Source organism: Adiantum capillus-veneris, chromosome 25 (genome assembly GCF_014529385.1).
Source record: "Adiantum capillus-veneris isolate H3 chromosome 25, ASM1452938v2, whole genome shotgun sequence".
NCBI classification, from domain to species: domain Eukaryota; kingdom Viridiplantae; phylum Streptophyta; class Polypodiopsida; order Polypodiales; family Pteridaceae; genus Adiantum; species Adiantum capillus-veneris.
The window spans coordinates 19,156,883-19,301,061 of NC_140955.1; the positions used below are offsets into that span (position 1 = coordinate 19,156,883).

The window sequence follows — 144,179 nt, forward strand, 5'->3', positions numbered from 1 at the left end:
GAAGGGTTTGTTGAGAAAGGCAAGGAAGATTGGGTATGCCAGTTGTTAAAGAGTCTTTATGGCTTAAAAAAATCACCGAGGGCATGGTACCATAAATTCCACAAGTTTATGCTTTCTCAAGGCTACAAACGTAGTGAGTTCGATCACTGTCTATATACAAAGAAGGCTAAGGATGGCAGTTGGCTGATCCTTATTTTGTATGTGGATGACATGTTGATTGCTGGCAAGCACTTGGAAGAAATTTCAACTTTGAAGTCAAAGATGGCAAAATCGTTTGACATGAAAGACATGGGTGAGGCAAGTCATATACTTGGTATGCGCATTGAGAGAGACAGATCAAAGAAGTTGATTTGGTTATCTCAAACAGAGTATATTGACAAGGTTTTGCAACGTTTCAATATGGAGAAGGGAAAGGCATTGAGTGTTCCATTGCCACCATATGTGAAACTTAGCAAACAAGATTGTCCTGTGTCTAAGGAAGAACGGGCTGAAATGGATAAGATTCCATATGCATCTGCAGTGGGTAGTTTGATGTATGCAATGATTGCTACTCGCCCAGACATTGCATTTGCAGTGGGAGTAGTAAGTCGATACATGTCAAACCCAGGCAACAAACATTGGGAGGCAGTGAAAGGAATATTGAGATACCTTAAAACTACAAAGAGTATGCGTATATGCTATGGGAGTCAGGAGCTAAGTGTAAAGGGTTTTACAGACTCAGATTATGCAGGTGACTTAGACAACCGAAGGTCTACGCCAGGGTATGTCTTTACATTGGCTGGTGGAGCAGTATTATGGCGTTCTAGATTACAAGATTGTGTTACTCAATCTACTACAGAGGCTGAATATGTTGCAGCATCAGAGGCATGCAAAGAATCAATTTGGCTTAATCGACTAGTAACAGATTTGGGAATCAAAGAAGAGATGCATGTGTTATATTGTGATAGTCAAAGTGCTATACAATTGGCTCGCAATCCAGTTTATCACTCAAAGACAAAGCATGTGGATGTGAAGTATCATTTCATCAGGGAAATGCTCGAGGATAAGCAACTTCAGCTTGTCAAAGTTCACACCACAGAAAATCCTGTTGATCTACTTACAAAAGGACTTCCCTCAGAGAGCTTTGCGCATTTTCGCAAGCAGTTAGGTGTAGGGTAGTACATCACTTCTCTACATCTCTTGTATATTAGCTTGTATAGTAGATTCTCTCACACTTAAAGTACCACATTGGACTTTAAGTGGGAGGTTGTTGGGGTATAAAGCCCAATGTGGTCGCCCAGGTAAGTGGGCGGGCCGCCAGGTATGTACACATGTTCTTTTGTAAAAACCTAATAAGAACTCACTATGCTCTACACATTACAGTAGAGCGATTTCACCATATCGTCGTGCTCTTCTTCTCGCACTCTCTCTCGCGTCGCACTTCCGCTCGTACTCCTTCATTTCTCTCCCAGTCACAGTGTGGGCTCTCCATTGCGACTCTCATCACCACAATTTTGGAGCATCGAGAGTCACTCATCAACCATACACATACTACATCACATGTAACTTTGGTCCCATAGGTCATATTTGACCTCCGAGGACGATAATAAAATCTCTCTCTCTCTCTCTCTCTCTCTCTCTCTCTCTCTCTCTCTCTCTCTCTCTCTCTCTCTCTCTCTCTCTCTCTCTCTCTCTCTCTCTCTCTCTCTCTCCCCCCGCTCAGAAAACGCTGCCCGAAAGCACCGAATGATGGAGGTACAGATGCGTGGCACGGACTGGGGGCCAAAATCCATCCGCCTATTATCTATAGTATAGATTGTCTTTAGTATGTGTGCATCTAGCACTACAAACGAGAGAGAGAGAGAGAGAGAGAGAGAGAGAGAGAGAGAGAGAGAGAGAGAGAGAGAGAGAGAGAGAGAGAGAGAGGCTCTCTACCTCCACCCTACGAGCACCAGACAAAGAGCTGACATGGCCTACGCATGAATAAGCGAGCAATCATTGTGCACTGAAAGCAACCTTTTTCTCTTCCATCTATCCCCATGTTGGTAGATCGCAAAAGGCCCTATGATGCCATTGTACTCATCATAAACCACATTAAGTGTCTTAGAGTAAACACGTAGGAGGAAATCTTCTCTCCCACACACCCCTCGTGGTCCACACCCTAATTTTTGCAGTCGTGCTTGCGATGTGACTCCCTGCTTCCATGCCTTGCAAGACATGCTCCCCTCTGCAGAGCCGGCCCCCTAACCATTGCTCCCCTTTGCATGCTCCTCGCCCCCCTCTCGGCTTTCCTCTTGCTAATTGTGCAACCCCAACTTCACTTAACCCTTTTGCCACTACCTTAGATGAAGATGGCAACCCTGCCTCTATCTTGGTGTTCGTGATCAGAATGGCCAACTCTCTCTCTCTCTCTCTCTCTCTCTCTCTCTCTCTCTCTCTCTCTCTCTCTCTCTCTCTCATTGCCTTGGTGCTCTCACGTGGCAACTCTTGCATTGCCTTCATGCTCGCATCTCGCGAGATACCATCTCACCAGACTATGCATGCTTGAGAGAGAGAGAGAAGGGGGGGGGTTGGATATTTTGTTGTGTCAGTGCACATTTTTCCCATGAGGGGGCAGGGGAAAGAGACCTGCGCACATGCACGAGCTCTTTTGCACGGCTTGTAGGGCTTCGATGCAGCAGCTCTCTCTCTCTCTCTCTCTCTCTCTCTCTCTCTCTCTCTCTCTCTCTTGCATTTCCTCTTCTTTTACTCTAAAACACAAAGCATCTCGTAAATTCAAAACACAAAGAATCTTGTAAATTTAAAACACAAATCATCTCGTAATATTCTCCTTAATCAACATACTTTTCAAAATTGATCACACCTACTATAAGTTTTCAAAGGAAGAGGAGTTTTTTTTTTCCAAAACTCACAAGATGTAAGTGTATTGAATAAACATCAGAAAATTGCATATATACCTCAAGTTCAAGTCGAGCCTTGAGGGACAACATGCTACAATGAAGTTGTATCAGGCCTCATACAGAGGCATTCCATAACCCACTTTGAGGTCATTGCAAGCTCATTATAGTAGTCGTGGTGGTCCAAGCCCACTCGTTCAAGTCCTTCCCTCTATCAAAGGCTACAATCAAATCTTTTCTTTCTTGTATAATCTCTATGAAGCTAGCAATTATAGGAACATTCTCAAACACTCGATAGTTTTTAGCCTTCTATATTTGCTTAAAGTAGCAAAATCTAGCTATTTGAGTGCATACCAGAAGAGCTTGTCTTTTTCCCACCCTTCCTCCTAGGAACAGATCGTTCTTGAAGAACCCTATTCCCCAGGTCCTTTAAACCCATTTGCATATTTTCCCTTCAAGGCCGTTGATAGCCGCCCCACTCCTTGAATAGGTGTAGGAGGTCCTAGCTTTCCATTCTAGAGCTAGAGCATCTATCAAAGCCAATCCCCCTCTTCTTCTTTAGAAAGAGGACTTACTTATAAATGGTGAGAAAGTTGTAGGTATTGGGTCTCCCACAAGCCCATGTAGCATACATGGCCATGTCTTGGTTGGCTATCACTATACATATTTTTAGTTTCCTATGCTATCACATCCAAAAAGACAAACAATTCCCAACATCATTTTATATCTTCATTTGGAAAATGCAAGTTGCTCTTTTGAAACCTAAGTCACCTGTTAAATTCAGTGGAAAATTAGTGATTGTATCCTTTCCTTCAACAAACCATATTGCATCAAAAGATAGTCCTAGAATTTAGACACTCTAGTGTCTAAATGTAATGTTGATGAGTCTAAGCAAGGGACGTAGATTGGACCCTGAATTCAAGTAATTAGAAAGAACGGGTGGTGGAATTGGTTGTGTGTGTGTGTGTGTGTGTGTGTGTGTGTGTGTGAGAGAGAGAGAGAGAGAGAGAGAGAGAGAGAGAGAGAATAGTAGTTGGAAATTGTCAAGGGTGGGCTACTCAATCAATTTAGTGTGATGGCTTGAGAGAGTGCTTGAAGTTATAAGGAAGAAATACCCTTACAAAGGGGCTAGAAATGCATGGTACCCTTCAGAAAGAATTGTAGAAAATTGGAAAAAGGTTATCGAAAGGAACTGGGCCAAGTGGTAAAGGTAGAGCTTTAAGCGCACCCACTATGGTTCAACTCTAGAGACATGTGGGTGTGGGTGAGTGGGTGCAATCCCGTAAAACTAGTTGAAGCGAGCTTCAAATGGATTTTAAAAAAAAGAAAGGAAATTGGAAAAGGCTGTTGTCTGCTCTTTTAGCTTGTGTAGAAAAAAAGAGTCACCCTTCAAATCTTAGAGCTAAAAAAGAGAGAGAGAGAGAGAGAGAGAGCATGATTTAAAAGATTACTTGAAATTTTGCCACCATGACAAAGAGTTAAAACGTTACTTAAAATTGTGGACGCTAAGCTTGTGATTAAGGGATGGTGATTAAAATTGTGGACGCTAAGCTTGTGATTAAGGGGTTGGTTTTGTTGGTTCAACTCTCTATGTACATACAAACCGAGCATCATGCATGTTTACACATTATGTGAACCACACATTACTCAATAGCTTTGATAAGTGAAGGATATGTTTTATTGTGTCCATCCAATACAAGGAAATCTCGTACAAATCAAGAAATAGAAACGATTTTTTTGCAAGCATGATGAGTGCAAAGCTAAACAAGCTAGGCTCAAAGGCACCATTGGCAAAGCATGCATGCTACATCACTTTGCTCGAAAACACAACAAAGGGGTGTCAATTTGTTATATTTGCTATGTAGGGAAGTAGGAGAGAGAAAATGATTTGCATGTGCAACAAGCTCGGAATGCTCTTCGCTTGAATTTGCTCATTTCTTCATGGGGGGATATGTAGAGTGTGCAAAGCGGAAGCAACATGAAGGTCTCTTTTTATGTTGGCACTATCTTTAAAGGTCTCTCTTTTAAATTCATAGTATATATTGTTGCTAGTTCTTTTTGTCTGGTAATAGTGGATTTGGTAACTCCTCCTTCCACAAAAGGTGTATGAGTTGAGGATGAACATTGTGGTAAAATTGGTAAGGAGGATTGCGACCAAGTCGCAAGTGTAGAGGTTTTAGCCAATCAAGAAGTAGGCAAAACCAAGGATGCCACAACTCCAAGAGGCAATGCAAAATGGTTCAAAATATCAACAGCAAAGTGCCCCATATGAGATCTTGTAGACTTAAAGAAATTCATTGTAATGTAGGTTAAAGTGTCTCTTATTTTTCCATCGACCTTGTTTTTCTTCATTCGAACTCAATGCCATTGTAACTCTCGTATTTTATGTATGGTTCCCAAGTTAATTAGAAAATTAATTTTATGTATTTTTCCTTCTACTCTTTCAATTAGCAAAAGTATGTGTGTGTAGTGTGTGTGTGTGTGTTGGGAGAGAGAGAGAGAGAGAGAGAGAGAGAGAGAGTTTTTATGTGCCCAAAGTTTATGTGTTACTTGAAAAACAAATTCCTCACATGGAATTTTTTGTAAATGAAGCTAAGCTTGGCACCAAAGATAAAGGCATGAAATTTAAATTGAATGAGTGGCTACGGTGGTAGGTATTGCCTTGCTTTCTTTAAGTTCTGTTTACATCCAATTTTCTTTTGTTTTGACTCAATAAACAAATAAATCTTGCAAGTGGTGGAGATCATAACCACGTTGCAAAATGGTCCCCCTCCCCCTCTCTTTTTCTAATACAAACACACAAAATTGAAAAAAAATGAAAATGTTGCAAAACACTCTCTCTCTCTCTCTCTCTCTCTCTCTCACACACACACACACACACACACACACACGAAGGTTTAGATACACAAAATGTTGGAGAGTCCTCCCACAATCAATTAATTAAAAAGCTTAAACAAAAGATATAAGTGAGTTTATATACACAAAAGATTGGAGATGGCCACAATCCAAGACCGGAAGATGATTCTACATTTGTGGTGAGCTTCTTGGCTTTTGCATCCAACTTTGAATGCTTAGAGACTTTGTGTTGCTATTTTGGCTTCATGAAGGGTTGGATAGTGGGTTCTTGGTGCTTCCTTCCACCCCTCCCCTCAATGAATGGCTAGGCACACTTGAGTATGTTTCCAAAACCATCCTCCATAGTGATGAAGTTTGCACTTGCTTCACGATCCATCTCTTTGCGTGCCTTCGCTAGGTTCACATGACCTAAGGTTTGCTTTAGTCCTTCACATGCCTCCTTTATGAGCACCTTGTCCTCCCCCACTAGGCCGAGAAATTCCTCAAAAATGCATCGAGTTTGTTGAATGCTCTCGGTCGTGTCGATGATTCCATCATACTAGGCTCCCCTTCCAAGACACTACAATCAATGGCAGTACTTGATGCCTCATGACCACTATCTATCCATGTAAGTATGGCCCTGTTTGCTCTAGTCCTCGAGGACATGTTTGAAGCACTATACATGAGCAAGCATTGCACTATTAGTGATGAATGGGAATTGCCTTTCATCAACATTACCTTGCTTTGGTGCTTGCAAATATTTCCTTGTTTAGCCCACCGACAAGTACATTAGTGATGAATGGGAATCGCCTTTCGTCAGTATTACCTTGCTTTGGTGCTTGCAAACATTTCCTTGTTTATCCCACCGACAAGTACAACATGCTCAATCACAATCGGCATTGAACACCATGTGGAAATGCCCTTAAGTGGAAATACCTTGCACTAATGTAACACTCGAAGAAGAATCCATATGCTTGACATGTTCATCGGGAATGCCTATCGTTGGTAGGAGTTCTCAATGACATTTTCTATTGCATTGTTGCACTTGAAGTCATTATCTTTCACTTGCATGAACCAAAAAAATGGTAGGCACGATGCAATTAGCTTGTGTAGTAACCAATCAATTTTGTGGGCCAATAGCCTCTTTGATGAGCCTAGAAACTTGTACTTGAGATGGTCGTGGTATGCCTCAATAGCATCATTTGTGTCTTGCCTTGCATGTGAGAAATTGTAGGTTGCACATACCCACATGCATATGTGCAAAATCATGAATCTTATAAGAGGGATACAATGAAGATACACGAAAAACAAATGAGAGAAAATTTATTATGTACCGATCTTTGACTCTCAATATGCTTTGAAGTACAAGATGAACTCCTCCTCTTTGTTGTACTTTGAGTAGAAGGACTCCAGCAAAAGCTTTACATCCTCCTTTTTGGCACCCTTTGATGAGGTAGGTTGGCCATACATATTCATAATCATTCCCAATGTGTAGAACATATTTGCCCTCATTGGCCAATCCTTCACCTTCTTGATGAGATGCTTTAGCTAACACCTCTTGACATGCCATAAACATAACAAAATAGGTACATGGAATACAGCCCTACAAAAAGAATATGCATATGCTATGCATATATGAGATTATAGTGCAATTGTGGTCGCTCACATTACTTGTCACATAAAAGGTTGACATATCATAAAACCTATATTTTTGTTTTAGCATCGTCAACCATGAATGCTCCAGACTCCCAAGACTTAAAGTGATCCAACGTATGGTTTCTAAAGCTTGTGAGCCATGTATGGGTCGTTTAAAATGAGCACAATTAAGTCAAGATCTATGAATGGGAACACCATTGCAATGACTATCAAAGACTAGTATAGTGTAGAGATAAAACTACAACACAAGAGTACTTGTTATGAGAGTGCAGCAAACTACACAGTGAATTTGATCAAGCATATTATGAAAATGCCGCACCCACCTTGTACTTATTTGTTCCAAAGGTTGCATCCATTGCTAAAAGGTTTACATTCCCATACTTGTAGCAAATATCTCTTTGCCATGAAGTTTGAATTCCTAGCATAAACTCCACATTGTGCATTGGATATTGTGATTGATATATGAATATGTTGAGCGTATTTGCATTGCACGAATGTTGCACACTTTCTTCATCATTATCGTGCATTTGATATTGGTCAATAGAGAGCTTGGTCCCTATTCTCATGTATGCACAAGAAGTCATCCCTCACCAATGTGTAATTAGGACCTTTTTCCTTCTTGCGCATCCACCTTATTGGTGTGGTAGGGATGGATGTAAGATATCACACCTACATCTAGCTACTTAGCCAATCGCTTTAACACTGAAATGGCATTGGTAACCTTTCAAGAGTAAGCCTTTAGTGAGCGGGGCATGCCTCTTCCTTGTAATAACACACATTGAGTTTGATGAATCTCCAATATAGTCTTCCCTTCAAGCTCACTTGGATGGTATGGTGTTGTCTCCGATGAGTCTTTTGGGCCATATGCACATCAGAACCTAAAATTGCACGCCAAAAAATGCGTTAAAATTGCACACCAAAGCCACAACCAAACTAGATTAAAAGATAAGATACGTAAATTAAAATCATACTTTTCTCCTTATCCTAGTATCACTTGTGATGGGCTTGATTTGTCAAAGCGTGTGCCTATGGTGTGTATGTCTTGAACGTCGTCGGGGATAATCGTTGGATTTGACCTCCCCAACAATGAAATTGCTGACACGCAACCACATAATTCATGCTACATGGATAATCTTGTATCTAATTTGATCGTTATGTATGTGCAACCATTGAAGTGAATATGAATTAAAGATACTAGGAGGAATTTGGGGATCCATGGTGTAGCTCGAAAAACGGTGGCTACCTAATTAGCACCATCAATACACATTAAACAAAGAGATCCATTGTGTGTGTGTGTGTGTGTGTGTGTCTGTAAGTAAGCAATAAATATCAACACTAATCAAGACTAAAGACAATGGCTCAAAAATAGTTGATGCTTCCATAAAAAAGGTCATGGAGTACAAAAAAAAATGTTGTGACAATGTGAACTTAACTCCTATCCACAAACCCAACTATACTAGTATTGATCCTAGTACCTGGTTGGCCATGGTTGTGTGTGTTTCTCTCTTCCATATCATCAGCATAAGTTTTTAGGAAAGCATTGTGTGGATATGTGAGAAAGCTCATAGAGAAGAGATCCATTGTGCGTGTGCGTGTGTGTGTGTGTTTTTTTTAAAGTATGAAAATCCCCTCATAATTGAACCATACTTAAACAATAGTATTAAATAATATATTAAATAGCAATATTTTAAAACAAGATGTCATAAACCTCAATTATCTTTTCATATACACCAAGACAACATTCTGTATCTAATGGATAATACAATTATTTAGATTAAAGATTTGATCTTTGATCATTACAATTTGATATTTTATGTTGTATCTTTGTGTGTCCACCCTTTGGGATGAGCTTCCACTACATCTACATAGAGAAGGATCTAGCTGTAATATTGGACGATCTTCTGTTGTCGCTGCAGTTGTCATTGTAATCCCAAGGAAAGAATCTATTACCTGTCACCCACCATCCAAGAAACACAAGCCTGTCATAATTGGCATTACTTGGGAAGACAGGTGTCAACGACTCCCTCCCCTTGTTATTGGTGTCAAAAATTACAACAAAACTAACAACATAACATAGATCAAATATTATGTTCAAAGAATGAGCCATATATTTATGGTAATGTAAACATCATTTAATTCCAAAAGAAATCGGACAGCGTCTCCTTTGTAATTTGAATCAATTTTCAAAAGATCCAATCAAAATGCCATCTCATCCAAGACCCTCACATGAGGATTAAGGCCCTTTTCACTACTTTCAAAAATTATGCTTCTATTCAATAAAAAACATTTTATGTTTCCTTTATCATCAACAATGGTGTCATTCCCATGGAGACGCACTTAAGAGTCATAAAAAAAGCCAGCATTCCATCAACTAAGTACTGTCACCACTAATTACTCAATCATATGTTTACTTAGTATAGAGCAAATAATACTAAGATCATTGTAGTTCCAAACCATGTAAGAAAATTTAAAAATTGTCGTTCAATGTATCAAAACTAGAACTGTTGGTGTTCTCCAAAAATCAACATCCAAGCTGCCAGATATTGTGTATCCCTAGGTCATCAGAGCCGCATAGGTCAATGTTGTCTCATCCCACAAGAAAACCATCAAATTTTAGTCCAAAAATTCAATCCAATGTCATCTCAACCAAGACCTCCAGATAATTTCTAAGAGAGGAAAGTATCAAAAAATAGTTTATGGTTATGAGCTCACCAATGTACACTTACCTTGATTGAAGTTGACATGTCCATTGTATTAGACATTCATCTGCATTATCTAATGTAAAGTATCTATCAAATGGGATTGTAAACTCCATGCATCTACATATCATTAGATTTTCAACTCCAAATCAGCAAATATTTTTAACAACCAAAGAAGGTAGCAGGCATGTTACATCACTACTGCTTCTCGCTTTAAAGTTCTCTAAAAAGTGAAAATTTGGGCAGCATCTCCTTTGTATAACGGATGATTTTTCAAAATTCCACTCACTGCCATCTCTACCGAGACCCTCACATGAGGTTTAAGGCTCAACATCAAGCATCAATGTCTTTAGCTAGGGTTAAATGAAAAAACCAAATCTCCCTGCACCAGGGCCTTACAGCGTGTCTGTGTGCTCATGAATCGCATGTTTATGTGTCATATCACCCAAAAGTTGATACTAAAAAACCCAGTTTTTATTCATGTACGAAAGGCCTGCAGTTCATGTGTCATATCACCCTACAGTTGATACTCAACCATCACGTACCAACCTTGGAAACAAGTACTTCAATATGACAAACTTAACCATTAACCATGAGAATTACTGTATTAAAACAACCAGTATTTGTATCATGTATCTATGTGTGTGTGTGTGTGTACCTAGTAGGTGCCAGGTGATCTATTTTTCATGATGTTGCTCAAAGTCTAGCCATTGGGGATTCTATCATGAGCTAACTATTGTATTTAGATCATAGTATTTTGATAATGCGGTGTATTAACAACCCCAATTCATCGATTCACGAGGAACTATATTTCAAGAATATTTATTATTACCTGAGTTCTGCTCATTCAAGTACACATGTACGATGTACCTACCTGAAGGCCAATATGTTGAGTTTTTCGCACAATCCCGTTGTAGAATCATAGGCCAAGCACTTGTCTTTGTTCATAATCCTCCCCATAGGTAGGATTTTTCGCTGCCTTCGATTGTAGCTGAACCTATGTGTGTGTGTGTGTGTGTGTGTGTATTAAGCAACCAGGTCAATGCCAAAGGGGGTCTGTTGCCAGCTTTCAAAGCATCTGTGTGTGTGTGTGTGTGTGTGTGTGTTTGTTGGGTGTGTGGGTGTATGAAGAAAAATGGGTGTGTGGGTGTGTGTGTGTGTGTGTGTGTGTGTGTGTGTGTTTGTTGCGTGTGTGGGTGTATGAAGTAAAATGTGAGAGCCACACGCACGCGCGGGCCGATGCAGAGGGCAGTGATGCAGTTTCGAACCTGCGAAGGTAGAGTATACAAGGGAAGCAAGGAGCGAGAATTACAGATAATACAAATACTGAATCAAACGTGTCTGTGAGACAGGGACTGAGGAGAAAAAAAGAGCAAGAAAGCTTTGCTCAAGAAACCCAGGGGTGGGTTGAGCAGATAAGGGCGACAGTAGTTGATCGATGTGCAATGAGGCAGATCAAAGGTTATGAGGGCAGAACCTACGAAGAGGAGGAATTACGTATGTGGTGCTCTTTTAATTGGTGGGCGCTAGCGCTTGGCTAGGAGAAACGCGAGAGAGAGAGAGAGAGAGAGAGAGAGAGAGAGAGAGAGAGAGAGAGAGAGAGAGAGAGAGGATGGGACTCATTTACAAGTTACAAAGCATGCATAGGGCGAATGGACAACGAACAGTTTTTGCACGTGCTCGACCTCTTCCCTCAACCTGTGAACGGGAATGACTGCGGCGGCAGTAGTGGATAGAGCAATAGCAGAAGGCGGGCTACGATAGGTAGAGAGAGAGAGAGAGTTTTGGGACATCTTGTTTTTTAGGACAAAGGTGGTGTTGGATCAGAAGTGTGCTATACGAATCTTTTTTGCCAAAGAAGTACAACTTAGCTTGCCCTTGTCCTTAATGTTCTACTAATTGACGTCCCAGATGTTGATCGTTCTTCCTACCCCATAGTACTGCACACCCCGCACTCTGGGGTCCACCTCGACTAACTAGTAGTGAGAAGTGGACTCTTCTCCTCCTCCTCCTCATCCTCATCCTCATCCTCCCTGCCATACCCTCTCCAGGGCCACATCAAGCCCCTCATGCAGCTCTCCAAGCTCCTTCCATAGACTCTTTCTTTGCAGATTTGTTCAAATTCACACACCTTAGAGCATATGCATACCCAATTGGCACCCTCCATCCACAATCGAGACTTCCCTTCCCCCCCCCCCCCCCCCCCCCCCCCCCCCCCCCCCCCCTCTCTCTCTCTCTCTCTCTCTCTCTCTTTCTGCGTTGTACTGTGAAGATGATGATATTGATAATTCTATCAACCACACGGAGCCCAAGGTCTACCAGTCTTCACAGTTGATGACCTCAAAACTTTTCAGCTACACGACTCATTAACACTGGATGAGAATCTCTGCAATGATGATGTGTATTGGCCTCGTCTTTGAAAAGTGGTTGAAAAGAAGTTAAGTACTCTTTGAGACAAATTCATGAGTGTCTTGTCGATGCAGCTCTTAATTCCAAAACAATCCACAAGGATTTGAAGACTTGGGATCAAAGGTGATTCCAGAGGCTACCTTGCAATCGGTCTAAAAAAGAGAAACTTCTCCTCTCTGTCACAAGTCCAAACACTTCCTAATCAGAGATAACTCCTGTATTATGTACGGATGTAACTCTCAATCAATAGCACTTCACAACAGGATTGGTTGTCATGTGTATACAAGCTTCAATGAAAAATCCATTAGAGAGAGAGAGAGAGAGGATGGGACGGATGGAGCACATCCAGGAAGTGGGTGCTAGCGCTTGGTTGTGGGAAATGATGGAGAGAGAGAGAGAGAGAGAGAGAGAGAGAGAGAGAGAGAGAGAGAGAGAGAATTCGCGAGGGTTTTCCTTTATAAAGGCATATAAAGCTATGTTTTTTACTCACTTTAAAATCATCATTGAGTGCATCTTTTTATTCAATTAAGCGTTCCTCTCTCTCTATCTCTCTATCACACACACATACACACATGTATGCATCCACGGAGTGGGCGCTAGCGCTTGATTTTTTTTTTAAATGATAGAGAGAGAGAGAGAGAGAGAGAGAGAGAGAGAGAGAGAGAGAGAGAGAGAGAGAGAGAGAGAGAGAGAGAGAGAGAGAGAGAGTTATGGAGGGAGAGAGGGAGGTAGGGAGAGGAAGAGAGAGAGTTATGGAGGAAGGTTAGGATGGATGGATAGAGGGGGAGAGAGAAAGAGATAGAGGGAGAAAGGAGGTTGTAGGTGAGAGAGTATGCCAATATAAGCACATTTCAAGCAATAATTTTTGAAAAAGTTAAAATTACGATCAAGAGCGTAGCATTTATTCAAGGTAGATCTGTAAAGAGTTAAGGATAGAAGAAGGGAGAGAAATAGAGAAAAAGGAGAAGAGAGAGGGAAAGGATAGAGAGAGAGAGTGGGGTTGAAGATTACGAGAGTCGGAGCAAGGGTGAGAGGGAGAGACATAGAGAGAGAGAGAGAGAGAGAGAGAGAGAGAGAGAGAGAGAGAGAGAGAGAGAGAATAACATATGAAAATTTTATTTCTTTTTTGCAGATCAAGAAGAGCATTTGTGCATTACTTTTGAGTTCTGACTAAAGATGGCTAAGAAATCTGATGCTGGCGCTTACATCGAGTTCGTTTACAATGGAGAGGCGATTGGTGTTGGTCAAATAGACAAGACTTCCAACTTGGCTAAGCTTCATGGGAGTAGATTGCCATAAAGTGCATCAACAAGTGTAAAGGAACTGCCATTTGCAGCAGTAAGCACAATCTTTCCAACTCACTGAACCGGATAAGAGGCATTGTTGGCACAAGTGACTGAATTCCCATGAGGGACATACTCGAGAGAGGTGAACAATTCACGATGTGAGGTAATGTGCTTTGTAGCACCACTATCAAAATACCACACATGTGAATCTGCAGCAACTGACAAGATGCATCATGGACAGCAAGATTGTAAGTGCACTCTGCACTAAAAGCCCATTCTACATCAACATCAGCATTACAGTCTCCTTTTACATAAGACTCAACAATAGCTATATTTGTATTGGAACCAGCATTTGCAGTGGAACCACCCTCTTTCTTCTTAGCCTCTTTGGCCTTCAACTTAGGACACGAGTTGATTAAGTGATCAATAGCTTTACAATAATGGCAACGCATTTTCTTTTTGCCCTTATCACCAGAATGGCCAGACGAAGTGTGCGCGTATGTCACACGTGTCAATGCAAGGAACTTGCCGATACACCGTGTGCGAGCCACAACTGGCTCCAAGCACACAACAAGCCTAAACTAGTAAGCTCAAAGAAGACGATGGTGTGTCACTCACCGCTCTACGCTTGCTTCATGGAGGATTCCTCGCCGCGAAGAAGAAGGAGCCGCCGCTTCGCCGCGCTCAACCGCTTCGCCGCCATCGTGCCGTCGTCACAATGCTCGATCGCACTCTCTCTCTCTCTCTCTCTCGCTCTCTCTCTCTCTCTCACGCATACACACACACACAAGGAGATGAAGAAGAAGAAGATGGAGATGGAGCAAGAGCACTCTTCTATTGCACAAATAAGAGAATGAGTGAATTTTAGGTTTAGTTGACTTTTATATGAGCTCGCCCCATTCACACTTGGGCGCCCATGCTTAGCCAACTAATCCCTTGAATGTTCCAGTCAGAGTGCGCCTCTCATCGGCGATCACTCTTACCCTTTTCCTATTGGACCGACAAGCCCGGTACCTGACTCTACCAAATAAATAATACAATGTCCGCCGTAGGTTACAACGTCAGTTGTAGGTGATAGGGTGTCCATGAGCCGTGAGGGTTAACATGCCCCCCTTCCTGATGTAGATTCCGTCCTCGGAAGCTATTGAGTTGAAGCTCGTTCGTCGAGGTGGAAGAGCATTTGAGATGAATGTCCTTAGCCTTCTTCAATCACTGCAAAATCAAACAACATTGGCATAGTAATTGCATTCTCATAAGCGATTAAAAAGCATATGCAGTTTTAAGCAGACAAATTGATTGGTAACAGAATTTTAAACAATTTGTCAGCAATAAACATTAAATTGCAATATAATCAAATGCATAAACAAATGTAAAGGTAAAAAATTAAACAAGTCTGGGGTCGATAATTTAACGGTCGAAAGGCACTAGAGATCGACTATTAATACCATGGGTAAGCTTCTTAATTTTCTGTGGTCAATTAAGTTGTTTAATCGCGAGAGCCAAGTATTTCATGTTTGAGGGCTGACTAGAGGCTATACCTAGACGACCTTGTAGTTAAGCTACGATAAAAGGAATTTCTCATGAAATCATCGCCTGACTGATTACCTTTTCTTTGACCCCCCAAAGTCTTTTCATGGTGATTCAATATTGATGTGTGTGCTTATTTTGTATGCCTTGGGTTTTTTGCTTTTCAAGGAAAAGCGCCCATACTGGGAACCTCTAGGGCTCTAGTACCATAGGCGATACATGTGAGTGAAGTACCCAATCAAGCTGAGATTTCTCTTCCAGCTTAAGATTTTACATTGTGGCACTTTGATTTTTTGTTTGTTCATTTTCAGTAGTTTAATTTTGTAACTTTGGGGGTTCATATAACACTGATACACCTCCCCAGGCTCATCACACTAGTAAACTCTCTTTATAATACTTAAGCTAAAGGTCAATAGGGTCAAGCCCACTAGAAAGCCCTAGTACATTTCACACAATGCTACCTAAATCGGATTAAGAACCTAAGTAACCATTGATTATTAGGAAGGCATTCCCCATGGTATTGATCTCTAACACCTAGCTTGGTCAAATTAGCTTAGTCGGACTGCTTGATTTTTAAATCTAGACAAGTGATTATGACAAAAAATTACATTGAATTTAATGTTTGATACTAAGAAAATGCGTTGAATATTATGCTACCAATCACAATCAAAGCAGACAAACATGGATGCAAAAAAGATAAGGGGCAATGCTAATGGACAAGAAACACCTGTTTGTGTTGATGGTCGCGCTTGATTTGAAGAGTGAGTTGAGATAAAGATTCCATCAAGGTCCAAATCCTAACAACAGCAACACATTCCTGTACACACTAAGAAACACAAGGAATACCTCCAGGAGGCACATCAGTGGGAAAAGGAACTTTGCTAATCACTCAACTCTAAAACAGAAACACTCCTATTGTACTCATCCTTCCTACCCTCCATTACTCGAGTGATGAGGATCAAAGGTGTTTTATGGCATAAGTTTCTGTTTCAGTGTACCGGATGCGAATGTGTAGATCTGAGTCAATGTTTTGACTTTTATTGTGCATACTCGTTTGCTAATTGCTCTTGCTCTTTATTTTTTTTGTTTTTTGTGAGTATAAGGCTTTATATGTACATTCCCTAAGATTGGGAGATTAAGAGCTCAGGGAGGAAGGTTGAGAGGGAAGCAAGTGAATGATGGATGTCAACAAACACTCCCCCCTTCCTTGGGTAGATCATACCGTTTGAAATGATGTCGTCACCCTTTGAAACCAGTTGTTCCAAGTTGTTATAGGTGAAGGCTTTAACCAATAGTTTTCAATTACCTTAGGTGCCTCATCCAGTTGCAAGGGTGGTACGGTACTCTCCCAGGATCGAACTTGAAGTGGTTCATCAGGTGATTCTTGAACACTGGGAGGTGTGGATTCCTTTGTAGCTTCATGAAGGTCCACTATTGTAGGTGGAGGATGTGGAGAAGCTTTTACCTCTATGGATGCATTACATGAGGAGCTAGAAGCTTCATGGGACTCCCCCCTTCCTGAGCTAGGTGGAACAAATTGTTCTTTCTTCGGTACCCAAACTAGCTCTGGAACGGGTGTGTAGCATTTTGTGATTTTTTTTCTTTCCGCGGTCGTTGATTCGTTTTGGAGCTACAGGATTAATGGGCTCGCATGGGTCAGGTGACAGGTAAGAACACAATCTACGTTTTGGCACCCAGATTTGTTCATTTCCTTGATAGTAGCCTTGGACTGCCAATAGTCGTTTAGGAATCCATCGCAACATTTTCTTACTTTTCTTGGAGCGAGTGGTACGTTTCTTACAAGGATTTTGTTTTTTAGCATTAGCTATGGTCGCTAAAGAAGCTTTAGGGACCCACTTGTAAGTTTTCTTCGTTATATTAGGATGAGTCTTGTCATAAGCTATATGCATTGCTTGTAGCATATTTAAGGGTACGGGCATTTCATCCCCCTCTGGTGTTACCCAGGTCGTCCCCCTATTTCCCCAAGTATCTATGGTTACTGCTAGGTGGACCCAATCCACATTGTCCGAATCAGTCATCCCAGGTAATACATCCATATAAGGAGAATCTTCCCCAACATCAGTGTCCGCTTTACACGTGTAACAATACTACAATGGGGCCGAGTGAACTGTGGTGTCAGATCTATGATCAATTATAAACCTGTTTCCTAGAGGATGGGCTCGACCCGTCACAAGATCCACTCGAATGACAGAATCTTGGAACTGCAAGTAGACATGGTTTTTAGACCAGTCATGCACCATTTTTGCTTCCCTCATGAAAGGACGTGCTAAGATCATCTCCGATGCCATAGTGTGTTTGGAGAAATCCATAACAATGAAGGTAACTCGTATTTTATGTCCAAAGACCTTGATCTTGAGATCTTATAGCATCCCAATAGGTTTAACAATAGACCCATTGGCCATCTTCACTACTATGGTTGTGGTTGCAAGGTGAGGTCTTCCCATAGTCTCCCATCAATTTTTAGTCACAATGTTAACCCCAGCGCCACCATCAAGGATTCCCTTCACAGTTAATCCCTTAGTAGTGATTGGTATAGTCGCATTGGATTCATCACCCTCAAAATATTGTCCCAACTTGTTAACAGGTATTTCTATAACAAGGTTCTCATCTAGGTTGGGTTGTGGATCTATGTGTTCCTCCTCTATTGGCATCTCCCCAACTCCATCCATCTGTGCAAATTGTGGTAGCCCAAACTTCAGTTCTCCATTGAGGAAGGCTCCAAGAGCTGAGACTAGCTCGGGGTCTTTATATAGTTTGGACATAATGGTGGTTCTAACTTTTGAAGACATGAAATCCATCAGTTTTTCAATGTTTAACGGCACCTTTTGGCCTTGAGTCCCTTGACGTGGGGAAGATGGGATCTCCATTTCTTTGATAGGATCAGGTAGTCCCTCTGTAAACATTCTTTCCATCAAGAAGTGAGTACGCCCACTTTCCCATGACTTTAAGTCACTTTCTTCTTGGATGACACTAGGTATGTCCAAGGGTCTATGGACTTGGTGAGGTTGTTGTTGCGTAGGGAACACGGTGTCTGTAATCTGGATCTTCCTAGGTGCTGGTTCTAGATCCCTTTGGGTATCTTCTACCAAACTCCTTAATTGCTTAACTCGCTCGATCTCCTTTGTAGGGTTTGGATAAGTTCCTATCTTCTTTTTGGATCCTGGCCATTGTGGCTCATGAAGATCTTCCTTGTTGGTTTCTATGTTAGTGGTCGTTTTGGTCTCCATGGTTTCACTTGAATAAAAATCTTCTTCAGCGTCGTTCATATATACGGGGTCGTCACCTGTCCCTATGTTGGTCTTTGAACTGGTGTCTGACTTCGCTGCTTTTTGCGATCTCTTTCTTCGTGTTTTCTTCTTTTTCTGAGATTGGGCAATTGATGTCGTGTCTCTTTCCTCAAGATTTTTTTTTTTTTTGGAGCATCAATCGTGTGAGTACGTTTACTAGTACCACGGGTGTACTTGGTGATGGCTCATCGGTAACTTCAATCAAGTTTAATGGCGTGACCCCTTCGGTGCATTTGGATTATTTGGACATTGGGCAATCAAATGATCTATGCCATATCGATTACACATTAGTATCGGCATTGTAGACATCCTCGCTTGATTGGTTTGCATTACTGTGGTATTCTTTTGTAGCCTAATAGGACACTCGGCTACACGATGTGGACCTCCACACTCATAGCATTGAAGAGGTGGTCTCTTAGCAGTGTAATTGATATTTTGGCCTCTTGCCGCAAGAGCAGCTACTTGATATACAGGTTCGACTTGTCCCCAATAGTCCTCCATGCAGTATTGTGGACTTTCTTAAAGCACATCCATCCCATAGGCAATATTAGGATCTATATCTTCCTCACAGCCTTCCAAACAAGCAATAGACGACTCACAACCCACTTGATTTACAGAAGTGATTCTCGGATGTGGTGGTTGCGGTCCTAGCACTGGAGGTGGTAAGGGTGTTGTTTGAACAACATTTTGGGCCCTAGGGACCATATGTTGTGCTGTTTGTTCAAGAGGTGGGGCCGGAATCAATGCAGGTACTCGAGGTGTGTCTGTCCATGCTAAGGTTGGTCTATTGGCCATCGCACGCTTAAATACTATTCAATCCTTAGCTTGATGACCATACCTCCCACAGGCATTGCAGTTCCCATTGAATTTTACTCTAAAAGTAGGGCATTCACTGGTACTATGCGGTCCATAGCATACTGAGCACCATTGTTGATCCCTTCTTGGATACATATGATTGTTTTGCGGAACACGATTGTCTCTAAGACTCTCTTGAATAGCCTTGGTGAGATCTGCTAAAGTCATCTCAGATATCTTTGGCTCCTTAGCAATAGGCTTTAAGGTCATTGGCTTATGCCCTGATGCTTGTGAGCTAATAGATTTAGACTCAACAGACACTCTTTCTCCTTGAATCATTGAATTATCCTCCAATTGGATCGCATTGGTGGTGACTGCTTCCCAAGTGGTGATACCTCTAATGACTAGGCCATTGTAGATATCCTCATGTCGTAATCCCCTAATGAATCTATCAAGCAATTGGTTATTGTTGAAACGCTCATTTGGATTACAACGAGAATTCAAATGCTTCAAGCGACTTATAAAGTCTCTCACCGACTCTCCTTCCTCTCGTTGGGCTTTCTGGAGCTGAGAGGCAACACCCCAAAGCACTCCCTCTCGTATGTATTCTTTTAAGAACAGTCTCCTAAGAGTAGGGTAAATTGTTTTTTCTTCCACCCTTAGGGTTCTATACCAATCCCCAGCCTTTCCACTTAAGGTTAGGCTTAATGCATTGCTCTTATGCAAGTCATTGTGTTCTCCTAGAGAATCGCATATTTGTTCAAACACTTCGATATGCTTTCTCACATCCCCGTCTCCACTAAATTTTTGTGTGAGCTTGGCTATTTGTACCGCCTTACTTCTAGGATCTCTATCAGACGTGTTACGCATATTCTAAGCAATAGATCGACCAATAGCTTGAGCAAATGTTGCCAAGTTACCTAAGTGAGCAGGCACCGTGGGTGGAGGTGCTCCAGAGACTACATGTGGAGTAGGTATTGGCATCAGGCTTGGCGCATAGGAAGCCCTTGGGTTCCACATTGGGTACGATGTTGTGCCATGTGGTGGTCCATAGTTCATATGGGTGGCCCTAGGCATAGCAGACGTTGGATGTGACATGCTAATGCTAGCCGATATAGTCCCATGGAAATAAGAACTTGTGTATTGTGGTTGTGGAGCATAGGTAGTTGAGACAATGGGAGGAGTAGAGACTACATGAGTACGATGACCCATAGGTGCATACGATTGGTACACACTTGTAGGTACTATTGCAGGCATTGAGCTACCATGTAGCGGTGCTTTACTAACAAATGAGGTCCATGGCGTGTTTCTTGGCATGCCCATCATTGGGGTAGGCATGGTATCCATGGTGCCATCCAGGGAAAGATGAGCTAGACTTGGAAAAGTAAAGCTATCACTTGTGGGCTCAAATTGCATTGAGACCCCTGGCGAAACAACATATGGGGGATCGATGGGACTCACTGGGGGAGTCTCCATTTGTGATAGAGTGGGTTGTTTCCCTTTGCCCGTGTCTAAAAATCGCATAGGACCCGTCGAAGGTATGTTTATTCCTCGATTTTGCCTCTCGGACTAGATAATCCTATGGATGACATTGCAGATCATGTGTTGTTGTTCCTCTAGACTAGTGGCACTAGATGTGGATTGTACAACTTCTAACCAACCCACATGGTATGTGTAGCCCATGTATAGGTCGGTCAAAGTCTCCGTGTGTAGGTCATATTCCCAATTTTCATTGAGAAATACCCCGTCCAAACTTGGTGTACTAGAGGGTTGCCGTGAGGTGGATGCAATGTTGCTTCCTGTGTTTTGAATTTTAGTCACCGCTACCTTAGAGGCGACTTTGGAAGGTGGTATCTCGGTAGGGCCCTCATTAAATGAGGTAGGTAGAATGTCCACGTGGAAACTCTGAGGGAGTGTGGGGTCTACAGGAGATGTGAATGGTGATTCTACTTCCTCACCCCCTTCGTTTACTTCACTAGCCGCAGGTTCAAAGCGCGTAGCTCTACTAAAAGTTTCCATCAAACGGCTAAAAACACTAGTTCTAGGTTGTTGGGCCCAACTAGGTACGGTTTCATTTGTTCCCCCGGGGCTTTGTGTAAGATGCTCTTCCATAATATCGTAGTCAGAGGAAGAGTCGCTAGCCGCTATATTTGGGTCTTGGTTTGTACTACCTTGGGTCCCCGCCGAGGGTCCAGAACCTAAAGTAGCTAGATATTGAGAACTCGCGTAAGTCGAAATTCTCTCTTGTTGCTCCGTCTCTAGCACACGACCAGAGCGCAGATGCATGTGCCTTTGGCACCCTACAAACGTCAGCGAATAACCTCGAAGGTTAACCGCTTACCTTTTTTAAGCGTCCGTTTTCACTTGTGTTTTTTTACGTTTTTAATGTTTGATTTTTTTGATTAAAGTGTGTGATAGCTCGAAATGAGCGTATCACTTAGAGGGTCGCTGTGTGCTTTACAACACAATTTTCGGGCATCTGACGTTCCGTTGGTCCTCAAAAAATTGATTTTTAGCTACGTGTGAAGCTAAAATTCGTTTTTTTTAAAAGGCGACTGAGGCCTAGGCCTGAGCGTGAGCTTGGGCTTGGGTCTGGGAGATATTCCCGATCGCGGTCCTACCTTTACATTTTATTATATATATATATTTTTATTTTTTTTTATTTTTTATTATTTATTTATTTAAAGGATAAGGTCGCCGCGACCTGCGTGAGAGCGCACACACACTCTATCTACCTACTTCTAACTAATACACCCACTCTTACACACTCTATTAACTCTCACTAATCTACTTCCTACTTACTGTACACAGAAACTAACTACCTTAATACACAGAACCTTTGAAATCTCCATTAACAAAGAAAACTAACTACCTTAATACACGGAGAATAAACACAGTACCTTTGAAAACTCTATTAACAAAAAAAACACACAGTATAACACCAAATCCCTCTTCTCAACACACACACACACTCCTTCCCTACCTTTCCTACAATAGAAATTGCACCACGAAGAAGCATAGAGTGCTACTCCAGCTTAATGATGGCATTCCCCGGCAACGGCGCCAAAAATGTGCGCGTATGTCGCACATGTCAATGCAAGGAACTTGCCGATACACCGTGTGCGAGCCACAAATGGCTCCAAGCACACAACAAGCCTAAACTAGTAAGCTCAAAGAAGGCGATGGTGTGTCACTCACCGCTTTACGCTTGCTTCGTGGAGGATTCCTCGCCGTGAAGAAGAAGGAGCCGCCGCTTCGCCGCACTCAACCGCTTCGCTGCTGCCGTGCCGTCGTCGCAATGCTCGATTGCACAGTCTCTCTCTCTCTCTCTCTCACGCATACACACACACACACACACACACAAGGAGATGAAGAAGAAGAAGATGGAGGTGGAGCAAGAGCACTCTTCTATTGCACAAATGAGAGAATGAGTGAATTTTAGGTTTAGTTGACTTTTATATGAGCTTGCCCCATTCACACTTGGGCGCCCATGCTTAGCCAACTAATCCCTTGAATGTTCCAGTTAGAGTGCGCCTCTCATCGGCGATCACTCTTACCCTTTTCCTATTGGACCGACAAGATCGGTACCTGACTCTACCAAATAAATAATAAAATGTCCGCCGTAGGTTACAACGTCAGTCGTAGGTGATAGGGTGTCCATGAGCCGTGAGGGTTAACCCGAAGTGTTGCCAACAGAAGCATTAGGAACAAAAGTTTTGCCACTCGCAGCAGAACCATAAGAAGTGGTTGCATTGCTATTACCACCCTTTCTTTGAGAAGCAATAAAAGCCTGTTCAATTGCACGCTGTCTAGTCCTGTTTTTTCTGGAAAGTGAATCTTGCAATAGCAATATGCATAATGCATCAAACTTGACAACTTCTGGATTTCCTTGGGTCATAAGTCTCCAAGTACTAGCAAAAGTCTGGTAAGAATCTGGTAAGACATCAAGAACAGTCTGCACAAGGGAACTGTCTGAAATGACTTCACCTGCTGAAATGAGTTGCTCATTAATATGCTTAACACTAGCAAGAAAAGTGTCCATATCATCTTCCTCATGCGTAATCTTCGACTCCAGCTCTTTACGCAGCAAAGCAATTTTAGCCTCATTGCGACTTGCATAAAGACCAGCCAAAATGTCCCAAGCTTGTTTTGCAGATTTTGGTGAACGGATGTGAGGAACAATGGTGCGCTTCACAGACAATGCAATCAATGCATGAGCCTGCGCATCCTTTACATCCCAATGAGCTTGTTCTGGCGTAGGCTAAACAACTCTAATAGCAGCAATCCTTGCAGCAAGACCTGCAACATCCTCAACATCGCCTACATCCTCAGAACCAGGACGTACATCAATGCCCTGCACAATATTCCAGACGCCCTTTGACACAAGAACGTGTTGCATCATATAAGCCCACATAGGGTAATTGTCCCCATCCAACCTGTCCTCAACAGCAAACATCTTGAAGACATATGTGTTGTTGTCAGCCATGGTAAATGCTACACTTGATGTGAAAACTGCCCGAAAATAGGAGAAACAGAGCGGAAACAACACGTGCTATATAACACAAACCTTAGAAGATTGTAGGGCACCTGTTATGCAGAAAACGGCACTAACTGAAATTTTGCACAAAATGACGAAATTGCCTGTGCAGACCTTGCCTATAGTGGAACCGGAGGCCGAAATGAGCCGGAATCAGAATTCTGAGCAGACTAAGCTCTTTGAGCCCTCTCGAAATATTTTTTGACCTACGAACGCTCGCCAAACCTCACTGTAATCGGAGAAAGTGAGCAGACGTATGCTGGAGCAGCTGTGGCGACTAAGCCCGAGAGGACGTAATCTGCTCTGATACCAATTGTTGGAATTAGGGTTGTAGAGAAACGCACACAGCTTGGAGAAGACGAAGAAAGCTCAAGGCACACAATAGAGAGTGTGTTACTCAGTGTGCAATGGAAAGATTGATAGCCCTAGAGTGATGGGTACAATGCTCGGAGGAAAAAACCTCCTAAAGAGGAAAAAAATGCCCCGACGGTCCTAGTGTGTTCACACACATCACTACCACATGTATATGGTAACAACTTGTGAGAGGGACAGGGTAGTGGGTATAGGTCTCATTTAAGGCTAACATCCAAGACCTATCAACACCTATAATAATATTAGGCCAACATGAAGGGAAGAAAAAGCGCCCACAGCTCGTGGTGAGAGCCTGCTGTTCAAGAGCTGGATGCACTAGACTTCAAGCCTCAAGGGTTACGCCAAGCTATGCCAGTAATTTAACTCCCCGTCAGTGTTTGCAACAAGCCATCACATCCTCCTTCCATGGTTCCACCCCCTTACTGCGAAATTCTTCTTAATAGATGCAATGTGAGCTTTGTCATGCATGCCTGCCAGTAGGGAGTTCAACAGATTAGCCACCTCAACATGGTAGTTGCCATTAATTAACTCGCTGCACTCCTTGGGGTCCTCTTGCTTGCCTCTCGGTGCAATAGTGACTTGCAATTCCTTCAACAAACATATGTTGACCTCTACAAACCTGCAACAACGAGATGCATCAACAACATTTCCACGCTCATCCTTCCAGCTTCTTGTCCTTCCAATCTTGACTTGTGTAGTTGCAATGCTCTTGATGCCAATCATGTGAGCAAGAAGGCTTCTCTCTCTCTCTCTCTCTCTCTCTCTCTCACACACACACACACACACACACACACACACACACACACACTTGGTCATGGCATCTGACCATGATAGCTATTTCTAGCTACACTCACAACTATACTCAACCTACTAGTAATTCTACTTGAACTATTTATTCAGCTAATGCTTCACCCAACTTAACACACACATACTCATACACTTCTGGCAGTTGACTAAGGCTTTGAGACTATTGCTACATGCTTACTTCTGATTATAAGTGGCTTATTTTGAGCATGAGGGTGTCCACCTTGAGATTGAAATTACCGCATAGGGTAATTGTGATTGGATCCTTGATACTGGCTTACACTGCTATCTTGGTAAGCATGGTTGAGTGTGAACCACTAAAAAGCTACGCTTAGAGGGAGCAATCCCTTAAGGATTTAACCCATAAAAGATAAATGAAAGGTCTCCTTCCCATTATGGTCCCTCTTGGCATAAATTGGTGCGAGGTTAATGCACTCAACATCTGTCGCCATAGATCCCTTCCACCTTTCAATCAAGGTGATTCATGATGAACACTTCTCTTTCAGATAGGATTGATGGTGGGCAGCTTGGAGCGGCATGTGGCTCATCCTTTTCATGATAACTCCTCCTCTTTTCCCTCCTGAAGAGAAGGGCATGTACACTATTCTAATGGGATTTCTTGCCGTGGTGAGCATTCCAGGTGTGGCCATACCTGTCAAGTTTCATTATACTGATAGTAGCTGATGTGATTTTTTCTGCTTCATACCAATCCACTACCCCTATATAAAGGTGAGGGGCTCTTCTCCCCTCACTTAGACTCGGGTTTTTTCTGTCTTTTGCCTTTTTGCAAACAAGGAAGATAATTGTGGTTTAGGGATTGGGCATTGGGTTTTGCTGTACTGTCCCTTGCAACATTAAAACAGCCAGTTATGGCCGACTTTTTCTAAGGTACTGGTCTCTAAGCATGGTTTATGCTTGATAAAGCTTTGGAAGGGTACTGCCTCATTATAGTAACTTGTTGTACAATATTTGTTCCACAAAATTGGTTGATTACTGGATTACTGATTGCCTTTTTGGTTCTTGGATGTCTGGCTTAGATCTGGTCTTTTTTGTAACCATATTCATACATACATATTCTACTATATCTGGTTCTTGGTGGTGGTGCTGCCATAAATTATATGTAAGCCTTATACATACATACATATTTTGGTTTTGATGCTTTACCACTTGAGATTTGGCATAACCTGAGATTCTAACCGACATATGGTTACTGATCCGATTTTGATGCTTTACTACCTGAGTATGTTATGGTTTTGTGATATGGGGGAGCCTGTTTGCTTCGACTTGCAAAAAGTATGACCTTCAGCCTGTTGCTAAATACTTGTTTAATGTTTGGCTTCTGGTTCTTGAATGATTGGCTTAAATCTGGTCCTTTTAAATTGTAGATAACCATAATCATACATATACATGTTACCATATTAGGATCTTGGGTGTGATACTGTCATACAAACTTTTTGACTTGTTTTTTGGATTTATTATCCTTCTAAAGTTTGGAATCTATCAATGATCTTTTGCCTCACCTGGCTGAAGGTATTCTACTAATCTGATCAAATAGGCTAAGCCTTGAAGGAATTCCAGTATGGACTTTTAGAAATTTGGTTCTTGACAACTGTTTGTCGAGCTAGCTAAATTAGCATTAAGTTGACCCTGATCTTGATCTCTCTTTTCCTTGCTACTAGGATGTAACACTATTGGTTACTGACCTTGAATACTCTCGCTTCTAGATTAAGTTTTGCTTCATCTAGTTGAAAAGTTTGACTTTAATCCATACAACATAATTGTAGTTACATTACAAAGCATCACTAATCACCTTGAAGCTGTAATTACGTATTCAGGTTTTAATTAGGGAAGATTTTAATAGTTTGGTACTCTTTGATACAGTAAAGGATTGTTCTAAGAATAGCATGTGGTATTACTTTGAGAATGCGGTTTTAAATGGGGATAAACGAAATTACTGGGGGTTTTAAAGTATTATAAAGGAATACTTTCAAAAGCATGTATAGACTACTTTGAATTTGCACATCTTTGCTTGGACATTACAATTGGGAAAAAAGTTGAAGTACTTAAGTGTTTTTGTATATTTATACTTTTAAGAAATATTTAAGACAATAGCTAGTCTAATAATTTTTAAGTTGGACATGGATAACAACTGATAGGTTCTTTGAAGCCTGCCATACGTTAGCAAGTCTAACAAATATGTTGTCTTGACTATATGGATGCAGGTGAGAATTCTATCTTGACTTAAAAAGGTTTGGCATGCTGTAGTCCGACTTTGAAGACCCTTGATGATTCAACTGTGATAGTTCTGATACTTTTATATAAAATCATTTGGAATGATACCTCATTCTTATTATGTTGTACAGTAATAGATCAAAAACTTAGTTGTTTCTGTACATATCCTTGCCTAGTCATCTAAAGCCAATCATTTTTGAACGTCATGTTCTTTGGTGTATTTGTCTTTAATTTAAGAAAGCTACACACACACACACACACACACACACACACACACACACACACACACACACAAATAGAACGTTGTGGATGGATACCAAGCACACAAAGAGAGAGAGAGAGAGAGAGAGAGAGAGAGAGAGAGAGAGAGAGAGGCAAACTTTTGGAGCCCAATCGTATTGCCACCCCCGAGTGGCGTGCTGCCCGTGCCTCAGTTGTGCAGTCTAATCCTTGCCATCGTCATCCTTGGTGATGCTTCGGCTGAAAGAAAAACAATTACAACGGTCAACACCTTCGATCGTGTGCGCCACCCTCGGCCCTCACCATCGCCTCTTGCATGCAGACCTTGGTGGATTTCTCTCTCCCCGTTGTTGAGAGTCTTCAGCATTACCCATTTGCTCGTCAAAGGTATGCAAGACCCTACCCCCACCTGCTTCTCTGCGTGTTTTTGAGCTCCATCCTACCCTCCCTTCACTCGTAGCAGCACCCCAACTCCTCCCTTGACCAACAGATAAGCAACCACGACAACGATCTACATGGCCAACTGAGGAGCGATCAAGGCACACAAAACCCACACACACATGCACACACACAACGTGTCGCAGCTTGATCAATATTTTTTGTTGTTTTCCACCACCATGAACCAGAAAGCCAACTCAAAAGTACAAGAGCTCTAGATTGAGGGAGCACACTAACAATGAAATCCTTCTGGGCCCACCCCTTTGGCTCCACAGATGGTAGTTATTGATGAACAAAGGGCGCACTTGCCAACCCCATGACCGTCATAGATGACATCTCTCTTTCTTTTGATCTCTCCTCCATGTGCCATCTCAAGATCGATGCAGAGTCGAATTTTTGAATTTCGGCCAAAGGAAGGAGGTGAAAATACTTAGTGGGACGTGAATAGATTTACTAGTTTTTGTAATGAGTGGTAATAGATTTACTCGTCTTTGTAATGAGTGGAATTTAGTCCCACCAACCGATAAAAAAATTATCTTTAACCAAAACATTCTTGTGATGAGTGTGTGCAAAGCTTTATCTTTATAAATATTAATCTTTATAATGAGTGTCTGGTTTGACAAACAACCCATCCAAAAAATGTATGAAACCACCTCTCTCCTTTGGAACAAGGTGAGATTTCACGATGGATTTCCAAAAAGGAAATCAAGATATGAGGGAAATAAAAATACAATATATATATATATATATATATATATATATATAGAGAGAGAGAGAGAGAGAGAGAGAGAGAGAGAGAGAGAGTCACAATCGTTGTTCTTGTGAAAAAAGCTCTTTACTCTTTAAAAGCTTTAAAAATAAAAAGGTACACAAAATAAGAGCAATGTAGTTTCATCCTAAGAAAAAAGAACAAGTATAAATTGTGTGTTCATGTTGAAAATAATATAAGATGAGCAAGGACAAAAAAAATAAACAAGATAAAGTCTTAAAAAGCCTTGTAAGCAGTGTTAGGATTTGACAGGCAACTCAAAATTCAAAAGACAGGTATGTAAAAAGTATGCCCTTCTCGATAGAAGGAAAAAATTTAACATTGCCCGTCCACTGACAGAAGAGTAAAAAATGTCCCCTTACATAGCACAGAAAACTTTTTTTCATAGCAAAACTCACAATTGTGAGTGAATTATATTTATCAACCCAATTAATTACAAGGTCTTGTCATGCTCATGTTGAGCCATGGCGTCATCCAGGGACCATAATTACATTAGCTATCAGGGCAGCCATCCCACCCAACTCGCCCCCTTATCCTTGATACATAGGGTCCCTTGTCATGTTCTTCTGAGATCTTATAATTACCGATAGCCAAGATTTTCCCTCGTCCTAGGCATGCCCTCTGCTGTCAACAAGGCACAAGTAGTCCTAGACCAATCCTCCGAGTGTTGCTTGCGTCTGAGTGTCCATATTAGCACTTTGATTTCTTGTATAATTTCTGCGAAGCTTGCCATCTCCAGACCTCCTTCAAACACACGGCGGTTCCTTGTCTGCCATACATTATGTAAGAAGACGTACCTAACGATTTGAGTGCTGATGAGGATGGCAGGACCACCTGAATTCTTCCCTCCAAGGAAAAGATCAGTCTTGTAAAAACCAATTTTCCATGTTCTTTGGACCCACTTACATATTTTCCCTGCGAGGCCTTTGATAGTTGGGCAATCCATGAAGAGGTGAGCCAGATCTTCACTAGCCAACCTGCACCCCAAGCATCAATCTGACCCAATCCCTCTTTCCTGAATCTTTACCCCCGTCGGTAGAGCACCCCAAATTACCTTCCACATAGCACAAAAAACTTAAAGAACAAGCATTTTCAGTAGTACCAAATACTTGTTCATGACAAAGGCCAACAAAGAGTCGTAGCAACATTCATTTGTACAAATACAAATTGAACGTCAAGACATCCATTTTCCATACAAGAAACAAGTAGACTCTATTGGAGAAACTAATCAATTCTTACACTATCCGAAGCTGAAGCTTAATAGGGGGCAGACTAAGAGCTTGAGAAGAGTCCGAAGGTTGCTCGCAAGTCTTTGCTCATGAGTCTTCGTGTTGTCACAAGACCTTCCAACTCTCTCATGCGTTGACGTAGCAAATCCCACATTTCTTTCCCCTCTTTTGTTGCAGCAGGAGGCACCCACATAGAGAGGCTGAGAGAAAGAGTTACACTCGCGGTGCTCGTGCCACGGCTTTGGAGTCTGGCTTGTTCAAAAATTTGAGTGAGCACTAAGTCACCCATTTCCCATTAGGTTAAGTTAGAACTTAGCAGTGGCCACTGGCCCATTTCCCATTAGAATTTAGGAAATTACCAAATTATGAATGGCTTAACCACACACCCTGATCCCCCTCAGCTACTTTTAATTCCTGTTAATATGTAAAATGCGAATGTGAATGCAAATGTCTCCACTCCTACCTTTGGTGGGCCTTGAACTCAGTTCAAGTCCAGGAAGGGCTTTCCTAAGGTTGCCCTTCTAATGACAGGAAAGTGGGATTAGCATCCTTCCATGAGGATGGACATATTTTGCCTTTTCCCTTCAAAACACCGGTGTTGCGTCAAAGTGGCCTTCATACGAAGGGCTCGAGAGTCAAAGAAGGGAAGAAGGGCGTCAAATCCTAACACTGCTTGTAAGGCTATGAAATGAAAGGGACCCATTTGACAAACTCCATCAACATTTAAGATGAGTTTCCATCGTTGACGCTGAAAACATTGGAAAGATGCCTATCTGGACTCAACACTAAGGCTTCTTTTAGAAAACCAAAAAGGGAACACATCATTACGGCCTAATTAGCCCTTTGGGAAGGCCGAAAAGTTGTAGAGCCATGTTTGCAACGGCGATCAGGCTCCTCGCAAGGGGACCCGGACACTCCTCACAGGTGCCCAAAAGCAGAAGCGTCCGGGGCGGAAAGAAGTCTATCGACCCGAAGGTGCCTACTCAGGAAGCTTACCGCCTTGCAGATATCCTCCATTCCATACTTAACGAGCACGGCCCCCTCAGTGTAGCAGGCTGTTGGAGCCACGCCCAGGTATGAGAGAGAGAGAGAGAGAGAGAGAGAGAGAGAGAGAGAGAGGCTGGCTAGCTAGCTAGCCAGCTGAGGGTCGTATAGACTCATGGGAAAGACTTTCCCTGCGTGCAAGGTTTTCGCTGAGCTGGACCAACAAAAGGAGACGCCCTTGGAGCAGCAATTCAGCCCCCTTGCTGCCCGCAGTCTGAGCTGGCATGCTGACTGGCGCCCAAGTATGTGCACCAGTGGACCAACAAAAGGAGATGCCCTTGGAGCAGCAATTCAGCCCCCTTGCTGCCTGCCGTCCGAGCTGGCATGCTGACTGACACCCAAGTATGTGCACCAGTGTTCCTGGCATGCTGACTGATGCCCAAGTATGTGCACCAGGTAAGGCCGCCCATGGCTGGAAGAAACCCTTCTCAACCAATCGCATAGAAAGAGAATCTGACACACTCCATTTTTTCTGAGCAAGTCCACTCTTCATGAGATATGGTGTGTGAACCATGCGTGGGACTTCGGCATTGTCTTCCTGAATTTTGAGTGGAAAAGGTGCTTACCGCCCTTGAGCAGTCTGAACACAGCCTAAGTACATAAATTCGAACCCCTTGGGAACAATCACAGAAGTATTAAACAATGTATAATACCTATAAGCTACATTTACATAGTCTTTTCTGCAATGTTATGGCTCATGCGCTGAGTTTGGGTGTCTCAATCTTTGGTTTGTATGAGTCTTTGCGTGTCAAACTAAGCAATGCGGCTGCAGATTTCCCCTATTACTTGCGTTTGCCATACTGGAGCTCTCTGCTCACCATTAGTAGATTCTCGAGTTATTTATTGCTCCAAATGGTGCGGGAGCACAAGTTATGAACATACATCTATCGTAGATGTGAAAAGCTCTAACTTGGTGCTTCTGATACATTTTGGGAGACCATGGTTGGTGAGCATCAATCCAATGGTGGTGTTGTATATCTTTGGGATTGCGTTGGCGCCCTTATGTGCATGATCATGGCACTTTGGTTGAGGGTCGAGCTATGTATGCTTTAACTAAAGCTAAATTTCCCTCATAGTCTGAGACAAAGTGGGATCCCTCAACACCGAATCAGGAATGCGTGAGCCTCGTCTAGGCCCAGAGAAGACCTGGAACCTCAAAAAGAAATTGCTACATAATCAACAACACTGTCTTAGGCCAGATCGTGACCAAGAAGGTACATGCCAAGAAGCCTTGAACCACGCCTAAAACTGCAAAATTAAATATGTCATGAGCATAGTCTCTACATTGCTAAAATCTCCCCCCATAATCCATGAGTCCACAGTAGGCAATACAAAATCCACAATCCGCTATCAACCTTATGGATCTACGGTCGTATTGCCACATGCTTTACAACGTGACAACGTCATCTAAGGTTTGCAGACTTGGAGTTGGTATGAGACTTTTTACTCTTTTTCGTAGAGAGATGGGTTTATAGGATAGTTTGAAATGCGTTTCCAGAAACCTTGAGGTTTTTTAATCAAGAGATTGACACTAAAGAAACTCTTAGTCACATTTAGTTGTGTGAGTTCTCTTATAAGGCTTTGGTATCGACATGAATCTCCAAGTTGATAGGATGGAAAAGGATTTCTTCACATATTATGGGACCGCCCTGCATGGAGCTCTATTCAGGCTTTGTGGGATTCGATGGACATTTTGCTCACGGATCTGGATAAAGCTCCTAATATTGCTTTTGATTACTTTTGAGACTTTGTTTGTGCATGTGAAGCACCTCTTATAAGTGAGTTTATTAACTCATTGAGAAGTGACATTTTAAGAAATCGTGGGATTTTTAATGGCATTGCCCGACCGAGCTTTAATCTCATATATAAGTGACCCTAGGGGTCGCTTCTCAAGATAAGTGAGTGCACCAAGTGTTACGTGCAACGGAAGTGATTATGGGGTGTGCTCATGATGAGTTCTTAGTGTGTACTCAAGATTCCTTTTTATTGAAGGGGAGAGAGAGCCCCCCTTTACTTCATGAGAGACTGTGCAATAGACCAAAACAAGAGAGAATGCAAGCTGTGAGTGAGTGCTGTGAGAGAGAGAGAGAGAGAGAGAGAGAGAGAGAGAGAGAGGATCGACACCAGATGGGGTCCCCAACCCCCCTCCAAGGGCCCCCCTCTCTATTGCTAGAGAGGTATTTGCTTTAGATTGCACAAAGTCTAGTACAATTGTTCTAGATGCTGTGGTGCTTGACGATGCTTGGTATTGCGAGGTTGAAGGCTGAAAATGCAAAAACGCTAAGGATGTTGGCAGCCGCTTGGAGTCTGCAACCGGGACGAGGCTATGGCTGATATGCTATCGCTGGGGATGGCGATGGGCTGAAAAACTGAAAACGCTGATGGCCTGGGCTTGAATTTGCAACCAGCTCGGCGATGATTAGGCTTAAACTGTATGCTGGAAACGTTGGGACTTGATGGCTGAAAATGCTGGATCTTGATGGCTGAAAACGCTGATGAAGTGGGCTGGAAAACGTTGGTGCTTAAGGCTGAAAACGTTGGATGTTGATGGTTTTTGGTACTGCTGGGTAAAAAGGGTACTTGTCTTGCTGCCCCAACCTACGATTTCTTTTTAAGAAGCCCAAAGGTTACTTAAAATTTTAATGACCAATAAGAGGTGGTCCTCGCGTGGCTAAGAAGTGGTTCCCATGCGGTAGAATGCCAATGCTTGGTGCTAATGGGTTGTGCAATCAGAGGGTATGTAACTACTGTTGCGTTAAAGGCCTAAATAACCCCTTTTTGTACATTTTTATACTTTGAACCTAGACACATTTTTTAAAGGTCACTTATAATAAAAGTGGGAAAACCCAAAACTCACTTATTGAGTTTTTCCCAAAAACGTGAGCTCTCTCTCTTCCTCTCCTGTTGGCCTTCGCCTCCCCTCTGCACACACTGCACTTCCTCGCGTGCTCTTTCACTTGCGCACACCGCCGCGCGCTCATCACAACTGGTATCAGAGTCCGATTAGGGTTTGCCTCCAAACCTGCAAACACTGAATTTCAGCCAAGAAAGTCAACTTTCACGCGAGATTTTGCAATTTCGTCGCCAAAGGACTCGTCCCCGGACACTAGAGAGTTCCCGACAACCAAAATTGACCTAAAACAGGCTGAAATTAGGTCAAAAACAGGAAATTACAGGTTATGACAGCAAAATACAGGTTTTGCAAATGATGTATTAAGGTGTGGGAATACTTTTGCTAAGTCTCCGCTACCCGAAAACCCTGAAATTGCCGAAAAACAAGCCTTAAAACAGGTGTTTTAAGCAAATTTCAGATTTATGCAGGTTTTTGCAAGTGTTTTAATGGTGCGATTACATTGGGGAAAGTGCAAATAGATGCAATCCACGCACATTTGACAAATTTTGTCGATGTATGACCATCTGTGGCTCAATCTCATGCAATTTTGATGCTACAAATTGGGGCTTTTGTGTTTACATGCTTCTGAAGGCTGTGTATTAGCCTTATGTATGTCTTCTGAGGTTAAAAACAACTAAATTTGTTATTTTCAAGCACAAATTCGCTCACTGAAATTTCCTGCACATAAATTTCAGAAATTGAATTTTGTGTCCAAATCGTCCTATTTTGCCCCAAATTGCTCGTGTGACCATTTGGAGCTGTAGTGCACATCTCTGTGAGGCTATACTCCGATTTTTGCGCATTTTGCCCAAAAATTCAGCGTATTATCCCTCTTATTTCATGCAACTATGGCCTAATCTTCTTTGGATGTGAAGAACCTCTTCGAGATTAGGAGGTTCGATGGTACAGGTTTTTATCTATGGAAAGACAGGATTCAAGGAATCCTATTTCTTAAGGATTGCGAAGGGGCACTTGAACAGGTGAAGCCACAGAATATGATGGATGAAGCATGGGTTAGCATGAACAGGAAGGCCGTTACATACATTAAAATGGCCATGACCGATGAGACCGTCATTGATGTGAAAGGTCTCACGACTGCTTTTGATGTGTGGGAGAAGTTAAAGGGAATGTATGAAAATACAACACTTGTCAACTAGGTGCACTTGATGCGAAAACTTGTTGGCATGCAACTAGATGAGTCAAAGAGCGTGGCAGAGCAATTGTCATTGTTCGCAGGTACTTTGTCGCAATTACAGGATTCTGGCTTGCCCCCTTTTGATGATAAGCTGAAAGCTATCTTCTTGCTTATGACCTTACCTGAGTCATGGGAAACTTTGGTGGTTTCGTTGTCCAATAACCCCAATTTGACCTTTGATGGTGTTAGGGGTTCTATCTTGAATGAAGAAATCAGGAGGAAAGCAAGTGGAGAGGGAGGCAGCTCTGCTAGCATGGTTAGAGGCAGGACAGAAAAGAAGAATGCTTATGCACAAAGGAGTAAGAGTAAGAGTAAAGAAATGGGAAATGCAAGCAAAGGCAAGGGTGATGTGACTTGCTATCAATGTGGCAGGAAAGGTCACAAGAAACCCGATTGTAGGTACTATAAAGCTGAGTTAGAAAGGAAAAAGAATGGTGGAGACAAAAAGAAAGAGAAGAAGGAAGTCAAGGCAGATGCACAGGATAGCTCAAAGGACAAAGAGAAGGCCAATGTGGCTTCTAGTGTCGTGATTGAGGAGCTGTCAGATGTAGAGGACATCTTGTGTGCCACTTTGTCAGATGATGATGCTTATGACTTTGATGCCTCTCTAAATGTTCATTCGTCACAGGACATGCAGATCACCAAGAGTGATCTTATTGATGCTTTGTTGACTGTCAATGATGCATTGTCCCAGACTTGGATTGTTGATTCCGGTTCTTCATTTCATGTGACTCCTATCAAGGAGTGTTTCTCTACTTTTGATGCGGGCAAGCGTGGCCATGTATACCTTGGAAACAACCATGCATGTTCCATTGAGGGTATTGGCACTGTGCATCTCTCCATAGATGGCACAAATGAGCTTGTCTTGCATGGTGTTCGATATGTGCCGGGAATCAAGAAGAGTCTGCTTTCTGTTGGTCAGATGGATATGCATGGTTACAACATCTTGTTTGAGAGAGGGTCATGGAAAATGACTAAAGGCTCAAGGCTGATTGTAAAGGGCACAAAGAAAGGGACACTTTACTGCATGCATGGAAAGGTTGTGTTGGGCAAGTTTATTGCATTGGCTGAAATTAACTCTCACATGGAGTTGTGGCATAAGAGGCTTGGCCATATGAGCCAAAAGGGCCTTTCTAAGCTTTGTACTTTGAACAAGCTTGATGCTAAAGGCACAAAGCTTGACTTTTGTAATGAATGTCAATATGGCAAGCAAGTAAAGCGTTCTTATTACTCCGGTGTCTCGTAAATCTTGTGTGCTTGATCTTGTACATTCGATGTATGTAGCATGCCTACTAAGTCTATGGGTGGTGCATGTTATTTTGTCTCCTTTGTTGATGATCATTCTAGGAAAATTTGGGTTTATTTGCTTAAGTCTAAGAATGAAGCCTTTGCTGCGTTTAAGAGATTTCATGCATTTGTGACCACCCAAACAGGTAGAAAGCTATAATGCTTGCGTACGGACAATGGGGGGGAGTTCACAAGTGTTGAATTTAACAAGTTTTGTGAAAATTTGGGCATTAAGAGGGAGCTTACTGTGCCATACAGCCCCTCTTCTAATGGTGTGGCTGAAAGATTCAATAGGACACTTTGTGAGAGGGTGAGATGCATGTTGTCCACAGCTAATCTCTCTCATGGATTTTGGGGAGAAGCTTTGAAAACTGCAGTGCATATATACAATCGATCCCCTCACATGTCTTTGAAAGGTGACATCCCTGAAGAGGTTTGGTCTGGCAAGCCTGCTTCATATGATCACTTACGCATTTTTGGTTGCGAAGCTTTTGTGCATGTTAGACCTGAGTTGAGGAGTAAACTAGATGCGAAGTCCATTAAAGGCCTCTTCATGGGATACGGTGAAGAAGGCGAAATGGGTTACAGGATTTGGTTACCTCAGCTCAAAAGGGTTGTACGTAGCCGGGATGTTGTTTTTAATGAGGCAAGGCTGCTTCAAAACAATTGTGTCTCAAAGCATGACCATTAAAGGGTGAAATTTCAACATGACCAGCCACCTGTTAGGCCTATTTTTGACCCTTAGGTTGCACTACAAATGGCTGAAAATGTAGATGATCCAGTGGTGTTTGAGCCAAATGATGTTGGACAGCAAATTGAGGCTCCTGAAGGGCATTTGCAGCCAAGAAACAACGCTGAAAATGGTGCTGAAAATGATGTACAACAGCCCATTGTTGATGATTTTGTAGTGCCACCTGATGTAAACCCATTGCCGGATAATGTGGATCATTGGGTGAGGCGGTCTACTCGTCAAAGACGGCCTGTGAGTCAATATGATCCCTCTTTGCATTACATTATGTTGACAGATGAGGGAGAGCCTCTTACGTATAAAGAGGCAAAGACATGTGAGCACAACGACAAGTGGGAGCTTGCTATGCAGGAAGAGATTAAAGCTTTGCATGCTAATCATACTTGGGATTTGGTTGAATTGCCCAAAGGAAGGAAGGCTATTCCTAACAAATGGGTGTATAAAATCAAAACTGTTGATGCAAAACCCAAGTATAAGGCAAGGCTTGTGGCAAAGGGATATGTTCAAACCAAGGGCATAGACTTTCAGGAGGTGTTCTCTCCTGTTGTGAAGATGACCACTTTGCGTGTACTGTTTGCCATAGTGGTTGCTCTTGATTTGGAAATGGACCAAATGGATGTACATACCGCTTTCTTGCATGGTGATGTGGAAGTAGAGCTTTACATGAAGCAACCCGAGGGTTTTGTCATCCCTGGTAAGGAACATTTGGTATGTATGCTTAATAGAAGCTTGTATGGGCTGAAACAATCATGTAGACAGTGGTACAAGAAGTTTGATCGCTTCATGCTTAAACATGGTTACAAAAGAAGCCATGCAGACCATTGTTTGTATACCAAACGTGATGAGGATGGCAGTCCGATCATTCTTGTGCTCTGTGTAGACGATATGTTGATAGCTGCAAAGAAAAGAAGCACTGTAGATGCTCTTAAAGGGCAGCTGAAATCTGCGTTTTCAATGAAAGACCTTGGGGCAGCTGAACATATACTTGGAGTGCGTGTTACACGGCAAAGAGACAAGCGCCTAATATATTTGTCGCAAGAAAAGTACATTGAAAAGGTGTTGGACAGATTTAACATGGCTGAAGCAAAGCCTCTTGGTGTGCCATTACAACGATATGTTAAAATCTCCAAGGATGATTGTCCCAAGTCAAAGGAAGAAGCCAATGACATGCAAAGTGTGCCTTATGCTTCAGCTTGTGGTTCACTTATGTATGCTATGGTTGCTACTAGGCCTGACATAGCCCATGCAGTGGGAGTTGTGAGCTGGTTTATGGCTAATCCAGGCAGGTTGCATTGGGATGCAGTGAAGTCCATTATGAGGTACTTGAAAGGGACTAAAAACAAATGCCTCTGCTATGGTAAAGGACCAATGGAGTTGAAGGGATTTTGTGACTCTGACATGGCTGGTGATGTGGATACACGGAAATCCACAAGTGGCTATGTATTTACTCTTGCGGGAGGTGCTGTTTCATGGTGTTTTAGATTGCAAAAGATTGTTGCATTGTCTACTACAGAGGCTGAATATATTTCAGCCATTTCTCAATCTTCCTCTACACCTAAAGCACAGCACTCTTCACCTAACAGTGATAGTAAAGAAAAAGCTAAAACTCAAGAAAACCCTAAGTTGACACCTGAGAAAAATCTGCTCAAGGAATAGTAGGAGGTTTGTTAAGTATTGAAGAACGAACCGAGTATGGAAAAGAAGGAAGATGTTTTCAATGTCATACTAAAGGTCACGTGCACATCTAACCATGTGCATGTGGACAAGTTGTAACTCCTACTTCTAGGGTTTAGGTCAGCCTAGGAAGTGTTCTGGCATTCTTGTGAGCCTATACGCAGGACATGCATGTCCAGGCACTTAAGAGTAGTTGATGAGCGCGCGGCGGTGTGTGCAAGTGAAAGAGCACGCGAGGAAGTGTAGTGTGTGTGCAGAGAGGGGAGGCGAAGTCCAGCAGGAGAGGAAGCGCTAGCAGAAGAGAGAGGGCTCACGTTTTTGGGGAAAACTCAATAAGTGAGTTTTGGGTTTTCCCACTTTTATTATAAGTGACCTTTAAAAAATGTATCCAGGTTCATATTGAACCTGGACAAAGTATAAAAATGTACAAAAAGGGGTTATTTAGGCCTTTAACCCAACAACCTCCCACTTAAAAGACATAAATGGCGCCTTTAAGCTACGTGACTCCCACCATCTCTATGCATAGATGATGTTGTGCTTTGGGTAAGCACTTAGTGAGAGCATCGACTGCATTTTGTGATGTATGGACCTTAACCAATGTAATAAGGCCATCCTCAAGCACTTCTCGTATGAAGTGATACCGCATATCAATATGCTTTATGCGTGCATGAAACATGGCGTTCTTTGCCAGACATATAGCACTCTGGCTATCACAACCAAGCACTCTGGCTATCACAACCAAGCATAGGTGCCTTGGCAGGCAAGCCAAACTCACTGCATAGGCGTGCTAACCAAATAGCTTCTTTGGAAGCCTCACTTCGGGTGGGTCGAAAGACTTTTACGTTGTAGTTGATGCACTCGTCCAAACCAAAGAGGAAAGCCTCCTTGTGATCCGCATCCGACTTACGCAATTGCACACCAATCTGCAAAATACGGTTAGAAAAAGACATAACTGGAGTTCCATTTTGCTTGAGGTCTCGCCAATCTTCTTTTAACCGATCAAGGTACTGCGGTGACATAAAACGACCCTTGAGCTTGTCTTGGAAGTCGACCCCAACTGAAAGAGAGGGGTACGACATCCACGGCATGCTCAAGATGCTCAGCCGAATGTGCCTCTTGCGAGGCTTGATACCAATTATTGACATTGCTCGAGAGAGACATTGCAGTAGTCAAAATTTTACCATTATTGGTTTTCTTGTCAGTCGCAAAGTAAGCATTAAATTGATGCAACCAAGAATGAATCAGAGAAGCATCCATCTTATCATCATACTTACTGAAAGTCAACTTCTTAGTGACTGGATTGTTGGAGTCATCGTCTCTACCTGTGCTACGTGATGACTCACCAGCCTCCTTGAGTGGCTTGCTCTTCGGGGACTCGAGAGAGTACCTGTGAGTACCTGTAGGACCAACTCTTTCATGCGTTGGTCTCGTTGCGCCTCTCGCTCTAACTCCATAGCTGCCCGCTTTTCTTTGGCCTCTATGCTTGAGCTTCGCGTGTTTGCTCACATTCTCGCTCCATAGCTGTCCTCTTTTCTTCAACCGCTATGCGTTGAGCTTTGTGTGCTTTGCTCACACTTGAGCTCCATAGCTGCCCTCTTTTCTTCAGCCGCTATGCATTGAGCTTCGCGTGCTTGCTCACGCTTGAGCTCCATAGCTGGCCTCCGTTCTTCACGTTCTCTGTCCATGGCGGCGTGCTGAGCCTCTTGTTGTAGCATCATCTCCATCATAGACTTGACCAAAGTCTCCATAAGATTGGGTGCAATTCGTGGCATAGATGGGGATGGAGGAGGATCTTGAAACTGTCCTCTTGGTGTATGGACTTCTTCTTCTCCAATTCCACTCTCATCACCTTCACGCAAAGTATCCATTCCTCTTCTGGTGATGACCATGCAGTGAGTACTTGGGGTTCTTGGATACTTGGGTTTGTGGGTACTTGGGGTACTTTGGGAATTTGGATTCTTGGCGTACTTGGGGTTCTTGGGTTCTTGGGGTACTTGGGTACTTGGTACTGCTTGCAATTTGCGTTTAAGAAGGCTTTTCTCTTACCCAAGCTCAACTCCTTCCTACAGGTGCACCCCTTGGCGACCTTGCGCTCACACCAAAGTTGCTTTTTCCCTCCTCACGTCGATTGGCCTGCCGCAATGTACAAGGTCCGCTTTCAACAAGTGATAAGAGGAACGAGGGGAGGTTGGACAAGCCCTTCTTTTCTGGGTTACCTACCACTCTTCAAAACATAGATTAGGGATCAACACGCCCAAGTGGTTTTGGGTTACGTGCGATTACAACAAGCAAAAAAAATTATGTGGTTCTTTACGATTCTTTCTCCTTATACTATCCTTAGCCAATTCGAGCATTTCTTGCATATCATGCAAGAAATTACGAGCCCGGTGATGTTTGACTTTCTCTAAGCCAATAGCAATAGGGGATTTAGGCTCAAATCCATACATCAATATGAATGGGCTAAATCCAGTAGCAGAATGCTTGCTACTATTATAGGCAAACTCTAATTGTGGAATGTACCTTTCCCAATCAAACTGCTTGAGAGACATAAGCCCTCAACATGTCTCTCAATGTTTGATTCATCCTTTCTGTTTGTCCGTCGGACTCAGAATGATGAGAGGACGACATATTCGACTTTGTTCGAAGGTGAGCAAACAGATCTCGCCAAAATCGCCCAATGAACTTGGTATCTCGATGACTGACGAGATCCTCTGGCAAACCATATAGCTTATAAAGCTGATCGACAAATAAAATCTAACTGTCGAATCGTTTGTCTTGAGGAGGTGGCAACTGTTAACTATGTCACGAGGTCGTTGCAATTGTTAACCTTAGTTGTTGGTTTCTTTCCAATGATTTTTGTTTAATTTTTGAGACCCTCTTTTTGAAGTTGCAAATGGTCGGACATTGTATGGCCAATGTGAACGGTAGTTTCACTCGCAGTTGGGAAGTTTGTTGGCTCTGGAATTTGTTTAGTAAAAGGATGTCTAGGCTCAGTCCAAGATCATGTAGGTCCCCCCGTCGCACTTAGCAAGTTGGTGGATACTAGGAAGTGAACTCAATAAAGGCATAATGCGAAGGTGGGGTCACCAAAGGAAAGTACCCGACAGCTGGGCCACAATGCATTTTTGGATGCGGTCGCAGTGGGGATAGATGGTCAGATGACCAGTGGGAGTCCAATGGAAGCATCTTCTAAAATTTAGGGAACTGCTATTTTGGACCATAAAATTTGTTCGTGTCATTACCTCGGGAATGACAAGGGGAACATTTTAGAACTCTACTGCAACATCAATTGGGCAACCAATCGACAAATTTTTAAGCGGCAAGTACGAAACGGGAAATTGCCTATAAATGTGCCAAGTGGCACTCCCTGGTGCACTTTCCTCATGCAGAAGAAGGTAGCGCTCGATTTTTAGCTGAGAGGGGCCTCATTTGCAAGCTGTCACAGGTTGAGAGCTATTGACTGCAAGCTTTCCCTCTCATGTACAGTGTGGTGCAAGAAGTCATGTCCTGCACACCTCACACTGCTCTCTCTCTCTCTCTCTCTCTCTCTCTCTCTCTCTCCTACGTGCAGTAATGTGATGCCCCACAAGAGGGCTCTTCATTAACTGGTTACTGCTGCTCCAAAAGCAGGCACCAGTGAGGGTGATAACCTCACTATACAGGTGCGTTTTCAGCGCTGGTTATGCGCTGAATTTGGACTGTTTTTCTGCCATACGAATGCCAGAACCCTTGGGAACAGTGCCCCACTGTTAGAGGACTGTTTAGGGACTGTTTAGGGCTGAAAATAGGGCAAAAACCAGTAAATACAGCGTGCTGAATTTACTGTTTTTGGGCAGAAATCAGAGGGTTTATGTCAGTGGAAGTGAGTTCCAGCAAGGGGAATTGATTTCGGGCAAGTTTTGGGGCTGTTATGTTGCCGAAATTTCGCCAGAACAGGTGGTATTTAGCTTGATACAAGTAAAGAATTCCTAGGACTCTTCTTGAAATTTACCCTCTTAAAGAATAAAGAAATACCGAAAGGGGCGCCAATTTTGGGGCCTACAAGTTGTCGACGTCTGCTCTGAGCATTCTAGCTTCCGAGTCGTGTGTGTGCTTTACGTGTTAATTCCCGTCATAGGTTACCTTTCCAAAGTTCTCTCTCTTTGTGTGTCTAAAGTAGAGAATTTCGGGTGAAAGCCAAAGTCTACGCCCTACGGGCCGGTTTCATCGTTGGTACAAATTTTGCACTTGGCATCTGGGATTTCCAATGGATGCAGCAGGCCAGCTTTCCTAAGGCGCTTTGCCTTGTTGACTTGACACTGAGTGCATCTGTTCACTTAGCTCTCTATGCAAGAGCGCATCTTTGGCCAATAGAAATATCATTTGGCCAATGCTAAAGTTCATTGGATGCCTGGGTGCCTAGTGTAACCGGCCTGTTAACTTCAAAAAGGGCGGTAGACTTTACTTCAAACCTTGATTTAGCTTTCACCCATTATTAGTCGTCTATTCTACCTGTGCTATAATGACACAAGAGAGGGGAATGGGATACAAATGCTAGAATGCATCTGTCTGCGAGTCAGACACCAGATTGGCCCCTAAATAGGCGCCCCTTTCGGTATTTCTTTATTCTTTAAAAGAGGGAATAAAAGCTGTGGTTCCCTGCAAGCTGCCCCGCACAATCTAGGCTGAATTTCTTCTGTTCTGGCCCGATTTCGGCAGCATAACTGTACTAGGACCCTTCACAGTCAGTATCCCCACGCACTAGATGACTCTCCCGACGCATACGGACACTTTGCAAAACCTGGCGAGAATCTGCAGCACGCTGAATTCTCTGTTTTCTGCCCTGATAATGCGCCAGATCACCTGTACAGCGGTCCCGTTGCGTCCCCGAACCTCCTGGGGGTATTAGGGTCCGTTTAGGGCCAAAACCCTAAACCTGCAAAAATACACAGCAGGCTGTAATTCCCTGTTTTGGGCTCCGTTTCGCATGCCGGTCGCATCTGTAGCAAGACCTCGAGCTCCTGCACCTGTAGGGCTACTTGCCCTTTGAATCGGACAAGAGCGGACGTGAAACCTCTCCGAATTCACCTGTACCTGCGGGGGATTAGCCGCGAGCTAATCCAGTACCTGTGCAAGAGGCTCTTGTCTCGGCAATCGCGCATGAACCCACACAACTGTACATTGGTCAATCTGATGAGCCCACTAGAGGGGCATAACCATAAAGAATAGGGGAGAGAGAGAGCAGTGAGAGGTGTGCAGGTCATGACATCCTGCATCTCATTGTACATAGAGGGTAAGGAAGCACTCCATTGAAGCTCTCCCACCTGTGACAGCACTCAAAAACGAGCTCACAGCTGAAAATCACGTTTTTGCCTTCTCTTTAAGTAGTAAACTGGCCTCATAGTGCCAAGTGTCACTCATTTGTGCATTTTCCCGCTTTAGACCCTCGGGTCGAAAAATATCTCACCTGCAGCCTCTGTTGATTTGGCCACAGAATAACAAAATGATCCCCATGTCAAACTGCACGTAATGACGCGAAGACATTTTGCCGTCCAAAAATAGCAGTCCCTAAAATTTAGGAGTTTCTGCCATTACATTCTTCTAGGTCATCTGACCCTCTTTGTACACTGCAGCCACACCCAGAACTGAAATGTAGCCTATGTAGCAAAGGATTCTGCTTTGGCTGGCCAATGACCCCACTTTGGCTAACCATAGTCCTTGTCCAACCTTAGTGCTCTTTAGCCCTCAGGCCTGGACTCTCTCTGAACAGTTTTACACTGGCTATGCAATGCAGGGCAGTTAGATTTCCAGAGGGGTGTTTCCAAAACGTAAGACAAACGAAATTCCCCAAAGAAAGAGAAAATAAATAAAAATGGAATTGCCATTGGCTGGTGACAGCCTAGTGCTAGGAACATCATGGCATTCGAACAAAATAGAAATATCGTTTGGTTTATGCTAAAGTTCTTTGGATGCCTGGGTGCTAGTGCTAGGAACATCATGGCATTCAAACAAACTACTTTGCCGAACCTCATTGATTTCCGGCACACACGTTTCCATTTCTACAGCATGACTCATTTGGGTCTCCGGATCACCCAAGCTTGTATGTGAGTCACGCCCTACTTCGACCTCATTTCATATATTGCCAAAATGGCTATCAGAACGACATAGCCTTGAGAGAGAGAGAGAGAGAGAGAGAGAGAGAGAGAGAGAGAGAGAGAGAGAGAGAGAGAGAGAGAGAAATCCGTTGAGATTTTAGACATAGACAAGGCATTAACCTTAGAAATCCGGCTGAGTGCGTCAACAACTTGATTGTTGGATCCTTTTTGTAGCGAATCTCAAAGTCAAACTCTTGCATAAGTTCAACTCATCTAGCCTTTCGGCCTCTGAGGTCACCATGATCACAGACATAGCGCAAAGAGTGATGATCTGTCCATGCAACAAAGGTAGAGCCGTACAAATAATGCTGCCACTTCCTCAAGGCGTGGACAATGGCGTAAAGCTCTTTTTCATACGTTGGATAACGCATTTCAACGCTAGAAAGTTTCTTACTTTCAAACGCAACAAAACGTCCAACTTGATACAATGCTGCACCAAACACATAATTAATAGCATCCATTTTAACTACAAATGGCTTGCTAGGATCCACAATATGCAATATTGGTGCAATGGTCACCAATTGCTTTAATGTCTTAAAGCTCTCATCGAGACGCTCATTCCAGACAACAAGAGGATTACCTTGACAGTGAGGCTCCGAAGTCTTCGGTCCTTTCACCCCTCCTTTCAAAAGTTGCGGAGTAACAACTTTCCTTGATAAATTTGCGAAAAAATCCAGTAAAGCCTAAGGACTTTAATTGGCGTACATTCTTTAGAATGGGCCAATTTCGCACTTTATCCAACTTATCAGGGTCAACGCAAAATTTATCTCGCGAGTAATAATATGACCTAAATAAAGCTCTTTCTTGAGAAATTCACACTTCAAGCTTTGGCATAAAGCTTCTCAGCTCTCAATATTTCGATAACAGCGCGTATATGCGCAAAATGTTCGGCAAAACTCGAGTTGTAAATCAAGACGTCATTGAGAAATATAACAACGAAGTTGCCAAGAAACGGCCCCAACAGATCGTTCATCATCATCTGTTGAAACCATAGAAACAGGGGACTCGGGGACGTGGCCCTTTTTGGTAGGGACGAAATGGGGGGATGCGGGACGGGACGGGGGGACCTGACGCAGAGGGTCTCTCACATGGGACGCAGAGGGGACGCGTCCTGGGACGCGGGTCTTCGGTGACACATGCAAAGGGGACGCGAGCAGGGGACCCCACACCTTTTTTCTAGGGCTTTCAGAGTGTTGAGCTATATGTCAATGTTGCCCACTAGACTCTACTAATCCACTCTTCACTTGTACATCATTAATTTCTTCTCTTTGAGTATGATGATTGATCATCACGTCAACATGTGCGGCGCATGCTCGCCGCGTTCTTACCGCATGTCATATTTTGGTATTTATGAGTGCAAAACCCACTTTTTCTTTGCAATCTTGTGCTCTTAGTGTTGTCTAGTATAGAACAAGTTTTTTTTAACACGCGTCCCTTGGCCGTCCCCTGTCCCTTGCTTTGCCACGTCAGACCCGTCCCCATCCCTATGTGACTATGGTTGAAATGTAGTAGGAGCATCGGTCAAACCAAACGGCAAGACCAAAAGTTCAAAGTGACCGTAGCGTGTATGGAAAGCCGTTTTAGAAACATCTTCCAGTTTGATTCGAATGTGATGATAGCCTAATCGTAGGTCTATCTTTGTAAAGTATAATGCTCCATGGAATCGATCTATCAGATCATCCATACGTGGGAGCGGATACTTATTCTTAACAATGAGCTTATTCAACCCCTTATAATCCACACAAAAATGCATAGTGTTATCCTTCTTTCGAGAAAGTAACACATGCGCTCTACACGGGGATTTACTTGGTTGAACGAAACCCTTGTCAAGATAATCCTTCAGTTGTCACTGAATCTCGTCGTCTTCGATTTTACTAAACCGATAGGGTTGCTTTGAAAAAGGCCGACTACCAACCGCAACTTCAATGGCATGATCTACTCCTTTAGAAGGGGGTAAACCAAGAGGTAGATCGTAAGGAAAAACATCCTTGAAATCAGTCATGATTTCTTGGATAAGGGTGGACTCGTTAGAATCCCGAAGTTCTACATAAGAACACGAAACATTTTTACGAAATTCAGTGACAGAAGTACCAAGTACTAATGAATCAAACCATGCAGATGGTATACATTGCTAAACGTCTATATGAGAAGACTTTGTATCCTTATACATTTCCAAAGCAGAGACAATTGGTATTGTGAACCCTTTATTTACAGAAATCTGATTACAAAGCGAAACAGACACACGAGGCATGTCCTGTTTAACAAAAACAAGAGAGTGATGTTCATAGTCTATATACAATGTATCTTGTTTATAAAAAACCATGGAGTTCTTAAGATAACATCTGCTCTATCCAAGCGCATGATATGGAAATCCAGGTTCTCTTTGTAATCTGCTAGCTCGAACGTCAAGTCAAGGACCATCTGATTCCATACGTCAATATCTTCACCATGAGCCATCTTCATGCGATACTCATGGTCACTGTCCCGCGTCTGCAGGCGCAGTTTTTGTACCAATTTTGCATCCACAAAATTATGCGAGCTTCATTATCAAGGAGCATGGTCATGTCGTGTTCATTGATCTTTTCGGGAAAACGGAGAAGATTGTGCTTATCAAACACTTCGGTGCTAAACGTGCAATTAGTGCATGAACTATGCGCTAAGTGATAGATTTCAACTTGAATAATTAAAGTTACTTGAGATCTCGTGAATTTGATTCAAAGGGAGTCCTTGCGGTTTCTTGGTCTTCTTCTTGGGACAGTCTCTGAAACAAGCAATGACATCATTCTTGGCTTTCTTCTTGTCTTGAGCACCATGAAAGGTGGTGTCGAGAGAAGGACTCGACGGCGATTTGGACCTTTACTGGAATTGGGGCTGCTTCCTCGAAGTGCCCTTGCCAGATTGGTGATCATAACATCTTTTCTTCTTATAATTCGCTCCATTTTTCAAATGGAACGTTTCTAGCCTTTGTCATAGTATCCTCGACATCAGTCGGGGCTTTATCCTCAATCAAGGTCCAATGGTAATCTTCATGCAAACCCAACAGATACATATGCACAGCATGTGTAGAGTCCACCTTACAGAAGGTGAGTGCTTCCTTGAAAGTCGTAGTATACTTTTCAAAGAATAGAGTTCATCGAAATCTATGTAGCTACGAAATCCTTCTTGAATTTGATGCAAAAATCAGTCCACGTCGTAGGCTTCTCTGTCATCACGCCACCAAGTAAGCACCTTATTGTGCAAATAGAGAGGAATTATCTGAATCCTCCGTTCATTTTGCTCTTCATGGAGATCAAAGTACGTAGTCCACTGATGAAGCCAATTATTTACGGCCATTTTCGTACACTCCTCTTCCCTTGAGAAATTGGTAGTTTTGTACGGAATTGTTAAAGTGGGACCTGTAACTGGCTTGGAACTCCAAGCGAGAAATCAATAGCAACACACGAACAGAAACTTCATAATCATTGAACTTTAATGGAGAGAGAGAGAGAGAGAGAGAGAGAGAGAGAGAGTTCCGTGTCCAGAGGTTTTGGCCCCAAAGACTGGCGCCCCTTTCGGTATTTCTTTTTATATTAATCTTTGAGCAAAGTACAACTCCCGCGGGTGCTCGCTCTCAGACTCTACGTCCAGATGCTCTTCAGAGTGAGCCCCCTTGGGTTCATTATAAAGGTTACAAGGGATGCTAAAAAAGAGAGCCCCAAAAGCTTTCAAACTCAAAAGCAAACTGTTCCAAAATCAATTGGCTCAAAATTTGCCAGTAAAAGCAGTCGACGCTAAAAGCAGAATTCCGTATAACTGCCACGTCAGCACGTCAACGTAAAATCAAGAAATTTGTACGCATTGCCACGTCAGCAGTTTGCACGAATCACGGGATTCCGTACAGCTGCCACATCAGCCAGTCAATGTGAATCATGGGATTTCGTAAAGCTGCCACATCAGCCAGTCAGCGTATAATCCGGGCGTTTGTACTGGGCACTGCCACGTCATCAGTTTGTGACATACCCCCCTCTTGAAAGAATTGTAATCACCCTCGATTACGCCTGCAAAACAGACGGAGGCCATAAACTGTCTTAGTAGACACTGATTGTTAGTACCAACGCACTAGACACGACACATCTAGCACTTGTACAAAACGACAGTCACATCACTCGAAATCATAGGACATCACATGACAATTCACAGAAAAATTCATTCCAAATCTCAGACCATGACCATCAGCAACGTATTTAGTAATCACATCTAGATCCATTCCGGACCTCACGGATGCCCGATTAACTAATCCTTATTGCGATAATGTCTATAGAGATTTATGAGATCGAAATGCTGCAGTCATTTCGTCTTTCAGTTTGTGCACTTAAACAAGTCAAGTGAGAGAATACAAATCAATCATATTCTTTTTCGGGAATTCCGTGTCATAAAGTCATTCATCAGAATACTGTCAGTCCATTAGTATCCCTGAAACCCAAAGGGGACACCAGTGGCCTTATTCAAAATCGAGGTAATCTGTTGACAAAGGAGCGGAGTGACTCCCCTCTTGTGCAAACCCGTTGCACTAGATTCACCCTCGCTGAATTCGGGGTTCAATCGGAGTAGACTATACTAAACCGAATGCTTCAAGGTAAAGTTCCAAAAATTTGAGGAGTATCTGCTAGGTCCTCCTCCTCCATCCACTTCTCATCCAATGCGGGATAGTCTTGAATTTAACCAAGAACTGTCGAATCACTTTATCTTTCATCTTTCTTTCCTTGTGTGCCGAAATCTGTTCTAGAACAAGTATCTTCTCGCTTTCCTCCACTTCGGGTTGCTCATCAGGCTCCCCATCAACTGGCACATCACCTTTAAAAGGTTTCAAGAGACTCAATGGAATCCATTGTGAATCTTTCAAGTATCGGGTAGCTTGAGTCTAAAGGATACATCATTTATCTGTCTTTAATTTGGAAAGGGCCATAATACCTCATGCTAAGCTTTGGGAAAAGCCGCTCCTTTCCCTTTCGTTTTCTTAGGTGTGCCTTCTCGAAACGTAAGAGCACCCAATCGTCTTCCTTTAATTTCAAATCACGACGATGTCGATCTGCTGCCTTCTTATGTCGTTCTTGAGATTTCTCTAAAGCCTTGCGGACCTTGGCAAAAGAAGTCCCTCGTGTAGTGGTGGGCTTCAAAAATCTTATCCTAGGTCTGGGAAGTGTTCTGATCTACTAGCTGATTCCCTTTTTCCTTTCTTTCCTTGTGCCTTGGGACTTGCGGGTAGCGTCTTTCGCTACCCCTGTCCATTGGCATGTCAAAGTCAATCATCAGAACCCTAAGACGCACTATCATCTGATTCCTCTTTCTCTTTAATTCTTTGATGAACTTGCATGTGGTTTCCTTAGTTCATCAGAACCCTCTAATTTTCCAGGATCCTGTGATGAGCTATCATATCTGGTTCCCTTGATTCATTCTCTTCATTGGCAGACTCTTGCCTTTTTGAGGTGGATACTATCCTGCTCGTTGCATAAGTCAATGAGCCGGCATGCATTCCAAATCGTTGCGTAGTCATGTCCGATAAGTCTCTGAATGGAGTCAGACCTCTGGTTTAAAGCATAGTCTTGAATCTCTTTAGCAAACCACAACAAAACCGCTCAATTTGGTCCTTCAAAGTAATCTTCCGAAACGAAGACACTGACACATCTCTTGCATATTCATCTAATATCCAAGTTGACGTGAAGAAAAAGAATTTTAACCACGTCGCTTGTGTTTCTCTGCGTAACAACAGAGTAGATCACCATGCCTGCACCGTTCTTTTCAAGTAAGATGCCGCCTGTCGCTCCCTGGAATGTGCTGAGATCCGCTCTCCAAAGAAGGCGATGTCAAACTGTTGTACAAACTCATGGGCTCGATGTGTATCCTGGTAGCCTGAAAAAAATGTATGAAATATGACAGCATGACTCCCTTCCTTGAACTTCTTGGTTTTCGTGTTGATCTGGTCATTGTCAAAAGAGGACAAGCTCTCCTCCTGTGAATTGCTAGGTGGCCTTTCATGCCTTCTAGACTTTTTCAATAATGTGCTTCAAACAAATCTTGTCTTACGTGCTTAGAAGTTGAAGAAGCTTCTTAGCACCCTTGAACACTTCAAATGGCGTCTACCCCATGTGTTGTTGTAGGCAAACTCCACCAAGGGCAAGTACTTTTTCCATTGAGTCTTCTGATCAGAGATGTAAGACTTCAATAAATCCATAACAACTGAATTTGCAATCTCAGATTGCCCATCTGTCTGTGGGTGGAAGGATGACGAGAACTGCAGCCGTTTGCCAATGTTCTCCCAAATAGCCCTCCAAAACAAGCTTGTGAATCGGGGATCTCTGTCGAAGACTATTGTCTCAGGCATGCCATGTACTTGAAAAATCTGGGCAATGAACAGTCTCGCTAAATGGTCCGGCTTGACTATTTTCTTCACTAGAATGAAGTGAGCTTGCTTGTTAAATGTGTCAATGACAGTCCAAATGCCATCGTGCCCACTTTGTGTCTTGGGGAGATAAAAAATGAAATCCATCGGAATACTTTCCCAGGGGCGGGTGGGAATGGGCAAAGGTTGTAGTAATCCCCGTGCCTTATGCCTGTCAAACTTGACCTTCTGGCATACCAAACAACTGCAAACAAAGTCGTCCACATCCTTCTTGAGTCTCGGCCAAAAGAAGTAATAATCCACACCTTTCAAGGTGGTGTCGATGCGGCGGCGACCCGTAAAAGGTGGACAATGGCGCTCATTCAAAACTTTTTCCCTCAACGGTTGTGTGACGTACAACATCGTTTTCTTCATCAAGTAGCTATCCCGTATGGAATATGCTGCTACTATCTGCCCATTCTGTATCCGAGTGAATACATTTGAAAAATTCGGATCGATGGCGTATTGATCAACCATATCCTCGAAGCTTCTAGGATGGATCACGGAAATAGCTTCTAGGATGGATCACGGAAATAGCCAAGACGAGGGGCTTCTGAGACAAAGCATTTGCCACTAAGTTTTTCTGTCCCTGAACATGGACAATCTGGAAGTGAAACTGTGACAAGATGTTAGCCCACCGCATCTGCTTTTCCGAAAGCTGCTTCTATGACAAGAAGCAGCGCAAACTCTGATGATCAATCAAGACCGTGAAATCAGCTCCGAGTAGGTAATGTCGCCACTGAGTAAGAGCATTGATCACTGCCAATAGCTCTTTCTCATAAATCTGTGTTGTCAATTCTGGTCTTGATAACAATCTGTTTTCATAAGCAATCACATGGCCTTCTTGTATTAAGACCGCTCCCAGACTACGACCATAAGCATCACAATAAACTTCGAATGGCTTTTGCAAGTCCGGCAAAGCCAAAATTGGTCCAGTAGTCAGTTTTTCTTGAAGTGTCTGAAAGGCAGTCACCTCTGTGGATCCCCATGAGAAAGGGACTCCTTTCTGAGTCAATACGTGCAAAGGGAAAGCTACCTCTGCAAACATCCGAATGAACCGCCGGTAGTAAGAACACAAGCCCAAGAAGCTTCTAACTTCAGGCCAATCGCGGATAGTGTCACTTTTGGCCGGATCTAGCTGTACCCATTCTGCTGAGACGATGTGTCCCAAGAAATGTATCTCAAGCAAGAAAAACTTGCTCTTTTTCACATTTATAAGGAATTTATGCTTTCTTAGTGTCTGGAAAACCCACAAATGATCGATACTCTCCGAAAATCCAAAAAGTCGTCTTGAAAGCTGTCTTGTAGACGTCTCCAGGAGCAATACAGATCTGATGATAACCACTCTTCTTATCAATTCGGCAAGTAGAATTCTGAAGTCTGGCGAGTATATCATCGATCCTTGGAATGTGGAAATCTGTTCTAGTTCATTGTTTCTTATCTTGGCCTTGGCCAACTCTGTAAGGTGGGCGGTTCGGTGGTGTACTACCAGGAATCAATCTTGTGATCTTCACAACGTAAATGAGGCAACTCGCTTTGTACGCCTTCAGAGAAATAGTCAGCCCCTATCATAGAAAATCTTGTCGTTCTTTTTCGAGGTGAAACATATTCGACCTTCAATCATCATTCAGTTCTCTCAAGAAAATCGAGTAAAGAAACCGAATTTCATCAAGTACAATCTCTCTTGCCCTTCATTTGTCAAAAGTCGCTTTCTTAGCCCAATAGTCAACCACGGCGTTGTTCTTGTGGTACCAAGGGATTCCTCGGAGGACATCACAGTGTCACACCCTTCCAAAGGCATGATATAACAGTCTCATGTCCTAAACACCCGTGACATTGCAAACGAAGTTTGCCAATGATCGGTGTAATGGCAACATCTCGTCCGGGTGCCGCTAGAATTGCCTCCACTTGGGGCCTTAGCCTGTCGGGTGTAATTCCAAGTCGAGCAGCCAATTCAAGTGAAAAGAAGTTAGCCTTGGCTTCTCCATCAAAGAAAATGAGGGCTTCCTGATCTTTCGCTTTGCCCCAAGTGCGGCAAAGTTTTGTACTTTCGTTCATCTGATTCGGGTTGGGCCCCACGAAATGTAGTGCCAGTTCTGCTTTCATCTTTCCTTTTCTTCTGCACTCGGCTGCTGCTCTATAACGTTCAAGTTTATCTTCTGGTGGTCCTTTGGTTCATCTTCTTTTCAAGAGTTCTTGTCCATCTCTTTCTGCGGGTATAGGTTTCGCTTTTCTGCACTCGGCTTTCCTTCCTACCCGAGAGGAGAAGCAATGGGCACACGCCTTCTCGAGTAAATCTTATCAATCGGTCATTCTTCAAGTGTTTTGCCAATCTTGGGTCCTTGGAGTACTAAATCAATCTGTTCACACATATGCCAATCTGCAGTTGACGTTTTTACTCCATTCTGGCAAACTTGTCCGTTGATTTTTTTTTTTTGCCTAAATCTTCATTCTTTTCTTCAGTTCCCGCGTTGGATTTACAACTTTTCTTTGCCTTCCCATTGAGAGGTGTCATCTCTGTCAGATTCTCTCGAGAACCCATGTGTAATATGGGATTCTTTATGGCTTCATGCCCTGTAAGACAGAGCGATGAAGACGGGAGCGCGCTCGATGCGCAATGTATGAAGGGTGGGAGTGGCTAATAAGTTCGGGGTCAAGACACAAAGATTCTTTCACAAAAACTGCATGTGTTGCAAAAAAGGATCGGATCCTTCGTAGAAGAATCTTTTTGTGCTCTGCTTCCACTGTAACCGGCTTGGACACTCCAAGTGAGAAATCAATAGCAACACACGAACAAAAACTTCATAATCATTGAAGAGAGAGAGAGAGAGAGAGAGAGAGAGAGAGAGAGAGAGAGAGAGAGAGAGAGAGTTCCGTGCCCAGATGTATTGGCCCCAAAGATTGGCGCCCCTTTCGGTATTTCTTTTTATATTAATCTTTGAGCAAAGTACAACTCTTGCGAGTGCTCGCTCTTTGACTTTGCGTCTAGACGCTTTACAGAGTGAGGCCCCTTGGGTTCATTATAAACGTTACAAGGGATGCTAAAACACAGAGCCCCAAAAGCTTTCTAACTCAAAAGCAAACACTGCCCCAAAATCAACTGGCTCAAAATCTGGCAGTAAAAGCAGCCAGCGCTAAAAGCAGAATTCCGTACAATTGCCACGTCAGCATGTCAGCGTAAAATCAAGAAATCCATACGCATCGCCACGTCAGCAGTCAGCACGAATCACGGGATCTCGTACAGCCGCCACGTCAGCCAGTCAGCGTACAATTTGGGCATCCGTACTGGCTGCCACGTCATCCGTGCGCGTGTGTGTGTGTGGGTCTCCGAGCTTTGCCATGTCATTAGTTTGTGACAGGACCACCCTGTGAACGCCCAAAAGCAGCTACTTTTCCAGAGCAAATATACGCTGATCTAGGCTCTGGGAAGTACTTGTAATCCATGTATATAGAGCATGCGTGAATGGAATCTTAGTGTTACTTGGCGTGTTTGCACGTTGTGCACGTGAGCTAGAGGAATCCATGACGAAACTTGGTGAAAAATTGGGATTTCCACGCGAAAGCAGGCCTTTTTTGCACTTTTCCCTCGCAAAAAGTTGAACTCTGGGAAGCTCTCTGCGTCGGCGTGAGCGTGCGGAGGTGGGCAGGTGATGGCGTGAGCGCGAGTAGACGGGAGAGAGGATGTGACGGGTTTTAGGGCTAGGGTTTTAGTGTCAAGGTCATAGATGCATCGGTCCAATGTGTTGGCTTGGCCTGTCTCAGATTCACTCTCCCTAGAGAGGTGGTCCATGCCAATCCCTTGGTCAGCCAAAATCCTCTATGCACGAACAATTCTCTGTATGTGGCATTGCATCACTAGGGCATCGGGTCTTGCGCTTAACTTGACTGTGTTTTATTCTGGCCGAGGGGCCTAAAACCTATATAAAAAAGGTGGTGCCAAATTATGAGTGCCTAACGAAGGGGACCCAACTTATTAAAGAGAAGAAACTGAAGACTTACCAAATTATGAAGTCTATCGAGGGGACCTAACTATAGAGATTCAATCGGTAAAAATCATACAAAAAAATTGATGACTTGGTTGGTTGTATGGAGGTCCCGGTTTTACGATGCTGCTGCCACGTGGCACATAGTACGGATTTTTTGTGATTTGCGACGAGAGGCGGATGTGGCTGATTTTAGCAGTTTCTAGTGAAGCTTTTAGGAGTAGTTACTTTCATTATCAAGTGCTTTTAAGCCTGATGATTTTGGGGCTCTGCTTTTAGCATCCCTTGTACTCTTTGTAAGTGCCCCTAGAGCCACGCTTTCGAGCATCTGGACGCAGAGCTGGAAGATCTGGACCCAATGGGAGTTGTACTCTTACAGATCAATAATAAAAAAATACCGAAAGGGGCTCTGTGTTTCCATCCCGTCCCTCGCCGAAAGTGATTACACTGGTATCAGAGCTTCAGGCATGTGCTTTTCTGAAAGCATACGAATTCTACCAAAGAGCAGATAGAGCAAGATGATGCTTCTAGATTTTACAAATTTTTTTTAATCAATTTTCATGTCCCTGCTTCAAACTTACTGGTCACTCCCACCCTTAGTCCATTGCGCATCGAGCGCGCTCCCATCTTCATTGCTCTGTCTTAAGGGGCATAAGCCAAAAAGTACCCAAGATCTTATCGACATGGATGGAGCAATGGGAGATCACATTGTTGGAGGAGGAAATACACCGAGCCCATCCACTTAGAGGCTCCCTGACGAGAGTGGTATGACAATTTGTATATTTAGCAAAACAACAAAGACCGAGGCCGACGGATGAGAGTATTGATTTGGAAGCTTTGCATAGCTATTTGAGAACCTTGAATCCCCTTGCTAACCCTCTTATGCCTGTCACGAGACAGGCACCACGTGCCAACGGAAAAGAATAGACTGAACAACTTTAAGCACTTCAATAACAACTGAATTGAAAGAGAGAGACGACACGGGGAGTGGCGAAGTTCCACCCCAGAGAGTATTGGCCCCAAACCTTGGTGCCCCTTTCGGTATTTCTTTATATTAGTTGAACTCAGTACAATGCCAGTACTCCACCTTTGCACCTTCGTACGGAAGCATGCCAGAGAATGAGCGCTTGGCTCATATTTAAAGGCCCTTGGCCATAAAAAGCAGTTACATGAAAATCTTTCAAACTCAAAAGCAACTGGCCCAAAAACTGGTGCTCAAAAGCTGCCGGCGTAAATCACGAAAATCCGTACAAGTTGCCATGTCACTCATCAGCGCGAAATCCGGAGATCCGTAATGTTTGCCACGTCATCAATTTTTAACGCTATTTTTGTGTGTGTGTGTGTGTGTGTGTGTGTGTGTGTGTGTGTGGGTCCAACTTTAGTTTAATGCCTTTATGTTCTCTAGGCCCCATCGGACGGGGTCCCAAAAGTTGGTGGAACTTTTACTTCTTTTGTTGCTTCTTTTTAGGGTTTAGGCCCCTCGGCCGGGATTTGAAGGTTGGCTCCGTTCTTCAGTGGCTTGACACGTCAGCAATTTGTGACAATGCCAAACCAACCTTCCTAGATTTACTCCTCAGATCCTCCTTGAAAGTATGTGACTACTTCACGACGACAGAACTCTGGAGATGTGTCTCAATTATTGGGAGGCATTTTTAAGAGCATAGCTTCAGGAGAACGACCGCATGTGGTTTCGGAAGTACCACTATAGATTCCCACTGTACCCCCGCCCTCTGTTCCCCCACCACCAACTGCACCCACTTATGCAACGGATGGACACCGTCATCATTATTTTTATTACTTAGCACTCCCCTGGTGGAATCAGGTCCAAAACCCTTCAAGGATGGTGGTGCCACGGTTAAATTGTTCACCTTCTTAGGCGTCCAGGATTCCTACAATGCTCTCAAGTTCTTACAATAGTTTGATGTTCTGTTGAGTAACATAAATTTTACAAAAGAATCCAAGTTGCTACGAGTCACATCTTAGATAGTGCTTTGACATGGTGGGCTACTGTCACACACTAGTGACGTGGCTGCCCAGTGCACACACACCCCTGGTGCACCCAATTTGGTTGGTTGCTGCGGACGGGCATGCTGACGTGGTTGCTGTACGAAAAAGCTGACACGTGGCTGTTGTACGAAATCTCCGCATTTTGCGGCAGGACTTGCTTTTCCCTACGCAAGTAGAGAAAGAGAGAAAAGCTTTTTTCTTTATTTTACTCTAGGCAAGAATGAGAGAGAAAGAGTCTCTTGCTTTATTTTTCAAGAAGCTTTTAACTTGAAGCTTTTGAGGCTTTTGATTTCAGCTTTTGGGGCTCTGCTTTTGGCATCCCTTGTACTCTTTAAATAAGCAGGCAGGGCCTCTCACAACTCAGAGCATTTGGACGTAGAGTTTGAGTGTGAGGGCCTGCCCGCACTCTTGTACTTTGAACTCAGATTAATACAAAAAGAAATACCGAAAGGGGCGCCAGTCTTTGGGGCCAATATCTCTAGGCATAGAACTCCGTTGGGCCAGTGTTGAATAAATTGTGAACTGTGAACTGTTTTGAAGTGGTTATTTGGTGCTGCCGCGTTAGATTCTTGACAGTGTCCAAGTCTGTTACAGTGGTATCAGAGCACGGCGATTTCTCTTCTACGGGAAATCCGATCCCAAATTTTCTTTCCGCGGCACCTATGGCTTCAGGCAAAGATTAGTCGACTCCCTCTGCATCCGGAGATGCGGGAAGGGATCACAACGTAGATTCCGGTTAGGAGTATGGCCCGCCTCGGCCTACTCAGGCGGAGCGTCGAGAGATGGAGCGTCAACGATTGATCGGCGACGCAACAAAGATGATGCTTAATTTTGCCAAGGACCCGAAAATGGCAAAATATTAAGAAAGACCTCTTTGGAGGAAGTGCACGTGCGTGGCAGAAAACCACAACACCACCCCCAAAACCCGCTCTCAAGAAACCTCCTGCTTCCAAGAAGTATACAGAGAAGGAATTAGAAGAGGTGGTTGATGCACGAATTGCTTAGCTTTTTGACGCGCAAATCAAAGCTAAAAAGCACGGCAAAAAGCAGAAGAAAGGCACTGACTTCCCAGGATATTTGGGTGGGTCGTCAATCGACATTTGAAAAGGCAAAGAAACAGAAGAAGGGCGTTCAATTTGAAGGAGTACCCAGTTCTTCTTCTTCTTCTTCTTCTGACAGTTATTCTAGCTTATTTGATTCGAGTGAAGAAGATCGAAAAGGCAAAAAGTGAAGCAAAAAGCAACGCTTCGGAAAGGGCAAGAAAAAGACAAAGAAGTCTAAATCTCGCCCCGTGAGTGACAATTCTACAGAGGACTCGTCTACAGACAGTTGAGACTCTGACGACAGCAACTTTTATGCAAAGAAGAAGAATTTTTATAAAGCCAACCAGTATGACTTTCTGGAAGACAAAAGCAAGAAAGTCCGAGAGTTTAAGGAAGGTGGACAGTCAATTAAATTTGACACGTTTTCAAAATATAGAGATGCTTCGAAGGCTTTGTCTTTTGTACATCAGTTGGACATCGCTTTCGCGGGAGGACGTTACTCAGAGCACTCTAAGATGCGGAGAGCTGTCTCTTACTTTAAGGGGAATGCTCGAACTTGGTGGTCCATGCTTTTATTAAGCAAGACTGTGCCAGTTAAATGGCTGAAATTCAAGAGGCTTTTAATTTTTTCTTGGCTGACTCAAGAGTATGAACGTGATATACGAACTGCTTGGAACCATCTTCGGATGACCAAGAAGGATACAGTGGACGCTTATTGCGAGAGATTCTGAGCTCCTTTCTACCTGCCTCTTCATTTAAGAAGATCTCGTTCAAGGAACAGATTGAGCTGTTATCTTGGGTCTACCTACAGAGATCCGAGATCACTGCTTGGAACAAAAGTCAGTGTCTATTCAGGATTTGATGAGTCATGCGAAACGGAGTTTTGCAATCCGCTCTGGCAGTCTGACCTACCCCACCGATGAGATCATGACACAAAGAGCCGAACAGACTTCACAAAATGAAAGTAGAAAGAGGAAGAGCAACCCAGAAAAGAAAGATGCACGACCCAAGCTTACTCCTCAAGAGCGGGCTCGCTACATCAGGGAAGGGAAGTGCTTTGGATGCGGGGAAACTGGACATATCTCCGCGAAGTGTCCTAAAAAGGCACAGAAAGAACAGAACGACAAGGACGACGAAAGGCTTGAGAGTTCGAGAGCAACTGAGGAACGTGGAAGAAAAGGCAAGATGAAAACAGGATTGGTTCCAGATTGCGTGGGTACCGATCCTAGCACGGTGGACGAGAGTACAGAACTTTGCCGAGCTTGGGGCAAAGTGAAAGACCAAGAAGCCCTGATCTTCTTTGATGGAGGAGCCAAGGCAAACTTCATTGCACCGGAATTGGCGGCGGGGCTCGAGATCACTCCCGATCGGATGGGACCCCTTGCGGAGGCTGTTCTAGTGGCACCAGGTAGGGACGTAGCCATTACACCTGTCATTGGCAAACTTCGGTTTCATTGTCAGGGGCATTTGGGGCATGAGGACTTTTACATAATGCCTTTGGAAGGTTGTGATGTTCTTTTGGGAATTCCCTGGTACCACAAGAACAACGCCGTGGTCAACTATCGAGCGAGGAAAGCGACATTGACTACAGAGAAGGGTAGAACCATTGTACTCGATATAAAACTGAAGAGCGAGTCTATCCCTATTGTATCGGCTTCGGCCATTTCTAAATTAATGAAATCCAGTCTGTTTGTTTACTCGATCTTTTTGAAAGAGTTGAGTGATGAGGATAGGACAAATATGTCTGAACTTCATAAAGAACGCCAAGATTTTCTCCACTCTCATGCCGATTGCTTCTCAAAGGGCCTGCTAGGCGAGTTACCATCTGCTCGTCCTGAGGATCATACCATTGATCTGATACCTGGAAGCACACCACCAAACTGGCCACCTTACCGTGTGAGCCGAGCATAGAACGAAGAGATTATGAACCAAGTGAAAGACCTCTTGGAAAAGGCTCTTGTCCAGCCTAGTACTTCAATGTATTGCTCCCCAATGTTGTTGGTTTTGAAGAAAGACGGATCTTGGAGAATGTGCATTGATTATAGAGCTCTCAACAAAATAACCATCAAGAACAGATTTCCGATTCCTAGGATCGATGATATACTCGACAGATTACAGGGATCCTCGTTTTTTAGTAGGATTGATTTGAAGAGTGGATATCATCAGATCAGAATCGCGCCGGGAGATGTCTACAAGACAGCCTTTCGGACGACTTTTGGGTTATTTGAGTTTTTGGTGATACCTTTTGGCTTAACCAATGCTCCTGCGACATTTAACCGGATGATGGACAGGATTTTTGAGAGTACAGGCTATTTGTTGGCACTTTCTTTGACGATATCATTGTTTTTCTCCAAGAATGAGGCATAACATAGAGATCATCTGCTTCAGGTCTTTCAGGCATTACGAGATCACAAGTTAGTGATTAATGCAAAGAAAAGTGAATTTTCCCTACCAGAGATACACTTTTTTGAGACACAGTGTGTCAGCAGCAGCAGGAGTGCAAATGGATATGGCCAAGATAGAGACTATCCGTGATTGGCCCGATTTGAAGAATGTCTTCTGTTCGTACTACAGGCGGTTCATTTGAAAGTTTGCAGAGGTTGCTTCCCCTTTGCATATCTTGACACAGAAAGGAGTCCCTTTCTTGTGGGGACCCACAGAGGTGATTGCCTCTCAGACTTTGAAAGAGAAATTTACTACGGGACCAGTTTTGACTTTGCCGGACTTGCAGAAGTCATTTGAAGTATATTGTGATGTTTGTGGTCGTAGTCTGGGTGCGGTCTTAATGCAAGAAGGCCATGTCATTGCTTACGAGAGCCGATTGTTCTCAAGGCCGGAATTGACAGCACAGATTTATGAGAAAGAGCTTTTGGCGGTTATCCATGCTCTTACTCAGTAGCGGCATTACCTACTTGGAGCGCATTTTACTGTTTTTATAGACCATCAGAGTTTACGCTACTTCTTGTCATAGAAGCATCTATCGGAAAAGCAGATGCGGTGGGCGAACATCTTGTCACAGTTTCACTTCCAGATTGTCCATGTTCAGGGACAGAAGAATGTGGTGGCAGACGCTTTGTCTCGGAAGTCGTTAGTTTTGGCTATTTCTGCGATACATCATAGGAGCTTCGAGGATATGGTCGACTAGTATGCCACAGATCCAGATTTTGTAGACGTTTTTACACGGATACGGGATGGGGAGATAGTAGCAGGATATTCCATTCGGGATGGCTACTTGATGAGGAAAACCATGTTGTGCGTTACACAACCGTTGAGGGAAAAGGTTATGACTGAATGCTAGTGTCCGCCTTTTACGGGTCATCGGGGCATTGCTACCACCATGAAAGGGGTAGAGAGATATTTCTTTTGGCCGAGACTCAAGAAGGATGTGGAAGAGTTTTTGAGCAAGTGCTTGGTATGCCGGAAGGTCAAGTTTGATAGGCATAAAGCACAGGGATTGTTACAGCCTTTGCCCATACCCACCTGCCCCTCGGAAAGTATTGCAATGGATTTCATTTTTGATCTCTCGAGAACACAGAGTGGCCACAATTGTATGTGGACTGTTATTGACAGATTTAGCAAGCAAGCTCATTTCATTCTAGTGAAGAAAACAGTCAAGCCGGATCACTTAGCGAGACTGTTTGTGGCCCAGATTTTTAGATTACATGGCATGCCTAAGACGATTGTTTCCGATAGGGACCCCAGATTTACGAATTTGTTTTGGAAGGCAATTTGGGAGAACATTGGCACGCGGTTGCAGTTCTCGTCATCTTTCGGGCAATCTGAGATTGCCAATTCAGTGGTTTTAGATTTATTGAAGTCTTATATCTCGGATCGGAAGACTCAATGGGAAAAGTATCTACCTTTGGTGGAATTTGCCTACAACTGCACGATACACTCTTCAACGGGAAAGGCGCCATTTGAGATTGTTGAAGGTGCTACGAAGGTTCCACCCTTCCTAAGCACAAAAGATAAGATTTTTGAAGTTGATGAGTACACGTGCGACTTAGACACGGCTTTTGCCAAGGTCCGCAAGGCTTTGCAGAAATCTCAAGAACGATAGAAAAAGGCAGCGGATGGCGATCATCGCGATTTGAAATTGAAGGAGGATGATTGGGTGCTCTTACGTTTTGAGAAAGGCACGCCTGAGAAAGAAGGAGGGAAAGGAGAGGCTTTTTCCAAAGCTTAGTATGCGATACTACGGACCTTTCCAGATCTCTGAAAAGATCAATGATGTCTCCTTCCGACTGAAACTGCCTGACACTTTGAGGATTCACAATGCATTTCATGTGAGTCTCTTGAAACCTTTTAAAGGTGATGTGCCTGATGATGGCGAGCTCGATAGGCAACCCGAAGTGGAAGAAAACGAGGAGATCCTTGTTTTCGAACAGATTTTGGCACATAAGGACACAAAGAATAAGGGTAAAGTAAGAAGGCGGTTCTTGGTTAAATTCAAGAACTATCCTGCATTGGATGCGAAGTGGATGGAGGAGGAGGACCTAGCAGATACTCCTCAGATTGTGAACCTTTACCTTGAAGCTTTTGGTTTAGCATAGTCTATTCCAAATAAAACCCATAATTCAGCTTGGCCGCAGATTTGGTGCAGTGGGATGTACAAGAGGGGAGTTACTCCGCTCCTTTGTCAACAGATGCCTCGAATTTTTAGAATACTAGAGTCACTGATGTCTCTTTGGGCTTCAGGGATACTGAGAGCTGACAATATTCTGCTGTATGACTTTATGAAATGGAATTCCGGAATATGAAACTGATTTGTTCTTGACTTGTTTTTAAGTGTATCAACTGATAGACGAAATGACGGCAACATTTTGGTCTAAATGATCTCGAATAGACATGGTTGCAATAGGGATTAGTCAATCAGCCATCTATGAGGTCCCGACTGGATCTAGATGCGATTGCTAGCTACATTGCCGATAAATCATGGTTTAAGATCCAAATGAATGTTGAATGTCATGTGATGTCCTGTGATGTCGTGTGATGTGACTGTCGATTGGTACATGTGCCAGATGTGTGTTCCTAGTGTGTAGGTACTAACAGTCAGTGTCTGCTAAGACAGTTTATGGCTTCTGTCGGTTTTGCAGGCATAATCGAGGGCGATTACAATGCTTTCAAGAGGGGGGTATGTCACAAACTGGTGACGTGGCTGCCCAGTGCACACACACACACACACCCCTGGTGCACCCAATTTGGTTGGCTGCTGCGGACGGGCATGTTGACGTGGCTGCCGTATGGAAAAGCTGACACGTGGCTGTTGTATGGAATCTCCGCGTTTTGCAGCAGCAGGAAAATCAGCGCTGAATTTTTGCTTTTGGACTTGCTTTGCCCTACGCAAGTAGAGAAAGAGAGAGAAGCTTTTAACTTGAAGCTTTTGATTTCAGCTTTTGGGGCTCTGCTTTTGGAATCCCTTGTACTCTTTAAATAAGCAGGCAGGGCCTCTCACAACTAAGAGCATCTAGACGCAGAGTCTGAGTGTGAGCGCCTGTCCGCACTCTTGTACTTTGAACTCAGATTAATGCAAAAAGAAATACCGTAAGGGGTGCTAGTCTTTGGGGCCAATATCTCTAGGCACGGAACTCCCCCGGGCCAGTGTCGAATAAATTGTGAACTGTGAACTGTTTTGAAGTGGTTATTTGGTGCTGTCGCGGTAGATTCTTGACAGTGTCCAAGTTTGTTACAGCTACCCTAACCAAGAAACCAGACATTCCAAAGACTTGGCATGACTCCAAGCTCGCTTTCTATCCAAGCTTTCTTGATGAGACATTCGAAGTAGATATAATTGTAGCATGGTCTAGTTTCAGGATGTACCCTTTGGGAACACTTCCAATTCTGGGACGCCTATATGCCGATTTCCACCTTTTGAGACATTACTTTTGCAGACCAGATGGATAGTACACTATGGGACTACCTTTTCCACTACGAGATTACTGAATAGGCAAAGTGGTATCAATTATGCGACAACTTATGTCACATGCAAAAGTGGGCTATCACATTATGAAGAAAGAATTGATATTCACTGACCCTTCCCAGAAAAAAATCGAAATCCGCGCTCCTCTACCCAAGATACCCCACAATTAAGAGTAGGTACAATTTCCAACACTCACTTGGAAGATTCACAATGCGTTTCATGTAAGTCTATTGAGACCTTTCAAAGGTGAAGAGCCGGTGGACAGGGAGCCAGAGGAGCAACGAGAAGTGGGAGAGACGGAAGAGATACTCATTCGAGAATAGGTCCTGGCTCACAAGGAAAGGAAAGTGAAAGGTAAGGTGACACGATGGTATTTGGTGAAGTTCAGGAATTATCCGGCTCTTGATGCCAAGTGGATGGAGGAGGACTTGGCAGATACTCCTCAGTCCATATGTGCAACCAGTGTGGTGGTCATTTGTTGGGGCATCCATGATGGGTTCATGACGTGGGGAGCAGTTGCATGGATTTTGCAATTTCTAGGGTCACACACCTTTTTTTAGGGTCCACTGATAGATCCAGTCTTCATGCTTGCTTACTTAGCATATAGACTGGGTACTCTATAGATGATCCTAGATACAAGTCACCGCTTGGATTTCTACCAGCGAGACACAGTTTTCACCACGATATGCAACATCAGGCTTTGGACCATGTGGAAGGCTCGATGTGCCCGCGTTCTGTGCTCACAGTCCTCCTTTACATCCACCATTTTGACAGCCATTTGGACTGAGCTGTTGCTTACTCTTCGCAATCAGTGGGATTCTTTGGCCGGCTCCTCCAGGGCAACGTATGCGTCTTTCTTCACACGTGGGCGAGGTCATCAGGTCTTTTCAGTCGGGATCATGCCCACATCACATGGCCTTATGCACCTCCCCTGTGGTTCATTTTACACTCATCGTATAGACCACCTTGATGTTTACATAGCCTACACATTGTTTCCTCGCTTTTGTACTTCCTCTGGGTGATATGCCATTGAGCATCTTTAGAGGTCTCTTTTGTACACAGAATACAGAGAGAGAGAGAGAGAGAGAGAGAGAGAGAGAGAGAGAGAGAGAGAGAGAGAGAGAGAGAGAGAGAGAGAGAGAGAGAGAGAAAGAAAGAAAGATTTTTAACGTCTATGTTAGGCCGAAATCGGCCTATGAGACAAATCAAATGTACATGGTGTGTATGTCATCCGTCTATCGGAAAGACAAATGAAACAAAAACTAATACAGAACTGAACTGAATGTAGGTAGTGGAGTTCTGAGGAGGGATGGAGCTCTATCTCTAGGGGTATATGCATGTCTATATGCTCAAGGTAGTACAATCATGAGAATGCATCAAGCTATCTAGCTCCATCCTGTACTAATGGGGGGATGTAAGATGTGGTACATGGGCGGGTCTGGTGCCAAGGCTACCCGGATGAAAGCTGTCGGGTCGGCCCTCATCTGAGCCACTTGCTCCTCAGTGGCACGGCGCTCCCGGGCTCGGATCTCCTCGATCTGTCGGTGGTGGGAGCTCGCGCCCGTGTAGCCTGTGACTCGTGGTCGTCGTCTAGCTCGGTTCACCTCCGCCTGTGGGAGTGTCACTCCCCTCTGAGTGTCTGGTGAGGGAGGGGCGAAAATCCTCTGAAAGAAGTCTGTGAGCTGCGACTGTCTCCCCTCTGTCTGTGTAGCTGTGTGTGGCTGTAGTAGTGTGTCCCGATGGCTCTGTATCTCTAGTAAGAAACGTCCGAGCTGTCTCTGATCTCGAGATTCCATGATCTCTCGGAGAGTGGGCTGTCCTCTGAATAAGGCCTCATACCTGCCTCTGATCTTAGTGTATGCTCTGCATCTACATACAAAGTGCTCCTCACTCTCCACCTCCTCTGTGCAGGCTCTGCAGATTCGCTCCTCCCTGGGAACACCAGTATGTCTCCCGATCTCAATCTCTAACCTGTGTGAAGCCACTCTCAGCTAACCAATCGCCACCCGTGAGCTATGTGGCATATATGTGTCCATGTAGCGTGGTCTCTGTATGAACCCCCCAGACAATATGGTGAGAAACTGGTCTCTGTAATCTGACATCCTCGTCCCCAAGCCAGGTGCCTCCCAGACTCTCCTAGTGTATAGCTGCCACAGATCCTGTCTCAATACCAAGTTCCTCTCACTGCGAGAGAGGTGAACATATGGTGAGTGGGGGTCGTACTGGAATGGTGGTAGGCTCTCCATGTCAAGACCGTGTCCCTCAAACCATGCTCTGACCTGTGAGTACCATGCTCTCTCATGCCCATTCTCTGATAGCTGTATAGCTGCCTCAAATGCTCTACGGGTAAGTCTGTCAGGAGGTAGCTCTCTCATCCTCTGGATGAAGCAAACTGTCTGGAATAGTGCCTCTACAACCATAGGTGGTGTGGCAAGCTCGGCTCTAATAATGTCATGTGGCACTGTCTTCTTGCTGCGGAGCAAGCGTGAGATCATACATACCTGTGGTCTCTCAAGCTGTGTCCACTGGTCAGCTGTCAATCCTGGTGCCCATACTGCCGCCGAGTACAGCAAGGCCGGGGTGACTAAGGTGTCGAAAAGCCACCCCTTCGTGCGGGGCTCCTGAAAGTGTGCCTGGTGGCATCTCCGCTCTAGCATGGCCAGAGCTGCATATCCTCGGGTGAGCCTGTCAACAGCAGCCTGCCTCATAGTGAAGGGTCCTGGTAGGCTGGTGAATGTGATGCCAAGGTAGACATAGGAGGTGACTACATCAACCTGTCCTCCTGCTGCTGTGAAGGTGGCGGCGCTCCTCATTGCACTGGATGTGTGAAAGATCATAACCTTGGTTTTGCCAAGGTTCACAGTCAACCCCCTGTGTGTGCTGAATTCGTCCAAGGCCTCAAGATGGCGTTGCAAGCCCTCGGGTGACTCTGAAATCAACACAATATCATCAGCATATAACATGATGTGGACCGGAGTACCTGCCAAGTCGCTCCCCTCTCCCCCTGCTCGCAGTATGTAGTCGGAGATCTCGTCGATGTAGAGCCCAAAGAGTGTCGGGGAAAGTGGGCATCCTTGCTTAACACCAATGGTGCTAGCAATGGTCTCTGAAAACCCGCCTGGGCAACGAACCCGACCCGTCACCCTCTCATAGAGAGCATATATGGCCCAAATCATCTCTGTTGGTACCCCAATGCTGTGAAGGCGCTGGAAGAGTCTCTCGCGTGGGACTGTGTCAAAGGCCTTGCGGAAGTCCACAAAGCAGCAGTAAAGCCTCTTCTTCCGCGCCTTTGCTCCATCAATGAGGTAGCGCAAAACGAAGATGTGGTCAGTGGTGGAGAAAGTTCGTCTGAAACCTGCCTAGCCTGGAGCTCGTAAACCCTCGATCTCTGCGTAGCAGCTGAGCTGTGCCTCAAGTACTGCTCCATATAGCTTGGCCATCGTGTGGCCAATCATGATAGTCCTGTAGTTCCCTGGGTCCAGGGTGTCGCCAGATTTGTGGATAGGCACTATGGTGTGCTGTGTCCACTCCTCTGGGAAGCCCTCCCCTATAGCCCGATTGAAGACATGTGCAATCAACGGGGCTATAGTGGAGGCCGCATAAATGATGTGCTCACTCTGTAATCCAGTATGGTCAGCTGATCGTCTGTGCTGCATGCGGCGTATGGCCCTCTCTACCATCTCTGCTGTAAAGAAGGAGGAGCACGTGGGGCGTGGCTCGTGTGGCTGTGGGATAGGAGGCTGCCCTGGCACCTCATATAGTCGCTCTGCATAATCATGCCATATCTGTGGATCCTCAATAGCTGTAGTCGGACGTGGCTCGCGCAGGGTGCGCCATGCCGTCGCGCTATCCATGCTTAAGAATAGGCGGTATAGCTCAAGCTCCTGTGCCTCTTCGAATGCTCGCCGCTTTTGGTGTGTCAGCGTCTTCATATGCCGTCTGGCCTCTCTCTCTGTGATCTCTCCTAAGGCTCGCCGTGCGCGGAGGCGTCGGTATAGCTCTCTGCACTCATCATCATATCAGCGGTTCTGAGGCATAGTCCCGGGGGGGGGAGTGCGTCCTGTGTGAGTGGTGTGTGGAAAAGAGCTAATAGCTGAAGTGTGGAGAACGGAAGAGATATGTGATGTGAGAACTGAGAGTGGTGTGGATGGGTGGAGGAGGCATAGGCCATGTTCGACCTTGGCCGAGTAAAGAGAGGCTAGCTCATGTGTGAAATGGATGGTGGTGTGTGGAGTGTGTGTTGTGGAGCTGTGTGGGATGGTATCTCCGGTGATGGAGAAAGAGAGGTATGTGTGGTCGGCTCCGATGGGTATGGGTGGAATGGTGAAGGATGTGATAAGGTTTGTAGCCTCCCTGGGTCCCAGAATATAGTCGATTGTACTCCCCCCTCCTTCTGCAACTCCATGTGGCATACAAGCCAGGCCCCCTGAGGTGGGCCACTGGACCATCCCGTTATAAATAACGAGACGGTGCTGGGAGCCAAGTCGAAGTAGATGTCGTCCGTAGGCTGTGACTGGAGCTCTGTCTGCTGTATCTCTCATAGTAGCCTCCTCATCTAGAGTGTGTAGTGCCTCTGGGTCCTCATGGTCATATGCCTCACACTGCTCACTGCGCGTACGAGCATTGAAGTCTCCCATAAGGAAAACTTCACCCAGTGTGGAGTACTCCATAATCTCCTCCGTGAGGCATGCGTACGGTGACTCCTGCTCAATAGGGGCGAATCTGGAGCCTGTGGGAGCAAAGTAGCAAAGGGCAATGTAGACGATCCTGTCTCGTGAGAGCTCGAGGCGAATCCACATGTAGCGGGCCTGTGGGTCCCGGGCAACAATCTGTAGTCTGCTGTGAACCCCCTGTCTAAAGAGTATGGCCACTCCTCCTGAGCCGCGGGTGGTGTGCTGGCGCATACATCCGCGATGTAGAGACTCCCACTGGAATCCATGTATCCATGGTAACCCTCTCTCCGGGCTCTCGTGTGTCTCTGTAAGTAGAATGATGTCTCGACCTCTCATCACCTCCTCAAGTCTCTCTGGGTGTGTCCATAGAACTCCATTGCAATTCCAAACCGTGACATGAATCTCCTCGTGTGTCCCACAGGCCGCGAGTCCCTATGCGATGGTCTTGCCATCAATGATAACCCTACCATCTCGATATACTGCCTTCTTCCCTTCTTTGCGGGCTTGGTGGACTCGAGGCATGCACGCGCGACGGTGATCTTGTTGCATCTTTGTGAGGTCATCATCAAGATAAATCGGGGGGCCTTCTATCCCTCTCAAGATGACCCTCTTTCGGAGGAAGGAAGTTCGAGACTCCTCGGAGGCGAATTGGAGGATGAGAGCTCTCTTCTTTGGATCTTTGCCGGCTCTCCAAACTTTGGAGAAAGGGATCTCTTCTTCCTTGTATCCCACTTTCTTGCATAAAGCTTTCCCATCGCTCTCGGGTGTAGACCCTTCTTCTTCTTTGATGCCGGTCACTCGCACATTGAGACGGCGAGCTTGTCGCATCTTCTCCTCTTCGATGGTTGTGTGTACGATGAGTACCTCATCTTTTTGGGCTTCCTCTCTTGCTACCTTCTTGATATTCTTTTTGACCACTTCGACCCATCCTTCTTTGGTGGCCTCTAATTTGTCCTCCATGCTTGTGTTGAGGGCTTTGGTGATCTCCTCCTTGAGGGCTTCCTTAGCCTCCTCTTTAATCTCTCCTTCCTCGGGGGTGAGGGATGTGATGGAAGCATGAAGGAGATCGATTTGTGCCTTCATCTCTTCTTGCTCTTTCCTCCATCTCTCCCTCTCCTTCTCGTTCTCCCGTTCCCTTCTCTCCGTCTCCTCTTTGAGATTTTGGATTTCCGCTCTCATGTCCTCCTTCTCCTCGGTCCATAGCTTGATGAAGGTGGCTTTCTCCTCCTTCCATATCTCTCTCTCCATCCGCCATTCTTTCATGTCCTTCTCCAGTTGTGCAATCCTCTTGTTCGTGAGCATGAAGGTTGTCTTCGTTGTCGGTGTCGGCGTCTTGATGATGAGAGAGAGAGAGAGAGAGAGAGAGAGAGAGAGAGAGAGAGAGAGAGAGTCTTTTTAGTTTGCAAGTCCAGACTTTTTGGACCTCATGAAGGTATATATACGAAGGGTGCTCACTTGAAATGAATGTACAAAGAGGGAAGTAGATAAAAAATGGGTGATTTTGATACTTGTTTTCATTTGAGCCCGTTTACGATGTCTGGCGATGATATATTGCACACGCTGTACTGATCACTTGCATTCTTCACAGGTGAATACATAACTTTTGAAGGTTGTTAGGCATGCGAAACGTGTCAATAAGCACATCTATATTATGGGTGAAGTGTGCCAATTTATGGCTTCTTTTGCTCTTGCACATACCCAGAATTGACAGAAATAGATGATTTGTCGTAGGTAACTCTTTCCAAGATTTTCATGCGGTGAGAGGTTTTGAGGATTGCTCTTACCTAATCGTATTTCTTTAACATGTTATGGTTGTTCAGGTAGGATCCGATGTTTGTGTGCCTCCTTTTGTCTCTTAGGCCGTTAAGTTTTCATGCAGACTGCAGGTTTCAAGAGCAAAGTTCACATGAAAGTCTTGCTGCGATGGATGAAAGAGAGGCAGCGAGTCAGGCTGGTGGGTCATCCCAAAAATAAGAAGGTAGATGAAGAAGACTCAATGAGATATGCAACATTGTTCTACAACGAGGCTAAAGAATCTCTTTCACACTCAGAGGGTACGGAGGAAGAAAATTCCGCTTAAAAGGTTCTATCTGCATATTGTCTACTGAATGAGAAGGGTACTTAGTGTCTACTGAATGAGAAGGGTACTGCTTCAGATTGCATAACTATTGTAAGGTGTTCCTGTCATTAATATGACACTACACAGGGGACAAACACAAAAGAAAGCTAATGCTTTGGATCACTTAGCTAATGTAAAAGTTGCCTCCCATTAATATGACACTGCTCAACGGAAAAGCACAATTATATCGTATTAAGAGGTGCTTGTTAACCCACTTTTTAGGACATTGCATGAGCATTTCTTCATGCATTTGTGCAATCTTTAGCGTTCAATCATTTACATGCTGTGCTCGAAACAAGCTGCTTCTCGTTCTCAATTTGCTTACTGCATCTTGGAGTTTAAGAGTGGCATTTTTCCATTTCTAATGTGTTAAAACTGAGAGAGAGAGAGAGAGAGAGAGAGAGAGAGAGAGAGAGAGAGAGAGAGATTGATTTTCATTAGGAAAGAAATGGACTCATTTTTGGACCTTTTAGCTCTAGTGGGAGTATGCTCCTCAGCCAATAGGAAAAAGACTAGCGTTACGTAAAAAATGCCTTTTTCCTCATTTTTAGAAATGTCCATGAAAATCATTTTGGTGAAATTGTTACTATCACGAGAAAAGTAAGGCGCTTGATAGTGACATCTTGCACAAGCGTCGAGTGTCTTTTTATGACCTGCTGTTGCTATCCTATAAAGTGAGGTACTTGTACGCGTGCATCTTGCGCAAGCATCAAACACCTTTTTATGAGCTACTTGCAATTCAAATTCGAACAGATCGTACTTGATAGCGATTGATAGGTACTATTTAAGACTATGAAGGGGTCAAAACCAAGCAAATAGATGCCCATGAGGGGTCTCTTGGGCCTCTATTCGCTTGGTTTTGACCTCTTGAGACCCTAGGCTTAAAAAGGCTATATCTTGAGCTAGAGACGTCATATGTGAGAATTTTAAAGTGCTATTGAAACTGGCGCGTGGGGCGGTAGGCTTTGGCTTTCACCCGAAATTCTTTACTTTACTTTAGTCTTTAGGACACAAAGGAACTTCACGAATAAGCCTGTAACTGGAATTCAACACTTCAAGATAAACCACGGTCTGGCAGCTAGAGCGCTACCAAGCAGACAACGACACCATGTTGGCCCCAAAGACTGGCGCTCCTTTCGGTATTTCTTTATTCTTATTATACTTGAGAAAAACCTATAAACTTCTACAAGCTGTCCCACGATTATTGGGCTGAAATTTCTCTACTCTAACCCGATTTCGGCAACATAACCACAGTAGAAGTCTCCACGGGCAAAATCCCAAGCAAACATTGACTTTCCATGCACTTTAGAGCTCTTTTGCAAAACTTGACGAGAAATTGCAGCTCGTTGAATTCTCTGTTTTACGCTTCGATCCGCGTGCCGATCACTTTTCTGGGTAGCCCTCGAGCTCTCGCACCTGTAGGATCACTTGCCCCTTGAATTAAACGAGATTCCTCGCGGGAAATCTCTCTAAGTCGTCCTATACAAGCATCCAATTTTCCGGAGGCTCCCCAAGCAATTAAACCCCTTAAATTAAACGAGATTCCTCGCGGGAAATCTCTCTAAGTTGTCCTGTACAAGCACCTAATGCTTTCCCGAGGCTCCCCTAGCAAATAAACTATCCAAACCCTTCCACCTAGCCCTCACCAAGCTGTCCAAACCCGTCCATGGCTGTAATTGCAGGTTTTGGATCCAATTTCGCCAGCATAACGTCGCAAGTATCCCTATAGGTCAAAAGTACACGTCAAGGAAACTTTCCCTTGCGGTATGGAAGCTTTCCAGTGAGTTGCAGGTCAATTTCAGCACGTTGTAATTTTCTGTTTGCCACTTTTAGGTGCCTACTGCCCTGTACACGCATCCCAAGGCCTTTCTGAGGCTCCCTTGGCCATTCTCTGCAGTTTAGATACGAAACTCTAAACCTGTAGAAAAACACAGCAGGCTGTAATTCTCTGCTTTGGACCGTTTCGAGCGGAGCGAGCACGCCTACGCGTGTCTCAGGTGCTCCCACACGCAATGGGACAGTTCCCCTGTAAATCGGACGAGTTTTCACGCGAGAAAACTCTCCGTTTTTGCATTCCTTCGCGATGGACCTGTACATGGTCATCTCAGAAGCCCAACTAGTGGGGCATTACCATATGTGCAAAGGGGAGAGAGAGATGTGCGAGAGCAAATCATCGCGCTACATAGAGCAAAGGAGAAGGCAAGCTTTCCATTAAAGCTGCGAGCACTTGCACCCACTACTCACACACATTATGTAGCACTTAATGAAGAAAATCAGCCTCCTCTCTCAATTTGGGCGCCCCCTCTTCATGCAGATCTGGCAGATCAGCCTGGAGCTGCCATGTGTCCCTTATGCCTCTTTTGAGTTAACCCACCAACTTATAAGTGTTATATGACTTTGAACTGAGCCTAGTCGAGTGCTGATTAGCCCGACCAACTCGTGGTGACCCGCCCTTCCCGACTGTGAGGGAGCAGGAGAGAGAGCCCACTTGCTGTCCTATGCAATGAGAGTGAAGGAGAAGAGGAGAGTGGCGCAGAGGAAGCTCACGCAGAGAGAAAACGTGAGAGAGAGAGAGCGCTCGTAGAAAATTGGAGAAGTCACGATGATTTTTATTTGGGCTTGACCTTTGAGTATATGAGTAAGTGACTAGGGGGCCATTCACACTTGGGCCCCCTCACTTATAAGTCTTTTAACTTATAAGTTAATAAGTTAATAAGTACAAGGCACTTAGGCCTTTATTCCCTAACAACCTCCCACCTAAAGGCAATGTACCTTGGGAGATCAAAGAATCAGCCAACTATGATACATCAGCTGATGATGCACTTACTCATCCAACACCCATCATCTGACGGCAATATGCAAACCGCTCTGCTGGAAGACTCTTGGTCAAAAGATCTGCAGGATTGTCATCTGTGTGCACCTTGACAAGTGTAATGCTCTTGTCATCAAGCACACTCCTGATAAAATGATACTTCACCTCTATGTGCTTTGTCTTGGCATGAAAAACAGGATTCCTTGCAAGCATAATAGCACTCTGACTATCACAGTGTAGCACAGGAACCGGTGACTTAATGCCAAGCTCTTCTACCAAACGCATGAGCCACAAAGCTTCTTTGCATGCCTCAGTGGCAGCCACATACTCAGCCTCAGTGGTAGACAAAGCAACACATTTTTGCAGTCTAGAAATCCAAGAAACTGCACCTCCTGTGAATGTAAACACATATCCAGAGGTAGACTTCCTGCAATCTGGATGTCCAGCAAAATCTGCATCTGTAAAGCCATGCAGAGATGTCTCACTCTTCCCAAAACAAATGCACAAGTCTTTAGTGCCTTTCAAGTATCTCAAGATACATTTCACTGCTTCCCAATGCTTTTTGCCAGGATTGCTCATGTACCTGCTTACCACTCCCACCGCAAATGCAATGTCCGGACGTGTAGCAACCATAGCATACATCAAACTGCCAACGGCTGATGCATAAGGAATCTTGGTCATTTCAGCCCGCATATCATCTGTGTTTGGGCAGTCATGTGCAGTCAGTTTTACATATGGAGGCAGCGGAGTACCAAGTGCCTTTCCCCCATCCATATGAAAACGATGTAGCACCTTATTAACATAATCTCGTTGAGATAGATACAGACGCCTGTTGGGTCTATCTCGAGAGATACGCATGCCCAAAATATGATTAGCATCACCAAGATCCTTCATGTCAAAGCGATTCTTTAAGCTTTGCTGTAATGCATCCAACTCCGTGACATTTTTACCCGCAATAAGCATGTCATCAACATACAAAATCAGCAATAGAAGAGATCCATCACTTGCTGTTTTGATATACAAACAGTGATCAGAATTACTTCTTTTGTATCCTTGAGACCTCATGAATGTATCAAACTTGTGATACCATGCACGGGGAGACTGTTTCAAACCATACAAGCTCTTCAAGAGTCTACATACTTTCTTCTCTTGCCCCTTTGACACAAAACCTTCTGGCTGCATCATATAGAGCATCTCAAGCAAATCGCCATGCAAAAACGCTGTTTTGACATCCATTTGCTTTAACTCCATATCTTCAGAAGCAACCAGGCCTAAAACAAGACGTAATGTGGCAAGCTTTACAACAGGAGAAAAAATCTCATCAAAATCCACACCATGCTTTTGCTTGTACCCTTTAGCAACCAAACGTGCCTTGTACTTAGAAGAAGCATCAGATGTGACCTTGGTCTTGTAAACCCATTTACATGGCAGAGCCTTATGCCCTTTAGGCAAATCAACCAAGTCCCATGTATGGTTTTTCTCCAAAGACTGCATTTCCGAAACCATTGCTTTGAACCATTTCTTACTGTCTTCCCGTTGCATAGCCTCTTTATAGCAAGACGGCTCACCACAATCAGTAAGCATGACATAGTCCAAAGACGGTTCATATCTATCGGGGGGCCTTGTCACCCGAGTAGATCTACGCACCCAATGGTCCATAACAGGTGGATTTTCAGCCTGTAAACCATCAAAAACAGCAGGCTGTTCAGCCGGTTGCATCGCAACAACGGGCGGTCTAGGAGCATCAACCTGTTCCCCTACCTGTGGTGCATCAATGGCAACTTGTTGGGGCTGATTTTCAGCAGCTAATGGCTGATTTTCAGCACCATTTTCAGCATGTAAAGGCTGCTGAACATTGGGCCTTCTTGGCTGTCCATATGTAACATCTTCACGAAAAACAACCCGGCGCACTTCCTCGACCTTTGTGGGCTGTTTGTGCATGCAATTCTCATTGAAGATGACATCATTGCTGCGTATGATTTTCCGTAATGCGGGATCCCATAATCTATACCCCATTTCACCATCCTCACCATATCCTAGGAAAATGCATTTATGAGACTTTGGTTCTAGTTTGGTGCGCAGTTCACTCCGGATGTGAACATAGGCCTCACAACCAAACACTCTTAAATGTGCATATGAGGGTGGCTTGCCAGACCACACCTCCTCAGGCACCTTTCCACCCAAAGCCTTGCTAGGTGAACGATTAATCAAGTGAATAGCTGTTTGCACAGCTTCTGCCCAAAAACCATGAGGTAATGCAGCATGTGACAGCATACTCCGAACTTTCTCTTGGATAGTCCGGTTCAATCTCTCTGCAACTCCATTCTGAGAGGGATTAAAAGGAGCCGTGAGCTCTCTTTTAATACCTTTAGTAGCACAAAAGTCAATAAATGCTTTTGATACATACTCCCCCCCATTGTCTGAGCGCAAAGACCTAAGCTTCTTGTCAGTTTGATTCTCAACAAACGCAAGAAACTTCTTGAAAGTATCCAAAACATCGCTTTTAGCACTTATTGGATACACCCACACCTTACGTGTAGCATCATCGATAAACGAGACAAAATATTTCTTTCCCCCTAAGGACAACTGTGGCATTTCACATACATCGGAATGCACTAAGTCTAACCTGTCAGACTTCAAAGAAAGAGACCTTTTGTGTGGTGTTTGACTGTGCTTACCATAAATACAGTGCTCACAGTGAGAAAAATCAGCATACCTCAAACACGGCAAATAACCACAACGAGACAGAGTTTCCATTCCTCTTTTACTCATGTGTCCCAACCGGCCATGCCACAAAGAAACACTTGGCTGCTCGGTTACGGCGACAACATGGTCACGCACACTAGATACATGCAAAGGATACAAAGTGTCCGATTTACAACCCTTGGCTACAATCCGGGCCCCTTTACAAATTTTCCACTTGCTATCACCAAAAGTGGTGTGATAGCCTGCATCATCTAGCTGCCCTGTACTAATCAAACTCTTCTTGAGTTGTGGCACATGGCGCACTTTGTGCAAAACAAAAGTCATACTATCAGCAAAGGAAAACTGGACATTGCCAATACCTGCAATGTCACATGCATAGTTATCTCCCAAATAAACAGTGCCCTGCACCTCACCTGAGTACTGTGTAAACCAATCCCTATGAGGTGTTACATGAAAGGAGGCACCTGAATCAAGAATCCAAGTATGCATGTCCACATCAGAACCCATAGCAAGGGTATGTGCATCCACAGAAGAGGCATTGAGTACATCAGTGCTGCTGTCACTGTCACAACTACTAGCAACATTGATTTCCTCAATCAACACAGTGCTCTTCTTGGCATTTCCCTTGTCCTTTGCATCAGTTTCAACACCCTTGTTCTTCTCTTTCTTCCACTCATAGCATTCCCGTTTATAATGCCCTTTCTTTCCACAATGATGACACACAACATCTTTCCTACGAGATTTGCTGCGTGCCCTGTCCTTACTGTCAGATTTCTCCCTCTGTTGAGACCTGCCTCTCAAGTGCAATGCATTAGAAGACCCACCTGTGGTGTTCTTCCTGTTCATCTCTTCCATCAAGAGAGAACTCTCTACATCTGCATACTTAAGTGACGCACTTGAGTTACTAAGAGCTGTCCGGAATACATCCCAACTCTCGGGCAATGTGCATAGCAGAAAAGTAGCTTTGAACTCCTCATCAATCGTGAATTTCAGCTCTGTCAGTTGGCTGAAAATAGAATTGAATTCATTGAGGTGCACTGACATGTGCGTGCCCTCCTTCATGCGGAGATCCATAAGCTTCTTAAGCCAATACACTTTACTGGCAGCACTCTGCTGTGCATACAACTCGTCTAAACGCTTCCACATGCCCCATGCTGTCTGCTCATTCTCTATATTGAAGAGTAAATTGTCAGACACCGAAAGCATGATCGTGGAGCGAGCCAACTCGTCCACTTCTTCCCATTCTTCAACCTCCATATCAACCGGTTTCACACCCTGTAACTTAATAGGTTTCGCCTGTTTCTTCTGCAACATCACATTATAACATTGCTTCTTCCATATAGCAAAGTTATGGGCACCTTCAAGCTTGCGAATGTGCAACAAATTGCCACTTTCACTGCTAGAAGCCATTCTGAGTGATTGCAAACAATGAAACCCTGTTTTGCCGACCTAAACACGCCCAAATGTGCGCAATCGGGCAAAAAACAGCTTGCTGTTACAAAAAAATAGCGAGCAAATTTCACGCAAAATCACCCCAAAACGGCGTACATTCACTGCCAAACCCTTACCAAAGGTTTCCACAAGGTGTATACATCATTTGCTTGCTGAAATTCCCTGTTTTGGGGCAAAAATCAGACCTGTAAACACCTGTTTTGCTGAATTTTCAGAACCTCGTTGGTGGAAACACCTGTAAGATTGACCTGTGAGACTTGCCCTAATGAAATTGCATCAAATTGACCCCGAAATTGGTCAATTTCAGCAGAAATAGGCTGCTGTTCGCCAGTTTTTGAAACCCTAATTTTGGGGAAACTGTCACCGGAGGTCGATTCTACACGGTGAGAGGATCCCTTCGCGACAGAGTTGATCGAAAACGGTTGAATATCCTTCCCGCAGCGAGCAAGAACAGAATTCTGATCTGTGTTGCGAAAAATGGCTCTCTTGGAAACCCTATTGCTCTGATACCATGTGTGACGGAGCAGGAGAGAGAGCCCACTTGCTGTCCTATGTAATGAGAGTGAAGGAGAAGAGGAGAGTGGCGCAGAGGAAGCTCACGCAGAGAGAAAACGTGAGAGAGAGAGAGAGAGCGCTCGTAGAAAATTGGGAGAAGTCACGATGATTTTTATTTGGGCTTGACCTTTGAGTATATGAGTAAGTGACTAGGGGGCCATTCACACTTGGGCCCCCTCACTTATAAGTCTTTTAACTCATAAGTTAATAAGTTAATAAGTACAAGGCACTTAGGCCTTTATTCCCTAACACCGACTGCGGGTGAAACTCTCAACCGTCGGCCGTTTCACACGAACGCAATGTGCGGTCATTTGCAACTTCAAAAAGAGGGTCCCAAAAGTTAAACAAAAATCATCGGAAAGAAACCAACAACTCAAGTGAGCAATTGCCACGTCCTTGTGACATAGCACCCTCTTAAAATCGCAAACGTCCTCGATTGCGTATCATATATACATGCCATAGATGATTTAGTGTGGTAAGCAGTCTTTTATCATCGCATGTATCTGCAAGAAAGACTGTCAAAACATGTGTACAAATGACTTAATGAGACCTTCATGCTTTTGTCAAATTGTACACTGCTATTGCACTGAATCCATGAGTACATTTGATGTGCCAGCTCTATCATTACCCCTCCTTTGCAGACATTGGGTTGGAGCATACGTAGGCTGTAACCCAAAGGCCTCAAGGTAAAGGTGCAATACATTTGGTGACTCTGACAGTTCATGCTCTTCCATCCACTTTGCATCCATAGGTGGATAGTTCTTGAACTTCACCAAGTAGCATCTTGCAAACTGTCCCTTAACTTTTACGTGTGCAAAAGGCTCTTGCCTCTGCAAACGAGCATAATTCCACAATATTGTGATGTACCACCCACGACCAAGTAAGCTCAAATTTCAAGATGATTTACCAATGCGTCATAGAATTCAAGCAATCACCTCAGAGAATCAGCGAGCAACGTGTCACTTGGCAGACCCACATCACTCCCGCAGGAGATCTAGTGGCCAATCTACCTCCATGAGACCTCTCCCTATCTCATCTTGGTTTATACTTGCAAACCCTCAAAACGTAGCATAAAATCAGCCCTAATTTGACCACTTTTTGGCAGGGCGAATATGCGAAATTTCTTGTCTGTCATGTGAAGAGGAACCCTCTTCCCTGGTGTCATTTGTCATGTCAGCCATAGTGTAATTCCAAGTTCTTGTACTCTGTGTTTACCCAAAACAACCGAGGCTCACTTCTTGAGGAAAAAGTGATTGATGCCTGGGCAAAACGGAACCTTGAAACCGGCCCGTGGGGCGGTAGGCTTTGGCTTTCACTGAAATTATTTACTTTACTTTAGTCTTTAGGACACAAAGGAACTTCACGAATAAACTTGTGAGACTGGAATTCAACACTTCAAGACAAACCACGGCCTGGCAGCTAGAGCACTACCAAGCGCTACCAAGCAGACAACGACACCCTGTTGGCCCCAAAGATTGGCGCCCCTTTTGGTATTTCTTTATTCTTATTATACTTGAGAAAACCTGTAAACTTCTACAAGCTCCCACTTTTATTGGGCTGAAATTCCTCTACTCCAACTCAATTTCGGCAACATAACCACAGTAGAAGTCTCCACGTACAAAATCCCAAGCAAACATTGACTTTCCACGCACTTTAGAGCTCTTTTGCAAAACCTGGCGAGAAATTGCAGCTCGTTGAATTCTCTGTTTTGCGCTCCGATCCGTGTGCCGATCACTTTTTTGGGTAGCCCTCAAGCTCTCCCACATGTAGGATCACTTGCCCCTTGAATTAGACGAGATTCCTCGTGGGAAATCTCTCTAAATTGTCTTGTACAAGCACCCAATGCTTTCCCGAGGCTCCCCTAGCAAATAAACGATCCGAACCCTTGCACCTAGCCCTCACCAAGCTGTCCAAACCTGTCCATGGTTGTAATTGCAGATTTTTGACCCAATTTCGCCAGCATAACGGCGCAAGTATCCCTGTAGGTCAAAAGTACACGTCAATGACACTTTCCCTTGCGGTATGGAAGCTTTCCAGTGAGCTGCAGGTCAATTTCAGCACGCTGTAATTTTTTGTTTTGCAACTTTTAGGTGCCTAGTGCCGTGTACACGCATCCCAAGGCCTTTTTGAGGCTCCCCTAGCCATTCCCTGCAGTTTAGGTGCGAAACCCTAAACCTGCAAACTTGCAAAAAAACACAGCAGGCTGTAATTGTCTGTTTTGGACCGTTTCGAGCGGAGCGAGCACGCCTACGCGTGTCTCAAGTGCGCCCGCACGCAATGGGACAGTTCCCCTGTAAATTGGACGAGTTTTCACGCGAGAAAACTCTCCGTTTTCGCATTCCTTCACGATGGAACTGTGCGTACTTGAAGGGGGATTAGCAATCAAGGTGGTACCAAACGTACTGTACGTGGCGTATATGTACGTACTGTACGTTGTTCTGTACATGAAAATTTTTTATGTACGTAAAATTACGTACTCTTGTAAAAAACCGCAAAGTACTAAATTTTCTAGCACATTTTCAATAAAAAAACAAGAGAGAAGCCAACAACTTATAGAGACATTCAAAGACACATTTTACAAGACAACCACATACTGTGCAACTACTGTAAGAGACTTAGATTTTTATTTTAAATCAGCACCGTACAGGCTCCCAAAAAAAAAAAGATAAAATTTGTACAGATTGTTCCGTACGGTACGGTTCTGTGCAGAACGTCTGTACGGTACGGAACCGATCCGTACGTACGTGTTGATCCAATCTTGTTAGCAATTAGCTAATCTAGTTCCTGTACGGAAGGCTCTTGCCTTGGCAAACGCACATAAAACCCCCAGAACTGTACATAGTCATCTCAGAAGCCTAACTAGTGGGGCATTACCATATGTGCAAAGGGGAGAGAGAGATGTGCGAGAGCAAATCATCGCCCTACATAGAGCAAAGGAGAAGGCAAGCTTTCCATTAAAGCTGTGAGCACCTGCACCCACTATTCACACTCACTGTGTAGCACTTAATGAAGAAAATCAGCGTCCTCTCTCAATTTGGGCGCTCCCTATATATGCAGACCTGGCAAATCAGCCTGGAGCCGGCATGTGTCCCTTATTCCTCTTTTGAGTTAACCCACCAACTTATAAGTGTTGCGAGGGGCCTAAATGACTTTGAACTGAGCCTAGTCTAGTGCCAATTAGCCCGCCAGCTCGTGGTGACATGCCCTTCCCGACTGCGGGTGAAACTCTCGGCCGTTGGCTGTTGCACAGTCGCCACGCAATGTCCGGGCATTTGCAACTTCAAAAAGAGGGTCCCAAAAATTAAACAAAAATCATCGGAAAGAAACCAACAACTCAAGTTAGCAATTGCCACGTCCTCGTGATAGCTATCCTAAGGTTTTTGGACATTACGGATGCATCCGTGGTATTCTTTTTGTATTTTGAAAACATCTCTTATGTGTTTTCTCTTAGCACACATCACATCAGTCATTAGATTTATGGACATGGATTTTTGTGGACACTTTAGTAGGGCTCTCGAAAAGCATTTTGTACGAGCATGCATTTAAGTGATCGAGCAAACCTTTACGTATGTACTATGAGAAATAAAATTCTAAAAAATTACTTTTGTATTTTTCACAAGTACCTCTCTCTATGCTGAGTTTGCGTTTCTTACAGGGCCCAAAATTGAGTCCAAATTTCTCCTGATGTATCGTGCTCGGAGGTCAAATATGACCTATGGGACCAAAGATACATGCGATGTACTACGTATGGGGTGAATAAGTGATTCTCGATGCTCCAGGATTGTGGTGATGAGAGTCGTAATGGAGAGCCCACATTGTGGCTGGGAGAGGAAGTGTATAGGTCTAAGTCATGTAAGGTGTAAGCTTTGTCCTAGAGTCACTAGAGTATGAGTTAAGGAGAGAAAAGGTGGAATTATCCCACATGTAGTGGTGCAAAGCTGTAGAGATTCTTAAAGCTCATTTCATGAATAAGCAAAACTAACCAAGTTTGCATTACATGTCTCTTGCTTATGGTGAGCTTGTGATGGGTTAGCAACTACTCAAGATCGTGTTTATGAGTCCAAGTTAATCAATCTTGGAACCTAATTCGCTTGAGTGATAATCTAACGTGCACACACTTGCTTGTGCGCACAATGGTTGTCTTTCATCCACCCTAGCTAGCACGATCCCATCCCGATCAAGTGATATTAGAGCTAAACGGTGTCCGAGCTAGGTTTGTTCTTATGCATTTGTGTGTTAGTGATTAGCATTTCTATTAGAATGATTAATATTTCTTAATCCTTCTAATCATTGCTTGATCACCAAGCATTGGGCACGTTCTCGGATTAAGTCCTTGGGCCACTACCCTTCTTGATTATCGACAATGATTAGTGCATTTATGTAGATATGTTATTGCATTAGTTAATTTTCATTTTAAGTGCTTGCATTAAGCCCATTCTCGCTCATCTTGCATCAATAAGCTGCTCCTCACTTGAACAAAATTGTATTGATTCATCGATGTGTGTGCGTAGCCTGTCTCGAGAGCTTTCATTTGAGCCTATGTATGCCAAATTTGAGTTAAGTCTCAAGGACTAATGCCCCCCAATTGAGCTTTGCTTAATCAATCTTACTTTGGAATTTTTGCTGTAGAACCTGTGTGTGTGTGTGTGTGTGTGTGGGTATGTATTTAATTCCCTCAATGTCCTTGTGGAAAATCGAAGGTCGGCTCCACTTTTGTGAGAACCAAGGCAAACCTAAGTCAAAGCCCTCTAAAAGGGACGCTCACACACACAAGATCGCCCATGGCGGTCTTTATCTGGGCACCAAAGCATACTTAAGTGCAATTTTGGGTTTGACCGGACCAAGGACGATCGGTTTCGCTTCAACAACCCCGTCCAATGGCTTCTTTAGCGCCCGGACACCACCTGGGCTTCCCCGCCTGGCCGCTTCCGGCCGACCGATGTGCGCGCTCAACATGTTTTGAAGCCTTTTTCGGGTCCGCCTCAAGGGGGGGCCCCTTCCCACGCGCTCTGGTGCTCCTTAGCAAACCAAGCTCCCTCCAAGCAATCGTTCCCGCCACCTGCTGCCCTTGTCCCCGACCCACCCCTCGAACTCTTACAATTTGCACGGCCTATGAGGGGTCCCTTCCCGCGGCATAAAGGTGCCAAGGTAAACCCCTACTAAGTGGTTCATCTCGTGGCCACACTTGCAGATCTCTCAGCTTTTCAAGGGTGAATTCCCACGACAGAAAGCAATCAAGTTTACCAAAAGGTGGACTTCCAACACTTAACAAGCAAAACTTGCTCCCACCAAGCTGCAACAAATCATCGAGCCCTCCAAAGCATTCAAAGAAACTTCAAAGCCTCAAAGGCAAGCATTCATTAAGCAAAGAAGAAGTGCTTTCATCATTCCTATTATGAAGAGGGGCTTCACCGACGGTGAAGAGGATCTTCGGAGAATAATTTTTTCTCTCTCTCTCTCCCTCTCTCTCTTGCAATAACTATAAAATATATTGCAACCAAGCACCATTTGCAATGTATGTCATAATCTACATTTATGGAGATATTTTTCTAGTTGTGCTTGTGTAAAGAGGTAGACACTGGCTAGGAGAGTCTCCTAAGATAAGACCCCTCTATTAGCACAATGGGGGAGAAGGGAATAGAGAAATTTAATGGAGGAGGGTTCCACACATGGCAGACGAAGCTTAGGGGCCACTTGATGAAGAAGACACTATGGAGAGTGGTCAAAACGTCACTAGATGAACAAGAGGAAGTGCATACTAGGTCATTTAGTGTACAAGCTATAGAAAAAGGCGAAATAAGCACTCGTGATCATTATCACCGCACTTCATGACAACTATGTCCACTTCATTGATGAATGTACAAGTGCACATAAAGCATGGGTCGTTCTTGAAGAAATCTTTGGGGCTAGAGCTAAAAGAAGTAAAGTGAGCCTTAAAAGACAACTTTACAAAACCACAATGTATGAAGGAGAGGACATAGCTAGCCTTGTGAATAGACTTAAAAGCATCATAACCCAACTTACTTACATAAAGTGTGATGTACCAGAAGATGACAAAGTGGTCGTGCTTTTAAGTGCACTTCCACCCTCTTATTGACCACCTAGTCACCATCCTTGAAGAGAAAGAACTGGCTCCAACATTGCAAGACGTCATCAATTCACTTCAAGCAGAAGAGAAGAAGCAAAAAGGCTCATCGACATCAACAAGAGGAGCTTTTGTCACATCATCTGTCACAAGACATGCACCATGTGCCAATAGAAAAGAACAAATTGAACAGACTTTTAGCACTTCAATAACAACTGAATTGAGAGAGAGAGACGACACGCGACACGGAGTGGCGGAATCCCACCCTAGAGAGTATTGGTCCCAAACCTTGACGCCCCTTTCGCTATTTCTCTATTTTGCATCAACACAGTATAAGCCGGTACTCGAGACTTTGCACCTTCTTCAGGAAGCATGCTAGAGCCCCAAAAGCAGTTTACATGAAAAGCCTTCAAACTCAAAAGCTTCTGGTCCAAAAGCAATGCCAAAAAGCTGCCAGTGTAAATCAGGGAGTTTTGTACAACTGCCACATCAGCAATCAACGCAAAACGCGGAAATCCGTACAGTCTGCCACGTCATCAGCTGCTACGCAAGTCTTTCAGTATGTGTGTGTGGGTCCTGCTTTATTTTAATCCTTTATGTGACTTAGTCCCCATCGGATGGGATCCCATAAGTTGGTAGGACTTCTTCTTTTGTGGCTTGTTCTTCTTAGGGTTTAGGCCCCTCGATCGTGATCTGAAGGTTGGCTCTGCTCTTTACTGACTTGACAAGTCAGCAGATTTTGAAATCATCCCTTTTTGACAGAGAGTAATTGACCGCGATTACAACATATCTCAAGTTAGCTTAAAAAAATAATCCGAGGGTCATTCTGAGGGACAATCAATTTGCTAATTTTTTTGTTAAGGACTTGGCTTCTCCTTTCGTTCAGTAACCAGTTCGGAACTCTTGATATGCTGGCGTAGTGAAATTAGCCATCACACCCATACCGCACTGATCTTCCATGGGTGTCTTGATGTACTAAAATTACATACCTAAGCAATCTCATCCATTTAGGAAGAAAATAGGTCTATGCACTGTAAAAATGCTACTGATGGGATCTGATTGGAATCTGATGGTCATGCTGTGTGCAACCAGAGGATATGCATCTAATCTAAGTGTCTAGACATGCACGGTCTGCGAACAGACTCACAAAAGTGCCAGACCACTTCCTATTCTAGATTGACTTGATTGAACTGAACCCTTGTCATGCTGTAGCTTGTCCACGGGCACACAGGGTTGGATGTGTCACATGACATCCCCTTCTTTTCAAAGTGAGGTACTGGAACCGAACTGTATGGCGTTGAGGGAGATCGCCAACAACATCCGAAATCCTCGAAAGGATTCTTCGCCAGCCCACTCTGAGGTGTGGGTCATGCGATACTTGAACTTCATAAAGGTCTACAACGCTTGCTTCTTTGGGTCGCGCCGAAAGCGACACAAAGTCATCTGTGGCTCCTTCAATGCTTCAACTTCGTCTAGAGTCACGCTTCTTCCTTCTTCAAGAATCTCCGAGGCTAAAAATTCCTGAAACCACTTTCAACACAAAAACATGAACATACCCATTCTATGTAAAGTGACTGGAAAAATACTATTCTTGCGAAAAACTTGTTCATGCGGTGCAAATGAACAAAGTGACAGAGTGCCAAACTGTGCATCAAACACGCGCAAACGATGGGGTCGAATCTTGACTTTCTGATCTAAATCAATCAACTGTGGCAAAACCCAATGGAAATGCCTAGGCTTGATGCTCAATTCGTCTTGTGCTCTTCCTACGACTGTGTCATGCTAAGGAAGAGACATGGAATGTGACTTCTTGGAATGCATACTTTTCAGCTTTTCATGAGAAATCCGCATACATCCGTGCTCATTCATGAGTGAATCGTGCTCAACGTACAATATGGCATGCCTAGGAAAAGGGATCACATAAAGATGCTGACTAAAATACAGGAAACGATCACGAATGAAACACTCGAACAATGCGTGCTGATGAATTATTCAAACACATAGTTTTTCCTGGAAGGGTTCTTTGGACCTAGGCTCGAGATCCAAGATCGGTTCGTCGTGTTTGATCGAATCTGCTTGGGGGGGGGGGGGTTGCTGTGGACCTCGACTCGAAAGCCAAGATCGATTCTTCGTGATGGATCCAATCTGCAACGAGGTTAGCTTCACTAGAAAAGCATCAACTAAACCATCATCCTTGTGAACAATCACGTCTTGATCATACAAATCATCATGCGTGTCATTATCATTCAAATCATCATGCAAATCATTCTCATTCAAATCATCATGCCAATCCTGTGTGTCATGCTTTGGAGAAGAAGAGGCGGAGAGAGTCTCCTTCTCCTGATTCTGTTCAAACGGCGCCTGCACAATTGAAAAGAGTCGCAAGGACTCTTTCATGTGTTGTCGCTCTTCTCTTTTTGTGCTTTGTCCTCGCGATCAAATTCTGCTTGTCTTTCGTTGGCTTCCAAGCGTGCTTGCTCGTGCTCACGCTCTATGGCTGCCACTCTTTCTTTGTAGGCCTTTCTTTCTGCTTTTCTTTCTTCGCGTTCTAACTTCCTTTCCATAAACAACTGCTTCAACTCCTCCATAGGAGTTAGTGCAATCCTTGTCGTAGATGGAGAAGGGGGAGGGGTCAGAAAAACCTCCTGGTGGGGAAAATTCTTCTTCGCCTCTCTCATGCTCATCACCTCCAAGCGAAGTATCCATTCCGCTTTGAGTTATGACCATCCACTGAAGTCGTGGGTTCTTGTGGTCTTGGGTTCTTAAGTTCCTAAGGAACTTGGGTTCTTGGGGGTCTTGGGTTCTTGCGGTGCTTGAGTTCTTGAGGTTCTTGAGGGTCTTGAGTTTCTTGAGGTTCTTGAGTTCTTGCGGTTCTTCTTTCGCTTGCAATCTTTGTTAGAGAAGGATCTTGTCTTCACTCGAGTTCTACTCTTTTCCGCGGGCGCACCCCTTGGTGGCCTTGCGCTCACACAAAGGTTGCTTTTTCCCACCTCATGTCGATTGGCCGGCGGCTAAGTGCACGGTCCGCTCTTAATGAGTGAAAAGAGGCACAAGGGGAGGTTGGACAAGCCCTTCTTTCTTGGGATTCCTGTCACTCTTCAAAAACACGATTAGGAATCGACACGCCCAAGAGAGCTTGGGTTACGTGCAACTGCAACAAGCAAAAAAAATTTCTGTGGTTCTTGTGGTTCTTTCCTTGAGTGATACAGAACACTGCCAAAGCTCTGATACCAATGTAAGGTGCAGCGGAAGTGAAAGTTGAACTTTGCTCAAGATGAGTGCTCCGAACTGTGCGCAAGGGTTCCTTTTACTTATGAAAGGGAGAGCCTTCCGTTCCTTTAGTGAGAGAGTGCAATGGACACAGTGAATGGAAGGGCATGAGACTGAGAGATAGAGAGAGAAGAGAATACGACACCAGAGACGTAAAACCCTCCTCCGAAGGCCCCACTCTCTATGGCGAGAGCGGTCTACTTATGATTGCACAAATCTCTACAATGCTTGGACTTGCCGACGATGTCGACGACGACGACGACGACGACGAGGAGATGGGCTGAAATCTGAGAATGCTAATGGCTGAAATCTGAAATCTTTATCTGTTGAATTCTGACTCTATGTCGGTGACGATGTCGATGGCGATGATACGACGACGATGCGCTGAATACGCAGATGCTGAAATATGCATTTTTCGGGCTGAACTGTAAACTTCGATGGATCTGATCGTGCGGCGAGGATCTGCTGCGGGAAAGTGAGATCTGCGAGGTTTGGGGTTCTTCTGCGGGTTCTGAATGCTGAAAATTGAAAACGCTGATGCTTGTGGGGATTCGTCGCGAAGATCTGCAAAAACGTTGAAGTGACTTGCAGATGCAAAAATGCTAGGGCTGAAAATGGTCTTGTTGTGGAGAATCTGCTAACGCTGGGGAGTCTGCTGCTTCTTGCTATCGCGAGGGTGTTGCCAATGCAAAAACGCTGGCTTGATCTGGTCCAAACCGCTAGCCTTCTGCTGTGATGCAAAAATGCTAGGGCATATGGGGGTTCTGCTGAGAAGTTGCATGTTGAGCGAGTGCTTCTGCTGCCTCTTCTGCTAGAAAGTGCTAGAACTAGGTTTGCTTATATACAAACTTAGCAAAATTGCCCTACCTACTTTCCAACAAAAGTCACTTAAAAGTAATAAGTGAAAAATGTCAAAAATAGGGAAAATAGGTCTATGCACTGTAAAAATGCTACTCATGGGATCTGACTGGAATCTGATGGTCATGCTGTCTGCAACCAGAGGATATGCATCTAATCTAAGTGTCTGGACATGCACGGTCTGCGAACAGACTCACAAAAGTGCCAGATCACTTCCTATTCTAGACTAACTTGACTGAACTAAACCCTTGTCATGCTGTAGCTTGTCCACGGACACATAGGGTTGGATGTGTCACGTGACAATTCAATAGTTGGCACATGAAATGCTTACATATGCATGTTACAAGACACAACAAACAACGCCGCTGAGCACTCTCCCCGAGACAAGCGGTCTGCGGTATGAAGCTACTCAACGACTACCTTGTCACTCCCCCCGCAAATAACCTAAAAAGTTCCGAGCCATGAGCTCAGAGGACTGTACAACCGAACGCTCCCCAGACCGCAGTCTGCGTCGCTTGGAGATTCAAGCATACAACCAAACGCTCCCTAGGCATCGGCCTGCGTCGTTTAGAGATTTTCTAGCATACAACAGAACTCTCCCCAGACAGCGACGTGCGTCGTTCCGAGGTTTTCAAACGTACAACAAAACGCTCCCCAGGCGTCGGCCTGCGTCGTTTCGAGGTTCAAACAATACCTAAACAGTATTTCTCACTTCTCCACATGGGAGTAAAATCACCAATCATTGAAGCCAGTATTTAAAACCAGAGTCAAATAATTCAAATCGGCACCAAGACAGGTTTAAAACAGATAGCATCCATTTCAAACAAATTTCAAACAATACTTTCTTAAACAATGTTCAAAAGTATCTAACTAGAAAACAACGAGAGGTCATTCAGGGCTTTGTTCGGACAACCGAACTTTGAGGACAACTGGCTTGCCCTTCTGCATCATGGTGATGGTCCGGTTCCGAACCGTGAGAGTTGCATCATTCTTTTCCTGCCAGGGCATGCCCAAGAGAACGTCGCAATTGCCCAACTTCATAATGTGGAAATCGGCTTTTCCATGATAATCTTGTATAGTCACTGGAAGAGCACCAATGAGCGGTACCACTTTTTGAGTTTGCCCCGTGGCTAGCGCAGCTTCAATTTCTCTACCCTCTGCATAATCAAGGTGCATTTGCTTCAAGAATTTTGGATGGATGAAGTTCTCCATAGCTCCGGGGTCAAAGAAAATAAGGGCTTTCAAGCCGTTGACTTTTCCATAAGCTCTGCATAATTCATTAAAACTCTCGAGGTGTATACCATAAATATCGGGTACTAGTCCAATAGCAGGTCTAGCCCTCTTGGCCGGGGTGGCCCCGGGGATCTGTCCGACGTGGGAGCAGAAAGTTGCACTGAGGACGTCGAGGCTCGCTCAGGACATGTATTGAACGTATGTCCTGTTTGGAAACATTTGAAGAATCGGCCTTCTTGTAACAAGGCGTCTCGTTGACGGTGTGTCAGACGACGAGGCCGTTGAGGTTGGTTTTCACGGGATTCCCGAGAATTTGTTCGTTGTTGCCGGGAGTTCTGGTTAGTGGCCGGAGGTTCTTGTGTGGTAAACTCCACCTTTCCTTTCATGAGCTTGTAGCCGACCATGGCATGGTCCGTAAGCTCTTGCATGGTAGAGACTTGCTTGGAGAGAGAATATTCCTGCAATGGTGATGGTATATCAATGGTGTAGCGCTCGCACTGGTTCTCCAAGGAAATGAACTTAAAGAAGGACACTAGAAGCTACACGTCGAGAAACCTTTGGTTATAGTCGTCCATGGTTTCGGTGGCAAGCATTTTCAAGTTGCCCCACTGCCAAAATCCGGACTTTAAACATCGAAGTCATGTAACTACGTGCAAAAACTGTCTTGAAATCTTGCCAGGTCTTTGGAGCATGCGGTTGTATCGCGATTGAACTCCACCATTGCATAGCATTTTCTTTAAGAAATCCCGCTGCTCGAGAAATCTTGGATTCTTCTATATAGTTCCCCAAAGCATACATGTTGTCGAATTGATGTAGGAACTGCAATGCTTTCTTGTGATCTTTCACCCCGAAAAAAGTGAAAAATTTGACTGTCGCTCTGCCATCTTTGAAATCTTTGGGTTGGTTATGTGCATATCCCGGGTATTGATAATAAGAGTATCCATATGGGTTCCAACCATTGTAGCGTGGTGGCGGCGGCGGCAGTGGTGGTTGTGGAGGTGTGGGCAATGGCGGTTGCACTAGATCAGGGTCAGATGGCTGCACCATATTCCTGAAGACTCTCCCAATCGGAACAGACGGCTGAAAGGTTGCCGGTTGGAAGCTCTCGTACTTTCTGGTGGCGGAGGAGGAGGTACCACTTGGGGCATCAGAGGGGGTAACATGTAGTTCAAAAATTGTTGAAAAAATTTGCAGCATGGGAATATTTTGTTGAGGATGCTGTGAAAGAATGTCGTGAAGCTCGTCAAGCAGAAACTGCAAATATTCTGTTGAATCCATGAATTCCATGTCTTGGGTTCTTTATGGATTATGCCCTGTAAGATAGAGCGATGAAAATGGGAGCACGCCCGATGTGCGATGAAGTAAGGGCGGGAGTGTCTAGTAAGTCCAGAGTCGGGACCCGAAGATACTTCAAATAACAATTTCCAGTAGTCTCTGGTTTGCTCTGTCTCGGACCCGAAGATACTTCAAATAACAATTTCTAGTAGTCTCTTGTTTGCTCTGTTTGCTCTTTTGTAGGACCGGTATGCTTTTAGAAAAGCACACTCCTGATGCTTTGATACCACTGTCACAAGACGGGCACCACGTGCCAATAGAAAAGAACAAACTGAACAGGCTTTTAGCACTTCAATAACAACTGAATTGAGAGAGAGAGATGACACGCGACACGGAGTGGCGGAATTCCATCCTAGAGAGTATTGGTCCCAAACCTTGGCGTCCCTTTCGATATTTCTTTATATTGCATCAACACAGTAGAAGCCGGTACTCCAGACTCTGCATCTTCTCTAGGAAGCATGCTAGAGAATGAGCCCATGGCCTCATATTTAAAGGCCCTAGGCCCCAAAAACAGTTTACATGAAAAGCCTTCAAACTCAAAAGCTTCTGGTCCAAAAGCAATGCCAAAAAGCTGCCAACGTAAATAACGGAATTTTGTACAACTGCCACGTCATCAGTCAGCGTAAAACGCGAAAATCTGTACAGTCTACCATGTCATCATGTTAGTGCAATTTTTGGGTTTTTTCCGTACAGTTGCCACGTCATCATCTGCTACGCAAGTCTTTTCGTGTGTGTGTGGGTCTTGCTTTATTTTAATCCTTTATGTCACTTGGGCCCTATCGGACGGGGTCCCATAAGCTGGTAGGACTTCTTCTTCTATTGCTTGTTCTTCTTAGGGTTTAGGCCCCTCGGCCGTGATATGAAGGTTGGCTGGCTATGGATAAATATCGGCTAGCTAGCCACCGTGTAGGTGACGGTGACTGGCTTGAAGCCCAACAATCTGTCACAGATATGAAGAGCAACGCACACCTTGTGTGCAAGCATGCATGCATGGGCGTAGCGGTAAGGGTCGATACTCCGTGTCTATGCTGCTTTGACTACTTTTGGTCAACCTATGGTGGCCGGTGAAGGTTTACTGGCAACCGGAAGGTGCTGCTTCGCCACGATGGCAAGCGGGCCGATATTTAACCAACGCCAGGTTGGCTCAACTCTTTACTGACTTGACACGTCAGCAGCTTCTGACATCATTATCAAGCGGAGGATCTTCAATATCATCATCAAATGTGAAGGAGTGTTATGATTGTGGGAGAATGGGACATATAGCAAAAGATTTCTACACTAACAAGTCTTCCAACAAATGTGGTAAGAAGGGGCATTCTCCTTCTCGATGCTGCTCAAGTGGAGAAAGCAGCAATGGCAGCATCAACGATAGAAACTACAAAGGCAAGAAACTTGCAAGAGGATCAACTCATGAAGTGGATGACGAAGAAGAAGACGAAGATTAAGGCGAGAACAACCTGGTCTATTGCAATGACATACTGTGAAGATTGTAGCCTCTCTAGTTGAAAGGGAGGATTTTGTGTCATCCTTTGTGGATCTGTCATCCTTAGTGGATATGTATTGACATCCTGTGTGGATAGTGTGTCATTCTTAGTGGATATAAAGAATCTTCAACGTATTGTCCTAGTCAAAACCTCAAGGGGAGGATGTAAGTTGTGAGTTTTTGCCTAGAGTCACTAGAGTATGAGTCAAGGAGAGAAAAGGTGGAATTATCCCACATGTAGTGGTGCAAGTTCATTTCATGAATAAGCAAAACCAACCAAGTTTGCATTATATGTCTCTTGCTTATGGTGAGCTTGTGATGGGTTAGCAACTACTCAGATCGTGTTTATGAGTCGAAGTTAATCTATTTTGGAACCTAATTTTGGACCCTAATTCGCTTGAGTGATAATCTAACCTACACACACTCACTTGTGTGCACAATGTTCATCTTCCATCTACCCTAGCTAGCACGATCTCATTCCCATCAAGTCATTGCGGTTGAAAATGTGAGGGAAGCTGAGGACTCTAGTAGTTTGTGGTACTCAGACTCTGGAGCTTGTAGTGAGTATAATGTGGAGAGTCAATTTGCCTCTTCTTTATTTTCCTAGCGCCTTGTCTCGCATCGAAGGGAGTGGGAGCTAAGTCGAATGGTTGCTATAGTTGTATCACCGACAAGGAGATATGTTCAAGCATGTAAGGGTGAGTATGGTTTCCTCTTTCGGCAAAGAACATGGTTTTGTAGTTGGGGGCAATATGGGTAGTGTAATGTATGAAGCGGGATCTACTGGATTTCTCTCAAGCTATAATACATTGGCGTTGTAGAAAAGCTACATTCACTTGGGAGTTTATTGAGGCATCAAGTAGCAAGTGTAATGCATCCCATCTCCCTAACCACTTCTTTATGTCTTGCATTCATCCCGTGCTCAATATCTTGCTTTTATGTGTCTTTTGAACTTTTTTGCTTGCTTCCCATGCAATTGTAGGAAGTTGATGTGAGGGTTTATGATGTATCTTAATCATGTACTTCACAACCCTTTCCATGCCCATAATCTCAATTGGAAGAGATCTCGACTCAAGCTTGCGGTTTCTCGAATCTATGAGAAGGTGATATATTTGTCAATTGTGCATGGGAAGAGGAATTTTAGAAATTTTTGCAAGCACTATTGGGGTTACACAAGGATGTCCATTGTCACCAACTCTCTTTGGTATATGCATCGATCAATTGGAACAAATGGTACTTGACTTTATGCAACAAGAACGGATTGAAGAGGTACTATTTGCAACTTTTGTTTGCATAGTGGGTTGATTGTGAATGAATCCAAAACAAAGGTTATGGTTGTGAAAACCAACCATAAGGAGAAGCCATGCATTGTGTACAACAATGAGACTCGAAGTTATTGAGTGCTTTACGTACCTTGGCCTTGAGGTTCTGACCAATCATAAGTGGTATGAATGTGCGATGCGTCGTTTGGAAGCTGGGAAGAGAGCATACTATGCATTTGCGAACATGTGTAATGCGGGGATGTCAAGAACTTCATAAACTCTCTTGGCACTTGAGAGTTCTTCCATCCTCCACAAATTGTTATGTAGAAACATACCAAAGGATTTCTGAGAGTCTACAAAGCAACAATACAATCATTTTCCTTTCAACCGACTTTCCTCCATGAGGACACGAAGAGTGACAAGATGGTGTCACGTGCATACGGCTCTATGTGTCCACGTGGACATGCTTCATCAACTTCCAGTCTTCCAGAGCCAATTCTGTACATATCTCTAGAAAGGAGTGTTTAGAATCCTATGAGGATTAGTACTGACAATTTTGTGAGCTTGTTCATAGGACCTTTATGTCCGGACGAGTACATTAGATTAGGTTTCCAGTTTTGGAACCCTCTTGCATAAATGGATTGTACAAGCATTTTGACAGATGTTGTTTCTACGATGGCATCTGGCATGACTTCCATGTAGTTTTAGGTTAGAGGAATCCAACGAGCCATTCCCCGTGTCAATTAGATTCTTGGGTGGGAAAACGTGTAACAGTTTCATCCAGAAACTTAGCCAAAGTCAAGTTATTAATAAAATTTTTTAGTGATTTATTCTTGTAACTTTGTCTTCAACTTTTCCCCTACCTAAGTCTTAGAAAATTCTTAACCAATATCCTAGTCTATAAAGGGAGCAAGGGAGCCATTGATTTGGACCAGATGAGACAGCGCTAGTAGAGAGCAGCCCTAATGTTTTGCATTAGCCAGCGTTTTGCTCCCAAGATGCAGATTAGCCCAACGTTTTGCATCAGGAAAACACAATGAGTTTTCGTGGAGCTTGTGAGAAGATGACTTCTCACTCTTCTTATTTTCATTATATGCTAAAGAATCAAATGGGCGGGCACGCCGGCCAGAGGGAAACTGCCCTGTAATCCAACAATCTTTCACTTGAGGGCCAACTTGGCCTAAGTGGCTAAAGAATGTAGGGGTTACTCTCACGTGCACATCTAACCCTATGTGCATGCGGACAAGCTACTTCATGACTAGGGTTCAATTCAGCTTAGGAAGTGTTCTGACACCTTTGTGAGTCTGTTCACAGGCTGTGTATGTCCAAACACTTAGAGTAGTTGCATTTCCTCTGGTTGCACACAACATGATGATCAGATTACAATCAGGACCCATCATGAGCATTTATAGTGCATAGGACCCATTTTCCCTATTTTAGTCATTTCCACTTATTATTATTAAGTGACTTTGTTGGAAAACTGGGTAGGGCAATTATGGCAGACTTCAGTGTATGGTCGTCATCCGAAGCGGAATGGATACTTCGCACGGAGGTGATGAGCATGGAAGTGGCGAAGAATTTCCCCACGTGGAGGATTTTTCGACCCTCCCCCCTCCCCATCTACGCCAAGGATTGCACCAAATCCTATGGAGGCTTTGGTCAAGACGATGATGGACACGATGATACAACAAGAAGTGCAACGCGCCGCCTTGGAGCACGAGCGCGAAGAAAGAAAGGTAGAATGGGATCGTGAACGTGAAGAAAGAACGACAGCCTTAGAGCGTGAGCGCGAGCAAGCGCGCTTGGCGGCCGAAGAAAGAAAGACAGAATTGGATCGCGAGCGCAAAGACAGAAAGGCCAAATTGGATCGTGAGCGCAAAGAAAGACAGTCAACCTTGGAGGGTGAGCGCGCTTGGCGGCCGAAGACAGAAGGGTAGCCTTGGAGTGTGAGCTCGAGCAAGTGTGCTTGGCGGCCGAAGATAGTTGAGCGGCCTTGGAGTGAGAGCGTGAGGCGCAGAGAGACCAACGCATGCAAGAGTTGGTCCTACATGTACTTACCTCGAAACTTGAGCCGGTCAAAGATGTTGGTAGTTCATCAAGTAGCAAAGACTCGAACTCCAACAACCCTGTCACACAGAGAAGATCACGTTCAGTAAGTATGACGGTAAGATGGATGCTAGTGTTATTCATTCTTGGTTGCATCAATTGAATGCTTATTTTACGACAACTAAGAAGACAGGCAATAGCAAGGTTTTGATGTCAGCCATGTACCTTGCCGGTGATGCCATTAATTGGTACCACGCTTGGCTAGAGGCACAATTGGCATGCACCTAGAGGAAGCCGACCAAGGCACGCCCCTTTCCTTCAATTGGGCCGACTTCCAAGAGAAGCTCAAGGTGCGGTTTATGCCACCTCAGTACCTAGCACGATTGGTGCAGTCTCAAGCAAAATGGTTTGCCAATTATGTTTTTCTCTAATCGTGTTTTGCAGCTGGGCACCCAATTACACAAATCGGATGATGAGCGCAAGTAGGCTTTCATTTTCGAGTTGGACGACTATATCAGGTTTGATGTCGAAGTCCTCGACACCGCGGATCTCAACAAGGTAGCAATTGCTCTCTCCTAAGAGATGAAGCACAACAAGGGAAAGCCCAAGGAGAACATGACTTTGCAAAGTACCTCTCAGACTTCTTAGAACCCTCAGAACGGTGAGAACGGTAATAATGGTAACTCTTCTAACCAATGTTCATCTAGTCTCTCAGAAAAGAACTCACACAATGAATCTGAGGGTAAAGCTAACACAATTGTTAAACCTAAGCTCATTCCAGATGAAAAAGCAACACAAGGAATTTTAGGAGGATACATCATGTCAGAAGAACAAAGCATTTGTTCTAAGGAAGGTTGATGTTATCATTGTCACGTCATGGGTCATATAAAGAAAACATCTCCTAAGATTGAATCTAGCGAATCTAAAGATCCCACAAAACCCACATCCTCTGTCAATGCAATAAATGAGAACACGAGTGTGACTTAAGTTTCTCATGATCCTCCCATTGATGAGTTTCTCATTAAGTGTTATGGTCATGTGAAGGGTTAGCGTTTTGTCATATTGTTTGACCCAGGCAGTATGCATGATGTGATTAGTGACTCTTGTCGAAAGAGACTGCTTGGAGGTTAGCAAGACATCTTCTTTCGAGGTGTCGGGCTTCGCTCCCGGTATAGACTCTCTCATCACGCAAGATGCCTTGATGTTTTGTTCACTATTCAACAAGCGTCCTTCTGCAGAAAAATTGTAGTATCTCCTCTTTCAGTATGTGATATGCTTTTAGAAATTCGATGGTTTCGTGCGCATAACCCTCTCATTGATTGGGCAGCGAATACTTTCACTTTCAATGCCAAAAGTGACTCTCCCATTGTCATTCGTGGGGAGGAAGTTGTTCATTCTTCATCTCTCATTTCTTATGTGCAGGCGAAGATTGAAAAGAATTAGGAGAAGGAGACTTCTTTGAGTCTTGTCTTCTCCAAAGCACGACACACATGATTTGCATGATATAGATGTGATTGTTCACAAGCATGATGATTTGCAGGATAAAGACGTGATTGTTCACGAGGATGATGGTTTAGTTGATGCTTTTTCTAGTGAAGCTAACCTCATTGCATATTCGATCAATCAGATCTTGGCTCTCGAGTCAAGATCTAAGGAACCGCCACCGAAAGTATTGTATATGCGCATGATTAGTCAATACACATTATTCGAGTGTTTCATTCGTGACGGTTTCCTGTATTTTAGTCACTGTCTTTATGTTTTCCCTTTTCATAGGTAAGCCATATTGTACGGTGAACGTGATTCACTCATGAATGATCACGGATGTATGCGGATTACTCATGAAAGATGAAATGTTTATATTCAAGGATTTCACATTCCATGTCTCTTCCTTGGCATGACATAGTATTGGAAAGAGCACAAGAAGGATTGAGCATCAAGCATCGGCATTTTCATTGTGATTTGCCACAGTTGCTAGATTTAGATAAGAAAGTCAAGATCCAATCTCACGGTTTACGAGTGCTTGATGAACAGTTTGGCACTCCGTCACTTTGTTTATCTGCATCGCATGTACAATTTTTTCGAAATAATACTTTTTTTCCAGTCACTCTACATGGAATGGGTATGTTCATGTTTTTGTGTTGGAAGCGATTTCATGAATTTTCCTCCTCAGAGATTCTTGACGAAGGTGGACCTACGTCCATAGACGCAGTTGAACCATTGAAGCAGCCTTAGATGACTATGTGTCAAATTCGGCGCGGCCCAAAGAAGCAAGCATCGCAGACCTTTATGAAGTTCAAGTATCGCACGACCCACGCATCAGAGTGGGCCGGCAAAGAGTTCTTCACAAGATTCTAGACACTGTTGGCGATCTCCCTCGATGCCATATAGTTTGGTATCAGTACCTCACTTGAAAAAGGAGGGGATATCACGTGCACATCTAACCCTATGTGCATGTGGACAAGCTACTTCATGACTAGGGTTCAGTTCAGCTTAGGAAGTGTTTTGGCACCTTTGTGAGTCTGTTTGCAGGCCGTGCATGACCAGACACTTAGAGTAGTTGCATTTCCTCTGGTTGCACACAACATGATCATCAGATTACAATCAGTACCCATCAAGAGCATTTTACAGTGCATAGAACCCAATTTTCCTATTTTAGCCATTTTTCACTTATGATTATCTTTGTTGGGAAACTGGGCGTTTTGTAGATTATCGGCACGACAGAACCATCTAGTGCATCAGCGTTTTCAGTTTTCAACAGTTAAGACTCCGCACCGCAGCCCCCAAACCTCGTAGATCTCACCTTCTCGCAACAGATCCTCACCTCATGGTCAGATCAGCTTGCTATTCACAGATTTCAACATTTGCGTTTTTAGCGCATCGTCATCGCGTCGTTATCACCGCCATCGTCATCGACATAGAGCCAGAATTCAGCAGATACAAGATTTGCAGATTTCAGCCCCTAGCGTTTTCAGTTTTCAGCCTGTCTCGTCGTCGACATCCTTGGCAAGTCCATGGCATTTAGACCATTGTACGAGATTTGTGCAATCAATAGCATAGACCTCTCTCGCCATAGAGAGTGGGGCCCTTGGAGGAGGGTTTGACAACATTCTGGTGTCGTATTCTTCTCTCTTTATCTCTCAGTCTCAACATCTTCATTCACAGTGTTTCTCCACTTTGTTTGTGATCATTTGCACTCTCTTTAAAGGAACGGAAGGCTCTCCCTTCCGGAAGTAAAATGAACCCTTGAGAACAATTCAGAGCACTCATCTTGAGCAAAGTTCAACATTCACTTCCGCTGTACCTTACAATTACTATATACAACTGTACAAACGCGAAGCATGACTATAGCTTCACTCTACGTCCATCATCTCTATGCAATGTGCGCACCGCTCCGAGGCTAAGCTCTTAGTTAGAGCATCTGTTGGATTTTCATATGTGTGAACTTTGACTAACTCAATGTGTTTGCTAGCCAAAATATCCCGCACCACATGATACCTAACCTCTATGTGTTTCGACTTGGAGTGAAACACGAGGTTTTTTGCTAACGCAATCGCACTTTGACTGTCACAATGTAGCACTGGAGTCTGGTGTATACAAAGGTCTCCCACTAAACGAGATAACCACACAACTTCCTTACTGGAACTAGAAACTGCAACATACTCTGCCTCAGTGGTGGAAGACAAAGTGCAATTTTGGATAAATGATCTCCAAGAAACTGTTGCTCTACCAAACAAGAAAACGTAGCCAGATGTGGATCACCTAGTGTCCACACAACCTGCATAATCCGAATCAGTGTATCCAATTATGGATGCATCACTGTTCCCAAAGCGTAAGCACTTGCTAATTAGCTCTTGATGTATCTCAAGATGTGCTTCACTGCTTCCCAATGCTTTCTGCCTGGATTTGCCCCATAAATCTGCTGACTACTCCCAATGCATATGCAATGTCTGGCCGTGTGCTAACCATGGCGAACATAAGACTGTCAACTGTCAAAGAATACGGCACCTTTGTCATCTCTGCCTTTTGAGCATTTGGCCATTGGGGTACTCAATGCTTTCCCCCCTCACATATTAAAACGTTGCTAAACCTTGTGAATATACTCTTCTTGTGAAAGTTCAAGTATACCACGTTTGCGATCTCTCTTGATACGCATATCAAGAAAGTGATGTGCATCGCCCAAATCTTTCATAGCAAATTGCTTGCTTAAGGCATCCTTGAGAAGTGCAATCTCATCTTTTGACTTCCCGCCTATGAGCATATCATCCACATACAAAATCAAAATGATGTGGGAACCATCGTTCAACCTCTTTGTGTACAAGCAGTGATCCTTTGGGCTATGTACGTAACCCTGGGACTGAATGTACTTATCGGACTTGATGTATCATTGCCTTGAGCCTTGCTTTAATCTATACAAAAATTTCTTGAATCTACACACCAGTTCTGCCCGTGTTGGCTTCTCAAGGTTTATCGTAAACTCTTCTGGCTGTTTTATGTAGACATCCTCTTCAAGATCCTCATGAAGAAACGCTGTCTTCACATCCATTTGGACCAATTCCAAGTCCTCGATGGCTACTAGACCAAGCACAAGGCGCAATGTAGTCATCTTGATCACTGGAGAAAAGATTTCATCGAAATCCACGCCTTTCGTTTGCTTGAATCCTTTGGCAACCAATCTAGCTTTATACTTAGGCTTGGGATCATATGTGATATACTTCTTTTTGTACACCCATTTGCATGGCAATGCCTGTTTACCCGCAGGTAACTCTGTCAATTCCCAAGTTTCATTTGCTAAGATCGAGTTATATTCATATTGCATAGCCTCTTCCCACTTCACGCTGTCATCCATTTGAATGGCCTCTTTCATCAAAATCCACGCCTTTCGTTTGCTTGAATCCTTTAGCAACCAATCTAGCTTTATACTTAGGCTTGGGATCATCTGTGATATACTTCTTTTTGTACACCCATTTTCATGGCAATGCTTGTTTACCCGCAGGTAACTCTGTCAATTTCCAAGTTTCATTTGCTAAGATCGAATTATATTTAGATTGCATAGCCTCTTCCCACTTCACACTATCGTCCATTTGAATGGCCTATTTGTAGCAAGTAGGTTCATCGCAGTCAGTGACTAGTAAGCAGTCCAATCCTGGCTCAAAACGCTCAGGTGCACGAAATGTACGAGTAGATCTCCAAAGTGTCCGACTGTTGGATTTCGCTCTCTTTGGAGCAACATGTGTGTCTGCACTAGTGGAAGGTGCATCACTAGCACGTCCAACATTTTGTGTAACTGGTGGTGAGGCAACATCCTCAAACCCTACTCAGCGATACTTAATGTCTTTCATTGGCTTTCTATGCATCTTAGCCTCGTTGAATATCACCTGTGAGCTGCGTATAACCTTCTTAGATTCCGGGTGTCAGAGACAATAGGCCATCTCTATGTACACAAATGAAGATGCATTTGCGTGATTTGGGGTCCAGCTTTCGTCTAAGCGCTTTTTGGCACATGTGAGAATGCCTCACACCCAAACACACGTAACCTGTCATAATTGGGCTCTTTGCCCTTCCACATCTCCTGCGAAACCTTGTACTTTAGTGGTATACTAGGTGACCGATTGATCAAGTAAGCAGCCGTCGGAATAGCTTCTCCTCAAAATTCTTGAGGTAAGTTGGCCGTAGACAACATAGAAGTGACCCGTTCCTGAATGGTTCTATTCATTCTCTCAGCCACACCGTGTTGGGTGGGTGTATAAGGCGTGGTAAACTGTCTTTTAATGCCTCATTTACTACAAAAGTTCTTGAACTTGGAGGAGATGTACTCGCCTCCATTGTCACTGTGCAAAGCTTTAAGCTTTCTACCTAATTGGTTCTCTACCAATGCTAAGAACTTCTGAAAGACACTAAAGACGTCGCTCTTCTGCTTCAAGAGATAAACCCACGCCTTTTAAGTAGAGTCGTCGATGAATGAGATCTAGAGGACTCCCTAACTCCTTGTCCAAAGATGTTGATGTCAATCTAGTCCGTTTGCCATAGATACAATGCTCACATAAAGAGAAGTTAGAGTAATCTAACACAGGGATATAGCCAGAATGCGGCAAGAGTTTCATTCGCTTTCGACTCATATGTCCTAGCCGGCTATGCCACAACTCTATAGACGGGAGCTCGACTACACAAATAGAATTCTCTTTCACATACGAGACATAAAGTGAGTACAATGAGCCAGATGTCTGGCCTTTAAGCATGACCGGATTTCCCTTCTTGATAATCCAAGAACCATGAGAAAAAATGATAGTGTAACCCAAATCATCGAGCTGTCCAATTGACATCAAACTCTTTGTCAATTTGGGTACATGTCTGACATTGTGCAGCATAAACTCAGTGCCATTATGCATAGAAAACTTGATGCTGCCCACACCGCATATATCAAGCTCATAAGAGTTGCCTAGCTTCACTGTGCCATGCGTGGCGGTGTATGTAGAAAACCACTCCTTGTGAGGAGTCACATGAAAGCTAGCACCTTGAGTCCACAATCCAATTCTGCGCATAAGATTCGTCAAGAGCTAACAATGCATCGGAACTCAAATCCGACGTGAAAATCAACACATCATTTGACACTTCAAAAACTTTTTCAATGGCTTGAGACTCAACCACATTAAGCTCTTCAACTTTCTCTTTGCCCTTATCACGCTGCATTGTGCGGCAATCTTTCTTCAAGTGGCTCCTTTTATGGTAGTAGTAACACAGAGAATTTTGCATGTTTTTGCCGCGACTCTTGCTACGTTCTGCGATTCTGTGAATGACCGCGGCTACGACCACGTTGCCTTTGCTTGTCACAATTGCCACTAGCCACATATGCATCACCATGGCCACTCGCATGAAGAGATTGCCATCGAATCTCCTCATTGAGCAACGCACCAGCAACATCATTGAAAACTAGCTTGCCATTGGGTACAGAATTGCTTATGGTTGTGTTGAAGGTATCCCATGACGATGGTAGTGAGCATAGCAAGAAAATGGCCTTCATTTCATCATCAAAATTGAGACCTTTTGAAGTAAACTGTGAATACACGTTGTTGAACTCGTTTGATTGAGAACTAACATTATTGCTTTTTCAAGAAAACCTTCTTCGAGGCGTTGTTGCCATCTTAAGCCTGACATAGAGCATCCCACAAATCTTTGGCATCGGTCTTATCCATTATGGTAAAGTAAATGGATTCACCAAGGTGTAGGCGAATGGTCGCCATAGCACGCTCATTCAAGTCATCCTACTTATCATTAGTGTACGCATTCTCTCTTCTTGCACACAAGGGTGCTATCAAGTCTTTGTTGATCGAAACATCTTGCATACGTTGCCCCGCCAAATGACAAAGTTTAAGCCATCAAACTTTTTGATGTAATACTCTTCTCTTTCGGAAGCACTACTCACAGCCGTGATTAAGAGAATGTAGCCAAAAACTTTATGGCGAATTGCCTCGTATAATTTTGGGAGAGTTCCCCCTAGAATACGAGCAAAAACTCAAACCAAAAGTAGTAAAATCACTGTGTAAGAACAGCTAGAAGTACCAAGAACACATAAAATGGACTCGTGGGAAAAATCCGGCAGAGTCTCCTTTGTACAGGGAGCTAACTCTCAAACCTGACAGACCAAAAGTAAGTGCATAGACTTCTCAAAACAACCACTGGGCATAAACTGCTTAAAACCATTGCTATGTGACTGCCAATTCGGTGTCAAAAGCATAAGAAACCGCCCAAATATATATCCTATGGCGAGGGTACCGTAAGAGGGAAACTCAACATTCAAGAATATCCCAGCTCAAATAAAACCTTACGCTATTGACCCTCCAAAGGCTAAAGCAGACACAAAACGACTAGCCACAATCTCAGAAAGGGCGATTCCGGTCCGAGTCTCAGAAACGGTCAGGAAAACTGCCCAAACAGCCAAAAAATGGCTCCACACGTGGTACAACAGGTAGTGTCCGCAAGTCAACGTACATGAGTGACTGTGCTCAAACATGCGCCAAGAAGTGTTGTGTAGTAAAAAGTATCTTTGCGGGGATATCTGCTTTTAGAAGAGCTCCATAGCACAATGGTGTGCTAAAACAAACATGCATTTGTCAACGCATCTGTCTGCAGAGAAACTGCTGTCAAAATTGCCTTAAAAGCGAAAAAGTATCGTAGAGCGCGATCAGTGTGCTTGCTTGTCACTCCTCTGTGGTAGAGGCACCTCATCCATGCACGTGGCAAGCACAACCGTTCGCGGGAAGATGGCCGTCTACGGGAACGTTGGCGTCATGGTCGGATGTCAAAAATCCGCCGTTTAAAGAGTGTGGCCTATGTCTAGTGCGGAGCGGCGAGTCGTCCGATCTCGAGGCCGCGATCTCGAGCCCGACCATGTTGAGGCCGTAAAGAGTGTCATCGAAAACCTACTCATTCTTTCTCTCTCACTCGCTCGCTGTCACAAACCGGTGACATGGTTGGCCTTATAATGGGTAGCAGAGCATACACACAACACTCCCCGGCTGGTAGAAACCCGCAACAGCATTGACGTGGCATTTCCGGATTTTGCGCCGCAAATCTCGTTGACAGAGCTGATGTGGCTGGCTGTACGGAATTCCGCTTCGCGCTGGATTGTACGACAGTTATACGAAAAAAGCAAGTTGAAAAATTATGCAAGCTTTTTGGAAGGGCTTTTGGATAAAATGCTTTATTTTAAGTTGATGAAGCTTTTGATTTTGAAGCTTTTGGGGCTCTGCTTTTGGCATCCCTTGTAAAATTATAAATAAGTGGACAGGGCTCCCACTCTGCAGAGCATCTGGACGCAGAGTCTGAGAGTGAGACCCCTCCCACTCCTTGTACTTTGAGTTGCAGATTAATACAAAAAGAAAGACCGAAAGGGACATCAGTCTTTGGGGCCAATATCTCTAGGCACGGAACTTCGTCGGGCCGTGTCGAATCAATTGTGAACTGTGATCTATTTTGAAGTGAATCTCTGTTGTGTCGCAGTAGAAACTTGACTTAAGTGTCCAAATTTGTTACAATGGTATCAGAGTGCGGCCGATTTCTCTTCTATCGGGAAATCCGATCCTTTTTCTCGCGACATTTATGGATTCAATCAGAGATTAGGTCTTTTCCTCTGCATCTGGGGATGCGGGAAGAGATAACGAAGAAGATTATCATGAGGAGTATGGCCCACCTTGGTCTACTCAGGCGGAGATTGAAGGGACGACGCGTCGACAATTGGTTGACGATGCGACAAAGATGATGATCAACATTGCGAAGGATCCAAAATTTGTAAAAAATTTTGACTCAGACATCCTTCGATGAAGTGCACTCTCAGTGGCGTAAGGCCACAGAACCACCCCTCAAATCGACACTCAAGAAACCTCCTACTTCAAGGATGTTTACAGAGCAAGAATTAGAAGAGGTGGTTGATACACGGATTACCCAGCTTTTTGATGCAATCAACAAAGCAAAAAAGCAAGCAAAGAGTAGAAGAAAGGAACTGACTTCTCGGATTTGGGTCGTCAATCTGCTTTTGCCTCGGCAAGAAAGAAAAAAAAGCATGTCAGATTTAAGGGAGTATCCAGTTCTTCTTCTTCTTCTTCTTCTGACAGTTCTTCTAGCTCTTGTGACTCGAGCGAAGAAGACAGAAAAGGGAAAAAGCAGCAAGAGTGCAGATGGATCCGGCCAAGATAGAGACTATCCGTGATTGGCCCGATTTGAAGAATGTCCATGAAGTTAGAAGCTTCTTGGGATTGTGTTCGTACTATAGGCGGTTCATTCGAAAGTTTGCAGAGGCTGTTTCCCCTTTGCATATCTTGACATAGAAAGGAGTCCCTTTCTCGTGGGGACCCACAGAGGTGACTGCCGTTCAGACTTTGAAAGAGAAATTGACTACGGGACCAGCTTTTGACTTTGCCGGACTTGCAAAAGTCGTTTGAAGTATATTGTGATACTTGTGGTCGTAGTCTGGATGCGGTCTTAATACAAGAAGGCCAATGTCATTGCCTATGAGAGCCGATTGTTCTCAATGTCAGAATTGACAGCACGGATTTGTGAGAAAGAGCTTTTGGCGGCTATCGATGCTCTTATTCAGTGGCGACATTACCTACTCGGAGCCGATTTTACGGTTTTCACAGATGATGGGAGTTTAAGCTACTTCTTGTCATGGACGCAGCTATCGAAAAAAGCAGATGCAGGCAAACATCTTATCACGGTTTAATTCCGGTCTGTCCATGTGCAGGGACAGAAGAAATTGGTGGCAAATACTTTTCCCGAAAGCCGTTGGTTCTGGCTATTTCCGCGATACATCATAGGAACTTCGAGGATATGGTCAGTCAGTACGCCACATATATAGATTTTGCAGATGTATTCAATTGAATACAGAAGGGGGAGATGGTAGTGGACTATTTCATTCGGGATGGCTACTTGATCAAGAAAACCATGTTGTGCGTTACACAACCGTTGAGGGAAAAGGTTCTAACAGAATGCCACTGTTCGCCTTTTACGGGTCACCGCGGCATGGCTACCACCTTGAAGGGGGTAGAGAGATACTTCTTTTGGCTGAGACTCAAGAAGGATGTGGACGAGTTTGTGCGCAATTGCTTGGTATGCCAGAAGGTCAAGTTTGACAGGCATAAAGCATAGGGATTGTTACAACCTTTTACCCATACCCATCCGCCCTTGGGAAAGTATTGCAATGGATTTCATCTCCCAAGAACACCGCGTAGGCACGATTGGTTATTGCCCATGTCTTCAAATTACATGGCATGCTTGAGATGATTGTCTCCGATAGGACCCAAGGTTCACGAGTTTGTTTTGGACGGCTATGTGGGACAACATAGGCACGCGATAGCAATTCTCGTTCCACCCGCAGATTGATGGGCAATCAGAGATTGCTAATTCAGTGAAACACGATTAACTCTTTGACGGGAAACGTGCCATTTGAGATTCTTGAATTTGCTACGAAGGTTCCATCCTTCCTTAACACGAAAGATTAGATTTTTTCTTTGAAGCCGACCAGTTCACGAGGGACTTGGTCCGGAAGGCTTTACATAAATTTTAGGAAAGATAGAAAAAGGCAGCAGATTGCCATTGTTGCGATTTGAAATTAAAGGAGAATGATTGGGTGCTCTTACATTATGGGAAGGCACTCCCGAGAAAGAAAAAAAAGGAAAAGGAGCGGCTTCTTTGAAAGCTTAGCATGAGATAGTGTGGACCTTTCTAGATTTTCCAAAAAGATAAATGATATCTCCTTTGGACTGAACCTGCCAGAATACTTGCAGGATTCACAATGTTTTTCATGTGAGTCTCTTTAAGCCTTTTGAAGGCGATGTGTAGGATGATGATGTGTCCGATGATGGGAAGCTAGATGTGCAACCGGAATTGGACAAAAACGAGTAGATACTCGTTCCAGAATAGAAATTGGCACAGAAAGAAAGAAAGAAGGTAAAGCAGGCTGGCGGTTCTTGCTTAAATTCAAGACCTACTTTGCAATGGATGCGAAGCCAATGGAGGAGGAAGACCTAGCAGATATTCCTCGGAATGTGAATCTTTACCTTGAAAATTTTGGTTAGCATAGTTTACTCCAAATGGAACCCAGAATTCAGCTTGGCCAGAGAGTTGGTGCAGTGGGTTTGCACAAGAGGGGAGTTACTCCGCTCTTGTCAACGGATGCTTCGATTTTTGAATACTAGAGTCACTGATGTCTCTTTGAGCTTCAGGGATACTGAGAGCTGACAGTATTCTGCTGGACGACTTTATGAATGGAATTCTGGAAAATATGAAACTGACTTGTTTTTGACTTGTTTAAGTGCAGGAACTGATAGACGAAATGACTGCAGCATTTTGGTCTGAAGGATCTCAAATAGACATGGTTGCAATATGGGTTAGTCAATCGGGCATCTATGACGTCCTGAGTGGATCTAGATGCGATTGCTAATTGCATTGCTGATAAATCATGGTCTAAGATCCAAATGAATGTTGAATGTGATTTGTCATGTGATGTCCTGTGATGTCTAGTGATGTCGTGTTGAATTGGTACATGTGCTAGATGTGTGTTCCTAGTGTGTAGGTACTAACATTCAGTGTCTGCTAAGATAGTTTATGGCTTCGATCTGTTTTGCAGGCGGAATCAAGGGCGATTACAATGCTTTCAAGAGGGGGGTATGTCACAAAATGGTGACGTGGAAAACCCTAACACCCCCCCCCCCCCCCCCCCCCCCTTGTCATGGGACAGTCCTTGGCGGGTGCAAAAAAGATGACGTGGCTACTACAGACTATACGAATCCCGCAAACTACGGAGAGCTTGACACGTGGTAGCCCGTACGGAATTCCGTGTTTTACGACGCTTTTGCACGGAGCTTTTGGGGCATTGCTTTAAGCTACGCAATGGAGAGAGAGAGAGAGCTTTCTGTTGCTTTTTCTACGCAAATTGAAAGAGAGAAAAGGAGAACTCTTTTGCTTTATTTTTAGGGCAAGCGAGAGAGAACTTGAGAGTGAAGCACAAGCTTTTAATTTTTTAGCTTTTTCAGCTTTTGGGGCTCTGCTTTTGGCATCCCTTGTAATCTTTAAATAAGTGGGCTGGCCTCTCACAACTCAGAGCATCTGGACGCAGAGTCTGAGTGTGAGCGCCTGCTCGTACTCTTGTACTTTGAACTCAGATTAATACAAAAAGAAATACCGAAAGGGGCGCCAGTCTTTGGAACCAATATCTCTAGGCACGGAAGTCTGTCGGGCCAGTGTCGAATAAATTGTGAACTGTGAACTGTTTTGAAGTGGTTATTTGGTGCTGTCGCCGTAGATTCTTGACTTCGAGTGTCCAAGTCTGTTACACGGCCCCTTGAGAGGGTTGGTTGGGACCTCATCGGGTGTCGTTCTCCCTCCCTCTGTGTGTGTGTGTGTGTGTGTGTGTGTGTTGCTAAATGTACTTATTTTTTTCTAATTTCTATTTATTGAAATTAGGATATTTAAATATGCGTAATTGAATCGTAAAGGTTAGACACTGTAGATCTACTAGAATTATTGAAAGCCATTAGGAACAAATAACTCTGATGTGTTGTATGATGGGTGATATTAAGCATCGCGAAGGGGTTGTGTCGTGAGTTCGGTAGGAGAGATTGGGAAACAGATATTCCTAATGCATCATGTAATGGTTGACGGGAGCATCGGAAAGGTAATAATCCATTGATTTGGCAAGAAATCCGAACTGGAAAAAAGAATATGCGTAAAGACGCAAGCACAAGAGTAAAGATGGGTTGTGAGAATCTTTTTCTAAAAAGCGGAATATTTTTATGTGCTTTTCCGGAAGAGAAGATACTTTCGTGCGAGGAATTTGTATTTGCATTGCATCCGCGTCTGAGAACTATATCCGGGGACGCCTCGAATGTGTTTGTGTAGCATCGTTTTTAGCTTATGATTTTTTTTTATGTTCGTATTGAAACCGTGACAGATTTGTATATCAGTATTTTGGGTGGAAAAAAGTTTTATCCTAAAATTCCAAATTCAATAATAATTACTACCTTGGCAAAACAAAGATTTTGTGACTTCACTGGACGTCCGATTGGTAAATCGGCGTGGGTTACTTCTACAGATGATAAAATAATTGATGGATATGTCCAACTTTGGCAAGTTTTTTCCTTGTATTATGGTGCCTCGATGAATCAGTATAGATTGCGCAGATTGATATTTCTATTTCAGATGTCATGTGATAGTACGTTAGCTGGTAAACATAGAAGTAGTCCAGGCTCGCACTTTTTTTTTTGACAAAGTGATTGGTTGTCCACTTAAAATAAAGCAAGGCTCTAAAAAAATAACCAACGCTGGTCTATTAGGCTGAGGATAACATGGCTCTCTCTCTCTCTCTCTCTCTATCACCCAAGTATGGTAGATTGGTTATGCCATTTCCCTCTTGAATAACACGTCTTGAGTTCAACTCCTCGTCGGTTAGATCTTTAAGGTCTCTTGGGATAGTTTCCTACGACGTTAAAACTCTCTGCTTCTCAGGTGTGGGTGTGGATGTGTGTGTGTGTGCTAATAAAAAGAGGAAAATGGTAGATTGGTTATGCCATTTTCCTCTTGAATAACAGGTCTTGACATTTTCCTCTTGAATAACAGGTCTTGAGTTCAACTCCTCGTCGGCTAGATCTTTAAGGTCTCTTGGGATAGTTTCCTACGACGTTAAATCTGTCTTCTTCTTCTTCTCCTCTCTCTCTCTCTCTCTCTCTCTCTCTCTCCTCATGCTAAAATCACCTTCAGCCCCATCTCTCCTTTAGTGCCACCTTCTCTGCTATCTTTTGCTAGCACCGCATTGGCTATTCCTACCGGGTACGGATGCTTATAAATTTTGCCGGCCCTCTCTCTGAGTCACACAGTTTCACAAGCGCTAGCACTTGGAGGATCTACCGGTGGGAATCTGCAAGCGAATGAGCGAAGCCAGCTTGCGAAGGTCGCTCTTCTCTAAATCTCCAGATTATACTACTACATCTATTTCTCATAAAGTATCTAAACCTTCTTCAAAGAAGAGAACTCCTACTACTTCCCTATGTAATACTAAAGAGAAGCCCAAGTTCAAGAAGGATAATTGCAACCATCTCCGCAAGATGCAAGTTTACAAATCTTGTGACAAGGATGTCAACTTTGACAATTACACAAAACGGAGAGACATCTCCAAGGCACTGTCTTTCATGAGACAGTTTGAAGTTGCTTTTTCTAATATAAACTTCACCGAAAAATCGAAGTTGAGTCATGTTGGGATGCATCTCAAAGAGACGGCAAGTAGCTGGTGGTTAGCCAAGATTCAAGAAGGTACAGAAGCCAGAATGTGGGCTCAATTCAAAGTTGAATTTTATGAACAATTTCTTCTGCATGACTTTGAGAAGGATATTCAGAAGGAATGTGACTGGCTTGCCCAAAGGAACATGAAAAAGTTATAGCCTATGTTGAGAAGTATTGGTCGGTTCTTCTGAAAGTTACTCCTTTCATGATGCTCCTTAATTCCGAGATGAGGTGTTCTATATGCTAGTTGCCATTACATTGTGGAACATTTGGTGAGCTTGTTACCGTCACGTTCTTAGTGCTAACCGTCCTCTATTGTGGACATTCTCGTAGACATTTGGGTGGATATTATCCACACCCTACATAGCCAGTTGGATTCACCAATGAGTTCCTTGAGGGCAGTCGGGAAGCGCAAGCTTGGTTTTCCCAGATGTTATTTTTGTCAGAGGTCACATTCATTGGCATTACTCCCCACACAATGGTTCATCCTGCACTCCCCTTATACCCCACCTTGAGGAGTTTTCTTTAGTGGATTCTTCCATATCCACCTTTTCTTTTTTCAGCCTTGTATATCGTGCGAAATAAGCTATTTCTAGCATCTCCAGGGTTCTTTTGTACTCAGATGTATAGAGACGATCTTTCCACGAGAGAGAGAGAGAGAGAGAGAGAGAGAGAGAGAGAGAGAGAGAGAGCTGCATTTGCACGGTGATGTGCTCGTGCCCTCCCCCTTCTTGCGCCTTTGTCGTTGACTTGTTGGTGGCCTTGCTAACTGCCCTTCCCCTGCTTACGACCTAGCTCTCGTGTCTTCCCCTCTGCACGCATGCGTCACCCAGCTTAGCCTGTTCCCGTCGAAGCTGGTCTCTACCACCCCCTCCTAGCTGTTGTTTTGTTCGCCTATTCCTTCTTGCCCTTTGACTGCAAAGATATATGCTACACCTTGATTTTAGGGTTTCTTCTTCTTTTAGGGCAACATGTCCTCTTCCAGTTCTAGTGCTGTGTTTGTTTTGGCTTTCTTTCACAACTTCCGGCATCTCTGTCATCGAAGACCCTAAGCTTGATTTTGCCAGTGTACATTAGGGCCAAAAACGACTAAAAAAGGGTTGTGTAAGGAATTGGTTAATTTACTAATTAGCAGAGCCGTTTATAGTCAAAACGGTTCTAAATTTGGCCGTTTTGGTCATCCAAATCATATCTACACAATATGAAGCGTATCTAAGTACATATCTCTAAATATTCAAAAAGCTATCGGTTTCTTCACATTCCTGTGCAGCTCACCTCGAAATGTGTTCTTATTTACTTCACTTGGCAGCAAATAGTTGTTTCCACTTTTGAATCACTCAATCACTCTTTTTTCTCTCTTATCTTTCACGAGCTTTCTATCTTCTTTTCTGATGCACCTTGTTCTGCTACTACGTTATCTCCATTATACTTTCTGTGTGTTCATTACTTACAATGAGTAATACATTTTCCATTAGTGATAAGCGCAAGTTTCACTTGAACATTAATCTAAGCCAAGAATATGTTACTACGCGGAGTGTCTATCAAAGACCAGTTACAAGTGCAAATGAAGCACAACTTCTTCGCAACGAGGGAAAGAAACACATTGATCTATGGACAGATGGGAGCTTCTATCCACTGGATCCTAGCAGTGGAAGTTGTCTATCTTTTCACACACCTCATGATTTGATGAGATTTGTTGGAGATGGGGTTGATAGCTTACTAGGATATAGTTCTATGCTATCTCATTTACACATTGATCATACACATTGCATTCAATACCGCAAAACTGCTTTGTCTTTGAATGCAATAAGAATTTTAGAACTTGAAAACCGAATAGCGTCTCTAAAACAAGAAAATCACCAACTTTAAACTTTAAAAGAAACTCCAATAGGATTAAGAGCACGAGTAAAATGAATGAGAGGTGTAGTAAACTTAACAAAAGGTTCTGGACAAAAAAAAAGGTTAAAGATTACTAGAGAACATGTGACCATCCTTTTAGGATTTGATATGTCCAATGTTCAAGAAAAGGTGAAATTTTGAATGAGGTAATGAACAAAAGTGACATTTTGAAACTTTTGAAACTTCTTGAAAATCAAACTCAGAAGAAATTGGTATTTCAAAATTTACTGAAAATATGGGTTTATTGGTCCAACCTTCTCAAATGCAAGAAGTTTGTGACAACAGTGGGGTTGAGTAGAAGGGATTAAAGGGCCATCACTAAAACCTGGTTTCAGGTCCTAAAGTATTACAAGATTAAAATTTTTGGGTTGCTTAAGCCTCACAATGTTGGGAAAGTAAGGACTTTGTTAAACGAAAAAATACCCGAACATTTTGGAGAGTACTATCATATAGAAGAAACGATGCCATACGAAAAACAAAAAAAAAACCTTGTTTTGAGTATAATGTTTTTAATAACATTTGGATGAGTATAAAAAGATTTCAATCTGCTATAGTGAGATCCTATAACATGCGAGAAGTAGATTGTGAAGGAAAACTTATATTTGTTATGAAATTGAATGAAGCTCAAATTCAGAAATGTCAAAAAATGGCAAGTGTATCCATATCCCTAATGAATAGAGCATTAGATTATAGCCAGGGTAAGCTTGATTCCCCATACCACAAAACTCAATCAGAAATGGAGCTTTAGCAGTAGAAAATCACGATGCATTGAAATGGCTCTTTTTGTAGACCGATATCCCTTCTGTTATATATGATCAGAATGCAGGTGAACAACTCCGTGTAGATGGCATGAGTGACTTTATTGTAGAATGGCACTTGAGTGCCGACCTAAAAGCACTGAAGTGTATGTGGAGGCGCCAATACCAAGTATCCATGTCTGTATTGCATGGCAAGCACTGGAACAAAAGAATGGCTTGTAGAACATGAGGTTGAAAAATCACCATCAAGAAATAGTGTGAACGTCATCGACTACCCATCGTCTTCTATGATTTGGGATTCAATTCTAACAATAGATTTAAAAAATGTACATATATGAACAATGCATGCAGAGATTAGAATCTTGGACAAATTTCTTTGACTGCATCTTGATTATGCATATTCTATTAAGCCAAATAAACTTGCAGACGGGTGCATAGAAAAATGTGAGCCTTTGCTCTCTGAAATGGGTTTTCATGGTGGTCAAGTGCATCTAAAAAAACATCCTACTCTTTCAAAAGGAACGGGTGATGTTTTGCAAGATATTTCAATGGGTGGAAATGTGCGCTCCTTGCCGCACTGTCGAAGCAAGGGACTTGCCAATACACCGTGTGCGAGCCACAAATGGCTCCAAGCATACAACAAGCCTAAACTAGCAAGCTCAAGAGAGCAAAGGGTGTGTCACTCACCGCTCTACGCTCGCCTTCGTGGTGGATTCCTCGCCGCGATGAAGAAGAAGCCGCAGTCGTGCCGCGCTCAACCGCTTCGCCGTCGTCGTGCCTTCGTAATGCTCGATCGCACACACACTCTCCCTCTCTCTCTCTCTCTCTCTCTCACACACATACACACATACACAAGGAGGTGAAGAAGAAGAAGATGGAGATGGAGATGGAGCAAGAGCACTCTTCTATTGCACAAATGAGAGAATGAGTGAATTTTAGGTTTAGTTGGCTTTTATATGAGCTCACCCCATTCACACTTGGGCGCCCATGCTTAGCCAACTAATCCCTTGAATGTCCCAGTTAGAGTGCGCCTCTCATCGGCGATCACTCTTACCCTTTTCCTACTGGTCCGACAAGCCCGGTACCTGACTCTACCAAATACATAATACACGTCCGTCTTAGGTGATGGGGTGTCCGTGAGCCGTGAGGGTTAACATGTCCCCCTTCCTGATGTAGATTCCGTATTCGGAAGCTATCCAGTTGAAGCTCGTTCGTCGAGATAGGAGAGCAGTCGACATGGATGTGCGTAGCCTTCTTCAATCACTGCAAAATCAAACAACATTGCCACAGTAATTGCATTCTCATATACAATTAAAAATCACATGCAATTTTAGACAGACAAATTGATTGGTAAAAGAATTTCAAACAATTTGTTAGCAATGAACATTAAATTGCAATGTAATCAAATGCATAAACAGATGTAAAGGTAAAAAATAAACAAGTCTGGGGTCGCTAATTTGACGGTCGAAAGGCACTAGAGATCGAATATTAATACCATGGGTAAGCTTCTTAATTATCTGTGGTCAATTAAGTTGTTTAATCGCGAGAGCCAAGTATTCATGTTCGAGGGCTGACTAGAGGCTATATCTAGAAGACCTTGTAGTTAAGCTACCATAAAAGGAATTTCTCATGAAATCATCGCCTGACTGATTACTTTTTCTTTGACCCCCCAAAGTCTTTTCACATTGATTCAATTATGATGTGTGTGCTTATTTTGTATGCCTTGGGTTTTTTGCTTTTCAAGGAAAAGCGCCCACACTGGGAACCTCTAGGGCTCTAGTACCATAGGCGATACATGTGAGTGAAGTACCAATTTAAGCAGGGATTTCTCTTCCAGCTTAAAATTTTACATTGTGGCACTTTGATTTTTTGTTTGTTCATTTTCAGCATTTAAATTTTGTAACTTTGGGGGGTCATATAACATTGTTACCCTCCCCAGGCTCATCACATTAGTAAACTCCCTTTATAATACTTAAGCTAAAGGTCAATAGGGTGAAGCCCACTAGAAAGCCCTAGTACATTTCACACAATGCTGCCTAAATCGGATTAAGAACCTAAGTAACCATTGTTTATTAGGAAGGCATTCCCCATGGTATTAAGAGAAGATCTCTAACACCTAACTTGGTCAAACTAGCTTAGTCGGACTGCTTGAGTTTTAAACCTAGACAACTGATTATGACAAAAGATTACATTGAATTAAATGTTTGATACAAAGCCAATGCGCTGAATATTATGCTACCAATCACAATCAAAGCAGACAAACATGGATGCAAAAAGATAAGGGCAATGCTAATGGACATAAAACACCTGTTTGTGTTGATGGTCGCGCTTGATTTGAAGTGTGAACGAGAGAAAGGTTCCATGAAGGTCCAAATCCTATCAATAGCAACATGCTCCTGTACACACTAGGAAACAAAAGGAATACCTCCAGGAGGCACATCAGTGGGAAAAGAGAACTTTGCTAATCACTCAACTCTAAAACAGAAACACTCCTATCGTACTAATCATACCTACCCTCCATCACTCAAGTGATGAGGATCAAAGGTGTTTTATGGCATAGGTTTTTGTTTCACTGTACCAGATGTGACATGTGTAGGTCTGAGTCAATGTTTTGACTTTTAATGTGCATACTCGTTTGCTAATTGCTCTTGCTCTTTTTTTTTTTTTGTGAGTATAAAGCTTTATATGTACATTCCCTAAGATTGGGAGATATAGAGGTCAGGGAGAAAGGTTGAGAGGGAAGCAAGTGAATGATGGATGTCCACAAACACTCCCCCCTTCCTTGGGTAGATCATACCGTTTGAAATGAGCTTGTCACCCTTTGAAACCAATTGTTCCAGTTGGTAATAGGTGAGGATTTTTGCGAGTAGTTTTCTATTACCCTAGGTGCCTCGTCAAGCTGCAAGGGTGGTAAGGTACTCTCCCAGGATCGAACTTGAAGTGGTTCATCAGGTGATTCTTGAACAGTGGGAGGTGTGGATTCTTTGGTAGCTTCATGGAGGTCCACTACTATAGATGGAGGCTGTGTAGAAGCTTTTACCTCTATGGATGTATTACATGATGAGCTGGAAGCTTCATGTGACTCCCCCCTTCCTGAGCTAGGTGGAACAAATCGTTCTTTCTTTGGTACCCAAACTAGCTCGGGAGCGGGTGTGTAGCATTCTGTGATTTTTTTCTTTCCACGATCATTGATTCGTTTTGGAGCTACGGGATTGGGCTCACTTGGGTCAGGTGATAGGTAAGAGCACAATCTACGTTTTGGCACCCAGATTTGATCATTTCCTTGATAGTAGCCTTGGGCTTCCAATAGTCGTTTAGGGATCCATCGCAACATTTTCTTACTTTTCTTGGAGCGAGTGGTACGTTTCTTACAAGGCTTCTGTTTTTTAGCACTAGTTATGGTCACTAAAGAAGCTTTAGGGACCCACTTGTATGTTTTCTTCGTTACATTAGGATGAGTCTTGTCGGAAGCGATATGCATTGCTTGTAGCATATTTAAGGGTATAGGCATTTCATCCCCCTCAGGTGTTACCCAGGTCGTCCCCCTATTTCCCCAAGTGTCTATGGTTGCTGCTAGGTGGACCCAATCCACATTGTCCGACTCAGTCATCCCAGGTAGGATATCCATATAAGGAGAATCTTGGCCAATGTCTGTATCCTTCTTACAAGTGTAACAATATTGTAGTGGGGCCGAGTGAACTGTGGTGTCAGAGTGATGATCAATAATGGTTTTACTCCCTAAGGGGTGTACCTTACCAGTCACCAAATCCACTCTAAGGACAGAGTCTTGGAATTGCAAATAGACATGATTTTTAGACCAATCATGAACCATTTGTGCTCCCCTCATGAATGGTCGTCCTAAAATCATTTCATATGACATAAGGTGTTTAGAGAAATCCATTACAATGAACGTATGTCGTACCTTGTGTCTTAGAACTTTGATCTTAAGATCCTTGAGCATCCCCATAGGTTTGGCTATGGTACCATTTGCCATCTTTACCACAATGTTAATAACACTGAGGCGGGGTTTTCCCATGGATTCCCACAATCTTTTGTAACGATGCTAACTCTCGCACCACCATCAAGAATTCCCTTTATAGTTAATCCCTTGGTAGTGATGGGTAGGGTCGCATTAGACTCGTCGCCTTCAAAATACTGCCCTAATTCGTTAATGGGTACCTGGATCACGGACTCGTGTCCATCTAAGTCAAGTGATTGCACATGATTTTCCTCATCAATCATAATCGAGTCTGGCCTATTTGGTTGCGCAAACTGCGGTAATCCCGTTCGTAGCTCTCCGTTAAGGAATGCTCGAAGTGCAAGGAATAACTCAGGATCTCCATACAGCTTTGCTATGATCGTGGTTCGGACCTCAGAAGACATGAAGTCCACTAGTTTGGCAACATTCATTGGCATTTTGCAGGGTGTAGGTCCTTGACTAAGAACTGGTGAGGATGGAATTTCATATTCCTCAATGGGATCAGGTATTCCTTTGTTAAACATCCTTTCCAACAAGAAGGGTGTATGCTCACTTTCTGATGTCCCGTCCTCACTCCCTTCTTGGATGATACTAGATATGGCTAACGGTCTATGGTTCATGTGGGGTGGATAAACTTGCGTGGGAAACACTGTGTCATGAATTTTGACATGCATGGGTTCTGGTTCTAGTTTCCTTTGATTCTCCTCCACTAAACCTCTTAGATGTTTCACCTGCTCAATCTCGTCTACTGGGTTTGGGTACGTCCCAATCTTCTTTTTACGATTCTTCCCTTTTTGCCCCTGCAGTTTATCTTGGGGGTCTTGGATTGGATTTGGAAACACTTGTGGTGTTTTCAGAGGCTCTTTATGGTTTTCTCTTATTCGGTTTTCATTTGGTTCCATGTTACGGTTTTCTTTGTTGGTCTTTTCCTTTGTGGTATTGGTTCTAGTCTCCATTGTCTCGACTGAATCTGAATCATCCTCGAGGTCATTCATATACACGGGGTCATCTTCTGTTCCTATGTTTGTTTTGGAACTTGGCTTTGAATTTCCCGTATTCTGCGACCTCTTCCTTCGTGTCTTCTTTTTCTTTGCTTGGATAACTGACGCGGTATCTCTCTCTTCGAGGATATGGCCTGGCCCTTGAAGCATGGACCGTGTAATCGCATAAGCGGGTGCGATGGGTGGTATTGGCGATGTCACACTAGCAATTTCGACCAAATTTAGAGTTGTGATTTTAGGCGCATTTGGGTTATAGGGGCATTGGGCAATCAAGTGATCTATGCCACAATGATTACATGTGAGTATTGGCATTGCATACGTGCTCCCTTGATTCATTTGCATCTGTGCAGCATTCTTTTGCAGCCTAATAGGGCACTCCGCTGCCCAATGTGGTCCACCACACTCGTAGCATTGAAGAGGTGGCCTCCTAGCCTGGGTGTTGATATTTTGACCTCTGGATGCGAGAGCAGCAGCTTGATAAACCGGCTTGACTTGCCCCCAACAATCTTCCATGTAGTATATAGGACACTCTTCCAATGTATCAAGTCCGTAGGCAATACTAGTGTCTATTTCCTCCTCACAGCCATCTGCATAAGCATTAGATGGCTCGCAACCCACTTGGTTCATAGGGGCGACTCTTGGATGCGGGGGCTGCGGTCCTAGCACAAGAGGTGGTAGCGGTGTAGCTTGTACAACATTTTGAGATCTAGGGACCATGTGTTGCGGTAGTTGCTCAACAGGTGGAGCAGGCATCAATACAGGAGCTCGAGGCGCATCCGTCCAGGCTACAGGTGGTCTATTTGCCATCATACGTTTGATCATTAAACAATCCTTAGCTTGGTGACCGTACCTACCACATGCGTTGCAAGTTCCATTAAATTTTACTCTAAACGTAGGGCTCTCACTAGTGCTATGTGGACCTAAGCAAATGGAACACCATTGTTGCTCCCTTCTTGGATACATGTGACTATTTTGAGGGGGTCGATTATCCTTAAGAGACTCTTGGATTGCCTTGGTGAGGTTTGTCAAGAATGTCTCAAATACCGTTGGCTCATTGGCAATGGGCTTTGCAGTCATGGGTTCATACTCAATGGCTTGTGAGCTAGTGGATCTCGTGTCAGTAGACACCCTCATGCCTGCTATCATCAAGTTGTCCTCTAATTGGATTGCATTGGCAGTGACATCTTCCCAGGTTGTGATACCTCTAATCACTAGTCCATTATAGATTCCTTCATTCCTCAACCCTCGAATGAATCGATCAAGCAGTTGGTTATTGTTGAAGCACTCATTTACAGGGCAGCGAGAGTTTAAGTGCTTTAGACGACTAATGAAGTCCCTTACTGACTCTCCTTCCTTACGTTCGGCCTTCTGTAGCTGAGATGCTACACCCCAAAGCACACCTTCTCGTATGTACTCCTTTAGAAACAACCTTCGAAGGGTAGGGTAGATTGTTTTCTCGTCCACCCTTAGGGTTCTATACCAATCTCCAGCCTTCCCACTTAATGTCAAGCTTAAGGCATTGCACTTATGTAGTTCGTTGCGTTCCCCTAAGGAATCACATACTTGTTCAAACACTTCAATGTGTTTTCTAGCATCTTCGTCCCCATTGAATTTTTGCGTGAGTTTGGCAATTTGTACTGCCTTACTTCTAGGCTCTCTATCAGATGCATGACGCATATTTTTCGCGATAGATCGACCTATGGTTTGAGCAAACGCTGCCAAGTCACCTATGTGAGGAGGCAGGGCCGGTGGAGGTACTCTTGGAATCATATGTGGGAGAGGGACGGGTACCGGTCTTGGCATATGTGTGGATGATGCAGGATATGGAACATAACCGGGCATAGGTCCACTCGGATAAGGGCTAGGGAGCGGCACTCGAGGAGCATAAACAAGTGGTACAATTGGAGGTGTGAGGGCCATGTGTGCATAAGGGGTTAGAGGCACATACGGTCGAGGCCCCATATTAGGTACTACGACACTAGGTAGTGGCACTGCACTAATCGTAGATGTCATCGGTACATTCTCTGTCAGGCTTATCCCTGGAGTGAGCACTGTGTTTTCCTTAATAGAGGGTTGAGCTAAGTTAGGGAAGCTAAAGTTGTCGCTCGGAGGCTCAGATTGCATAGAGACCCCAGGTGAAATGACGTAAGATGGGTCCATGGGGCTCATTAGAGGAGTCTCCATTTGTGATAGAGTAGGCTGTTGAGCCTTGCTCGTATCTAGAAATCTCATAGGGCCAGTTGAGAGTATATTTACCCCTCGGTTTTGCCTTTCTGATTGAATAATGCCATGGATAACATTACAGATCATTTTCTGTTGATCTTCGATGCTCGTGGCACTAGAGGTGGATTGTACAATCTCTATCCATCCTACATGGTAGGCGTGGCCAGAGTGTAGATCCGTCAACACCTCAGTGTGGAGGTCGTATGTCCAATGATCATTAATGAACAATCCTTCTAGAGTCGACGTGTTAACGGTTTCTTGTGAGGTAGAAGCAATGTTGCTCCCCGTGGTTTTACTTGTCAGCAACGGTACTCTAGAGGGAACTTCTGAAGGAGGTAGCTCAACAGGGCCTTCTTGGTAAGAAGTTGACAGGATATTCACATGGACACTCTTTGGGGGTGTGGGGTCCACGTGCGGTGTGAAAGGAGAGTCCACTTCCCCACCCCCTTCGTGTGCTTCATTTGCATCAGGTTCCGAGCGAGTAGCTCTACCTAATGTTTCCATGAAACGGCTAAACATACTAGTACTAGGCTATGGAGCTTCGGGAGGTGCATGGCCTTCTCTCTCAGTGTTTTGGGTAGGGTATGCTTCCATGATTTCTGAGTCGGAGGAGGAATCACTAGCGGCTATTTTAGGGTCTTGGGTGGTGCTACCTTGTGTCCCCGCTAAGGGTCTAGAGCCTATCGTGGATGGGTAATGGGTGTCCGTATGAACAGAGGCACCCTCAATATGCTCGTGTTCTAGCACCCGCCCAGAGCGTAAGTGCATGTGCTTTTGATACCCTAAGGTGTCAAAAAGCTGCTCTAGGAGGCCTTGTGACTAGTTTTTTGCGTGTTTTTTGTTTGTTTTTTTGCTAGATTTTTTAGAGCGTGTCGTGGAATGGGCCGTGTGATAGCTCGAAACGAGCGTATCGCTAGGAGGGATGCGCTGTGCTTTACAGCCCACCGTTTGGTTCTATTTTGCTCCAGAAAAGCCCGAAACAGTCTTTTCCTAGCTCGGGAACTAAGCTCCAAATAGCAAGTCTAAGGGTGCAAGTGGGAAGAGAAGGGAGGAGAGTGGAGGACTTGTCCCACATGCTCTCATTCCCTCTTGAGGGGGTAGGGTATATATATAAGAGTGAGTCTAGTATATATCATAAGACTGAGGAGTGAGGCCTGGGCTTGGGCTTGGGCTTGGGCTTGGGGAAATGATCCCGATCTAACTTTTATACAAACCAACCTGTCCGTTTTAATAACTCACGTCTTGGGCTTGGGCTTGGGGAAATGATCCCGATCCCGATTTAGCTTTTATACAAACCAACCCGTCCGTTTTAATAACTCACGTTTTTTATTTTCGAAAATTTAACCTCCCCCTCATTCACGTTTTTATTTTTCGGAATTTTTTTTTCAATTTTTTTTTTCGAATTATTATTATTATTATTATTTTTTGGGTGCGCGTTGACCTCACCTACCTACTTTCTGTCTCACCTAATTACTAGCCTACTTAATTAACTAATTGTGCGTCTAACTGTGCACAAACCAGAAAACACAGAAAATGCTAACTGTGTAGTGCAAACTAGAAAACGCAAAAAACAGAAATCTCCACACAACTACACACACTCATTCCCTGCGTTTCCTATGATAGAAATTGCACCACAAGAAAGCGTAAAGTGCTTAACCGAGCTTAGTGTAGGGCATTTTCTCGGCAGCGGCGCCAAAAATGTGCGCTCCTTGCCGCACTGTCGAAGCAAGGGACTTGCCAATACACCGTGTGCGAGCCACAAATGGCTCCAAGCACACAACAAGCCTAAACTAGCAAGCTCAAGAGAGCAAAGGGTGTGTCACTCACCGCTCTACGCTCGCCTTCGTGGTGGATTCCTCGCCGCGATGAAGAAGAAGCCGCAGTCGTGCCGCGCTCAACCGCTTCGCCGCCGTCGTGCCTTCGTAATGCTCGATCGCACACACACTCTTCCTCTCTCTCTCTCTCACACACACACACACACACACACACACACACACACACACACAAGGAGGTGAAGAAGATGAAGATGGAGATGGAGATGGAGCAAGAGCACTCTTCTATTGCACAAATGAGAGAATGAGTGAATTTTAGGTTTAGTTGGCTTTTATATGAGCTCACCCCATTCACACTTGGGCGCCCATGCTTAGCCAACTAATCCCTTGAATGTCCCAGTTAGAGTGCGCCTCTCATCGGCGATCACTCTTACCCTTTTCCTATTGGTCCGACAAGCCCGGTACCTGACTCTACCAAATACATAATACATGTCCGTCGTAGGTGATGGGGTGTCCGTGAGCCGTGAGGGTTAACAGGAAAAAAGCCAAAAGATTTTTGAGCAACCATGACAACAAACAAGTTGATGCTATGTGGAACGGCTGGAAGGATCTTTGTGTAATAACAACCAATGTCAAAAGTAGATCCGATGTAGCCAACAAACGCATGGAAGTGTGGAAGAAGTTCGATAGACAACAAGTTAACTGTACTACTTATGCAGATGACTTTAAGAAGACAATAAAGCTTTTAATAAGTGCTATCACAGATGCTTGGGGAGCAAAAGACATCACATATTACTTGGTGAGTATTCAATTACTTTCTAAAGTCTGGATAGTATTTTACATTGCATCCTATGAGTTCACCTAACCTTTTTTAATTTTTTAATTTTTAGCATATTCTGTTTTGCATGGGTCATATTTTGCAAAACAAGGACCCCTTGCAACATGAAATACTCAGGGAATGGAAAAATCCCTCTATCAAGCGAGGACTTCATTTTTCAGATGTACGAGAAAGGGGGGGGACAAATAAGGAGCAATGCACTAAAGTAATTATTCAATTGGTTCTATTAGAGGAAATTACAATGGATGAGATCAAACAACCATTGTGCTGAACCACAAATGGAGACTAATGCTTCACTTTGAAACTTTGTACCGAGTCTTTCTAAAGAGATCCAAATTCAAAAAAGATATTTTTACGCAAAATATTGTCAATTTTACATCAGTTTTTGATTTTTTTGGTATCACTATGCATGTCATCCCTATATCTCAAAAACTCTCTTCTTTTATAGCCCCTAAGAAGGTTAACATCTGTTTCCTTAGCTCTATTGCTGCATAGTTAGAGTAGCAAAGAAAGTATCATGCTCTTGAGGCATTGAATTCTGCAGCATACCCAAATATTCCAAGTGTTGCAGCTCTCTCAAGTCGCATGATCTTGTTTGCATTGATTTGAAGGTGAGTGTACCCCAAAAACCGTGACAATATCTTCAGGGTAAATATTTGCAACTCAAGATCTTCAGAATACTGCATGTGAAAAGCACAAAAGGTGGCACTACCCAATGTAGCCATGTAGTGCATGAGAGACGAGACATCTCTTCTTGAAGTACCCACTATTGCTTTCTCTCTCGAGCCTTTAGCTCTCCCAAGAAAATTGTTTTTGTCAAGGAGTTCAATCTGCAAAACAAGAAATAATGAGTATTTAAAACAAACTTGAAAAAAAAGGAAGATTTTAGGAAGGGAGATTAAGGTGAAACTGAATCTACCTTGTGCAACTCATCTTCGGTAAAGACTTTTTCTTGAAGGAGATTGCATGATCCAGACATCTTTCTTATGTCAACGTCCTTTAGCTTAAAGTCTCCGCCAAAAGATTGGATGCCAAGCTCAACAAGTCTCTTTTCAAAATCCTCATCTTTGAGAGTAGGTTTCTCCTCTTGCACTCTTTTCATGCGTAGAGCAAGTGCATCAGGAGCAGGAAGAAATAATTTATCGGATGTCTGAAGATCAAGTGCCAAAAACTCCTCTTTTGAGTCTTCTTCTATGTCAATGAAATCTTTGGCCACCTTAGAAGCTTCAGAAATGGTTGCAATACAGTAGTCCTCCTTGATATTAAGCAGACATTGAATATGATGGAGAGGGATATAATCTTTTTCATTGATATAGAAGTAGGAAAGGTTTGGAACAGTAAGCGAGGCCTCAGACACCTCTACCTCCTCTATGGGCTCATCAATGATAGTAGTAGCTTTGAATTGAGCCACATCAAAATTTAAACTCTCCTGCTCCTCAGTTTTGCAGCATCAATTTCCTCCTCCTCTAGAATTTCACTTTTCTCAAGCTGCAAGACTGTGGAAACATTTGTATTTGTTTCCTCTTTGTCTGTATCTTTCACTTCATCACCTTTGCCTTGCATATCAACTTTAAGGAACAAAAAGAAAAGAAAGGCAGCTTGTTTTGGAACAAGATTGCAAGGCGTTGAATGTACATGACAAGAAATGGTCGGTGGACAAATAAATGAAGTCTTTTTAGAAAATCTTCTTAGTCTCCTTGTTACTTTGCCTTTCTCAATTGAGTTGGTAGTAAATTTAGCTAGATGACAATAAATCTTGCCATCCAACACCAAACACTTATTCTCAACTACCTCTTCAAACTCTTTGAATTCCTCTAACAAAAGTCCTTCAATTTGTCTAGCATAATTGCAAGATCAAACAAAGGATTGAATATTTCATATGCTTTGGTGTACACTTCTATGTCACCACCATCCATGACAGCAACCAAGAGCTTCTCACTTGAGCTCTCCTCTAAAATCTCTTCACGACCTTCACTCATAATTTGGTTGCAAAAAAGTTTAGGGCAAGGAAGCAAGACCCGAATGGAGCGATAGAGGCACGAGCAAGATCCTGCTAAACCCTCCTATCGCATCGTGCAAAGGGTTTAGGGCGTGGCAGCAAAACCCGAACGGAGCGAGAGGCATGAGGCAGACTGTGCTAGCTACCGCCATCGCGTCGTGCAGGTGGTTAAGGGTGTGGCAATAAAACCCGAACATAGCAATAATAGCATGACACAAACTTTGCAAGCACCCAGTATCGCGTCGTGCAGGACCATCGTGAATGGCGGATGGATAAGGAGGGAGAGCAATGAAATGGAGTTGAGGTGAGAGAATTAGACTGCTTTGAAAAGGTTAGAGGATGATGTTATAAAGGTAACATTAGGGCATGGATAAAGGAGAGTGCTTTGAAGAGGTTAAGCTTAAGGTTTTTCGTGTCGTGCGACCCAAACGAGTAATAAAGTAACAAAAAAGGCAGGGTCAAACTTATATAAGGGGTCCAAAAATGACCGTTATTGACTTGTGCCACTCATACACACGTGCCACTAACGGATATTGTACGGATGGTCGGATGTATAAAAGGCCCATGTCATGTTTCATTTTTTACCTCTCCCAAACATACGTTCGCGTCGTTTCATCCCTCCATCATCCTCCGCCATCGCTTCTTTCATCTTCCTCCTATTATATTTTTCTCATCTATCCGTACGACGTGATATTGAAGAGTTAGAAGCTTTGAGAACACCCCCTTTCACGTTCTTTGCGCTATCTCATCTCATCTGTCCGAGTGACGCAATAGCGAGTAGTTTCAACCTTTGGAAATGCCTACTATCGTGTTCTGTGGATTTTCTCTTGAATTGACTACTTTATTCTCAGCTGCCCACACGACGCGATAGAGAGCAGTTCCAGACTTTTGGGAGCACCTCTTATCGCGTCTTGTGGTATTTTTTTCACCTTCCTGCACGACGTGATAGTGAGTTGTTCAAGACTTTGGTAATACCTCTTATCGCATTGTTCGGGATATTGTTGAAGCATGCGATCTTTTCATTACGAGGCAATAGCGTGTTTTTTGGAGAGTCTCTTGTGTTTCCTATATCACTTTTTGACTTTCAAATGTCAATGATAAAAAAAACTTCAAGAAAAGTTTACCAAGCTCCGAAGGATTCAGAGAAAGATGATGATGACAACCAAGAAGAATTAGTCAATCCAGAGGTTGGAAAGAAAGAAGGGAAAGGTCCACCTACACAACCTCACCAGAGGCCTACTGCTAGGAAGAGAATGAATTATCAAGTCAAATCTCTAAGGGAAATAAGGAAAGCACAAAAGTCTACTTGTCTTCTTATTCCAAAGCTACCCTTCATGAGAGTTGTCATGTTAGATAGACTTGTGAGCATGATAAAAATCAAAACTTTTGTTTCAGTAAGGTGGCAATCTCAAGCCTTGATGTGCCTTCAGGAGGTTGCTGAGGATTTCCTAATAGACTTTATGAATGATAGCTACATTGCAGCTGCATTTTCTCACAAGGTCACACTCATGAGCAAAGATTTTGTGCTTGTGTCAAGAAAGCTGAGGTACAAGTTTGATAAGGCTCTTGAGCATATTCCCAGTGAGGATCTTAGGGCCTTTCAAATTTTAAATATCCCCCTTCCAGGAAACATAAGAAGTCAGGGGTTGTCATTTAAGATGTTACACATTAGTATGAGACAAGAAAGGCCCTCGATATCAAAGCAGGCAAGGAGGTTGAGAGGGAGCAAGACATGATGTTGGAGAATGCTATCCTTACAGAGCAAGCAAAAATTTTAAGAGCATCCAACTCTCTCCTTTTTGAAAAAGCTACAGGCCAAATGGTTATGGATGTCTCCATGTGTGGGGGATGATGAGGTGTCCTATGACATATACCCTCAAGACACAAGTATGCTTGTAAACCCCAACATTGAGCTTGGTGATACTGTGCTCTTTATCTGTCTCAGGTATGTGTTGCCCCTTTGCTAATTATTAGTGCAATTGCACCTACAAGCGCCTCATTGGGGGATGTGTTTTCTTTGACTTCAGGTGTCTTATGAGGGATCTTTCAGAGGCTATAGCTATGTAAATTTCCATACGTGATCCTCTAGTGACACAGTGCCTATTTAACAAGCAAGGAAGTCTTTCAAGTTTTTTTTGAATATTTTGACATGCTGACCTACAATTACATAATATACCCCTATGTTGAAGGGTAAGTCTTAACTCTTAACAAATTTATAATATTTTGTGGTATTCCTAGATAATTGTTATTTTTTTGTAGAGGGCATTGTAGTCTTATTATCTTCAATCTTTTGGAGAAAGATATTATATTTATGAATTCATTGTTAAGTATCCATGGGAGAAGTAAACTGTAAGTATGAAGTATGATCTATGCTTGAAGGCCCATTGTTTTCTACTAGTAGCGTTTTGATTGATGTCTTCTTGCAGTCCTGCCAAACTTATCGTTGATCACCTGACTACCACAAATAATGATTACAATATAGAAGGTTTTAAGTACTACAATCAAAAAGTGCCTTTACAAACATCTTGTGGATGGAGAGTGCTTGCCAATGTAGATATCTTGAGTCAAGGTGCAAGATGACTACACTCACTGTAAGTGTGCATTTCATGTTTCATTGATTTGTTTTGACTTCTTAACTTATATATGTACTCCTGTTTTTTATTTTCTTTTTCTATTTGCTGCAGTTGCATGAATATCCAAAGTCTTGGTTCACGTGGGTGAGAGAGAAGGTTGTTTCTATGGTTCTGGAAAGATCAATAAACCCAAAAGATCCAGACTCTCCTATGAAACCAACTACAGATGAAATAGAGTCTCGTTTGCCACCAAAGAAAGATAGAGCCACCAAGGGTTTGGATGCAAAGAAAAGGAATCACAAGAAGAAGAGCCCTTCAAAGAGGAGTCATACAAGTAAGAGCCCTTCAAAGAGAATCCATATAAAGGAGAGTCCTACAAAGAAGAAGAGCCCTGCCAAGAGGAAGAGGCCCACCAAGAAGAAGAGCCCTGCCAAAATATTTTTTTTTCAAATGTATACCTTTTTCACTTTCCCTCTATTTTGTGAGAGGTTTAGGTATTTCCATCTCTGTATTTTCTTTCTTCTTCTCTAATCTCTGAGTTTCCATGGCGTCTTCTGTACGTCGCCCTTCACATAACATAACTTCTTGTAACGTTCATAACGTTAGAGAGGATGGTTTTTGGAAACCCATGTCTTTTTGTGTGAATGATTGGGTAACAATGCTTCATTCATGCAAAAGTGTACACAGAGTGAAGAGAACCAAACGTGATAAAGTAAAAAACCATTGGAAAGGTCATGTTCTTGCTTTCAAAGTGATTGACAATGGCTGGGTAGTAGCTAAGGTTCAACATGTATACATGGCCAAGGATATGGTGTTACACTTGGACGAACATCCCACACTACATTCTTACTGTAAGTAAAAAAAAAAACTTATCTATTTGATACAATGAATTTTTCATTCTCCCATTGTTTTTTCTCATTTTTTGATTTCGTTCCAGATATATTTCCTTCAACAATTGTGGAATGACAACCTGTGGAGAGTCTATGTGGGACTTTCAAAGAAATGCATAAAGGAATTGCATATGCTATGTATGTTGACAATCCACCTTCTTTTTATAAAACAATGGATTTGTTTGTCTATTTTGCAGAATACAAGGTTCCATCGCGAGAAGGTGCATATGGAGAACTACATCAGTTATCCGTTCCCACCATAAATTCACTTGACTGGGAAGCTCCTGATGCGTGTACTATATCAAGCTTCAAATCCAAGATCAAAGAAGACATCCTTAAAGCTACGTGTCCAGGCAAGATATCGAGAAGGATTAAAGTTCAATGGTTCTTGCTTATACATGTCTTTGTGGCATGTTTCAAAACAATGGACTTGTAGAGGACAAAGACGAGGTGGCTTAATAAAAGACTTTCTATGAATGAACAGGATAATATACTTGGAGACAGATGGAATACCAAAGAAACTTTCCATATTGGCAATAATATTAGTTCTAGAGTAAGCCCAAATTCTATGTCTATCTTATATCAACTATGTCGTCAATCATTAGTTTTGGGTTATGACTATAGGAGATGGAGAAGCAAACTAGGTAGTTTGGTTCCTCTCGACTCTGAGAAAAATTGTCCAGAGTTTGAACTAAAGGTCTCAGTCCATCCACACACTGAGCATAGAAGCCTTATAGTAACAACCAATTGGAGACTACAGGATGTTAGAGAATCTCTTGAGTTTCTTGATGAAACATATCCCGAGTATAGATTCAAAGTCGATGGAATTGTGGTGAGCGCAAGGATGGAGAGTTCAACCTCTTGCATCACATGCTTTCCCCCAAAAAGAGTTATATTTGAGCCACTTGCAAGGACTTGAAAAAACAAGTTCAATGTTGTAATCATTGCGTTTTGCAAATATATTTATCTTTTCTAACTTGTTGTGATCATTATTTATGTTGTTTTAAACTAACATGACACCATGATACACATTAAAGAATTGAATAGTTGGTATTAAGTATTTGAAGTACAAAATTATGAACCACCAAAGGGTATATATTCATATGGACAAAATGAACAAGTGTACATAACTTTTTGTGGAGTAATCAATCATGAAACTCCACTTTTCTTTTTGCCTGAGAGGATTCTGCATCCTCAGAGACCCTTTTTCTTTTGTGTTCACGATGAGGTGAGTCAGTTCAGAGGGGGTGGTGGTGACTTGGGCTCCTTAGGGCTTGGCACGGGGAACTTAGCAGGGGTTGGTGCTTTGGGCTCTTGAGGAGTGGTTGGCTTGGATGACTTGGTAACCTTCTTTGGCGGCATAAATGGTAGTTTGAAAGGTGAGCTATGTGCCTTACTTTTCTTAGCTGAACGATGCTTTTGAGCCTTGAATTTCAATGGTGAGTGGAATGGCTGGCCCTTTGTATCTGCTTTGGGACATTTGACTACTCAAAGGGAAGGGGTCAAGAAAAAATCGCCAATGACATCTTCAATTTGAGGACAAGGACTCTAGTTCAAGCTCTAGTAAAGAAGAGAAGAGACATCAAAAGACAATTGCAAATCCCAGTAGTCTCCATTAACGTTTTCTATTTTCAGCTCTTAGCCTCTCAGATCCAACTTCCAAGAATTTATCACAAGATCCCATCGACATCTCAGTATCTAGATCCATTGTATCAGCATTTGTGCAATCTAAAGAAAATACCTCTCTAGCAATAGAGAGGGGGGGGGGCCTCGGAGGGGGGTTTGGACCCATTTTGGTGTTAGTCTTCTCTCTCTCTCTCTCATACAAAACCTTCACTCACAGTATCATTCTCTCTTGATATCTTGATCTACTAAATCTTGTTACTATCATATTGACATCATTCGTCAGGTGACTAGAGAAAGTACTGCAGTCATTTCATCTTTTGGACATGTAAAACAATCCACACTTGAGAGAGCACATGTGAAAAAATCATTTTAGGAATTTGCATTTCAAATGTACATCTTTTTTATAAAGCCATTGAGTAGAACATTGTCAACCTGATCTTTGAAATCTATCAAATAATGACTTTATTCTAATTGAGGTAACCTGTGACAAAGGAGTGGAGTGGCTCCCCTCTTGTACAGTCCACACCGCACCATATTCAACTTGTTGATCCTTTGATAACTTTCAGATTAGTTAGAGCTAAACCAAAAGCCTCAAGGTAAAGCTCTAATATTGGAGGAGAGGAGAATCTGCGAAGTCCTCCTCCTTGATCCACTTGGCATCAAGAGTCGGGCTAATTCTTGAACTTGACCAAATGTCTGCGGATTAGCTTACCTTTCACTTTCCTTTCTTATATGCTAGTACCTGTTTTGAAGTGAGAATCTCTTCCCCCTCTTCCACTTCTGGTTGCTCATTTGGCTCCCTGTTCACTGGCGCTTCACCTTTGAAAGGCCTTAAGAGACTCATATGGAATGCATTGTGAATCTTCCAAGTATGTGGTAATTTCAATTGGAAGGGTACATCATTTATCTTTTCCTATATGTGGAAGGGCCCATAGTATTGCATACTAAGCTTTGGAAAAATCCTCTCCTTACCTTTTTGCTTTTGTAGGCCTGCTTTCTCAAACCGTAGTAGCACCCAATCATTTTGGTCATGTCGATGCTTGTTTGTTGCCTTCTTATGTTGTGCTTGAGACTTTTGCAAAGCCTCCCTTATCTTGGTAAAAGTATTGTCTAGATCTTGTGTATACTATCTGCTTTAAAAATCTTGTCCTCGATGCTCAAAATCAGTGGAACCTTTCAGACACTCTCTACAATCTCAAATGGCCCCTTCCCCGTAGATGTGTGAATTGTGTTACTCTAAGAAAAGTCCACCAGAGGCAAGTACTTCTTCCATCGAGTTTTACGATTAGAGATATAATATTTCAACAAGTTTAAAACCACTAAGTTGGCTATCTCCAACAATCTTTCTTGATGAAACGAGGACAAAAACATTTTTCGTGGCCTTGATTTTAAGGTTGATATGAGGATTTATGCCAAAATTTGAGATATTTGTCAAGGTTTATAATAGCTAGAATGTCCAATTTTTAACCTTGAAAATTAAGGGCCAATGAATATACATTTTGGATTTCTCATTTTTCATTAAAGGAGTTACACTACAAACTGGAATATGTGAGCATAGGAGCCTTAGCTTATGTTCTCATGCTATAAAATTTTTTTAGACAATATATTATACGATTGTAAAACATTTTTTTCTTATTATGGCTATGAAGTTCTAGAAGTAAGGGCTATAGGACTTATTATTAGCAAAATAAGGTTTCTTGAGTCGTTGAGATACAATATTTGTAGAAGATGTTGCATATCCATGGACTTCTTGTAGCAAAGAGATGGTTGCAAGCCCATATGACACATATGGTACCTTATTGCCTCTTTTACAAGTTTACACTCACATGCACAAAAAATGAGACATTTATTGAGTATATGCAAATTTTTGGTTAAGTGCACATGGTTGCAGAAGATGAACCATAGGCTTGATGGTTAGTATAGATTGTGATATTTAGTATCGATCGAGCTACTTCAATGTCACTGTCTACCGATAGGGTGAGGATTGCCTTATTTAAATACCAACGATTACAGGCTATTGATTCCAATTTTGTAGTCTCACGTGTAAGGAGAATTAGGAATAATCTAAGGATTAAGCATCAACAAACCATTAGCTACAAGCTACACTATAAACCTTGAGTTTCTTAATCCATGGGAAGGGTCAATGCCACAAATTTGCTTGCTGATACATATTCCAACTATAATAGTTGTTTTGATATTGGGGTCAAACAAAGAAGATTCATTTTGGAACACATGATGATGGAGGGGCTTGCCAAGTCATGATGTTGAGAACTCCATGAGGATTTAATTGGGGATAATAGTATGCCTCACTAGAGGCAATATTATGATGAAATTTCTCTTTGTCCTATTTAATACATGTTGCTACTTTTCAAAGCATAAACAAAATAGGTAAAACATTAAGTTTGGAATAGAGATTTGAAGGGGGTCCACTCAAATGTGTTGAGCTACATTGTTATCCAAAATATTGTTGAAGTGTGCAACTTCACAACATCTCTACAAAGGTGTGAACAATGGCTTAACTAAGAAGCAATGGTTGACTCGTGTAAAATACGATGTGACAACGGTGGAATGGCATGCTAAAGTATGCCTCCCATGATGATACATTCGATCATTGTACAAGTTGGTGAAAGATCCACGAGATACACTTATACCACTCAGTTATAGCATCTATAAAACCTTGCTACAATTGGCCTAGGACTTCTTGGTTTTGGCTAGGATGCTTAGTGTACCAAGTTGAGCCTAAAGCCCAAGATGGGCTTGGACTAGTACATATGTTCCATTATGTATTGAGTCTACCATTGGGAAAGAGCCAATATTGTGAGAGAAAAATTGAGGGTCAATGCTCAGAAATCTTTACATAGCATAGGGATGAAGCATTAGCAAACCATTAGCTACAAGGTACACTATACACCTAAGGCTGTTTAATCCAAAGCCCAAGTAATTATATGTAGGGCTAACTTGTCTTTGTACATGACATACAATGTCTTGTGTGCTCTTAAGCTACTTCTCCAAGTTGTGTGCGTTCCTACAGCCATACTTTCGTCATAGATGTCTTTAAAAGAATTTGAATGACCTTGATGCGACTGTCTTGCACCATGTTACAAGAAGGAGCTTGAACTTTTGCCTATATTTGGCTTCTCGGTTACATGAGCTTGAATTCAAATCTCCAAGAAGAATAATAAAGACCTAAGTATATTTATAGGTGTTGGACTCGAGAACATATCAAAGTAACTGCTTCCTTTTGCACATTGAGAAGACTCATATTGGAACAAATGATTCATTTCATGCTGATGGAGTGATTCATTTCATGCTGATGGAGGGGGGCTTGCCAAGTCATGATGCTGAGAACTTCATGAGAAGCTAATTAGAGGGATAGGGATCTTGACAAAATTCTCGGGAAATTTTTCCTCTTGGTTTTGGTGGGCATTTTATCATCTTAAGTACTTTGCTGGTTTTGGAAAGGCAAAAATGGGAGTTGCCCTTCAAAAAACACGAAGAGTCTTGAACTCAAGTCCTGTTATTTAAGAGGGAATTGGGTCTACCAGAGAGAGAGAGAGAAAGAGAGAGAGAGTTCCAATATGATGCCCTACACACATACACCTTAACATACCTATGAATGCATTTGAACAAATCCCTACTTTTTACCTTCTTCAAAGCTCAAGCTTCAACCAGGCACTATCACTACACCTATACAGAGTTGAAACAGGCACCCTCTCATGTTGAGGACGTTTTCATCATCGGTCTCATCATATGGAGCGCCGAAAGTCAGATATCCTCCCCGTCCAAAGCGAAGTGGGGCAAGTGAGTTACCAACTAGCCAGTCATGTGCTTGCTACCTAGAAGTTACATGGACAGCTGACCTCAAATGGTTAACAAACCTTCTAAGCAGCTGCACTTCCTAGTAATGTTATGTCTCGAAACACAGGAAGCCTTCGCCTAGCATGCGTCTGTGACTGCCGCGACGAATTCAACAAAGGGATGGCTAGGATGGGGGCAACACGGAGAGGTGAAAGGGTACCTTCATCCACATTTTGGGTTCCCAAATGGCTACTTCCTTGACTATCCGCACATGCACTCCCCGCTGCAATCCTGTCATCATCTTGACCATGATAAGCAGCTGCCACTCTCCCAATCATATCCTCATCATCTTTGTTCTTGGTTGTTCTGATGTGTGCGTGCTCATCTCTAATAATTGCTTCAGAGAGAGTGATTGTATTGCTTCTGCCATCACATACTCTCTTGGAACGGCTATGCGAATGCACTCCCTCCTCATTCAACAAACTGGCAGTCCAGAGAGCGGTTGTTCTCGCTGAAGTCTCGCCAGAGCCAGTCAACATCGACATTGCGGATGCTTGACGCATGAGCTCCTGCGCTCGTTCATATGACTTCAGATGTGAGCCTGAATTGGCTCGCTTGTTGTTGGACAAGGAAGCCCCTTGAAGAACGGCCATGGCCTCTTCTGCTTTGCCTTGCTTCATCAAGCAAACGCCTAAGTTGCACGCCTTGTTGCTGTCAACCTCCAAGGCCAGTGCCCGCCTGCACAAATTGCTACCTCCTTTTCAATGCCCTCATGAGTCATGCAGTACTTCGACAATATACAAAACAAGGGGTGAACCTCACCTGTAAGCAGATTCGGCATCTTTGTAGTTGGATTGCTGCATGTATGCCCAACCAAGATTACCCTACAAAGTTAATATCAGGCGGGGTCATGAGGGCTAGACCTAAATCTCGTGAGCCCGCACACCCACACACAAGTAAAACTCTGTGTGTGTGTTTTTTGTTCCGAGAAAGGGGAGTTGGGGGGGGCGGGGGGGGGGGGGGGGTTTGCTGCATACCAGGAGCCTAGCAACTTCTTGCTCCACAGAAATTTGAAACTTTTTGCCTTGCGATCGTGCAGTCTTGGTGCGCTTTCCATTGAAACTGTGGCAATTTTGAAAGGCCCTGAGCTTGCGAATCAACAGCGCAATTTGATCATCCAGACGGCCGCTGCTCTAAAAGCAGGAATTGATACATAACAACCCACACCCACACCATCAAGACTCTCATTTGTTATCCATAATTTAGACACAACACAGATATGCCATTGAAGATGCCTTCCACTGGTACCTTGTACAGATCGAGAAGGACGTTGTCGAGGGAATCTTGGGCAGATTCCGAGCAGCGGGAGCGAAAAGTGCAGACAGCGAGAATGGCATCACGGGGCCGATTCTGCTGCTTGAGAACAATGGCTAAATCCTTCAAGGCGCTGTCCACGCGATCTCCAGCCTCCAGAGAAGCCCAGAACAGAGCAATGGCCTTCTCTGGCTTCCTCTCCACAAGCTGAAGTGCAGAAGCAATGTGCATACGTATGTTAGACCTCTACGCTGGCCAATTAATGGTCTATGTAGCACTCATTTGGCGATAATCCACAATCTGATTAGCTCTCTGTGTGTGTGTGTGTGTGTGTGAGAGAGAGAGAGAGAGAGAGAGATGATCGGAAATGAGCTCACAATTGGGTACCTGAGCATGCTTTGCCCGAACGTAAAAGCCATCGCCTGCAGGCACCTTGTGGACAACATGAAATGGCGCTCTCCCCTCTTCCTCTGCAGCTGCCATTGAGAGAGAGAGAGAGAGAGAGAATGTGCGCACTTCTGTCTGTGTGCGTTCAAGAGTGCGCTCTCTCTTAGCTACTCCGCCTTTGTAATAAGAGTAGTATGCATCTAGCCGCTTTCACGTCTAGGTTCATCCTCATGATAATGAAAAGGGTGAGCGTTCTAAAATGAGGTTCCTACGGTAGGCACTACTCAGGATGTTATAACATGTCTAAATGGCAAAGTCACATATGAGGCAATATTTGAAACGGACACTTCTACTCTCCTCCTTCAAAGCACAAAGCTAAATCTCGAACTTGGCATACATATGATCGGGTGATCCAAGAATAATGACAAACGATAACCTAAACATGTGAAAGAAAGGTGCCATGACTACTCTGCAAGGAATGGATTTCTGCAGGTAACAAATCAATTCAATTTAAGGAATTAGATAGTAAAACTATTGAATGGTAATAAAACCATGAACCAGTATACAATGAGCTTGAAATGAGTTTCTGATGTGTTTGGTATACAAAGACAACACCACAAAGCATCACTTCCATCTTAGTCATAGTCCCTAGGCTGATTGTTGATCAGTTGCTCTATGTTTGTGACCAGCCTCACCCAACCTCAGTCCAGTAGCGTATAGCACAGCAATCTCGAACCAAGAAGGTGGTGTTCTTCAAGATTCCATGGTGTAACCCTCCTTCCCAAGCCCTAAGCACCCCAGCGGGAAGAAAGAACTGCGAGGTAAGAGATAGAAGAGGTGAAAGAAGTATTTTTTAAGCAAGAGAATTTATATATATGCTACTCCTCTAATTTCTCTAGTTAACCTCCTTTGTCATGTACCTTTGCTCAAGGACTCGTGATATATTTATCCTTCCTTGATCTATATCTATGACTGAGATATTTAAATAACAATAACCCTTGATCTTTTATAGAATTCTCTATTTTTGGTTTCAATTCTTTGACTGAGATGGTCCATAAGCACTTAAAATCAACTTCACTTGTTCTCTTTTATTTTCTCGAGACTTAAATGGCCAAATGAAGATGGAAAATACTTTTAGAAGGTTAGAAATTACTTTTTATGACATTATCTCTCCCTTAAAATCATAGTCATCCTTGACTATGGAGTAGGGAAATTAAAATCATAGCTTTTCATGTTGCTTTGGGTAGCGGATCCCTTTTTACCCATCAACATTCTTCTACAGTGGTGACTAATTTCATTTGGTGCTTGGAAGGCTTAGTTGTCACAAGTATGTCTTTACCTAGCCCTTATCAGCTTTCATAGTAGATTGGCAAGGTCTACTAGGCGGTTGAGAGACTAAGCTTGATTCATGGTTTGTGTACACTTAAAACTTATGAACATTTGAAAGAAATCTTAGAGTCAAAACAAGACAAAATTCTTTATAAAAAATAATTGTTCACACCTGATTCTTACCTTTGACATGAGTCATCGTAAGTATTTACAAGGTTTACATTATCCTTTAGTTGGATATCTTGCATCCACCTTGCATCTTTGAAAGGATAGCTCTAAAATTTGACAAAATATCATCAAATAGTCTTACCACTTCTTAAAACCTTGTCTTCATGTCGTAAAATGCTCTCTGGCTACACGTTCTCTTCTTGAACTTCAAACTCAGGTGATATTATGAATGAGCCAAGTGCTAGGTAACCTTAACTTGTAAGCTAATTTATTCATGGGCCATAATATCTTTTTGCTAACTTAGGATAATATTTTGGTGACCCGTTGGACATCCTTCTATTCCCTTGCATGTAATATGGCTTAGACGTGCTTTGGGAAACTTGAGCAATACCCAATCATTTTCTTTGAAGGTCATGGCTCGTCTCTGCTTATCAGCATCAACTTTTTGCTTCTGTTGCGTGATGGATATAGTTTCCTTAATCTTTTGAAAAGATTCTTTAAGGTCTCTACTATAGTCATCAACAACAAACATCTTCCCAAGTGTCTTGACTATCAATGGGAGCTTGGGTCCTCCTTTTGTTACCTCAAAGGGTGCCTTTCTTGTAGAAATATGGATATTATTATTGACATATACTCTACTAAGGGTAAATAATTTTCCCATTGATCTTTGTGAAACCCTTCCTCAACTTCTACTACTCTATTATGCTAAGCTATGCTAAGAGCTAAAAATTCTCTTGCTTGAAAAATACTTCTTTTACCATCGTGTACCACATATGCTTGAGTTCTTCTCCAATCTTGGGTTTTTAGGGCTTGGAAAGGAGGGTTACAGTATGGAATTTGGAAGAACACCATCTTCTTGGTTCGAGGAAAGCTCCACAAGAGAACAAGTTGTGTTGTAATTGAAGCTCTCTTTGAGAGAGAATTATAATACAAAGAGCTTTTGGGGAGGGGACAAATCCAGTCCTCATTAATTTCTCAATCTTAATTTTGGTATTTTTGTTGAATTATGTGCACGGTTTTGATATATTAATGTGTAAATGTGCAATAAAATCAACCCGACACAACCTCTAGTATCCTCTAAAGAATTCTCTTAAGAAAAACTCTCTCCTTTCATAAGTTAAATTTCGTTGAATCTAAAATAAGTATAGATTCGTTGGCATTGGTATCAGAGCTAAGGTTTCTATTTTCTTGCCTAAGAAGAGAGGTCCTTGAGTACTCTATGCAAGGTTGGAGTTGTTCATTGCAATAGGATAAGTGGAACTGGGATTTATTATCTCGGTTACTATGCATGTTTACAGGGTACAAAGAACACCATCAAGAACTATGGTCTTAATAATGGAATCTTTCAAGACTTGCCTATGGCTTAACCAATATTGAGCTATTAACAAGCTCCATAGGAATCAGTGCCAGCTTAGCATTGTTAAATCCACTCCACTACTCTTTGCAACTAACAATATTCTAAACCACGGGTGTAGTTACTCGAGTGCTTATTTTTTAGGAAGGTTAAGAGGAGTAGCAGCCAAAGTTTTGGAAGTTCCAAGGAAAGAGCTAGTATACACATACAAGGAGAGTCAACCATGGCACAACATAATCAAGAGAATGTAATTAATATTGACAACTTGGATCTAGCTCATGGTGTAACATTTGATGAAATTCGCAAAGTTACCAACTATCTTGTTGGCAAGCTACAAGAAGCAATGTGAAATTCTCCTTTGCAAGCGAAGGTTCTAAGTCAACAAGAAGCAATGGGAAATACTCCTTTTCAAGCGAAGGTTTTAAGTCAAATTCAAGTCCTTCAAGTTTCCCCAAGTACCCAAGAAGAGAGAGCTCCTACAAGGCCTCCTAGTGAGACTTCCAAAAGAGGAATCTCTTTGGACCGTAATGAAGAGGAGATACTGAAAGGACCTCCAAGGAAAACTGACAAGTGCGTCGTGAACTTTCAAGGGAGAGGTATGAAAGTGATACCCCTCATACCTCTGAAAGTGATGTTGCCCCAAGAAGACGGTAGAGAAGACAGTCACCTAGACCTCCCAAAAAGAGGAGGAAGTCATCAAGCATTCCCTCCTATGCAAACGCAAAGAAGAGAGAAAGAAATCCAAGCAAGAAGAAGTGAAGAAAGCGATAACCATCCTCTCCTTCTTCTTCCTCTTTGTCTTCGTTGTCACCATCTTTTGACACGAAGAGCAGTGACTTGCCACCCAAGCAAGAAAAGAGAAAAGATAAATGGAGGAGTTATGCAGCATAGAAGAGGTCACGTAAATTGAAAAAGTTCAAAGAGGAAGGAAAGAACCTCACTTTCCTTACCAATTATGGAACCTTAGATGACACCGGTGTTCCCACAAAGAGCACCCACGATGACATAACGAACCTTGTCAAAGGTGAAAAGAAAGCCATTTGCTCACAAGCTTGCAAGAAACTATGTTGAACCTGTTCTTTGTTGTGCCCAAATTCTAGAGTGCTATGTACATCTTATGGCATATATCTCTCTGAATATTTATAATGGAGAAAATTTTGTTGGCATAATTATGTCTCTGTTCAATAGTTCAACAGTTTTTGCTTGTCCTTTATGATGTCTTCATTTGCTCAATACCTTTACTGTGTCGCAAGGAAAGAGAAACTACAATTAATTTCCTTGCATGGTATGAATGTTTCCATTGCATTGAAAAAGATACAAAAAAGGTGTATCGCCAAGGCCAGATAGCTAAGAAGAGAAAAAGATGAGATTAAGAAGCACGTAGACCGCTATCTTAAACACCACAGGAAAACTGATGAGTACTCAAATTTTGTTTGTCATAAAATCTAATATCTAACCAACCTAGATGATTTTCTCATATTAAGCTGATCATTTAATGTGGGAGAATAAACGGGAACAAGGGATAAGATATAGACATGTGCTTATAGATCTATCTCAACATGGGGCCAATGGTAAAGGGGCCCAAATGAGAGATGGTCTATCAAAGAGCAATGCTAACCAATGGAGCATAAGACCTAAGGGTTAGCTTCATTGAAGACCTCCAGCAATAGTTAGTGTAAAAGTCCTTTGACCTTACGTAAGTTAGGGCTGAGCTTGAGGTGGGAACTCGACCCAAGCTTGAGGTGGGAACTGTTAGGAATTGGATCGAGCTAGCTGTTAACCCTCACGGCTCACGGACACCCTATCACCTACGAGACGGACGTTGTAACCTACGGCGGACATTGTATTATTTATTGGTAGAGTCAGGTACCGGGCTTGTCGGTCCAATAAGAAAGAGTAAGAGTGATCGCCGATGAGAGGCGCACTCTAACTGGAACATTCAAGGGATTAGTTGGCTAAGCATGGGCGCCCAAGTGTGAATGGGGCGAGCTCATATAAAAGTCAACTAAACCTAAAATTCACTCATTCTCTCATTTGTGCAATAGAAGAGTGCTCTTGCTCCATCTCCATCTCCATCTTCTTCTTCTTTACCTCCTTGTGTATGTGTGTATGTGAAAGAGAGAGAGAGAGAGAGAGAGAGAGAGAGAGAGAGAGAGAGAGGGTGTGCGATCGAGCATTGTGATGACGGCACGGCGGCGGCGAAGCGGTTGAGCGCGGCGAAGCGGCGGCTCCTTCTTCTTCGTGGCGAGGAATCCTCCACGAAGCAAGCGTAGAGCGGTGAGTGACACACCATTGCCTTCTTTGAGCTTACTAGTTTAAGCTTGTTGTGTGCTTGGAGCCATTTGTGGCTCGCACACGGTGTATCGGCAAGTTCTTTGCATTGACATGTGCGACATATGCGCACATTTTTGGCGCCGCTGCTGGGGAATGCCGTGCATTAAGCTCGAGTAGCACTTTGTGCTTCTCCGTGGTGCAATTTCAATTATAGGAAAGGTAGGGAAGGAGTGTGTGTGTGTGTGTTGAGAAGACGGATTTGGTGTTATACTGTGTGGTTTTTTTGTTAATGGAGATTTCAAAGGTACTGTGTTTATTCTCTGTGTATTAAGGTAGTTAGTTTTCTTTGTTAATGGAGATTTCAAAGGTTCTGTGTTTATTGTCTGTGTATTAAGGTAGTTAGTTTTCTGTGTACAGTAAGTAGGAAGTAGATTAGTGAGAGTTAATAGAGTGTGTTAGTGTGTAATAGTAGGTGTATTAGTTAGAGGTAGGTAGATAGAGTGTGTGTGTGCTCTCGCGCAGGCCGCGTCGACCTTATCCTTTATTAAAAAAATTTAAAAAAAAATAAAAAATTTAAAGGTAGGACAGGGATCGGGAATATCTCCCAGACCCAAGCCCAAGCTCACGCTCAGGCTTAGGCCTCAGTCGCCTTTTAAAAAAACGAATTTTAGCTTCACATGTAGCTAAAAATCAATTTTTTGAGGACCAACGGAACGTTAGATGCCCGAAAATTGTGCTGTAAAGCACACAACGACCCTCTAAATGATACGCTCATTTCGAGCTATCACACACTTTAATAAAAAAAATTTAAAAAAAATTAAAAACGTAAAAAACACGAGTGAAAACGGACGCTTACAAAAGGTAAGCGGTTAACCTTCGAGGTTATCCGCCGATACTTGTAGGGCGCCCAAAGCACATGTATCTACGCTCTGGTCGTGTGCTAGAGTCCGAACAACTAGCTAGTGCTTCGATTTACGGGGGTACTCACTATCCTTCCACGCTAGGGTCTACGCCCTCGGTGGGGACCCAAAGTAGTGCAACCCAAGACCCAAATATAGCGGCTAGCGACTCTTCCTCTGACTACGATATTATGGAAGAGCATCTTACACAAAGCCCTGGGGGAACAAATGAAACCGTATCTAGCTGGGCCCAACAACTCGGAACTAGTGTTTTTAGCCGTTTGATGAAAACTTTTAGTAGAGCTACGCGCTCTGAACCTGCGGCTAGTGAAGTAAACGAAGGGGGTGGGGAAGTAGAATCACCATTCACATCTTCTGTAGACCCCACACTCCCTCAGAGTGTCCACGTGGACATTCTACCTACCTCATTTAATGAGGGCCCTACCGAGCTACCACCTTCCAAAGTCGCTCTAAGGTAGCGGTGACTAAAAGTCAAAACACGGGAAGCAACATTGCATCCACCTCACGGCAACCCTCTAGTACACCAAGTTTGGACGGGGTATTTCTCAATGAAAATTGGGAATATGACCTACACATGGAGACTTTGACCGACCTATACATGGGCTACACATACCATGTGGGCTGGTTAGAAGTTGTAAAATCCGCATCTAGTGCCACTAGTCTAGAGGAACAACAACACATGATCTGCAATGTCATCCATAGGATTATCCAGTCCAAGAGGCAATATCGAGGAATGAACATACCTTCGACGGGTCCTATGCGATTTTTAGACACGGGCGAAGGGAAACAACCCACTCTATCACAAATGGAGACTCCCCCAGTGAGTCCCATCGATCCCCCATATGTTGTTTCGCCAGGGGTCTCAATGCAATCTGAGCCCACAAGTGATAGCTTTACTTTTCCAAGTCTAGCTCATCTTTCCCTGCATGACACCACGGATACCATGCCTACCCCAATGATGGGCATGCCAAGAAACACGCCATGGATCTCATTTGTTAGTAAAGCACCACTACATGGTAGGTCAATGCCTGCAATAGTACCTACAAGTGTGTACCAATCGTATGCACCTATGGGTCATCGTACTCATGTAGTCTCTACTCCTCCCATTGTCTCAACTACCTATGCTCCACAACCACTGTAACATTTAATAAACTTATGTGTAATGGAAATTAGCATGAACATAGTGGGCATTTCATTAGAATAGATTCCTAATGAGAATTACAAGAGTGCTTGGGTGAAGAGAGCAACAAAAAGCATAACACCTAGTTAGATAGCATCAACAATACTTTCAAAAGAGAGAGAAATTAAGCTATTGACAACAGTTGAGGACCGGATTTGTATGGAGCCGGTCCCCCCTCCAAAAGGCTTTGTATTATGGTTTCTCCCATCAAGAGAGACATTGTACAATACAATTCTTTGTGTTCCTTCAAGACTAGCTAGTGCAATGAAGATGAAAGCTTCATGCACTAAGAAAAACACTTAGCAAACACAACTTTAATTATCCCCGTTCTCAGACCCAAGACCTCACACACCTTCGAAGATGGTGAGAGCTAGCAGGGTATGAGAGTAGATTGAGAGGAAGAAGGAGTATCTTACGAGAAAGATGTACATCTCCTCACATAATCACTCATATTAGCATAGCTTAGCTTAGTAATTAGCATGATAGAGGAGATGAGCATGCATTGAAGCTTGGCTCTTGGTTGGATTTGCATCCACATGCCAAGAGTGTGTTGATGTAGGCTTCTATCTCACAAGCTTGGAGTAGGTGATGAGCTCTCCATTAAAGCTTGGGAAGAGATAGTCTTCTCTTTCTTCACACATGAGATTGTGTGAGTGTGTGTGTGATAATACCTTGCAAAAATCAGCCCCCTCTCTCTCTTGGGCGAGCCCTCTTGCTATTTGCTCTTGCTTTTCCCCTATTGGATCTCCCCAAGTCAAGCCAATGGCTATTAAGCAGCATAAGTGACAGTTTTCTGACATGTGTCTCCCTTTCCCCTTTTGTGAGAGCTTAATCAATTAAACTTAATTGATTTAAATGAATTAAATCCCCATTGGACCTTT

The 144,179-nt window shown here is 43.4% G+C and overlaps 2 protein-coding genes across 2 annotated transcripts; one reads left to right on the forward strand and one right to left on the reverse strand.

The window, feature by feature from the left end:
* Positions 1-30,846: 30,846 nt before the first annotated feature.
* Positions 30,847-71,371, forward strand: LOC147424523 (uncharacterized). Its single transcript, XM_086499494.1, has 2 exons — positions 30,847-31,086; positions 70,911-71,371. The coding sequence occupies exons 1-2, from the start codon at positions 30,883-30,885 to the stop codon at positions 71,109-71,111; spliced, it is 405 nt and encodes a 134-aa protein (XP_086355620.1). The 5' UTR covers positions 30,847-30,882; the 3' UTR covers positions 71,112-71,371.
* Positions 71,372-133,794: 62,423 nt separating this feature from the next.
* On the reverse strand, positions 133,795-136,303 carry LOC147424524 (protein SULFUR DEFICIENCY-INDUCED 1-like). Its single transcript, XM_086500221.1, has 5 exons — positions 136,074-136,303; positions 135,681-135,893; positions 135,410-135,565; positions 135,195-135,256; positions 133,795-135,110 (listed from the first exon to the last, which is right to left on the reverse strand). Exons 1-5 carry the CDS (start codon positions 136,167-136,169, stop codon positions 134,456-134,458), a joined length of 1,182 nt encoding a protein of 393 aa, XP_086356347.1. The 5' UTR covers positions 136,170-136,303; the 3' UTR covers positions 133,795-134,455.
* Between the last annotated feature and the right edge of the window lie 7,876 nt (positions 136,304-144,179).

Coding starts and splice junctions, on each gene's coding strand:
- LOC147424524 (XM_086500221.1), bottom strand. CDS start 136,169: ATGGCAGCTGCAGAGGAAGAGGGGAGAGCGCCATTTCATGTTGTCCAC. Junction 135,566..135,680: donor TCCTTCTCGATCTGTACAAG/GTACCAGTGGAA, acceptor TCCTGCTTTTAG/AGCAGCGGCCGTCTGGATGA. Junction 135,257..135,409: donor AAGAAGTTGCTAGGCTCCTG/GTATGCAGCAAA, acceptor TTAACTTTGTAG/GGTAATCTTGGTTGGGCATA.
- LOC147424523 (XM_086499494.1), top strand. CDS start 30,883: ATGTTTGCAACGGCGATCAGGCTCCTCGCAAGGGGACCCGGACACTCC. Junction 31,087..70,910: donor GCTGTTGGAGCCACGCCCAG/GTATGAGAGAGA, acceptor GTTTTCATGCAG/ACTGCAGGTTTCAAGAGCAA.